At 38.0% G+C, this 144179-nt stretch overlaps 1 long non-coding RNA gene across 2 annotated transcripts; it reads right to left on the reverse strand.

The window, feature by feature from the left end:
• Positions 1 to 5370: 5370 nt before the first annotated feature.
• On the reverse strand, positions 5371 to 58131 carry LOC308071286. 2 transcript variants are annotated; one of them, XR_013931067.1, is made up of 3 exons: positions 56939 to 58131; positions 29212 to 56583; positions 5371 to 27749 (listed from the first exon to the last, which is right to left on the reverse strand). It is a non-coding gene; the product is annotated as an uncharacterized lncRNA (long non-coding RNA). The 2 variants fall into 2 exon arrangements; XR_013931068.1 differs by having other exon boundaries at positions 29212 to 58131.
• Between the last annotated feature and the right edge of the window lie 86048 nt (positions 58132 to 144179).

Consider the following 144179-nt stretch of genomic DNA (forward strand, 5'->3'; position numbering starts at 1 on the left):
ATCAGTGTTGGGTGCTCTGGTGTCAAAAGTACAACTTTCTTACGCCTTCTTTATATTACTCTAAGCAATTACAATTTCAAAACCACAGAAAAATTGTGGATAAGGTTTGAGGGGAGAAGACCATCTGCAAGCAGTCCACAAGATGAAAGCACTTTGTAAGAGAGAAGTGCTTCAGTATTATAATGGAAGAATCCTAATTAAAGTGCAGTCACGTTCTCTGGAAAACTGACCTGTGCAGAGTCATGCAAGAAGACAGACTATTGTGCTAAAATACAGAATTATTGGATTAATTTTTCTTGTTGCCCTTTTCCCCTTAGATTTTGCAGACCTATGTACCAAGTCCCACTGACTGCAGTTTATCTCAGTTGCAGACTTTTTGTCTCTGACTTTCCACACACCCAATAAAAGCTTGGCAGAGCAGCTCCTGCTCTATTACTCCACTCTACCCATTGCAGTTTCATGGTTTATACTCAGTGTTTAAGAGACTCTCCTGATTTTGTTTGACTGTTGAAAGAAGTTTAACACCATTCTACTTTCAGTGTTTTACAGCAGAGACCATGGCCTCATTCAGTTCTCTCTGGCTGCACCAAAGGTATTTCTAAAGTAACTTTTTTTTTTTTTTTTTGGAGGGGGGGGGGAGCAAAAAAAAAAAAGGGGGGGGGGGATGCAGTATTAAAATGTAGGTGAGCATCTTCTTTTACTTGATTGCAGTCCCAGTGGTCAATGCTCTATAAAAGGCAAGGGAAAGGTTGATTTACTGACTCTAAAAAAATCTCCCACCCAAAGGTCTGTCCTTTTCCATAAAAGAAAAAAAGGAAATAAGGAAATTGTGGGTGTTCTCACATTGATTTTTTTAACTTCAGATTCAATCCTGAATTTTTTGTTTGTTTCCTTTTCTCAGAATTTTTGCACACACAGCAATTTTTCTAATGGAAGATGGAGGGGGAAACATGATCAGATGTTTCTTCTAAAGAATTTTAACAACAATTTATCTGTCAAGTGTGGAAGACAGGTGAAAAAGGAAATTGCTTATATTTTATGAAAGGTTTTTTATTGTAGGAAGAAAAAAGTAGTTATGAATCACCTAAAGTGCAGACAATTATTTTTCATGGAGACTGGGTGGCAGTTTTTCAGCCTTCTCCCCCACGTGTCTCCCTAAAATGTTCTGGTAGAATCCAGTAAGGTAAAATTAAACACACTGAATTTAAAAAAAAAATTTGAAACTCACATGTCAATAACCTTTTGTGTCCTTTGACTACAAACTTTTTCCATTCGTAGGCTACTAATCTGAAGCTTTTCTGGCTGCATTTTTGTATTTTACTATCTGACTGGCATTTCCTGACCTGACTGAAGTGAGATGATTTACATACCTATATGAGCACATCACCGTTAACTACCCAGCCACTTGCATCAATGGTCTCAGCAGAAGGGCAGAAGAGACAGAAACTACACCAAGGGCAGTTCTCCAGGTCCAGAGAGGAGTGCACTGGTGCTGCAGACAGATGTTATCTATATCGCCAATATCTGGTCCACACCTTTTCTGTTGGATAGTTGGGAAGTCATTTTTTCCAGGTTATGGGTCTGATACTTTTCAAATGCATTATACCTAGTATTAGAAAAATGCATTTTTATGTTGCCTCCCCATTTAATGCTTTGATGTTTGTTTAGCAGGTAAAAAGTATGAGAAAAAAACCAAGAAAAACAAAAGACCCTAAAAATCTTTTGAAATTCCTAGGTTTTTGCTTTTCTGCTTTTGCTACAAAGGAAAACATTTATAATGTAACTGTTTAAAAACACCTTTAAAGCATTATGTTTTTATCTTATTTGAATGAAACAAAGACACTGAATATCTTTAACAGTGATATGGCATTAAGGAGGGAAGCAGTTTTGTGTCAGTTGCTGATAAACTATTTATGTAAAAGCTTAAAACAAAATAAAACATCCTGAAACCCATGGATGCACTTCAATAAGAAACAAAAAGAGCTGCCTGTTCAGGATTAGTCTCACGTTGTGAGCAACTTCCCCAGAAGCTGACTACGGTCAATACTTCATGTAAAACTGGAAGTCCCATGCAAGCACAGGTGTGGACCGCTAGTCTTGAGATTTTTACTTTATATGAGTGGTTCATTATAGGTTGGAAGTAAAGGAGGTTTGCCCTTAAGCTGTATATGCATGAGTAGGACTCTAGGAAATGCAATCTCAAAATGGCTAGTTGGAAGAGAATGCAGATGTTTTATTCAGTTGCAAATTCTGGCACTGCTATTTGGATGAGACACTGACAGGATTTCATTCTTTTGTGAATACAAAGAAGTGATGGAGTAAGCAGGCACTGACAGTGTTCGTGGAAATAAAGCAGAGACTGTGCACAAAAAAATATTCTACTGCCAATTTAGACATTTCACCATCTCAAGCTGAAATTTGCATGACAATGTAGAGCAAGAAACCATTCAGCAGCAGAGAAATAAGTGCTCCCTCAAAAACACCCACCTGCCCACATACAGACTTTGCTGTACTTCATGAGATATGTTTCTCTATTCTAATCCCACTTTATGGCTCATTATGGCTCATTGTAACCCTCTCTTATGTATTCTTTTCAGAGTGGAAAACAAAGCAGGGCATCCTTAATATGCAAGGCCTGCTTCTGCTCCTGTTGAAGTGGTTGAGTTTTTAGTAGGAGTGCCAGCAAGTTTTTGAAAAATATATTAAGTTGCATGGGAAATACCTGTACAGGATTGAACTACTCTTCAGCTACTGAATCGATTACATACGCAGATTAATGTTTGGATGGTGATTGACATAAATTCATTTCAGGCACATTGGCTTGTACTTTTACATTCATGCTGTCAGTCAGCTCCTGATCACCACTTTTTGCCATTGCAGTGGAACAGTGAGCAGTACGGAATCTGCCACTTGACAAAATAGTAAGTGCATTCCTAAGGCCTTGCTTTCAGGTCAAAAAGGTCATGATCCCTTGATACAACACATTGTATGCTATAAATTCATGCTACTGGTTCAAATTTGTTCAAAAACCTTAATGGATTAACTTTTTGTCAACAAATTCTCTGATAGATCAGATATCACCAGTCCTGCAGCAGTTGGCACAAAGTCATCTTAAGAGCATAAACATGACTTAAGTCTGTATTGGCTGATATGGCTCATTTAACAGAAAGGCGCTTTGATCCGAATCATATCTGTACGGCTGGGTGATTTGGAAGTGCAACAGATTCAGCATTAATCACAGAACTGCAGCTTGTCTTCCTGCAGAAAAAAAAAAAAAAAAAAACAAAAACCCAAAAACCAAACCCAAACACACAACCCACCAAGGGAGTAAACAAAAGACTTTCATGTCCTACAAGCCACATGGCAGGCTGCAGCTGGCAGCTCGCTGGGCGCCTGGGGAGCACAGGACCAAACGAGCAGCTGAGCAGGGCTGCCCCACCTCCGCTCGCCCCAGTTGCAGCTCATGATTGACGCCCATTCAACTCAGTGGAAGCAACTTATTTGATAATTAGTTCCTCTTTTCAGCACATTTGCAGAGCACATATTCACAGTGATGTGCTCCTTGGGAATAAGTTTCCATAGGTTGGGTTCAATCCTTCATGGCTGTTACTAGACATAAATGGAACAATCTTTTCTTTATGGCAGCATCCTTTCCACTGAATGCTAACTCTAATTTCTATTTGCTGAGACTCTCACAATTAATTTATTGTATGATTCATGTATACTATGTATCATTACTTACATCAAAGTTCACCATGAACATGACAGGGGTCCTTATTTTGCCGAGGGCTGTATAGAAGTAAACGCGATCAGTGCCCAATAGAAAGTGAAAAGAGAAGAGTCATTTGTCTTTGCCACATCACAGTTTCGAGACTAGAAAGTTTAGATCAAACTGGCATGGTCACCTGTCATATGAATATACCCATGCTGAAAAACATAACATGGGTTGATGATAATGAGACAGAAATTCATAAAGATGATTACATGTGAGCTGCTTCAGGAGCACACGGTGAACAGAATTGGTTCAAAGCCAAAAAGTTAAGGGGTGATTTTGATGAAAGACCTGTTGTGGCACAATATTAGAATGAGATAACAGAACGGGTGATGAGACATAACTTTCCTGTACAAAATGTGAGATTGTAAGAGCACCCTGATGGGACAGATACAGGGTACTACGTTTTGCAAGGTAAATTAAAAGAGGAGAACAGCCAGGCAGAATTGTCCATTATTTAACAATAAATCAAAGGTAATATTTTTTGATTCTGACATTTCAAATGATATGCCTATTTCTTAATTACTTCTGTCTAATTGTATAGTTGCTTCTTAATTGTCAGAAAGTATATCTGGGTAGGCAAACAGAATGAAACATGTTTTTTGCCACTTTGTAGAGTGTAAGTTTGTATATAAAGTATTAATAAAAACCTAAAAGAGAGATAAATAATAGTAATTGTGCCTTTCTTAAAAGAGTATAACCAAGTCACATTTTTTTTGTTGTTTTGCTGGTTTAACTATGTGAATATTTCGATATTATTTTCAAAGGAGCAGGAGTGCAAAATTAGCATCTGCATTCCAAGTTGTCTTAGGTTTGTTGAAAATGCTCATTTATTCAAATCTTGGAAGTGAACACTGGTGGTGGCTAAATCAATAGGTAGCTTGACAAGTGGATATTTGATAAACCGCTTTGAGAAGAGTGAAGTGTCTTTCTCCAGCTATGGTGAAAATTTTAACTGAATACATACCTGAAAAAATTATGATTAAATAGAAAAGTATCTGAAGCTTTTTGGGGTAGTGATTGCACACAGGATTCTTCTGACAGAAACAATGGTCTCATATCTTCTGTCATTAGTGAAACATACTTTATGAAGTAAAAATATTGATATAATATTAACAAGATTTTAGGAAGATTGTCTTATCTGGGTTCATAATGGACCATAAGTTTCTCTTGTACACTGCATTGTTTTGAGTTTAACAACAAAGTATCTCTTTAGTCTAAAAATTTAGAAGGAAATACTTGCAAAGTGATAACACTTTCCTACTCTTCCTCTCAAACATATAAGGATAATAACAGTATGTGGTACTAATTATTCTAAAATACATGCAATATAAATAAATTAGAGCAGAATTTTATCTAAGAGAAACTAGAATGTCTTTGCATAAATCAGTTTATTCCCCAAACAAAGTGTTCTGCTGTTTTTAAGTAGGAGATCATTCCTTTACATTCAAGATGATTTGAGGAAAAGTGAAAAGTCAAAAGAAAGCCAAGCCTGGTATGAATGAAAAGACAAGGCAGGTTTAGAAGCTGTTGAGTTTCTTTTCTGCTACAAATGAGAATAGCTAGCATCGAGACAGGTATATGAAGAAGTATTTGGATTATTATTTTTTTTTTCTCCAAAATTGATAACAGTGCCCTTTTTGGGACACACACACACAAAGAGCTCTCTACTATAGAGCAGGTAAGTCCAGTCCTGGTACCCTTCCAAGCAAAGCAAACACAAGCTATTGACTTGCAATCAAAGCAGTATCTTTCCTGGCACGGTGGCTAACCGTGGAAGTATGACATTATCCTAGGCAATTTTACCTATTGTCAGTGACTACAAAGTCCATCAGTGTGATCCACTCTTCCCTCTTTTGTAATTAAAACTTTTGATACAGACGGTAGTGGAGGATGCTGTAGTGATCAGCAGTGTCTGGCAGTGGGCTAATGCAACAGAAGACTCTTAAGTGAGGAAAAGCACAAAAAGTTATGTTAAATGCTTGTGTGGGAAAATTACGTTAGTTTATATTATGATGTGATATTACTAAGTGATAGTGTATTTGTTAACTCTGCTAGACAGAAGCTGAATTATCGATAAAACCCAATATGATTAATCATTTAACTAAATAATGAAACTATTTTTACAAATGGAGTAACATATAATATTCATCCACAGTAAACTTCACTGAGATCAAAGTTGTGTGATAGCAGAAATTCATTGGACCAATCCTGTGCCTTGTAGAACATTAAGTTACTGAATTTCAATATATTACGGACTCCTCTATAAGCAACTCTTACGTTAAGACTTAAAAGTGCCAGAAGGTGTAGAAAAATAATCTGCCCTTTGGAATATTTCAGCAGGGCAATCATTCAAAATCCATGTTCTTTCTTCCTGAGGTTGCAATCCAAGCACAGGACAAAGGGTAATATTAGCAGAGTTTACACTGAATTTTATTTAAAAATAATAATAATAATAATAATAATAAAATAATCAATGCCAAATTTTGTGTTTGAATTCTGAGGCAGAACCTATTGGATTTCAGAATGGACTTCCCCCAGGCCAAGGAGGAGGCTGATTCCTGCCCCAGATCTCAGTCTGAAGGTAGAGACATTTGGAGGGTGCATCAGATGTGAGGAATCTGCAAGGGGAAGGTGGAAAACCATCACTGTTGCTGCATGTTACAAAGGATCCATTCCAGCAAGCACTGAAAGCTTCCATGGAAACCAGAAAAAAAATCTTGCTTTCAGTCTTGACAAGACCAAAAACACTTTTGAAAATGAAATTTCCAGCTATTCAGTTTTCAGTTAGTCTACTCAAGGCATAACAGCTCCCATTTCCTTCCCACACTTCTGACGCTGATGCAACCCAGCTGGACCTCTGGTAGATAGAAAAGGGAGGAGGAGCGAACCCAACATGGAAAAAGTTGAGAAAGGAATTAATTTGCCATAGTTCTCCATCAGAATAGGTTTAGAACAGCGAGCACTCAAATATTTTGTGGTATCTTCAGAAAATGATCAGATGGACTGTTCCCTACTGGTGCTTTTACAATTGAAAAAATGATGTGAAAAACCAATGTCTTTTAAGCCACACAATAGCTCCAGGACTTGCCTGCACTAGTGCTTTAAATCTGTGACAGAAAATGAGCCTATTAATCAGTGAAGGAAAGGACTAGAGACTGTCCTGATTTTGTGCAGACGTGCATATCATTTAGCCTATTTTGTAAGTGTAACTGAATAAAAGTTTATGACCCTCCAAGTTTTATTTTTTCAGAGCCTCAATTAAAGGGCTGTGATATTCTGGTGGTTTGATCCAGAAAATAGATAGTCTCTGCTGCTGACAGATAGCAAATGATCTACCAGATGCTTGGATCTACAGATACAGAGCCCAGCCATGATTTTAAAGTGAAGAATTAAAATCTCTTCCCTTCAGCAGCTAAGAAATGCCTCATTAGTGCTATAAAGGAAGAACTGAAGGCACATCACTACTATAAATAGTACTCTACGTCTCTCGTTAGCTCAAGTCATTAATAGCCTTAGGAAGGAATGAATTGCCAGACTGATAGATATGTTTTTTATGTCCATAGAACCCAGTGATGTGGATTGTTTGCAAATGTTCTCCCTATTTTTCATCTGGTCTCAACTTCTTCTAGACTCCTTACCAAAAGCTAAATAGACTTTTTTTAAAAAAAGTGAATACAGACTCCTTACTTACAAAAAGGGAGACTCTTGAACAGAACATAATCACCTATTCCCATGGTTATGGTTTGTTTCATTTATGAAAAATGTTGCCTACTCAATGGTTCTATTCTGGTAGTATTTGTGCCCAAATGGGTACTTCCAAGATTTCCTCTCCCAAGTCTTAAACTAAGATTTCCTCAACACATGGTAAGCTCAAATTTCAGGAAGATTATGCTCTTTTCAAAATAAAGTCTTAATTTGCAAAGACATTACCATCTTTGGGTTCCTAGCAGACCTATCTTTCCATTTCAGGGAAAACCATGGTGGATTAACTACATCTAATGCTTAATTTTAATGTCAGCACTTCCAGATTTTTTAATATCCAGTGTCAGGACACTCCTTTTCAAGGACAATTGCAATATTAAATGCTACTTGCTTATTTAACTGGGGGAAGGGTGGGGTGGGAGGGGAGGGATGGTCTCTTAGTAACTTAATGTATTTTGGTTGAAAAGTAATATTCTTAGTCTATTTGTAAGAGCACTATTTAACTATTAAGTCCTCCCCAAGTGTATGTTTTTATGCATGACATGTACAGATCATCTACAGTAAGATATATAAAGGGTATATCTTCTTTTTCTTCACAAAAAAGGTATATCAACTTACAACAGATCATTATACTGATAATAAGATGATGTTGCCTACCATACACAAAGGTCTTGCTTTCCCAAGTTAGGAAGTTTCTAGAAAACTGTCTGAAAGCAACTAGAAATCTCAAACATAATTTTAAAGGCTTTTAATGTCAAAATTTTCCTATTATTGTGAGCCTGAATGCAATGCTGAATTAGAAAGCAAACTATATTTTTTATTTCCAAGCATCCAGCTCTAATTAAACATCAGAAATTGTTTGATGCACTCAGGGTTGAGTAAATCAGAAAGGAAAGAAATAGTGTTGTGGAAATTTTAAATGAGATGGTTTGTGTAACTCCACTAACATCCTTTTCTGTACGAGAAAATGTCTCACTTAGAAGAAGTGTGACATAACGATAACCTTGTGAACCTAAAGTGTAATGTGCAGTTTTGCTGTTAATAGCTATAATCCATAGAATTTTGGCATGTTGTTTTGTTTACAAAGTCTATTATTAGACAAAAGGTTAACAAAAACATGACCTACTGTAAGCTCCTTGGGAAAAGCACAGTTTAAGCATTTTAAAGGTTAGAATCTAATTTTATATATCAACAGAAATATTTTAGGAATGTGTCTCTCATCTGCTGTATGGGCTGGGTGCCATTTAAAAAGTCAGATCACAGAAGAAAAGGCTCCAATCAACCGATGTACATGTTCTGTGCTGAATTTATGATACTCAGACAGCTTTTTAGTTTCATTCATTCTGATCCAAATTTGAAGTATTAATTTAGATCTTACTTGAAGTCAGCGGGATTTTTGCCAGGCTAACAGCGGAGCTGAGATAATTAAGGACTTTGGGATTTGGCCTGTGTTGAGAGATTACGTGGATCAAAACCCTGAAAGGACAAATCCCCTATTTAGCCCTTTCTGAGCCAGTATTATGTGGTTTGGCCCATATTGCAATTTTTTTTTATCGTCAAAGCCCATGTTCAAGTCTAGAGAAATCCAGAAAGATGAAGGCAGAAACTGAAGTGTTTTCCTCTAGACTTCAGTAAGACTTAAGCTTATGGGACAGTAAGGTGTTTTAAGATGTTATTTGATTCAGTTACTTTACCTGCTACATTTAACAGCATGCATAAAGTAACAGATTATTTCCTAGCTATACCTTTCATTTCTGTGGGTTTTGCTGATCCATACAGCTTTAGGAGCCAGCCCAAAATACTTGGTTCCCACAACTTCCCTGAAAGCCTTCCCCTTATTTTGTGAGAATGAATAATCTACAGCATTTGAGTTGAAAAGATTTCTTGACTCCCATTTTCTTTTTGTCTATGAAAAGATGATCTAAAATTCTAAAAAATATAGACTTAACCAATATTGTTTTCCACAGAAGAAATGGTGTAACCATAGATCCTCTTAGCCACAGATGAATTAATAAGCAAACTTCAAACTGCAGTGTGTTTGTGTATCATATCATATGAACAGACATTTTGTAAGTGATTTATAGCCAGCGAATACTACTTCAGAGCATGCTTACTGTCCTTTTATAACATACAGAGGATTTACTAGATTGGTATGAACATTTGTTTTCTCTCTTTGAATACATGTCTATGCTGACATAATCATTCAACAGATTCATTTTCACCAAATGACTTTAAATCCAGAGTACTTGTAAACTTGAAAATATTTGAGAATTAACATCTTAGTAAGTAAATTTTGCCTTCTCAAAGTTAGTAGAACACCTAACTACATGAAAATTGACAGAGCTCTCTATTCCCAAAGGCATTTTTTCTAATGCATCAACCTTGTTACTGTAGAAAGTCCATGAGTGTAAAGGAATAATTCATGTGGGAGAAAAACATAAACTACTTACTCTTTTATGTCTATCAGCAAATATTAAAACCCACATATCAGGGTCTATTATTACCTATTTACGTCACTGTAAAGGCATCGACTTGAGAAACAACTCCACCAGTTTTCAACAGGATAATAAATAGAAAGTGGGACATTGACATTTTCTATTTATTTTTTTTTTTTAATTCTTCAACCATTCTATGCATGATTTGCATCAAAATATCCAGGGATATCAGAAGATAAAACAAATAAATTAAGTCAGCCTCAAAAGCTGGTAGTCTAAGTGCATTACAATCAAAACTCCTTTGTATTAAACCCACCTCTGAAAACATGAATCAAAGAAGGTGGCTTGAAAGTAAGTGTAGTAAAACTTCAACTTATGTGAAAGTAAGTTGAAGAGGTGCCTGCTGATACAAGAGACTGAGAAAAGAGTTACAAAACCATATACCAGATTAAGACACAGTTCATCATACAGTCTCACACTGTATCTGCAAGATTATCTGCAAGATGCAAAAACAACCAAACTAGAACCAGAGGTAGATCCAGCTTACTCTCTGCCAATAACCGGTAGTAGGCAGGTAGGTGTGAATACAGGAAAAAGGTAAGTAGATAGAGATACTTCCCTGTGGTACTTCAATTACTCCACATGAAATGATTCATACAAATGTAGACTAAGGACTTCCTGCAGCAGAAGTCCTAGTTTTCCTACATTTTAATTCTGTCACTCTTTCCTGTTTCTCTTTCAAGAAGTTTTGCAACTTAATTGCATCCTGTAGGAAGAACTACTTATTTTTCTTTATTTCAAAGCTGCCCTTTATCTATTTTTATGTGATGTCCGCTAGTTCAGGTGTTCAAAATGATCATGCACAATCATTTTTTTTATTTACCCCTGCTCTTGTGACACCCCACCTGGAGTACTGCATCTAGCTTGGGAGTCCCTGTAGTAAGACAGACATGGACCTGTTGGAGCTGTTCCCAGGGAGGGCCACGAAGACGATCAACGGGCTGGGACACCTTTCCTGGAAAGGAAGTCGGAGAGAGCTGGGCTTGTTCAGCCTGGAGGAGAGAAGGCTTTGGGGAGACCTTATTGTGGCCTTTCAGTATAGAAGGAGGGCTTATAGGAAAGATAGAGAAGAACTTTTTACCAGGGCCTGTAGCACCGGGACAAGAGGCAACAGTTTTAAACTGAAAGAGGGTAGATTAGATTGGATGTAAGGAAGACATTATTTTATGATGAGAGTGGTGAGACACTGGAACAGCTTGCCCAGAGAAGCTGCGGATGCCCCATCATTAGAAGCATTCAAGGTCAGGTTGATGGGGCTTTGAGCAACCTGATCTAATGAAAGAAGTCCCTGCCAATGGCAGAGTGGTTTGACTAGATGATCTTTGAAGTTCCCTTCTAATCCAAACCATTCCATGATTCTGTACCTTTTCTGAACTGCTCATGTTTCTACAGAGTTCTGTAATACTGCATTAGCCATCTGTTTTGCAGGCTGTAAGGTCTTTCTCTGTGTAGTAATTGCTTACACAGACCTTTATTAATTCTTGTTCTCTCACCCGGAAGTTTGGAGGAGAAATCAGAAATCTACACACAGTATTCACAAGGTATTGGGTTCACCTTGGATTTCTTAAGTAGCTTAATGATGTTTTGATCCTTACTCTTCTGCTAATTATTCTGAATATTTCAATTACTTTTTCTGACAATGATTGAGCACAGAGCTGACGCTTTTCATAGAATTATCTAATATAACCCAAGATCTTATTCCAGAGTACCAGCAGTAAGCTTTCAGTCCTTCATTGTACTAGTCAAGTCAAACAGTTACTCTTCATGTACTTTACTTTTGCTCACACTGAATTTCACCTGCAACTTAATTATCCTGTCATTCATTCTCAGCAATTCCCTCTGCAATCCTTGGCCCCAACTTTTACTACTTACAGCACCTTAATGTAATCTTTAAATTCTGTTGTACTCAAAATAAATTTCAGTATTGTTGCTTAAATTGCCAAACACAATTGCATAAAAATGTATTAGAAAATTTAACAGGTAAACTGAAGTGCTAAGTTGGACTCGTGCTTCAGGGAGCACAGGAAGCAATACTACATAGATACAGAATGTTTCCTGCTTACCTGTTTTTTCCAAGAGAATATAAATTCTGTTTAAAATTTGGACAGAATGAATATATTATCTGATATTAGATAATCATATTATTTCTTCTATAATAAGAACAATAATCTTTCATAACAGTTTTATGAACTAATGAGCATATAGAAGAGTGTAAAAATGAAATTTGATTACCGATTATATTGACAGATCTTAACATAACAATTACTAGTGGAGAACCATTTCAAATCACTTTATAATGACAAAATTCAGTTCCAGTTTTGACATATGTGGAAAGCTTCACTTCTTTCAGATAAATGTATTTTAGCCAGTGATGGGTAACAGTTTTGAATAGCAAAATAATTCCAGTCTGCAGGACATAATATATATTGAATTAGATAAATGTGCTTGTTTAGAAAAAGACAAAGAAAACAAAAGCATGAGCATATTAATATAACTTTGGTTTTAAGGCTATAATGACTATTTTCTCAATTTTAATTGAAAAGTATATTTATTTCATTTTATTAAATGGTAATCCCTTGCATCAGACAGTATCTGGAGATGCAATCTAGTAATGGAAAATTAAAATGTGCAGTTTCATCTACAGGGGCTTATCTTCAATAATGGAGCTATCCAAGCAAAACTTTCCTTTATTGAGAGTTTCACTAGCAGATGGTCTCTGTCCAGAATGAAAGCCTAGTGAAATAAGAAACTTCTTTGCTGATCTTCTTCCTGAATTTTTTCTATTTATGACACCTTTTAGACTCATTAAATTTCTGGAGGTGCTCTTTCCTATCTGTTCACCACGAAAGCCAAGTAATGCTCAGCAGACATTCTCATTTACACTTGATAATATTTTATACAACTTTTTTTCATGCACTTTGCCTGACTGTTAAGAAATTACACAGATCATACATAAACAAAAAAATGAAGTTTAAATTCACCACTGATTTAAGCACATATGCTTAAATAAATAGGTCTATTAACATACAGCTTACTGCTTGAAGTTGATGGGTGACTTGGTCACACTCATATTGTTTGGAATGAAGTATGATTTAGGTTTTGGAAAGGACAATGATTTCCTGATAGGGTGAGGGGGAAATTTCTGCCATTGCAAGTATATTTAACATGACAAAATATTAATTCAATGCACTAATATTTGAAGAACCGGAGAAGCAAGCAGAATAATACTGAGAAATGCACAAATGGCAGTGGCATTATTTTCCCTTGAATATTTTTTTTAAAATAAATGTGTTGTAATAAACATCATTCATGTTGAGCAAAATAGTCTGGGCTGATAAACACCTGCAGGCTTGCCTTTAGGGTCCTTGTTGTTCCTAGTGGGCACAGGCATCAAACCCTGGTCCCGCTTTCCTCACATCCATGTTAAATGAAAACAGAGAAGTGCAAACACACAATCACGCCTGCACATAACTGTTAAACCTCAGGTTATGTTCATTTCCAAAGGACTTGCACCAGGTCAAATACAAATATTTCTGAGATGTTCATGCACCATTTACTGGTATTTTTCTCAGAGAAAAAGCATCTATTTGCATGAACCTGATTTACTGTAGATGTAAATTTGGTAACAGCACTTCAGGCTAAAGAGTGATCTGAGGCTAGTAATAAAACTTTAAGTAAAATTATATAATTAAAGCTACACTGAGAACATGAAACAGACATATGCATATATCTCTATTTATGTGATTAGATACTATGTCCACCGTTACATGGTAGACATATGAGCTACCAAAATAAAATGTAAATGCTGTCTTGCTGGATGAGGGAGAGAATTAAATCTTCATAGCTGGATTTACTAGAGATGCATTGAAATCAATCTCTTTAAAAGACATTTTAAGGACATAAACAAGTGTTGTATATACTCAGGGCAAAATTAAACATAAAAATGTATTGCCTCTGAGGCAGAACAAAATAGTTTCTTGCAGTGAACAATATTGCAGAGTCGCAGCATGGGTTTTGAATTCTATTTCAGTGAAGAGGCTCCGAAAAAGAAAAACACATTAATAATAAGCTTCTGCCTGTGATAATGGAAGTTTTGAAATTCTTGATTTTAGTGTGCCGTGTAAGTGAGGAGAAGCTTTATGGTGTGGGTTTTTTTTCTTTTTTTTTTTTTTTTTTTGTAATGCAAAGCAACATCCCATTCTCTACACTATTGGTGACCATATTGTGATTTTATTTCACTTAATAGACAGCTAGCAACGAAAAAGATAAGCTCACTCATCAGGAAATGTTTGTTTTCCTTTCTTCTCCTTTTCCCTCCACCTTTCCCCCGCCTAACTGAGCTGATGCCTTACATTGTATCAGTCAATATATAACTTTACTGACTCAAATAGAGAAATAACAATTCTTGTAAATATGATTCCTATATGGGAAGTCTGAATCTTTGTCAGATGAGAGCATCATAAATATGTGACAGCACAGAACTACAGCATATTTCCATAAACCCTTGTAATCACTTGACTTATTTTACCTGTGGGTATACATGCACGCTACAACCCTTTCCCCACGTGTGCACTGCCAGGGAATGACTTTTGCATTGGAAGAGGTGAGTGGGCATTTTGCCTCTCAGACTGGGCAGAATCATTAGCACTTGAACATATTCACATGTAGGTGAGTTACTTGGGAATGAGCACAGCCTCTGAGAGTTTACAAACCCCGCATTATTTAGTCATCTTGCAACAGGACATGGGAAACAGTCAAACTGGAATTTTCCCCATTTCTTTATCAGGATGGATGGCTTGTTTCCTAATGGTAGTTTGTCTGGTGTGCAAGATAATGAAGAAGAAGAATTGGAATATACAGAAGAAGAGCTGTTTACACATAATCATCATGGAACTTCACACTGTGATATATTATATTGGTGCTGTACAGCAGATGTACTATATTTACTTTAATATCTTCAAAACAGCATGGATGCAGCATTGTGCATTCTGCAGTCCCCATAGGAAATCATTGTCATTTTCCATAATTTTTTCTTTTTTAAAATCTTGGAAGACTTTCTTGCTTTTATATCCATTTCTCCACTCCACCACATCACTTTTCCCTTTTTTAGAGCCACTGTAACTCCTTTGAGAAGTGTCATATTCAGTGTTCTGCCACTGATGAAAACTTGAATTTTAATTCTTATAAAGCATTCTATAATGGATCTAACAAGGAGAATAATAAGCATTGTGCTATTAAGGTTGATTACTGTCCGTCCTGTCCGCCCCCCCCCCCCCCCCCCCCCCCCCAAATATTCAAGGTCTTAATTTACACTGGGTTTGTTTGTTCATTTATTTGATTTTGGTTTTTTTCAGGATGTTTTCCCCATGTTTTGAGTCCTGGTTTTGTATTTGGCTAGTTAAATGCTTTTCATCCAGACTCCTGAATGCTGTACATATTTCCCTCAGGAATACTAATATCTGCTGTTGGGAAATAACTGCTGAACAGCAGCTTTCTTTGTGCTGAGCTAATTTAGGAAGGTATTCACCTTGCTCTCAACTTTGTTAAACCAACTAGTGGTTGGAGGTTTTGACCTTTTGTTTCTAAATATAAAAATAAAAATGTCAGTGCAGCTGTTGGGAACAGTTTAGAAAATTACCCTTCCTGGGAGACAAGAGAGAATGACAAAGACCTAAGCAGAAAAGATGCATATTAATTCTCCCTTTTCTTCCTCTTTCAATAGATGGGTGAGCGAGAATTATAGACTCGTTGCATTATCTGTCTAGTGTTTACGAGTCACATGGAAGAATATAGTCAAATTCTTATATGAGGTGATCTCAAAGCCTTGTACATTGTACAAAATAATTAAATCAAATAAAGTCCCTAAAAAATCATCTTCTGGGACTCCTGAGTCACTTTGGCTTGATTCTCTAGGTTAGTTTTATTTAGTAAATGATGTAAAGTCATGCTAAATTAGAGTTGTGAAGCATTAATACAGGACAGGAAAGAACTATTGTATCAAAGACAAAACAGACCAGAAATGGTCAGGAATTTTAGATGTAAAAGCATTGTGGAAAAGCCAATAGGCAGGACTGGGAAGGGATCTGGACTAGTGTCTTGAAGAGATACTTGAAAAATCTCTCCTCACTGAAACAACAGAAAATCTGAATCATTACACCTGATTTCTTTCTTGTGAGAGAGGTGAAATCTGGACTACAAGGAATAAGCAGCAGCTAGTCATGGTCATGGAAGGAATGATTTTCAGATGCTGCAGCAGAGGTGAGCCTCAGGAGATCGCAGAAAAAATCCCTAGAAGTCTGATTGTCAACTTTTGCGTTAATATGAAAGTTAATATCTGTACATTTTCATCTTTTCTGTGGTCCATTTTCATTGCTAGATTTTACACAGAGTCCCTCACATTGGAGAGATTGTGGCTTCAGTCTAATTCTAAATAAGAATGAATTTTATATAATATATTTGAATTCAGTATTTTCATTACAATTTTTTTCCTTCCAAATATAGAAGATTCACATATTTAAAGTTTTATTTTAAATTAGTGAATCCATTAGCTCAGGAGGTTATGCTTGGTAAAACCTTGGATGAAGACTCCTTGTGGCCAGGATGAACCAACTGAATTCCAGAAGAACAAGGTCTGGGTAATTTATAACAGTTTATGAAGGGTTCATTTGCCCCATTAAACACCTGACCTGATTTATCCATGGTCTGCTTTTAAAGGCCAGAAGGTATCTGTGTTTCTTATGTTTTCCATAAGACCAGGAACCTTTGATCAGTTGGCTTCCTCAATTATTTATGCACTTTTTATCAGACATCTGCAAAACAAGCAGGAGGTAGAAGCCCATGTTTTTTAAATAAACTACTTGTATCCTAAAACATGTTGTGTCAGAAACTGGTGTACAAACTTTCTGCTATCTCATCATAAGCATTTTGCTTCACAAGTGCATCTGGAAGTTCAGCTGTTGCTATGGGGTTTTTTTGGAGCTTACATTCATTGCCACTATAACAAAAACTTACATAGTTCATTACAATTTCATCATAAATCTAGGCAAAAAGTTCATTTGTCTAGGTAGGAATATGTGAAATATATGAACAAAGGACCGATTCTAATATAGTTCATGACACAAGGAGGTCTGTACACACCAACAAGTACCCAATATTCAAAGACAGATATTTGATATGTCAGAAGAAAACCAAAACAAATCATTTTAAAATAGCTAAATATTTGAGATAGTATCAATAGATCATACATATGCATAGAAAATGCATGACTGATCCGGACAGTTACAGATTTTCCAGTTCAACACTCTTTTGGCCAACATGATAAGCATTTCAAACACGTTACAAGGTTTTCTCAATAAAATACTGCGTTATTATAGAGGAAACTTGATACCATTCTGTGCATAATTGTAAAATTTGAGCTTGTTTTTCTTAAATTTACTAATAATAACCCTTCTTGCAAAATCTTTGGCTTTACTTAGACACTCAATATTCTTTCTGTTTAAAAGTCATGTGTCCAAGCATTATTGTGCCCTAGACTATCATCATTTGCAATAACCTCTGCAACTGCCAATATAAGTGAAAAAAAAAACAAAACAAACCAAAACGAAACAAAAGACCCACACTATCATTGCTGTATGGATCATAATGGTTCTTCACCATTCCCTCAACCGGCTCTTGCTTTGGCTCAGTCATTGCTCATAGCTTAGGAGTGGGGAATCAGCTACTCATGGGGATTGTAGGTCCAGAAAAAACACACAGGAAAAATGTTATTGTGCACACAAAATGTCCTTCAAAGTGGTTCAAAGTGGTCTTTATGTAATCATAGGCTTTTTGCATAGATTCAGGCCATCCTGGAGACAGACCAAAGGGCTTAATTTACTCAAGAAAGCCAATAAATGCTCCCTTCAATTTTCCAAGTAGTCTCCATATTCTGAAGTAAAAAGCCTGAAACATTCAGGTAAATCCCTTATACTATCTATCAGAGTAAAGAATATACCATTGAAGAGAGGCTGTCTGGGGAAGAAAAGGAAGGTTTATTTAGTTCTGCACTAGTAAGAACACCACCATGCTGGTTAAACTATGTAAGAGATAAATCCTTGAAGTGCAGTCTAAGATACATGATACTTCTCCAGACAGGGAGCTCTAACATCTACTGTACCTGGCCAGGTAGATGTAGCACCTTCATTTGCTGCAACGGTCCCTTCTCTTGTTGCGGTGGATATTGCTTTTAGAATGGAAGGTGTTATGCTGTGATCTATGATGATCTGAGGAGGACTTATTGGCTGCTAAAACATAACAGCAAATTTCTGAATGAATCAGCATTTTGTGAAAAGTGGCTTATCAAACAGTTCTTAGGAGAGGCACGAGTTTAAAAAAGGCTGAAGGATTTGTTTAATTGTGGTGCATCTGGTGTTGGAATTTCATCCGGAAGCTGTTATTTTATGCATTTTCTTTAATTTCACTTCTTTTTGGAGAGATGGGATATTGCGTAGAAATGAAAAAATTTAGCCAGATACTTGTCCAAACTTGTATTTCAAAATCTCAAAGCCTTTTTCAGGCACAAAAGTTATGTGCAACTTGTAATTTCTACCCCTACATTTCCCGCAAGCTGCCAGCTCATAGCCAAAAGAACGATTAAAAAGTGGGGCTACCCCAGTTCCGATGTGTTATTATGAACAGAGGCTCTTCTACGTGATAATAACTGCATAGGCTTAATTAGACCGTTGATAAAAGACATACGTGAAGCCTGCTGAATTCTTAAAATCATTACTCCTACAGACTGCAGTGGACTTTGTAAAAGCTCTGACTTGGTGTCTGGGGGAAAAAACCCAATGTTTGGTATATCTGGCTTCTGTGATAGCTGGCTGGGAAAGGAAGGGGAGGCCAGCCCATGCTGGGTTGAGCTTTTTCTTGGAGAGAGAGAGAGGTCTACAAATCTTGGCGTCGGATATATGTAATCAGCTTGCAGCTCTAGCCTTCCTCCTCACACCAGGCAGACCAGCAGAAAATCAAGCCAGCAGATATGTGAGGTTCATGATGCAGGTTGAAGTATGTCGCTGCAATTTTGTATGACAGGCTGCAGGAGTTGAACTTGATTTTGCCGAGTCGCTTAGCAGCAGCTGTGATGACTGTATAGTCCTTATACTGTCTGGCCAAATGACTAAGCCAGGGTGATTCCTATTATGTGTATTTATTAAGTTGTTTACTTAATAACCAGCCAAGGACTCTAATAATGAGAAACTGGATTTCATCCATATGGCATTTATGTTACTCTAGTTACTTAAGGTGGAAGCATTAACAGGAACAGCAAATATAATTGCCAACCTTTCTTAATCTAAAGCCTTGATAAAGATGAAACATAAATTCACAAATTTTTAGCCTTAGAAAAATAGCAAATTGATAGGCCCAGTGAATAAAACCTTTTCAGTGTACCCTGAAAAAAAGCATGCTAAATTAAATAGCAGGTCTGGAAAGAATGCCAGTCCCAGTGGTGCAGCATAATTTTATTAAAATACTGCTTTTAAGGGAACAGACTAATATTGCTTGACCTCCAGGTTCATTAAACTATGATCTTCTGATGTAGCCTCCTATTAAATTCCAAAGACCTACCGAAAAAGTGGGAGAAGACATAAAGAGCTGTGAATGGCACAAATAAATGCTGTGGAGTCAGAAGAGTTTTCAGGGAGAATTTTTATAAAAAGAAGAATTCTATGGTGAGAAATATAATGGAAATCATATTCTGGTAACATTGACTTTCCAAATTTTAAGCTGATACTTTCTTTTTGAGCATTCTGCCAGTATTAAAAGCCAATAGATGATATGAAGTAACTACACTAGACACAAGATGAGCTTTTGCTTGTTAACATCAGACCTCCCCACAGGACTGTGTGCCGTGTCATCTAAGGTTTATGGTTCAGTCAGTGCCAACCTATGCATTATTCAGAGTTGTAGATCCAGCGTCCTCCTCTGACTACTGACTCTATACTCACTGTAGTTATTTAAAAATTGAGTCAGAAAGGAAAGGCAATGCTGGGTTTGGTGCATAAAATGAGACAATTTCTGTTCTTTCAGTTTGCCAGAGCAATTTCAGTGTCATCAAAGCTGGTAGTTAGAGAAGGAAGGATTTGCTACAGAATGGTAGGGAAATACATGGATAGGACCATAAGTGGTGACTGAATTCACCCCTGTGTTCAAAGGAAGGTTCCTCTGTCTATGCAATTCCAGACAGATTTTTGTCTTAATTGATTTGAGACAATGCTACAAATTTTCCAGCTTTCTCAGAAAATTAATTTAGTATTTTCTGTTATCATTGCTTTGAGCAGAGTTTTTCTGCTTTTCCTCCTGTAGCATCTTTTTGTGATTTCAGGTTCATTAGTTCTTACGCTCTTGCAACAGATGCAGGACAGAAAGAGGTCCTTATTTTATTCCTTGCTCTTTGTTATGTGAAGGGTGCATGTGATGTCATTTTTATCATCAGATAAAGTGTTGTGTTCAGCATTAAGGTATGTGGGCACACGACTATGCTGTGGCCTAGGATTATATCTGTAACTAGATAAAGGGCTGTAGGTCTGGGCATGGATATAAACTGCTTTAGAGCCCATGCTGATATTTGGGGGATGTGGGGAATGTTGGGTGGGATACACAAATATTCAATACAAGGATCAGTAAGGAAATAGAAATCTTGTTAAATCTTGAAATTACTAAATTACTGATGTTATTGCAGCGCATTAAGGGGTGTCAAAAGGGCAAATGTGAAAGACAGACCCTACCACAAAGTGCATTAATGAAACAGAAGAATGTATGCCAGTGCCAGCTATGAAATGCATGTGCATTTTTACTGGAATGTGCTGGGTTTATAGCATGATTTTGGAAGACTAATGAGCAAAGCTATGGCTGTCAGATGATCAATAAAAGATGAGAAAGTTTTTAGGATTAGCATCAGAAAACTGTTAAAAGGCAGCAGGAGAGAAAGAAGAAAAAAATACAACTTTCATATGAATGTAAAATGGACAAATACACAGAGGAGCTATTGCTCAGCTGTTGCTTTTCTTTCGCTTCCTTCATGTTTTCTCTCGGCATCGTTTTCTCCCTGTTCTGAACATTCAGCATGAAACGACTTTTCATTTACTCAGCTGCTAAGACTGGTGGTCACACCAGTAAAATTTCTTGTCCTGCCTTGGTGCAGCTGTAGGATGATTCCACACAAATGAGCATTATTTGACATGAAACAATTGTCAAAAAAAAAAAAAAAAACCAAACAAACAAACCAAAAAACCAACCATAGAGAAGAAGAGGAACCTTCTGACTGGTAACAAATTCCATCAAGTACCTTATCTGAACCCTCTGGAAAATATTCTGGTTATAAAATGACATTGAAAGCTATGACATACACTCAGTGTCACTCTTAAAATGTTGAGGGTATTGTTTAGCTCTCCATTTAGCAGAGAAAACTGTGTTGATCTATTGCAAAAAAAGGATTAGAGATCAGAAAAAAAATTGTAAAGTAAATCCTTCCAGCTCCTCAAAGCTAATTGTGTGTATTTATTTTGAACGTGATCTAGTTGTGATAGTCCACAGCAGATATGAAGGTATATATTTCAACCAAAGAGGAATAATAAATGATTAACTCATTCTGGTATCAAGCCACAACTTTTCAAATTAAATAAATCTTTGTTGACTGATAGGAACCTAGAATCCAATTTGATTATTGTTGATGTAAATATTAATTAACACCACAGAAGTATGTGTTTGCAATGAATGCAATAAATGAAAAGAAGAGTTTTGTTTGAACCACCCTGTTTCTGTGAGGAATTAAAGCGACAATACATAGTATATATAATGAGTATCTCAAAAAGAAAGCCATCACCTGAAGCAAGAATTAGTATTTTTTTTTTTTAATGTTTGAAAGTGTTATTGATATCTATGTGGGTTTTTTTTAAAGATGGGACAGGTAGAGAGGAATCTGGGATAGTGCCATGTACCTTCCCCTGTTAATCTTTGAGGATTTGTTCCGGTATAATGAGTGTTGGTCCAAAATTTCTGTCACCTCCAGGACTTCGCCGAGAATGAATCCTAATGAAGATAAAAACTCTTACTCCTGTCACTGCTGATCCTGTTACTCATGAAGGATTCTCCAGAATAAATGTTTAGCAAAGAGGATAAATGACAGATTTTTTTTAGGAAAAAAAAAAAAAACAACAGAAGAATATTAATAAATACATTAAATGGTATTTATTACTATTTAATCCACAAAAAAGGAACCAGAAAATGCTGATCAGCACTGAATGTGATTGCCTGTAGTATTCAGTTATCAGAGCAGTCCCTGGAACAGATCTGGCTGAAATCTCTGAGGACTGTGCCCAGCCATCACCAGGCATGGAGCAAGCAGCTCCGAGACCAGTGTTTCCACTGGCTGTTAGCTGTGGCCATGCTGCTTTGGAGAGTTAGATACAGATTTAGCATGGACACAAAATATTCTGTGGCAGTTGGCTTCAAGTCAAGAGAACACCCATAGACATATTTAATTTACAAGTCTAAATTTAGCTGAAGTGTTTCAGTATGGCTCTGGGTAAAACACACTATTGCTCAGTCTGGTTTAACAAAATGAATGAACCTTGATATCAGGGGAAATGTTCCTTTTTAAATAAGAGGAAAGGATCGTCCGGTTAAATATTAAATGAATATTAAAGTGAAACAGCTCCCTTCTGGGTGTGAAAATGGAGTATTGATAATGTGGATCCCAGACCTCTATAAAGCTACAGTTCACTGTAAGTTTCAGCTCTTGAACAAATGGCAATTCAAGTATTAGGCAGCAAAATATTGCAGATGCTTCAGTACACCTCTGGGAGATGCTATACTTACAGCAAGTCAAATATAAAATAAATGGAAGGTAAAACCAAATAAAACCCCAGGAAATAAAGTTACAGTTGAGCTGCAAAAAAACAGGCAGGCTTCTATGGCACTAGCCAAATATTCCGTGTGATCCCAATCGGATAGGGATACACAAATGCCATGAAATTACATCCATACAAAGAGCAAGACAGTCCTTCTCAAGTGGGTAGAACTGCTGCAAGAAAGTTTACTGAATCAACAGTCATTAGCTCCTGGCTGGATGTGAACAAATTTTCATGAAGCTGTTGTTGTTTTAGACATGTGCTCCAGGGCCCAGCCAACAAACTTTGGAGATGATGGTACAATGAGTATAATCCCCGTGGATCTCTCAGACACTTTTATAAACTATAGGGTTTTCTTTTTTTGTTTTGTTTTAATTAAGGCTGAGAATTATATACAACAGAAAGATATTATGTATGCTGATTGGTGAGAAGAAAAAAATTCTTTGCTATTTACTGTTAAATGCAGCTCCTGCTGTGATACTGATGATAAGGGAAGTAAAATAATCCACAGAAAATTTATAAATTAGTAAACGCCCTTACAGATTTGCCTGATGTATGTCTGTTTACCGTTGTTTTCACTTCCTCAGCTGAGCCCAATATAATTTTCAGAATGAACAAGTATTTAAAAACTGATGTCTTCAAATAAGGTTTCATATTTTTGTGTGCCAACTGTCTGTATATCTTGTCAAGGATTAAATGTGTTATTGCACAGGGATTAAAAAACTCTACTTATTCTGAAGCAGCCTTAATATTATGTATCTGGGCATCTAGTTTCATTTATGCTAAACATAATAATATTATACAAGATTAAAAGCTAAATCTACACTAGAGAAATAACAGACTATTAATAACGTTCATACATAACAATATCATCATATCTCATCCTTGCTTTAGATAGGAGTGTAGAGATTGTTTTCTTTTGCTACATGTGAATAAGACCACATTTTTTATTTCTTGAACAGCTGTTAACCTGCCCACCAGACTGTTCTAAACAGAATGAGTCTTTTGCTAAAACCTGAGGTCAGAAAGTTATTCTTCTGTTTCCTGGTTCTACATCACTCCAGGAGTACTGATTATTCTGAAATGCATAAATGTGTAAAGAGAGAAACTCGACAGTCACTGAAAGGGCATCAAGTGTCCTATTTCAACTATTTAAACCTTTCAGCTTTGGCAGTCAATAGCTATGCATCATCCAAGTTTAATTCATAACAACATCCGCAAAAGTAGATATAGGTTTGAAAGATTTTAGCACAAAAAATATAGTCTTAAAACAGGTTTGGAAAATAAAAATTTAAGAAAAGAAGGTCCTTCAAATCCTATTCAGATAAAACAGGCTAAGAGCCAAATTATTATTTTGCATTAGAAACCTCATATTTACTGTCCTTGTGGGCAGCATCACATAAAATAAGGCTAACAAAGACTTCAACAGGTTATATAGGCTGAAATCCAGTACTTTAAGTTAAGTGAATACTACCAAGGACATTGTCTTCAGACTCTCTCTACCCATGTTTCAATTAGGCCCATTACCCTTGTCTTATTCACCTAGGAAAATATTTTTTTCCTGCATTTTGCAGCTTATTATATGCTTGATGACTGTTCCCAAATGTCCCTTTAGTCTTCCCTTGCCTCAAGTATCTCAGTTATTTCAGTCTTTCCTCGGAGGTTGTATTTTTTAGATGTCTAATTGGTTTTTATTCTATATTTTTCTTTTTTATATTTCATTAAAAACTTGAACACACCTTTTCATTATAAAAGATTATTTCTGTTCTACTTTCAGCTTTCTTCAGGGAGAAGAGATGGAGTAATTCTTCACCTGCTCTATTTACTTCCATTACTATTACCTTATTCTACTTGTTTCATTATTTTAGATTTATTCTGTTATAACTGCTTTTGATTCTTGTCTAACGTTTGTTGTCTTTACCAGCCATCTCTGGATGACTGGGTCTCTTTTTAAGTTTCCTTTTCTATTAAAGAAATCTGAGTGGTAAGCAGTTTAGAATGCCTGATATACTATAGCTTTCACAACCTGCAAAATAAATATGAAATGGTCCTTTCTATCACTGAGGAAAGAAAGATAGAGTCTGTCAGAGAACTGAAAGTTTTGAAGATGTATATTTTATATCATTTTATTCCTCGTCACAGTTGGGCTATTGCAGAATTTGTATTTAGGATACCAAATGGGGAGTAAGGCTTAGAGAAAATTGAACGGAAGGCAAATAGAACTCGTGCAGACTGAAACAGCAAGATGAGAAAAGAGAGAGCTGGAAAAGAAAACATTTTCTTCTCCTCAGCAACATTTTGATATTTGAAGATCTTTCTCATCCCTAAGCTGAAAACCTTTCGGAAAAAAAACTTTCAACATACTCCTTTCTCCCTACCCTATAAAGTCCATAGTCCACTGACAAGTAAGGGGGCAGTCACTCCAGCTCATAGAAAAAAGACAGAAAAAAAGACTTAAACCTTCAGGTCCCAGAGTGCTGCTGCCTGCCATGGCATATTTTGGTGTGGCATGGTGAACCATGACATGCCTGACAGGTTTTACATCATCTTCCTCTTCAGAAATTTAATTCGGGCCTTGACGATACCCTTTAAGGCTGAAGTTTCAGTGACAGTGCTACGTGCTCATTAAAAACCTCCATTTTCATTATTAATGCCGAGTCAAAATTACCCTGGAAGACTCCCACTAGTCATGAAGAGTAGTTTGATAAAGTGCAATGAGGGCAGAATCTTTGGGGTTGCAGAGTAATGGGTCCCTGTGAGCACAATATTCTGTCGCGGGCTGGGCGAGGTGTTACTGAAACCCACAGGTGTTAGGAGGTGCCGGTGCTGTCTGGAGCTGGGGAAACAGGGGCCACTCTCCAAATAACCTGGTGAGATTAAATACCCCCTGGGCCGTGTGAACTGATAGCTCTGTAAGGACAAATAAAACAAGTGAAATCGGGTGCCCCGACCGAAGGTGTGGTGAGACAGCAAAACTTCAGAAAAGTAGAGGAAAAGAGCACTGGAGCAGGACAGCCAAGGGCACAGCAGCACATAGCGTAGGGGAGCTCGGCTTACTCTGTGAGCACTTATAGCTTCTGAAGGATCCTGATTAGATCAAACAACTTATTTTTTCTTTTGGAAGCTGGATGAACATTTCTGAGATTTCTGAGTTATCTGAGATATGTCTTATTTCTTTGTACTTGCTGTAAATGCATTTAAGAGAATACTACACATCATTTACAGTACGAACTGTCTTTGAGACTCTTTATTTCACCTAAATGAAATTAGATGTCTTTTCAGAATGATCTCAAGACATTTTTTTTTTCCAAAAATGAATGATATAGTGGTCTAAAATTTCAGAAAACTGTTTTGTTTGACTATGGATTATTCAGGCAAATATCTAATCAAAGACCTTGTATTTATGAATTTTGTGAATGGCATCATCATGTGTTGGTACCAAAGAAACAAAAGTAGCATAAGATTGCACTGTGATTAAATAAATGTTTTTACTTGAAACCCTGAGTCAGACAGAGGATATGAAATAAAAATCACAGAAATTGGATCTTTAAAAATGATCTGGATGACATATAATATTCTCGGCCAAAAGAAGAGTAAAGCTGTGAGAGTTCTGTGAATGTCATAGATCTGATAGGATGTGCCATGATGACCTAAGACCACACTGGTAATTTGTTATAATTGTAACCCTGTTATTTATGAAATTGTTGTCCAAAATAAAAGTAATACTGAAGTATTTAAGCTGTTGTCATGACTTTAATTACTGCCATGTTTCTTACAAAATGTCTGCTTTCTGCATGGACTCTAAGGGATGTTATTAAGTGATGACACTGACACCACCATTTCATCCTGTCTTTACATCTTTCTTCACTTGCACCGACAACCTGTGATAACCAGCCTACTTTTCTGGTTTTGCCACAGGTTGTTAAGCAAAATCTCATTTTCATCTTTTTAAGTGAAAGTCACAAGTCTGGGACTTACCGTAGCTGTATAAGCCGGCAAACACAGTGTTGCAGGTTCTTACAGCAGACTGCAGACTTTTTGTTAAGCTAACGCAGGGTCCTGAGCTTGTCTGGGCCTGTCTGGAGATTTGTTTTAGCTTCTTTAGCCATAACAGCAATTGTCTAACCACTAGGTGAGGAGACTGTCACCTTTTCTTTACCTGGTTTTATACAATAGTGTGGTGTGACACTGACTGTATTATTGAAGCTATTAGATATTGATAACAAACAGATATTCTGCATAGAATGAGCTACCCATGACCTAGGATAGAATCATAAAATCATTTCAGTTGGAAAAGACCTTCAGCATCATCAAGTCCAACCATGAACCTAATACTGCCAAGTCTACCACTGAACCATGTCCCTAAAAGCCACATCTACACATCTTTTAAATACCTCCAGGGATGGTAACTCAACCACTTCCCAATGTTTCATAACCCTTTCAGTGAAGAATTTTTCGCAATATCCAATCTAAACCTTCACTGGTACAACTTCAGGATGTTTCCTCTCATTCTATCACTTGTTACTCGGGAGAAGAGACCGACACCAACTTTGCTACAACCTCCTGTCAGGCGGCTGTAGAGAGCAATAAGGTCTTCCTGAGCATCCTTTCCTTCAGGCTAAACACCCCCAGTTCCCTCAGCTGCTCCTCACAAAACTTGTGCTCCAGACCCTTCACCAGCTTTGTTGTCCTTCATATACATATAAGAAAAAAAGAAAAAAAAAAACCCAACCAAACAAACAAAAAAACAACAAAAAAAGAACAAAGTTAGCAAAGTTTAGCATGTATAAAAACATGTTAAAATGTATAAGAGCAGGTTAGGAAAACCAGAAAAATTACTCCAAAGAGTACTATAGCAAAGAGTAAGAAGATGTCAACAACAGACTTCTGACAAGGGACTCGGGGTGATTGCAACTGACTGGAATGCCCTCCAGCCCCAGTCTGAGACCACTGAGAGTAAGACCCAGATGAGCAGTGGAAGAATGAGCATAACAGAAGAAGAAGGTGAAGAATTCTGTATATGCACATATAATTTTAAATGCAGTTTTAGTACCATTTTAAGTGTACAAGTAGCAAAGCGTTGATTAGACTTTTAAGACTTTAGAGCAGCAATAAATCCTTGACTTCATATTCCAGGTGTGTTTCTTTTGTCATTAGAAAGATTCTAGAGTGTAAGAAAACTGTGGGAATTCAAGTAGCCTTTTCTGCAACTTGGATGCAACAAACTGGCACCACTGGACTTTCAGAACTCAGGCTCCAAAGCCACCTGCACCTGCTGGATGGCTTCAGATAAATCACTTCTATCTCTCTGTACCTCATTATTTATCATCAGCAAAATGAAGGTAAAGAGTCTGACCTCTGCTGATAGAAAGCACTGAAAGAGGTGGGTAGTGTGAATCAGCCTTTAACTGGCATAAAATTCAGTGCTGAATTTCAGGACTTGTATCCCTTTGGAATTTTGAAGTCCGAAAGTTCACAGGTTATCAGACAATGTCTCCACAAATGTTCAAGCTTTATTCCTGCTGTTGACTCCAATATAATGAGAGAAAGAAGAGCTGGTCTTTTATCAATTTCTTCAGCATATAAAAATTTGCTGATCTCACATCTCCTAAGGAAAAAGCAACTTTTCAGAAAAAAATCAAGGGAACAAGTAGAAGATATGCACTCAACTAATGCTAAGATATTTTCCATTTTTAAAAATAATTTATACACAGTAAGTATTATTAACTACTACTCTACTCTCTGGCTCAATCTCTATTACTCTCACTTTACAATCTTTACTACACAAGTAAAAAAAGATTTCTACTTTGATGTAGACGTTAGCCAACATGAAATAAATCTAACATACTTTAACTTCAGGAATTGCAATATGCCGTAACTCATCTCTGTGTGTTTTGCTGTGCTGCAATCTGCTCCTATTAGGTGCAATGTCTGTGCAGAGCAACGATCATGAAGAGGTAGGCAGAGATGTTCCTGTACCTGCTGGGACACATTGCTGGACTGTGCTCCTTTCATGTTACATGAAACATGAGACATGGGCGGCATGAGCCCTGTCAATAAGACCTACTTTGACCATGACTCAGGTGGACAGGAACCCCAGCTGACACATCATACATAAATAATGACATTACAGCACAGGCTTGGCTGTGTGCTTTTGAAATCAAAACTCAACAAGTTTTTATAAGTTATTGCATACTAGATACGCATCACTTCAATTTTTTAGAAGATGGAGTTCACCTTTCCTTTTCAAGGGCTTTTGTTGTTGTCACTTTTGTTTAAACATACCCAAATTATCACTAAATTTTATGAGCATGGATAGCAATATAATTAATGTTAACTTGACTTTTACCCAATTTGTAGCACTGTGGCAGAATAGTCAGGCACAATGCATAAGAACTTTACATACATGTGTGAGAAATGTAACCACCAAAGGGTCAAAGAAAGATGTGCGTAGCTCCATATAACAGGAAGAAGAAGTTGTCACACTATTTACGCACAGGGACTGCAAATAGATAGGGCATCCTCAGGAATACACAAGAGGGACAACCAGCAAGACAAACCCAAGACATGTAACATCAGAAGCAGAAGTGACTCCTCGCCTTTTGTGAGGGAGGCAAGTGACATAAAAATGTCCAACCTGAAGAGGAAGAATGGAGAAGGAAGAAGACAACTCCATTTTGATTTCAACTTCTCTTGCCAAACTCTCCAGCCTGAGCACCTTGGCCACTGAAACTAAAAGCCAACAAGGATTGCTGCCATCAGTGCTAACCAAATGGCACCAGCTCCGCTCTATGGCACACTCAGAGCTAATTCAGAATGTGAGTCAGAAAGTGACCCTTTTATGTGCATAGTGATGATGGCAATGCCATGTAAAATGTAACTGTTAACATACATTGTGCTATAACTGAGTGAATGAATGATGATGACTGTAATAATAAAATGAAATCATTATAACACTGATATGAATGATAATTATAAAAATGCATGACAATAATTACAATAGTAACAGTAAGTGACATTTTGTTTTGAAGTCTAAACCTGGCCAGATTTGTCAGCCTGCTATGCTCCCATTGCAGCAATCTCAAATTCCTTACCAGATATCTACTTATGTATGTATGTATCTGCTTATCAATTGATAGATACAGATACGGATATCCAGTTTCAATAATCTCAAAATGCATGGATAGCTTTGGAAGAGTGATGAAAGCGCTGGTACCAGCCAGAGACCCTACTACATCTGCTCAGGGGAGGTGAAATAAACCAGATGAAATGTCCAAAATTATTCTAGCTCTGCATTAAAATGGTTAAGGCTAGCTTTTTTCTGTTATCCTGTCTGAACAAAAAAAATCGGTGTATCCTTTTGACAAGTGTGGAAAATCAGCAGGTGTAATACTAGTTGGTTTTGCATACATTTTTTGTAATGCCATCTGGCTAAGCTATAAAAAATAAAATATGACATTTACTATGTCACTTGACTAAATTATTAAAGCTTGTTAATTGACTTTGTATATGTAAGAGAATGTACCATTTATACCTTTAAAAAACTGTTAAATACAGAACAGAAACTTACCAAAGAGTATGAGTTTCTTCCTCAACCTCAAGTCACAATAAGAAAGAATAGTGACAACACTGCAACACATTTCATATTTTTCATTTGTATACTTTTTTGCATGCTCCCTGGACATGGGACACATGGAGACAACCGTTCTCTCCGAGTGGTATGAAGGAGCTATAGTGTGCATTTAACTTGATTTAGTGTTTGCAGTTTTTGTATAAGAAAGAAAGAAAAATAAGAAAAAGAGAAAGTTTACATGGAACTGCTTCAAGTCAAAATAAAACTGTACTAAAACATCCAAAGTCAGGTTGGACCGAGCTCTGGGCAACCTGATCTAGCTGGAGATTTCTCTGCTCATTGCAGGGGTGGGGGCAGGTTGTGTGTGTGTGAACTACATGAACAGCAAAGGTCCCTTCCAACCCAAACTGTTTTATGATTCTGCAATTAAATTAATTCACTAATGACACACTTCGGGGGTCATTACCACTACTGTCACTATATATACAAAACTGTTGGTCCTTTGCAGTTATAACCTGAAGTAGTTAAGTGTGCAACACCATGGAGCTGATGCTATAGGGCGTATACACTACATATACACTAATAGGTGTATGTTTCGTTGGCCTATGCTATCACAGTGTTACAAAATGCATGTACACTGTTGCTGGCCACACTGGTTTAGTTTATCAGCTCTACAGGCATACCTTGGCCTGGAAGTCTGTTAGCTCGCTTTGTCAGCGATCAGTACCTGAGTCACCCCCAGCTGCCCTCTCTCCCCTTTTTACCTCTAAAAGTCTTCTGAGTGAAGAGGTAAACTGAAAGATGAGTTTTTCTCCTATTTCAGTAAACTGATAACAAACCTGAATGAAGCTAAAATTTGGGACTTGAACTTCAGCACTTCCATTATAGAGTAAATTGACTTTGATTGATTAAGACAATAAACCTGACACACTTTTAACAGCCTGTGTTCTAAAAAAAATATAAGAGCTACTTGTTGATGTGTGATTGTTTCTTATTATGTGTAAAAATAAAAAGTAGCTTCAATATTTCTCAAACCTCAGGAAATTATCACTGACTCAAAAGTGCCTAATTGCAATACTGTAATGCCAGCCTAAAAGAAAATGCAGCCAAACAAAAGAAAGCACCCCCCTTGTTTTTGCAGAATGAAATAATGAGGAATGTAGAGAAAAATGATTAAAATGAGAAAGCATTTACGTAGAACTGCTGTTAAATAAAAATAGAAATGAACATTAAAATATTTGTGTTGAAACATTCAATTCCTGCAATTTTGTCCTCCATTAAGGTTGACATGAACTGATGTATACTGATAGACTTTGACAAACGATCATGTTTGAGTAGTTATTACAAAAACAATAATTTGATTTCTAAAGCTATCTTTAAACACAAGCTTTTATGAATGTCAAAAACCTTCATTTAGAAATAGTACTGTTGAAATAAATTCTCTGGCATAATGCTAAAGTTTGAAGGAGAACATATTTATAACAGTAATAATTCAGAAATACTTTTTTTTTTTTCTGGGAAGACTGTGTCCAGCCTGTGCTAATAGAACATTACTGGTAAGTTCAGGTACCTCTTGTTCTTATACTCTCAAGGGAGTAAAAGCATTTGATTTGCCGCCTGAATATTTTATCAATTAACATCAAACTTCCCTTTGCTCTACTTATGTACCTCTGTCTTCTGTAACATAAGACAGTTAAAACCAATTTCACCTGTCCTGCTGAAGCACACAACTGAAATTATATTATCTAAATCTAGGTCTTCAGGATTTGACTCCATCCACATATACAAAATACTATTGAAGTTTTCAGATCATTAAGAAGTACTTGAGGTGCTCTGGCATTTGCAGTGCTGCAAAGTATGCCATGACTTGAAAAATTCCAAAAACATGGAAAAGTCAAATGTGAATGTCTTAACATTAAATTCACTAATATGAAGAATATGTGAGAACTGAGCAGTGGCTATTGAAAACAGTTCCATTTCATAGGCCTACAGATTTCTGATAAATTTTCTAATTTAGAAGAACAAATTTCACTGAAAATAAATTTGTTTCTACCTTAGCATCCTTTCAGTTTGTACACTTTCTGGCTTATTTCAACATGCATTCAAGCAAGCACTTTCTCACACATCAATGACAATAAAGTAGGTGCAGAACCTGTAAAGTTTCAGAAGAATCTATGGAGATCTCAGTGAATGTAAAAGTATCTTATTACATGTAAAATATTTTTTAGAAATGAATTAATTGCATCCTAATGCCATAAATGAGGACGGAACTTTCTTGAAAAGCTGGCTTACGCTTTCTGAGAGTGAAAGTGTGAAAACTCCCCTTTTAATTTCTAAACTTTTGACTTGATTAGAAAGTTTTTTGCTTGGATTTAGAAAACCCAGAGACAGCAGCTGTTTTGCTGGCTTTGTGTGTGTGTGTTACTGATACCTTGGAGCTAATTGCTGCATAGTGAGGAGCAATAGAAACCAATCTTTAAAACATCCCACTAACAAAAAGTGCACATAAATGTTCTCAATAACTCAAGTATGGAAAATCTGTGGTCTTAGTCCATGCCACACCTGCCCAGCAGTTTTTTTTCAGTAACCTTCTCCCTCAGCATTGGTCAAACCATAGCTGATGTCTTCCTATAAAATGCATTCTTTTGCAAGGGATAAATAGAACTTAACTAATTTGAACTTGTGAGCAATGACTTTGACCTGCTGACAGATGTAAAATAAATTAGAAATGTATGTTTCTTACAGCAGCTGCAAAGCCTTGTGAACAAACTTATTAGGAAAAGCCCAGAGAAACGTCATCTTTCCTCATCATGAGATTTCTTTTTTATTAGTAGTATGAGTTACTTTTGTCAGAATGAAAGTGAAGAGAATGCCTGAAAAACAGGAATACAACTTGGCAGAAAATTAAGGCATCTCCAAGGGAATAAGTGATAGCTTCTGGATAACAGTTATAAAAACATTCTCTGTTTATATATAACCACCAATGCAATAATATAAAATTTACCTTGAGGATAAATTCATCAATAGAATAAATTTGTCCACTTACTCAAAAAATACGGTGATGAAGTCAATTCAAGACCCAGCTGGAGAGTTTTATGGAAGGAATGAATGCGAACTGTGAAACTCAGAATATAGCAGCACTAATGAGGAGGGATGTATCACAGGATTTTCTAAGCTCCAACACTTGAAAGACTCTTAGTACACAGAAAGTTTATTTGAGGTTCTGTTAAGTGAAGTCTCAGCTATGAGACACTGACAGATCACTGGTGGGAAATAGTAGGTATATGCAGCCATTTCAGAAATACATAAATTTCAAAGAGATTTGTTTGGTGGGCTCTCCAAAGACTTGAAAAACTCCCCAGTCAGATGCAACTTGGTAACAGTACAAAAAATCTCCAACTTTACAGATATTAGCAGAACAACTTCTATAATATTTATTTTTTTTTTCTTATTTTTTTTTCTTTCAGCTATGGTCCTTTTCTTTTGGATAGTATCCTTAGCAGAATTATCTCCATCCTGTTTGACTCTAGGCTTAATTTTTTATACTTTGTGCTTAGGAAAGTCTCTTTGAGGTGCTGGAAGTGTCAGCACCTTCTTTGCATAGTGTGGGACAGGAAAGGTTTAGAAACACATCAGCATCTCCCTTGAAATCTCTGCTTGCTCCTTACCCAATGCATGATGACGGTAAATGATTATTTCTAGGGTGAGTATTTCAGCAGATATGAATCAGCCTGCTGCTCATGATGTGACAAGGCAACGACCCTGGAACAAGAATTCTGAGAGCCCCAGAACCTGGTTTTGAAGGTAAACCTCATACATTGGTCAGATTTTGGAGAAGCCACCTCAGCTTTACAATGTCCCCAAACACTTATTAAAAATCATATGCAGCATGGTGTACTACCTACAATAAGAGACATCTGAGAAGCTCTTCATTTGAGTGACCTGCAGCAGTCACTGGCCTTTCTGGGAGGCAGCTGCGCAAACTACACGTTAAGGTTGTGTCCACGGGAGGGCAGCAGCGACGGTGAAAGGACTAGAGGGCATGAGTGATGCTGAGGGGCTGAGGATAGCAGGTTTGTTCAGCTTAGAGAAGAGGGGACTGAGGGGTGACCCCATTGCTGTCTACAGCTTCATCATGAGAGGGAGTGAGTGGGGATGGTGGTGCCGATATCTTCTCTCTGTGTCCTGTGATAAGGATGCGAGGGAGCGGCTTTACAGCTGTATCAAGGGAAGTTCAGGCTGGACATTAGGAAAAGGTGGTCAAGCACTGGAACATCTCCCCAGGGAACTGGTGTCAAGAAGCATTTGGACAACACTCATAAGGTATTTAACTTTTAGGTTGCCCTGTATGGAGTCAGGAGGTGGACTCGATGATCGCCATGGGTCCCCTCCAGCTCAGGGCACTGTATGATTCTCTGACTCTACCCATCACCAATAGCAGCAGCAAGCCACTAGCAGCAGTGCATGGCAAGGCCACTGTGCCGTTCTTTGAATCCCGTATTCTGGTGCTGTTCTGGGGCAGATATGAAAACAGCAGTGTGTGTATAGAGCGGTTTGGATAGCATTTAATAATGTTACCCAGCAGCTTCCACATGTTTCACATATGCTAAATTCAGGTAAATTTCTGTATGTCTCTACTTTCATTTATTTTGACACTATGCTTCAAGAAGGGAGTGCTAAGGGTTACACTTTTCTCAATCTAAGAGTTCCCAAAGATTACTTAATTATAATTAAAAGAGGAATTTCTGGATTTTTACACTGATGCCCAGCTCAGTCTCACCCAGTGTGAAAGAAGGTCTTGAATTCAAAGAGTGAACTAACTAGAAGCATGATCCAGCAGCCCTGAAACAACTGCCTACCCACTCTGTTAGGAATCAACACTCACATAATTTGCCAAAACACTGAAGTGACCAGAGAGGTTTAAGCTATGCATGGCTGTCACTGTCACATAATACCAGTTACAGACCATGCACATTGCTGGCATGGGCACACATTTTAATGAGGGAAAAATCTGGGTCATCATGGCAAAAAGCACTTATTCTCCTGCCTATGGATTCCTTGAGCCTTTTTCCCTACTTTACATCTATAGTAATGGAAAATCTTGATGCATGGATCATTTGTAATTTCTTATTATATTCGTTATGAAAACGTGTGCCCCTTTAGTTCTTATAGGTTTGTCATTTTTGAGATATCTGCACTTCATTTGTTGATGAAGAGCTTCTCATATGTTTGTTATTGTAGGTAGTACACCATGCTGTATATAATTCCTAATAAGTGTTTGGGGACATTTTGTGATTCTTCTAAAGTAAAGAGTGACTCAGCGTCACTGATTTTCTGCAGGCACAGCTATGAACTGGTCATTATTAGTAGCCCAGAAAATTGCACAAGTTTTTCTAAAAAGTTGCACATATTTTTGCACTGACCTCATGGATCCTTTTTTTTTTTGTCCACAACACAAAATTCCTTCCTCTTTTATTTACTTATTTATTTATTTTTAAAAAGCCAGCTGCTATTTCTTCATTTCAATCAACATGAGTCTAACTGGGAAAAAAAACCCAAAAGATTCTTCCCTCTCTCACCTTGAAACCCTCAGACTTTGCAGATAATTGAAAAAAAGGCTGAAATGTTAAACTCGTACTAAAAAGAAGTAAGTGCTGGAGAAGTGAAATGCTTATCCTTGGTAAAAGTGAACATTGGTATTTTTCTTAGGAGGAATGAGGGCTGACTGGAGAAGGATTGCAATCCTAATGAAATATACAGTCTTGTCTTCCCTGGAGGATAAATTTCCTAGGTGGGGAGATGTTGTGAAAAGGAATTGTTCCCTGAACAAATAAATTTATTGCTAAGGAGCACCGCCACTTGTCTCCATCTACTTCAAGAAAGATTGGTCTCTCAAAAGACGTTCTTGTTTTGAACTGATGAGATTTCTCTGCCATTTGAAGAAAGTGGTTAAATGTAAGTAAAGTGGCTGAAGTAAGTATTATCAAAGTAGTGACTCCTATTTTTCACTTGATGGAAATCTTTTATGTATTATATTACATCAAACCTTAAATGCAGCACAACCATGTTTTAGCATGTTTTAGTAAGTAGATCATGGCAATAACTTTTAAAATTTTAACTAAAGAGTTAAAAAAAAAAAAAGAAAAAAAAGGTTAATTCCAGTCATTAGAAAAGGCACCCACTGCAAAACCGCAGGTTTTCTTAATTACTTTTCCTCGAGGGGCAGTTGTTGTAGAATGATCCTGAGCTGAATGAAATACAAGTTTTCTCTTCCATTCCTAATAACAAACCCGTGTTCATCTCTTACAAGCCCTTCAGTTAATTATCTCTGAGGAACCTCAATTAAGGCCTCTGTTTTTCTTGATACTTACGCTAAAGTGCATGTTAGATAAGTGATACATAAACAAAACCTCCTTTATCAGGAATTGAAACCCACAGATGATATATGCACAATTCATTAAAATTTTTAGCCTTGATTTCTTTTGACTGAGAGATAAACAGTGTAAACAAATTGCAGAACAAAAATAAATAAACAAACACCACTTATCTTCACTAGCCAATAATTATACACAAAAACCTTTCAGGTGTAATGAGAAATGAGCTGAAGTGAGAAATATTTTGATCCAGATGGAGCTTAAATAAATAAAATAAAAAGACCAATGGCATATTAAGAATCTTCCCTCATCTATCACAGCCTAATGACATCGAAATGACAGAACTAGGTGAACTCCATTGCTATAACAAGTTTTAGAAGCTGGAACAGAGCTGAAATTGCAAGATTAGGTTATTTCTGAAGCAGTGTCCTGACAAGGAAACATTTTGAACTCAATTTATTTCTCTCCTAGAATGGACTTTTAAAACAATAGCGATTTAATATGACTCTAGTGTTTACCAGGATCTGTAGCCTTATTCTCAGAGAAACCATAACTGCCCACAAACTTGAATGGCTTTACAACTTCAATTCCATGAGCTAAATTATCAAAAATATCCTGTTATAATTGTTGGATAAAAACAATGGTTCTGATTTTTTTTTTTATAGATCATGCTTTACAGCAATTAGTGTTGCAGCATTGCAACAGTCAGGTCACAAGGCTCCGTAGAAGACAAAGAGAGGCATTTCTATTTTAAAACAGAACTGATTTCATTCACTTACCAGAACAATCTCACGCTACAACAGCCACAAGCACCAAGGTGTGGGGCTGAGTGACTTGGCCAGGGTTAACTGCAGGTGCACAGGGGACAGGTGATGCTGAATATAGAGTCATCACCCCATCTCTTACACTCTCCTTGAACAATAACTGTGCGTGGGTTTTTGGAAGTGCCTTTTTGTATGATTTAGGACCGCATAGTGACTCTGGTTTGTCCTTTGATTTAATCTGATATTTAATGACTCTCACTTTAGGCTGCTTTTTCTTGTGCTTCCATACCCAGACTCTCCCATCGATTCTTCATTCCTATGAACCTTAAAGTCTGTTACAAATGTCTATGCAAGGGCAACTACACTGATCATTTACATCAGAAATTAACAGGAAATATATAACATTCTTTAATGTTGTTTAGCAGCAAAAAGCCCAGCCTTTGACAGATTTTCATGCTATTTAACTTATAACATTTGATTTGTTTCATTAGTCTGCTGAGGTTCCATATACAAGGAAAGCAAAAATATGCCAGTGCATACTAGATTACCTCATTCAGGATTTTATGCATTATATGTACATATATTCATAAATATTTCAAATATATATGCACAGACATTAAAAAACCCTATATATACAATCAAGCTTTGATGGAGTCAGAAGAGAAGACCTACTCTGACGTATTCCGTTCATAATGTGTCACATAACAGTTAGTCTGACTCACGGCCAGTGGGGGGAAAAGCCCTCCCGTTGAGTCATGAGGTTTGGAAAAGGTTCCCTTGCTTTCTAAACCCCTCCTCAGAGAGGAGTCTGCGTGCGGCTGGGGCCAGCCCAACTCTCAGACGTGGCCAACGGTTTAGCTCTAAAGGACACAGCTACTCAACAGAGGCAACGTGTGCCTGCCAGAGCCCTCTCAACGGCTTTCACTGAAACAGTTTCACAAAGTTGGAAAAAAAATGGGTGATTTATGAAGGCGACAGATGCAACAAATTGCTGTTGATAGATGCACTTAGTGCAACAATCAAGCTGGAGTTAAGAGCTCAGCGCTTTAGTTGACAGTACTTTCCCGGGTAACACCTGACCAAGTCAGATGCGCGAGTCTTACCGAAGAGGCGTCCCTGCCTGGGGAGGAGAGAGCTCCAGGCCCGCTGACCCGTCCGGTGGCTGCAGTTGTCGTCCTCAAAAAAGAGGATTCTAAATGCCAGATGTACCTGATGACAAGGTGGGACGAAGTCAGTTCTGGTGTGCCGACTGGCCCTTAGCAAGGGTTGTCAGTCCTGGAAGGTCAGTGGGGCCTGATGGTTCAGCACGGGGTGAGGGATTTGGTGCAGATGGGGGTCTTCCTGGCTTTCACTGGATCACAGCAGGCTGTGAGGCTCCCTCACCCCAGCATCACTTAATCAGGCTGGCTGTTAGACCACATCTGTTACCTGTTTTGAGCTAAACATGCTCAAGTCAAACCCCAAAAGCCACCTTGAGTCGAATACAGCCATCACGACCAGAGACATTCCTTGTCATCTTTGATGGTGGTTCATTGTTAGAGAAATAAAGGTCAGGATGGAGGGGGCAGGGTGCACACTGCCACAAACTGAACTAATTATACGTGTATACATATATATGATAGCTAATGTGGAAATGGAACCACTGTGACAATGCAGCAAGTGGAGATATAACCAGCAATAGCACCATCAATTCTGCCAACAAATAAACAGCTACTATTTTAGTTTCTGTCTGGCTTGACTGTGAGGTGCTATAGAGACAAGGGGCAAAACCAATCTGAAATGCCAAAGCAGCATCTTCTTGGATAAAGAATGCTGTGGAGGTGATCAGGCAGTAACAAAAGCAAAAGAAATATCAGAAATTTTATTCAAGGGTGCCAATTCCAGAGAATTTTGTGATTCAGGTCACAGCTGTTGGAAGTGATTCAGTTGCTCAGCGTGGATGCCTGAATTCAAAGGCACAGCATGCCAGCTCCCACAGGCTGTATGTCCCTGCTAGGGTAGATTTGCCCAGTTTTATGGCTTAAGAGCTTTCTCAGCTTCTGTTTTCCACTGATGCCCTGCAGAAGCTGATCCCTACAGGGTGGATGCAGTTCCCAGCCTTAGAGTCTGTACTGGTAGTCTTGAGTGCTACAAGCACTACCCCCGAGAAGACCAAACTTAGCTTGTTTTACTGTCACTTGCCTTCCCCAAGCTATTGCCAAAAGTGCCTCAGATTTCCACCCTAAAATTCCCCAGAGGTCTCCAGCACTACTCTGAAACTGGAAAACAGCCCCTGCATTTTGGTGGTGCTGTGCATCCCCGGGCCCAGCTTAGATGACCCTCCCATAGGGTGCTCAGGTGGGAGAGAGGGCAGGCACCCACCGATGCAGGTAAAAAACCATTCCATAAAAGCTCCCTGGCACTCAGAAAGAGTGTGAAAACTCCTGCTCCACAGTCAGGCTCATTTTGTCATCCCTGATTTCTGGCATGACCGTGGACAGCAATCTTTTAAGAGAGTTTTCGATTTGGTTGGTTGCTCCTCTCTAGGTGTGTAGTCGAATTCAGAGTGGGGTGCTGGAGTCACAACCCTCTTTGAACTTGTCCCATTACAAATTTTGGAAGCAATTCAGGTTCAGACTTGACATTAGGAAAAATTACTGAGTAGGTTGTCAGGCACTGGAACAGGCTTCTCAGAAAGGTGGTCAACAACCCGAGCCTGTCAGGGTTTAAGAGGCATTTGGACAATGCCCTTTGCAACATGCTTTAATATAGTTTATAATAAAAAAAAATAATGTGGTCAGCCCTGAAGTCATCAGATAGTTGGACTAGATGATTGTCATAGGTCCCTTCGAATCAAATTGAACTACATTGTTTTATTCTATTCTGTTCTTTTCTATCCTATTCTACATTGTGTATGTTGTGACGATGAAGTTGCCTGCATTGCGATCAGTCACAGACAGCCCTCAACTTCCAGACACTTCACCTTTGTTACTTGTGACACAACATGAACACAAGGTCAATGAGGTTGAATGCAAACAATTCCCCTTGTACGTGTAATACTAAAAGCCTGAAAAGACACATTTTTGTAGGAAGACTGAGAATGTTATGAACCCATACAATCGACATTTACTGTTGTGCTGAGTTTTGGTTTTGTTTTGGGTTTTTTTGGTTCCCCCCCCCCCCCCCCTCCACATTTTAAACTCTGGTATTCAAGATGATGCAACTGAGCTTATTTTGATTTATGATTTTTTGAAACACAAAGCTATGGCACTGTTTATACTTTGAGCCTTCTGAGAAAAAGTATATCAAAGGAGAATTTTTGTTACTTCTTCCTAGTCAACCTGAGAAAACAGCATGAGAGAAATTTGATCAGCCCTTGTGTACTGATCAAATAGCAGCAGCAGTGAAGTTAGCCACCCATGAATTAACTGTCCAAACATATCAATATCCCCCAAAATAAATATCATGTTTCAATTCCCCAGGTTTCATCAAAACAGTAGAATGGATAGAAGCACAAAAGTAGTAATGAAAAGTTTTTGTAAACAATGGTAAGGTGTTGTGCAAACTGCATTGACACAGAATTCCTAACAACTAATATTTAGCAAAACATTGCAAAATATTCTGAGACCTTACATATTACTGGAGTCACACAACAACTTTTTAAATGCTAGAGTTTCATAGTTTAAGTCAACAATGAAAAAAAATATTCTGTTTTCAGCATGAAACCAACAAAAGAAAGTAATTGAAAGCTGTACAATTATATTATAAAACCCGCAAGACTATCAATAATTTTTCATAGGACAAATACTGATTTAGTGATAAATATGTATACGTTTCAAGAACTCTAAAGAGTTCATTCATGCTGGAAATGAGTACATTGATCATGTCCTGGGATTTTCTATCCATTTTCTCCTTTCTACAAATACTTGCTGTAAGCATTCCTGAATTTTGAAGAAAGGAAATGCTTTATCTATAACAATTAAATATTTTCTAGCAATACCTTGCAAAATTCAAAACATCCTCCAGGGTATCTGGAAACATAAGGCTGCAGGACTGTGTGTCTGTACAGTTATATATGGAAAGACATATGTTCATATGTGCACTCATGTATAAGTTAGTATACATAATTTTTTTAAATTGGAATTGAAGTAGAGTTCTAAATGAATAAGTGAAAAAATATAGCTTTTGGTACATTTAATGAAAGATACTATGAAAACAAAACATGATTGATTTTCCTTTCAGTTCTTTGCTTTGAACAGGCTAGGAATAAAGTACATGACCTGACACAGACACCATCAAAATGTTGACAGGTAATTAGCTAACCCCAGAGCTGCAGATGCCCCTGAAAGTGCTGATTAGGTGTTTGCTCTACAAAAAAAATAATTACACCTAAGATGGCTGCACAAAACATCAAATCATCCATTAAAAAAACATGACTGCAACGTGAGAGAGCAAAAGCGTGAAAGGAAGAGATGAAGTGTGACATTTGATAAGGAAAGGTCCAAATTTTTCTATGGAATTTGCATCTAGATTTTTAATTCAGCATCAATTTGTGTAACAGACCAATAACTTAATGTGAAGCAGAATTTGGTGGAGGGGTGGGGTTGGGTGCGGGAGAGGGAGCAGGATAAAGACAATATTTATTTTTAAGTTGACTTAAAATATAGCTATGTATTGATAAACAAAAAATGTTAACATTTTGCCTTAGTCCAGAAAATCACACAAATGCAGGATTTCTCAAAAAATTCATTCAGGAAATAAAAAAATGGTATAAAAAATAATGAATTTGTGAATGAAAATATTTCAAGAAATGTTTAGTATGAAACAGCAATGAAACAATATACAAATATTTGCAAGAAAAATACAGATTAGTTTCAAACACTTAAAGATGAAAGTAACTTTCAGATTTATAGCAAAAATAATTTTCCATTTTTTGATAATCATTTTTATGACTTACATTCAATGCATGTTTTATTGCTGTCTTCTGTACTTCCCTCATTGTATTTATAAGGCATGGATTAGAAGAGGGAACAGTTTCCCACTTATCTAGTGTATCTCCAGATAAAGTTTAGAAGTGAGCAACTCAGTTCAATAACTGAAGATATACTGTGATGTGCATTTTTTAGCTACATTTAAATCAGTGGTTTATTTTCACAATAGAGTGCACTAGTCCTAGAAGTACTGTGCCATTAAAGGAGAGGATGTTAGAAGAGATTAATCATGTCTAACATGGAAAAAGCAGGGGGAAAAAAAAAAAAAAAAGTCTGTTGATACAATCAAACTGGCTTGAAAATAGTGCAGTTTTCTTACTGCAACCATTTTTATTAGTCATATCAATGTGGTTATGCTTGTTATTTTCATTTGATTTATGTTTTAGCCGCTGGTGGGGATCAGTTAAGTTTATAACCATATAATAAGAGACATCCATTGCCTCCAAGCTAAACAGACAAGGAAAATGATGGGAGGAAATTTTATTACATGAGTTTCACTGGTAGGAAGCACACACACACAGAGAAGAAGTGCCATTTATCAAAACTGTAGGGAATTTCTGCAGAAAAATTAAGAAATGGACACAGAATATTGAAACATCTTTGAATTATTTTGATCACAAGGTTAGGCTTCTTCTCTAGGAGCATCCCTTCAGTATTATGTGCATTCTTTAAGAAAGAACACTTCCAGTGTGTTACGATGTACTCCTGAACACTTTTACTGAAATTGACAGATACAGTGCTAAATATTTGTGGTATAGGAATGTGAAGTTTCCCAGGAGATTAATTTAGAAGATGAGAATAAGATAACAGTTATGATGTTGTATTCATAACACTATAAGTTTGTAAAAATAATAAAATTGTTTATCAAAGAAATAAATTAACTTGACAATATTTTTTCCCTAATACTTTTTCATAGACTCTGTGTGCTTTCTAGAAAATATTATAAATCCTGAGAACAGAGAACAAGCCAGTTTCTAGGCTCGAGTTCTTTAAGCAATCTTTTACTTGTTTTTTCTTAATATATAGTCTTTCACAGATATTTGTATTTTTCCCTTTCACTTTTAAGGTTACTTTTGTAATTTTAATAAACTTTATCTAGGCTTCCAAGGAATTTCAAGAGAATCACAACTTCCAAAACAGAACTGCATCCATAACCTTCATAATACTGGGAGAATGAATGTACAATATATACATTATTAACAAATCTTGGTCTTCATTCTTTGGAGGTACCTGTTCAGGATAACTGAAATGTTTCTACTGGGATGTATTTTCTTTAAGGTACATTTTCTTTGATGGCATAGTTTTTATAAGCCACCTAGTAGAACAGCATCAATTAGCAGTCAGGAGAGCAAGCCAGCCGATGGAGCTCTGAGGTCTAAAGTACAGATTGGTGAAAATGCTAAAACTATAAACAAATCTTTCCTTTCTGAGGTTTATGAAATGTGTCTAATAATAACTATCAATACCACCTCATTCCTAAAGTGCCTTTCACTTCAATACCCGAAAGCACTTTAGAAACCATGAAGTAATTAAACACTAGATGTCAATAAAAGGAGTTGGGCAGGTTGAGCAGGGAGGTTAAGCAACTTCCCTGAGGTCTGGTCTCTTCTTCAAGAGTGTAATAGAAGATGCCAGACCTAGGTTCAATAACTTCTTTGTATTTGGGAAAAAACAACAATCACTCACCCAAAACCAAAGCCCAAGACACTGAATGAAATACTTTGAAGTATTCTTGATTCAGTTTCTGTCTTCAGTTACAGTAAAAAAAAAAAAAATCTTGTTCTTAACTTTCAGGTCTAAATCAAGGCAGCTATCAGCAAGAACCCTGAACATTAAGGTATTTCATGATGTTCAGTGCTTTTGAGCAAAGTCTGGTGTGGAACAATGGACAATTTTTATCATAATTGAAGCTAATTTTAATTTGAAAAATAAGAACAAATCTCACTTTTTTCTGTTTTTCAAGCTGACTGTATAATTTACATTTTAAGTGCTCATTAAGGTGAAAAATGTCAGTACAGGAGAAAGAAAATAAATTACCTTCATGTCTTTTTTGCCTCTTTCTTTTTATTAGCCATGGACTACAAAAAAGTATTCTCAAGTTATATGGGAATGAATGTATAATATGTCAAATCACATGCTGGTCAAACACCATTACAGTTCATTTTAATTAGGTCTTTTTCACTGCCTGCAGACAAGAGTATCTATAGTAGACTTTAAAATACTATCACTACTATTATATAGTTACTAGCATTTAAAATCAATTATATTTTATAGAATGTTAGTGCTCACAATTTTATTGCTTATAGTGGAAGATCTCAAGGTTCACAGTCATCCAGATGCTCTGCAGTAGTGTGTTCAGTGTGTCCAGCTTTCAAGACTTTAAACTTCAGCCATCATAAAGAACATTCACAGTTTCCAAAAGCACTTTTAGAGCGTTTACAGGAATGTTTATTCACTATGGCTGGTTAAACCCCCAAATTTCTATTCCCTAATAAAGTTTGAAAACCTTTTGTCATGGATCAAGATGTGAAACAAAGTATTTTAGGCTTGAGGCTCTGAAATCTTGTTTACTTGATTAAGAATCATATTTCTCCCCAGAAAAACCCCAAACCAATAAACATCAAAAAAACAACCAAACCAACCACAAACAAACAAACAAAAAAACCTCCAAAAGAGCACTTTGAGGAATAAGCAGTAGAAATTTTGTAGAAGTTTGTAGAAATGTAGTAGAAACAAAACCCATTCAGTTTAGGTCAGCAGTATTAAGGTCTCCCGACATCCAGGGTTGTTCGGCTTTTGTTCAAATTCCCAAATCCAACGTTTTGCTGCATATCAACTCTTAACTCATGTGTATGATTTAAGATTCAGGCTGAAATCTGACTAATCGGAACATCTGAACCATGAAGTCTCTGCACACCTCAATTACTAAAATTTAATTATTTCATTTAATAAAGAGATGTTGTTTTATACTGTATTAGATATCAATATTACTCTCACAAGAAGAGCTTCCCACTTAATAAATCTTGTCACACAGCATATATTTGGAAAGGTATTGTTTGTGCCAAAGAATAAAAACACAGGTAAAGTTACAAATACTATACTTTTAGGTCATTTCTTTCTGCAGCAGATGCCAGAGCATTATTCTGTGTATAACTAACTGCATACACTTTCTGCTGCCCTAGACCTTTCTGTGTAAGATTAAGTAATTTGTGCAAGTCTGAAAATTTGGTTCTGAGATATTTCAAGGGAAGAGATGAGGCTTAATTCAACTATTTTCCCTATTATTTATTTTCACACAACCCCAGATCTATGCGCCTTACAAATGTCATGTTTGAATACAATATTATAAAACTTACTCAATAAATTATAAACTAATAAACTCCTGAGATGCTTTTACCTTTTTCCTGTATCCTGAAACTGTGGAGTTTAGTTATTTAGAATAAATGAAGAATTTTACCCAGCTGACTATTTTCTACAAATGACTTTTTTCTTTTTGAAATAAAATGGAGTTTTATAGGAGCATGTGGATAATTATTTTAGGAAGTTTATGGAGAGGAAACTGATCAAGAATTAATGTCAATGAACCTTAACTCTTATTCAGAATTTTTTCTTTATTTTCACATAATGTCTTTTTAATTTCTAATGGATATAACAAAAACCCTACCACATGCTATAATAAGAAACACCCGTCATTAATAGTGATCACAGTGAATATTTCACAGCTAATATAATGTGCAGGAAAGAAATGGCCAGTAATTCTGCTTTCAACTGGAAAGTATGGCAATTGTTTTGGATCCTGTTCCTGACTGAGGTAATGTTTCCTAGTGACCCTGAGTAAATTGCTTTTATAACATAAAACCATGGGATGATGCATCAATGAAAAATTTTCAGTGTGCAAGGAAGGCAATGCATAAACATGTGACAAAGATAGCATATTTCTGCCTCTCCACTTATCTATAAAAATTAAGTTACTATTTGTTAGGCATGGAACAAAAATATTCAGTATGAAACCCATATTTTTTGGCATTTCCTCCAGAACACACCATCTAAAATATCACAAAATATTTTAGAAGGAAATAAAAAAATTCTCAAACATTTATGTTAACCATTTTTTATTAAAATTAAAGAATTTTTAAAAAAAATGTTCAGCCAGCTCTATTGCTTAGTTTAAAAAACCAAATGTTAAGTGGAGAGTCTCAACATATAGTAAGCCTTTATGAAGTTTCTGAATGAACTATGCTGTAAAAGCTAAGGATTATCATAATGATTGTTTTTCTCTTTCAGCAGTGGTGAAATCTCAAGCCAGATTTTGCTATGTGTGTATGAAGTTAACACTGATGATAATTGTTCATGTTACATGTTGTTTGGTATGGGAGTCTGTTTTACTCTAAAGAAACTAGTACAGAGTTTGACTACAGATTGAAATACTGTTGGGGGGGGGCGGAGGGAAGAGATGATTGTTTACGTATTAGCATTAATAATATGTTGATAGATAGACAAGGAAAAATGGGTGTGTTTATTTATCAACATTTGCACCGTTATCATTACATGGCTATTTTAGGCAAAATAGAACAAAAGAGCAATTACCGTTCATACCAGTTTTAAGACAAGTTGAATTTATGTGTTATTTAAGCTTTAAGGCATCCCAGGAGGTTGTGATAAAGCCTAATATTATAATTTTCATCATAACTGAAGGCAGTCACCTGTAAATTTTCATACTGAAAAAAAATAATCAAAGTCTCAGGTTAAAGAATTTGCTTAAATTCACATTCCTTAAACACCTGACCCCAAGATTTGGGAACTACTGAAGAGTGGGATTCTAGTAGCTTACAACAGGCTGTATGGTGAAAGGCACGAACACTCTCAGCCAACATTTAGTCTAATATTTTTTTTAAATATATCAAAACATTGAAACATAACAGCACCTAGAAATCTTCAAAACAGAAATAGAACCAGCAGTGAATTTGTATCTCCAGCTACACGCAAATAGCAAGGCTGACCAAACTGTCAAGCAGCTTGAATTTTGAAACACTTGGTGAAAAGGTCTCCTATCTACAGTTCCAGCCAGTCATGGGATGGAAATTAAAAGTTGTCTCACTTTTAATGGCTACAATTTATTCCATTAACTACAGCCACCAATATATTGTTGTGCTTGTAAGGAAGACCTATGACTGAAGAATATGCTTAGTAATGTCTTTGTCAGTATTGATGAAAGCATAACGTTGTGGTATTACCAAAGTATTGACAGCAAAATTTCTCGGACAGCTTCTTTCCAAAATAGATTTGGGCTTATGAGTGAATGTAGCAAATACATTTCTTAAATGGAAGAAAATAGAGTTCTTAAACTAATATTTTAGACATAGTAGCAGCAAAAGATCTTAATTAGCCTAGCTAGCAAAAGACCAATTATAAATTTGTACCAAGATCTATTCTAAACCACTTAAAACTATGAACAACTTTTATCATACCAAAAGGAGCCAAATCAAGTTCCTGCCAGTGAATAGACTTTTGCCTAAAATGGTTATTTTGTGGTAAAGTATAATGTTACATTTTTAATTTCTCAGCCTCAAAAAGATTGTTCATCCAAAAATATTTCAAATTTAATAAGGAAAACCCTCACATATTCCTTTTCTTTAAAAAAACCAAACCCTCATCTAGTAGCCACATCTTCTAAAAGGGCTAAAATTCTACATTTTAGTGTGGATGATATGATGTTATGAGTGATGTAACCATTATAATTTTGAGGTTTTATTTAAAAATCACTATACTATGTTCCATGCATAAGGAAGCTTAATTAAATGTTACAGGCTCTGTTGATGTTCCCTTACCTGCAGTGCACCTAAACTCATGTATATACAAAAACATAAACTGTGAGCTGGTGCTATCATGTTCTAGGCCTTTCCATCAAAATGTTGGATTTCCTGATCGTTTTCCTCACTCCTGCGTATGCAAATCATAGTAGTTTCTTTCATGCCATAGTACAGCAGTTTTTGAGAGTTCCTGCTCATGAAAAGTATGTCAGTAAAAGTATTAGCTTTGGAAAGTGTTCTCGTAAAATTACTTGGCAAAGAAAATACCGAAATGTAGTGCTCATTCATATAAATCAGACACAACTTTTGAAGTATCACAGGACAAGTACACTTTGTGTTCCCTTACACATGGGTTCTCCATGCAATTGCTCTTGTCTCTTAATAGATAGAAGAGTCCTCAAAATGGCTAGTTTCTCCAAAAAAGGTTACTTGAAAGCACTGGAAATCACGTCAGAGACACTTCCACAGGTTTAAATTAAGCAAGGTTATTGGAAAGTTTTCACTATCAGATATTTCCCTGAAATACCTTTAAAATCTCCCCTAAGATGAAATATGTTATAGAAAATGTACATGTAGCAAGAAATTTAATGTAATCCTCATCTTTCTATGTCCTGTAAACTTTCAAGGTATGGAAATAGTTCTTGATAGAGAAGTGATTTTAATGGGTCAAAATAAGGATGGGTGAGCAGTTTTTACTTCGCTCACCTCATTTCTTTTTCCATTGAGTACTGAGTTATCATAAGCAAAGTGTGACAGCTAATCCAACATCTGCCAGCACAGGGAAAACCTATGGTCTGAAAAAGGACAGCTAGAAAAAGGACCTTCAGGCAACAGAAATAACCGATTGTTAAAGAGGTACAATCACATCCCTGAGGTGCACAATATATATTTCAGGTGCTTGATTTTTCCATCTATTTAAGCAAAAGATCTTTGACAAACCCAGACACACAAATAACTTCATGAAGATGTTTTAAAAAATTATCATGTTCACAGTTAATTAGCAGCTAAGAATTTATTGAGATTTTTCCTCTTCAGTCTCTTGTTCTTTTATCTGTAGTATGCTACGCAAATAATTTATCTTCAACCCAAACAATTCTTATTCACAAACTAACTCCCGTTTATCTTCATCCCGAATATTTCGGTGGCTATTTGTCATGGTTTAGCCCCAGACAGCAACTAAGTACCACCCAGGTGCTCGCTCACTCCCCCTGCATCAGGGTGGGGGAAAATCAGAAAAGGGAGAAAACTCATGGGTTGAGGTAAAGACAGATTGATAGGTAAAGCAAAAGCCACACATGGAAGCAAAGCAGAACAAGGAATTCATTCACCACTTCCCATCGCAGGCAGGCGTTCAGCCATCTCCAGGTAAGCAGGGCTCCAGCACACGTAATGGCTGCATAACTCTGAACATCCCCCGATCCCTTCTTCTTCTCCCAGCTTAGGAGACTTAGCATAGGACTCAGCATGACGTCCTATGGTATGGAATATCCCTTTGCCTAGCTCGGATCAGCTGTTGGCTGTGTCCTCTCCCAATTCCTTGTGCCCATCCAGCCCCCTCGCTGGCAGGGCCTGAGAAACTGAAAAGTCCTTGACTTAGTATAAACATGACCCAGCAAAAATTAAAATCATCAGTGCTGTTAACATGGTTCTTACACCAAATCCAAAACACAACACTGTACCAGCTACTAAGAAGAAAATTAACTATTCAGCCAAAACCAGAACACTGCTCTAACTTTATGTATCAAACCTGCCATCATAAGGATAAGGAATTGGCTGGATGGTTGCACTTAAGTTGTGGTCAATGCCTTGATGTCCAAGGCGAGACCTGTGACGATTCTCACGTGTCTGTATTGGGACCAGCACTGTTTATAGTCTTTGTTTGCAACATGAACAATGGGATTGAGTGCACCCCAGTAAGTCTGCTGACACCACCAAGATATGTGGTGTGGTGGACCCACTAGAGGCAAGGGATGCCATCCAGTAGGACCTTGACAGGCTTGAGAGGTGGGCCCGTGTGAACCTTATCTACAAGGCCAGATGTAAGGTCCTGTGCGTGGATCAGAGCAATCCCAAGCACAGATATAACCTGGGCAAAGAACAGATTGAGAGCCACCCTGAGGAGAAAGACTTGGGGGTGCTGGCAGATGAGAAGCTCAATATGAGCTGGCAATGTGTGCTTGCAGCCCAGAAAACCAACCATACTCTGGGCTGCATCAAAAGAAGTGTGTCCAGCAATTTGAGGGAGGTGATTCTTCTCTTTCACTGCACTCTCCTAAGAGATGCCACCTGGAGTATTGCATGCAGCTCTTGGCCTCCAACATAAGGAGGACATGGACCTGTTAGAGCAAGTCATGAGGAGGGACATGAAGATGATCAGAGGGATGGAGCACCTCTCCTATGAAGACGGGCTGAGAGAATTGAGGTTGTTCACCCTGGACCCAGAGAAGAGAAGGCTCTGGGGAGACATTAGAGCAGCCTTCTAGTACCTAAAGGGGACCTACAAGAAAACTGGAGAGGGACTTTTTACAAGGGTGTCACTGTGCACTGTTTCAGTATAATTACTATGGACTGTTTAAGTATAATTATTATGGATAATTACCATCAAACAGTAGTTGCGTGTGGCATATGAAGGCATGGACCCCAGATGAGATCCCCATTGCGTACATAAGTGCCAGTTATATACAATGCCTTACCCACCCAAGTTCTTCCCTGGAACGTGCCTACCTGCAGCAAAGCACCTTCTCAGCCAGTTCACACTCCACCGAGCTGTGCTTCCTCTGTGCCCATCTGAGGGGGACTTTTCTTCTACAATACTTATGACATGAGAAGCTTTGGGCAGCCCTTCGTCGCAGGCAGGTGTGGCATAATCACTCTGCCACCTGGCACCCAGAAAATGAACAAAGCCTTTTCTCAGAAAGGGCCCTTACAATTACCCCTTTTGTTTCTTAAATTGGATAAGGTTAAGGCTGTGCATAGCTCTTTGTACCATGGCTCGCATCAGATTCATCAAACACTGTAGACACATAAATATGGCCAAAATCCCCTAACAATATAGCAAACCCACACATCAGTATGTTTCATATCACATCCTAGCTTACTCAAAAAGCTTGTATGGAAACACCAGGCACAAGGAAAGAAGCAGCAGGAAAATTCACATTGTTCTGGCTTGTTCTCTGGCTCATTATCAGTAGGAGGTCCATGATCAGCTGGTCAAACGAGCCAAATGGGGATCCACCAAGGCCCTCAATCTATATATCTTGTGTTCATTAAATTATCCATTGCCTGCACAGTAACTGCGTTCCAGTACTCCATGATCCAAACTGTATATTGCATAGAGGTAAGCATCATATGACACAGCACTTTTCCATCATAAAGGGTCATTTCATACCCTTCTGCAACAGCAACGTACAAGTTCATGGTAAATGCCGATCTGAGTCCAAAATCTTTAACTGAGCATCTGAGTTCCTTTACAGCTTTGTATGGGAGTTCTCACACTACCTGGTATTGGATGGGGAACGCACTGAACAATTCCATGTCTCCCTTTTGCATAGCCTCCTTTCTGCACTGATCTAAGGCAGCATAGTATACCCTTTCTCTTGCTTTCAGAGCTGCTTCAACTCAAGTCTCTCTTCAGACATTTATTTGTCAATAAAATACATAGTACAATTTAAATCTACCACCTAGTCACAGTTGCAAAACAGAACAGAAAAGATTCAGGTTTTTTTCTTGCTCCTTGCTGCAAATAAATAAATGAAATTCATACAGTCTCTACCAGACATGATATCCTACCATTGCAAGAAGATAAACATGATTACCAAGGGAAAGTTTGTTTCACAAGACTATAATCTCAGATGACTCACCAGAACATGATGACTCAGTCAATTTTATCCAAAATGGAGAGTCTGTTGATAGCAGCAATTTTGTCTGGTTTGGTCCAAAACATTCTATTGAATTTTCTGTCCCTGATTTTTCTATTCCCATAATAATGATTGTCCCATGGTTCCTAGCTGTTCACCTACCATTCTGCATGGCAGTCAGAGGGCTCACATGTCCATCTTCCCATGTCCATCTTCCCTGGCTCAGCTGGGCTATGCCAGAAGTTTTGGTTTGTTTGGTTTTTTTCCCCACAAGTCCCTGTTCAGGCACCATTTGTGGCATATGAAGGCACAGACCTCAAGTGAAACCCTTTACAGCATACTTAAGCACTGGTTAGATACAATGCCTTATCCACCCAAGTACTACCCTGGAGTGTGCCTGCCTGCAGCAAAGCACATTTGTAGCCATCTCACAGTCTACCAAGCTGTTTACTCCCTCCATGCTTATCCAAGGAGATCTCTCCTTCCCCAATACTTAAGCTTTGGGCATGTCCCTCATTGGGAGGCTTGGGGCAGCCCCTCACTGCAGACAGGTGTGCACAGAATTAACCTGCAGGTGAGCTCAGAGAGCCAGAGTTAGTGCCAGCGGCTTCCTCACTACACCTTAAGGCACAAGCCCTCCGCAGCCTGGCACCCAGACGATGAGCAAAGCCTTTTCTCAGAACGGGCCCTTACAGCTGTGCAGCTTTATATTGTTAAGGGAAGGTTAATCAATAATTCTAAGAAGGATCTAAAACAAAAGATCTTCTTGCAAAGCTGGATCTGAAACCAAGCTTGCCTAAAAGAAATTGAACTGTGGTCAAGAGAAGTCCATGTAGGGAAAGATAACTGAGGTTCAGTTCTCTGTCAGCTGTAAGCAGAGGTCAACTGTTGTTTGAGACCACCAGGAGTTTTCTTAAATACCTGTAAGGAACATGCACAATGCTTAATTAACATAGCGACACCTATTTTTGGGAAATGAATGAATATGTATGGCTCTTCTGAGAAATGTAATACATAAACATAGGTATGGTCTGTATAATCTTTCCTAAATGTAACATATGGCATGGTTAAGTGGAACGATCCCCTGTGCATCCAGCGCTGCGATAAAGGAATGCCTGCTTCCTAACGCTGCATTGGTGTGAAGGAGTTTTCTTATTCCTGATTTTGGTGACAAGGACATGTAATGATAGGACAAGGATTAATGGCTTTAAACTAAAAGACAGTAGATTCAGATGAGGTATTAAGAAGAAATTCTTTACTGTGAGGTTGGTGAGACATGGGAACAGGTTGCCCAGTGAAGCTGTGGATGCCCCATCCCTGGGTGTGTTGAAGGCCAGGTTGGATGGGGCTTTGAGCAACCTGGTCTGGTGGAAGGTGTCCCTGCCCATGACAGGGGTTTGGAACTAAGATGATCTTTAAAGCCCCGTCCAACCTAAACCATTCTATGATTCTGTGATCATCAGGGGTTAGCAGAGAACTGCATGTGACATCATTCATCCTCCTTTCAGACAGTGGACACTCAGAACAACACACAGACTTTCCTAGAGAAGGAATATAGCTCTGTAGGCAAACCAGGACACCAGTTGTAGCCCCTGAGACTTTGGTACACAAGAAACCACGGTTTGCAAACCACTATTTATCCATATTCTACACAAATTGTTAAAAAAGGAAAATGCTGATGGAATTCCAATCCAGTTTATGTCCAGAACCAGCAGATTGTTAGATCTTTTGCAAAGCCTCTGTTTTCCTCAATGGAGATTTGTAGAGGCTTGTTTGTGAAGTTTGTTCCTAAGAAATATATATCTGCTACTCACTTAGCTATTGAAAGAAACTCATTTATGTTTATAGATCTTCCATCTTGAAGACAGAACTCTTTCTATAGGCAAACTCTTCGATTTAGCTGTGTAAGACTGAATTCAGATACACACGAACACAGAAAGGCCCTGAATGAACAAACAAACCAATAAAACAAATTGTGTAGCTGATGTAGCCACTGGCAGGACACAGCTGGAGTTTATTATTCGTGTATTCATAACACAACCTTGCCCTCAAATCTTCCTATTTTGATGTACTGCTTTTGTGTTCCATAGTGTCAGCATTGATTGAAGCTGATTGACTTCACTCCTGCTGCAGGATACAAAATATTAAAGAAAAAATAAAAATCTGCTTCTGAAGAGACTCAGGCTGTGACTGAGGATAGATGGCAGGAACAGCACCAGGCACAGTGATTAATAAATGATGGATTCTGGAGCAGACCAATATATTTCTGAAATCCTCCCATACTGCAGGATGCCTGCGTAATACACCATTCTCAGACCTGATAAGAAGTAAAGCAGAAAACAGCAAACAAACTTTAAGATATCTGTGCAAGGGAAATTGTTTTTAAGATTTCCAAAAAGCATGTATGTTTGAATAGATGCTTCAATAAGAGATTTCTGGGACAATGAAAGGCATTCTAAGGTGCGTAGCTTGTAAATACGCTTCTTTTCATATTCATGGAAGGCAGATGACAGGCTCGCTTTAAAAAGTCTATTAAATCATATCTGGTATAAAGCAGACATACAGTCTAGAAGCAGTCATAAAAAATGTGCCCTGCCTTTTTAAGACAGTGAGATTCAGATTGATACCTCCAGCTAATGCCCTGGCGTGTGCAAGCTCAGCCATTAGGTTAGAACAAGGGAGATGAAAGCTCTCAAACTAAGCAGTGCTTATTTGAAAATAGGATGTGAAGGGAGTACAGGGGAAAAAACGCAGTTCTTTAGCTGTTTACCCAAGTCATTACAATCTTGAGAAGAATTGGAAAGCCTGCAAGGAGTGTTTCTTGAGAGAATTCCTATCCTCAATGAGTGCAGCTGTGCGGTTTTTTTTCCCCTGAGGCAGAAGAATGAAAAGCAGCAGGTGACAATAACCTGAATTGAGAGGCAGGGGCTGGGGGCAGCCAAGGAGGGGACCTGCCCCTACCTGGGGAGCTGAGGCTGAGGTCCTGGCCTGCTGTCCTCAGACAGAGGAATGAATGTGCTCTAAACATGGATTTAGTTCAGATTTAGCTGTACAATGTGTTGATTCTTTTGTTTCAGTTTGGGTTTCTTCCTTTCTTTTGGTACTACAGCACATGTTTGAATGTCAGGAAATTTTCTATGTGTAGGCTCGGGAGGAAGGCTACCTTTACTGAATAAGATGTGGGGAGGAAAGAAGGAAAACTATTTACTAGGGAGTTTAAAGGGGAAAATGCATTGACCAGAATGAAAGAAATACAATTGCCTTGGAAAACATGGGAGCCAAACTATTGTGATTATGTGAGCCTCCTTTTCTGTGCCCCTGGGATCTTTAAAAAAAAAAAAAAAATACAAACCACCCAGAAAAAAAAACCAAAACCCCAACTAAACACCCTCCCTCCAATCCCTGACCCCAAACCCCACAACAGTTTTAGCCCTGTGTTTAGCAAGGGTTCAGGTCGCAGCTCTGGTATGGTACAACTATATAGTGCTGGATCATACTGCTGTGAAAAAAGTCAGTAGAAAAATGAGAAAGGTGAAACTGCAGAGACAGGCTGGACTGTCGAGGTGGGACATGTTAGAAGCTCAAGGCTTCAAGAAGAAAATCTCCAATGTGGAAAGGTGTAAAACACCGATGGGAACAAACAGGGAGGCTAGTTGGAGTGTGGAGTTGTACATATCCTGCTTGCGAAGGTTCTGATGAGCTGGGTAATGGTGCCTGAACAGACCCGTGTAAAACCTAGTGGATTCGCAGAACGTACTCAAAAAGATTCTTTTATATCCAGTTGCTAGACAACTCGATACAGACATAAGATTTGTATTTCTTTTCACTCTTGGGTCCTTACATCCCCCCAAAATGTTATTTTTAATGAGCTTTGTGATTCAGCTAGGCATAGCATTGTTATTTTCAGCTTTGCATAATGAACAGTGGCTTTTCATTAAAAAGAAAACCCAATGAAAACAAAAAAATATCAGTTTTGTTTGTTTGGAATATAAAACCAGCCTGACTGAGTTTAGAGAAACATTTTGTTCCACTAACAATGTCTCTGACTTTCCTGGAGTTTATTTGTGTTTGGTTGTTGGTTATTGTTTTTTTGGGTTTTTTTAATTCTTCCCTTCTCTTGAATATAAAAAAAAAAAATAATAAAAAAATAATCTGATTAAAGAAAACATTTCCATTCATTTGTTTTGCAACAAGTCATCTGACTGTGCAACAAATATGGTTAGTAAAGTCGATAATTTCTTGAGCAGTAAAACTACCCAGGCACAAAGCCCGAATTAGTGACCAACACAGCAGCGAGAAACCTCTCCTGGTGTACGGTGGGTGAACAACTCCCGGATGTTGGCAGCGTCGCTGTTGTCACCTGGCACCTCTCCCTGGAAGCAGAAGACAAACCAAAGATGTTTATCCTGTGACGTTCCTTGCAGTTGAGAATCATATCAAAACAGCAGAAGGACAAGTTTAGGTGCATTTACAGACATTCAGTAGATAGAATAACTTATAATACCTAAAACATAGAGATATATTTTCCTAGTAAATGAAATACAGGTTTGGATTACACCTTTGTGTAAGTAAATCACAACAAAGTTTTTTTTTTTCGACCTTCCAGGCCTGCTTCTTCATAGTTTTCTTAACTTTCAAACTTTCTTTGGGTATGGAAAGAGTGGACTTGGGTGATGAAATACTACAACAGTCTTGTAGCTTGGTGGAATTTTTGTCGTTAGATCTTACCCCAAAAACATAAATAATGTTTCCTCAGGAAGGATAGGAGATTGGGGGTCATGTACCAGAAAGTTATCTGTCTCTTTTGGAATAATGACCAGTGTGGAGTCAGCTTCCAGTGGGCTCGCAAAGTCAGTTCCACCGTGGTCTTTCCTGGCAACAGATTATCACAGTTTCAAAGTAAAGTTCTTTTTCTCTACAAGAAAAAGAGGTCAATCTTTCTAACAGTCATAAAACACAACTTCTTCCTTATCAGTGCTTCAGCGCTGACGTTCAGTGACAAAATGAAACTTGGATTTAAAAAAAAAAAAAAAAAAAAAAAATCCCCAATTGAAAGCAAGCCAGACAGCTTTTCTCCAACCTCTTGAAAATAAAAATAAAATCCTCATAAAGAAAAACTTGTGGCAATGGTTCTATATGCAGAATGAATTCATCACTGTAACACAAAGTGAACGAGACCCTTAAAAGGGACAATACTGTATGAATAAACATAAGTATTTCTACTTGGCTTTAGTTCGTTAGTCTGTCACAGAGACGTGATTCACTGCTCGGTAACTTGTTAGCAATGTACAAGATGGACAGCAATTTGTGGCTATAAATGTTGGTAAAATGAGGTAGCTAAGCATGGGAGCATGTTGATTAGCAAAACTACAAGTGGGTCACTTACAGAAGCTTTGCAAAACAAGACTGTAGCCGTGCTCTGCCGTTCTGCTACACTCTGCTTGGTGTCACCTGGAGGAAAAATAGGAACGTGTGAAGGGCCGCTAGCAGTAAGCAAAGGCACAGAAGTGAAATTGCATTTATACTGGGAGTAGCTTGATGCAAAATTCAAACAGAGCAAGATCATTGTAATGGCCAACAGAAAGGCCTTTTTACAGAAAATTGAAATTCCCTTTGGAAACACTGGTTTACACTGTCCTGTTCACACAATCTCTATTTTTCAGTATTTCTGTACTGTAACTCTGCTTGGGTGAGTCATGCTAGGTCAAGGCAACATCAGCAGCTGTGTTCTAGGAAACAAGGGATGGCGCTTAACATTCCTGAATAATCAGTAGTGTTCCTAGGGGATATTTTGTTTCCTTTGGAGCCTACTCCAAGACAATATCTAAAGCTGGCATTAAGGCACTTGCCATTCTTCTTACAAAATATTAAATTGAGCCCATGTCTATGTTTTCCTGTGAACTATTTAGTGCATTGTTTTATTTTGAAATTCTGGGTTAGGCTAACAAAATAGAACTCTAAATATTTTTTTTATTATTATTATTATTATTTATTTATTTATTTATTTATTAAGTCTAGAAGTGATAAAAAGCAAGGTAAAAATGTCAGCACTCTCCTGAATTCAGGAACTGTTTACAATGTACTCTGAGATAGATGTGAAGCTTCATAAACTGGTAGAATAAGCATCACTGGATAGCTGTTGAAAGTGGGAAGAGTATTAAATGGCAGAAACAGGAAGCTTGTGGTGTTTTATGGAGCAGAGTCCAATATTTTCAATCAGATCAACAAATAGCAAATCTTGAAATGTTATAGTTCACCTTGTACACAGAAAAAAAAAGAGACATAGAAGCTATTTTAATGAAACAGACTGATAGTCTGGCAGTAAACTGTACCTGATGAACTGGATGAAAGCCAAAAGAAAAAGAGCAAAATCTGAGAAGACATAAATCTAATGTCATCATTTTTGCAATAACTTCTTAAATTGTTTCTGTCATAGAATAGTTACACTTAAAAAGCTATCATATATCTTGAGCTTCAGTAATTAACTTTTCTTTTTTTTTTTATGATTCCAGGAAAAGATTATTTAAGAGGTTTTGTCTCTTAGAGACTCTAGCTGACAACATTCACATCTGAGGAACAGTGCGATATGTTGGTATTATAAATCTGGCTTACGTTCCTGTGGAAATCCTTGTGCTTTAACGTGCTGCAGACCTTGCTGGGGGTTGTGTCCCACAGGAGAAGCTGGTCGGTGCTGCGGTCAGTCGGCTGAGCTACCTGGTATTTACACTAGTTCAGCCACGGCAGGTATATGATTTACTAACAGGTACTGTGTAATGACCTGAGGCCAAAGCATTCGACAGTTTTAATACATACAGCACTGGCCGGGTTTAAGCTGAAATAATTGCAGCTGCATTTACTTTTTTTTTTTTTTTTTTTTTTTAACCAAAAGAGGTTTTCAATGCAAGTTTTCCAGATACTGAAGTAGTATCCTGATCCTCATCTAGAAGTTAACTCAGAAAAGAAAGGCAGACAAGCACAGAGAAGTTAGGAGTTGCGACAGGAATTTTAATAGCAACCGAGCACTGCAGAGCCCTGAACAGGACCCAGAAGAGTCGTTCTGAGACGGCAAAGGAGATACAGCTCTCTGGAAAGGCAGGCACCTTGAGCTAGTGCAAACCTTAATCACTGTCACAAAACTCTTCCTATGCCTTTTGCTTCATAAACTCTTCAAATAGACTTACTAATTAAATACCACAGGATTCTGCGGTTCTAACAGAATGACTAAAGGCTCTTGCCACTGCTCTTGCAAGGATGAGAGTAACCACAAGCCTATCAGAAGACAAAGTCTTGAGGAATATTTTCCCTCAGTTTGTGCATGATAATAGTGGAATTAATGGGAAACCTTTGAAAGACCACTGGACTTAGATTTAATTAAGAATCCCATGAACCACAGAGCAGAGAGCAGTGTAGTGAACAGTGTGAAATATAATTGTTGATGTAAAGGTTAATGAGTTAATTAGCCACATTTAAATGTTTAATTCAAATAAATGTTCATCCATTATCTGTAATGGGAGCCATTTTGTTTCCTCTATTTACACAGTCTAGGGTTTCTATCCCCAATATTCTCTATAGCTATGAATTTCAACATATGGCCAGCTAGCTTTAGTTAAAAACCAGGGGAAAAAATTATGGCCTCAATGCTAAATCTAACATTTTATTTCCAACTACACCTTAATGGACTTGAGTGAGGTTTAAGACACATCCCAGAGCAAGCCATAATAATTAATCTGCATGACTGGATTTAGCACAAATTGGACACATCTTGCAATTGTAATTCTCCTCCTTGCTTCTAGGCAGCAGTAAATTTACACCAACAGATCAGCACCATAGCTATGTACTGGCTCAATTAGCCTGGATAATGAGCAAATATGTTACTTTTGACCAGAAAATAAGCAAGTGATTCGAAAAAAAATAATCAGACTTGAATAAGAACACAAATATATCAATGCAACTTTTGAGTTTGCAAAAACTTTCAGAAGATTTTTTTTATTTATACCCAGTGTGTAATGTGGGGGAGGGGGATTAAGGTAAATCTTACTTTTTACGTAGGAGAACAATGTTCCGTGATCATCAGTTCCTTTGTGGGAAGTGGCAGTTTGAGTTCCAACCCAGGCCTTAAAATGTGAATCCACCACTTTAACTGAAGAGCTTATTGATTACATTATTGATATTAAGAACTTGCTATTTCCAAAGAATAGATAGATCTGACTAAAGTGTTGCCATTTCCTCATAACAAAATGGGAGAAACTTGTTATTACAGGGGCTGTAATACAAAGTTGTTATGCTTTGTTCAGAAATATTTTGTAATTTTTGTTTCTCAATTAAAAATCAAAATAATTGCTTTGTATTTAAATTTGCTTATTTACTGTAAAAGTTGAACATTTTAGGATATTGGGCACATTAAAATATATTTCTCCACATGTAATTTAGCCAGTAATGTAATACAATCTGCCCTTCATAGGATTTTTATTAAAAAGGTTTATGTTGAGGATTTTTTTAGTTACTCTTTCAGTACAATATTTTGGATACTTTTTTTTTAGAGGGATACAGCTGCAATTTAACTGCTCATTTACATTTCCATGCTCTTTTGGGGGTGCCCATAACAGATCATTCCTAATGACAGTAAATCCAGTTTCTGGGTGCCTGCTGTTGAATTAAAACCACAACAATGGATCAGCACAAAGAAATACTCCACCGTGAAAATGTTTTGTTGGATCAAACATTTCCAAACTATCCTAAAAAAGGCATCCTGAAGTGGATTTGAAGTTGCAGAGTTCTGGCAGAGTTTGTGCCAGACTAGTTACTGCATGCAAGTCATCGTCCCCACTTCACTTGTCCTTTAGCAGGTCTGTAAGTTTGAGTTCTGCCCTTTTTGGTCTCATTCTTACCCTCCATGTGCGCAGATCTTAATTTTCTTGCAACCTTTATTTCCAGCCATGAACTCTTCCTTCTGTGCAGGCAGCACCTAAGGCAGTGGAGGAACCTAATCCACCAATAATGACAGAAGCCACAAGCATCCATGGGATGTAATGGGGACAGCATCCCACCAGGCACCAGATGCATAAGCAGTGCATCACCCCAGTGCAACCACCCGTAGTAAAGCTCCCTCGTGTACCACCCTTAATTCAGATGTGGGTGGTCCTAATTCCTGCACAATCATGGCATAACCAACCAGCACTGCCAAATGGAGGACTGGCTCCCAGTTCTAAAACATAAGCAAGTCCTACTACCCTGGGATACGCTGTTATATAGATAATACCTGCTGTAGATCACACTAGCCACTTCATCCTAATTCTATTTTGCCATCATATTTTGCAGATCTTTTTACCGTTTTATCACCACCAGTACTTGCCTGATGTTATCTTTAATCGGTGCTTCTCTGTATGCACTCATTCCACCATCTTCCTATTACATAGCACCACTTTTTGCCTTATTTAAATGTGATTCAGGTTGCACTCTGAGCAACTAAAATTATGATGCTGTTCAGGAGAAACAAGCACTGGATATAGCTTCAAAATGGTACTCCTGCTTGCCTTGGCTCAAAAGGGGAATCAAGCCACACATCTGTTAGTGCTGCTTCAGCTTGAAAACAGGTCTTGATACAGACAACAGGCCTTTGAGTCCCTGTCTGTTACTTTTTCTTTTACTTTAAAGCAAGCCAGCTTGCTTTAGACACTGAAAAATAGTGACAGGCAATGTAACTTGAATCTTTCATAACACTGATGCATAAAAGTGTCATGATACTGCCAAGGATCAGCCTGCGGTTCAGTCATTTGGACAATAAATGTGTATATTTTGAACGGGTGCCTTCCAAGTGGAAAGGTCTTTTTCTCTTCCACCCTTTTGTCTTGCCCACCCTCCTACCAGCAACCCAAGCCCTCAGTGGTTCAATCTTGCTGGAGAGCCAGGGTTTATTTTGGGAAATATATCACTCTTTGCCATTTTTTCAGCAACAAATATTTTGATTAAAACAAAATGTAAAGCCTGGATCTTCCATCAGCCTGCTTCCCAAGTTGTAGTAGGCTGAATCCAGAACTCTGCTAGACCTTTATCTTCTGAAAATTTGGTTAAATTCAGTGAAGCCTAAACTAGATTAAAAATCATTAGAGGAGTCACATACTATCCTACCATTTTCATTTCCTTAGTAGATGGAAAACGACCGATGCTATACCCAGCTCTTCTGTTTTAAACAAATTCATATCAGTTAATTGATGCTACCAGATATCTGACACGAATTGTGAATGACATGCTTTGAATGAATAATGTTCATGCAAAGACTATTCAATCTAAACAAGACTGCTAATGTGTCATTCCCAAAGTATTAACACACTACCACTGAATAGGCATATATTACTCAACATATTGTTTTCAGAGCACTGTTAATTGAGAGAAGTGTGTGTGTTAATGAAAACTCCCTTGAAATACATTTCCTTTTAAATTACAATGCATGTTTTATCTGAGTGGGTTACTAAGATATCTGAAAGTGGACTGGAAAGTGACTAAATATTAAGGATTAATTTCCCCAGTACTGTATGAAAAAGATTGTTTTCTTCTTAAAGATAGCTTGCCACCAGAAAGCTAAACTATATGCAGACTTCCAGTTCACAGGTTTTAGTTATGGGAGAAGGAGATGTTATACAGCACAAGGGTGGAAGAGTGAGAATGTCTTTGAACTAAGAAGAACACAATAAAAATTAACAATATTTGCGGTGGTTGGTTATATGAAACATGTGGAATCACACTGGTAAATTTTAACCTAATTTTCTAAGAAAATTGAATGTTTACATTTATTTGGTTCTCTCACTTCCCTAAAACTCTTAACCTTACTGGCCGTTTTCACTCAACTTTGGCAGAAAGACAAATACCTCAAAGTCATTTTAAATTAATAGAAAGCTTATATAAATATATATAAATGAAGAGAAGAAAAAATATGTTAATATTTCTCACTGAGAGAAACACCTCTCTATTGTCTCAAACCACAAGACGCAGCATATAATCTGCACAATGCCAGGGGATTCTATAGATTTTCCTGGCTCTGTGGCTCAGGAACTACTTGCACTTACATTTGGGTCCCTGAATCTTTAGTAACCTGAAGGAAGCAAGACTGTGTGTATATCCAAAGTTAACGACATCATAAGCTTTTTTCTAAAATGAGCTGTTAGACACTGTAGAGTCACTCTTGCAGAGCTCTGTGCAGCATCAGAAAAGTAAAAAATGGAGCTGTGGTTCTCAGTCTGGTGAGCATCGCTGCTAGGCCATGTCATTGTAGATGGGAGAATTGTTTTGGAAAGGCAAGGGCTCTGTTGTAATTTTAAAAGTGAGTCCTGAGCTTCGGCCAGCATCATGTGGGGTGGCAGGAGCAACACTGCCAGTCCTGAACAAGCTTCCCATGACTGGGCAGTTGACTGAATCTTCTCCTATTTGTTCCTACCCAGATACCTGAGAGCTGAGGAATGCTAACAATAATTGCATGAAGTAATGACTTGTTTGCAAAACATCACAAGTCAAGTTTTGCCAGAAATACTTTCATGCCACCCACCATCTATTCCTGCCAATATTTTTTGCTCCCTGTGACATTTAAATTTGCAATTTGATTAATGATTTAATTTCAGTGCTTGGAGTATGTTTTATATTATTAGTTTCAGGAAAGAAAGGCAGGTAATTAGACAAATACAGTGATGTAGCTCAAAAGACTTTTAAAAGTTGTTACTATAGTAAAAAAGCAACATAAATAAATATGGCAGAACGAGGGGCCTCTAAAAATATCCCTTTCAAATTGGAGGTTTCTTTTTTTTCTGCATTTTCCCTGCTTATTGGAACAAGGCAGCCAGGTCTTTGCTAAATACACAAAGGAGCATAAGGAGTATGTAAAATGTTAATCTGGTTTAAATTATGAAGCAGGTCTCAAAAGTGAAACTTTTTGTTCACCTGCAGGTTACTGGTCATAAAGCACAGCAAAATCAGTACAAAAAACTTGCTTTAATTGCAACTCACAAACATTATTCTTTGTGCCAAGTTGATAATTGAGATAGTTATATTCCATGATGTGCAACAGCAGCTGTGGGCTATAACACTGACAAGTCATCTTTGCATTGCTCATTATTTTTCAGTAATTGACTAATTTTATCCTTCACATCTGTTGTATAAAACCTGCTGGCATCACAATAATCTAAAAAAAAGTTGATATTTATCCCCTCTATCAATCCTATGTCTCTCTCCTTAAGGACTTCCTGAAAATATTTCAAAAAGCTGTATTTTAACCTTTTGTCAAGATACAAGTTTGTATAAGCCACCGATTACCCTTATAGGATTTATGCATAATAAAACTTGCACATGGACTTGAATTAGTTGGGAAATCTGTGTCTGACATGATTTTTTGGTATGAATTGTCAATTAATTGGCATAATTTGAAATGCAGAAAGCATTTGGAAGTGATATATATTGTTCATGATGTTGCCTTGATATATAGCTTGCATTCATGTACCCATTAAAGACAACTCTACAGCCTTGACAAGAAAGTATTCAGAGCAGACGGAAATATAGATTTATCTGTCTTGCTTTGAACTAGGAATATGAGATCAAAACCTTAGTCTCTAATCTTGTGAGAAGTAACTTTTCTAGATATTCTTTCAAAAGCAATAGCTATTCCAAAACTGGAACATAATATTAGTGCTTTTGCTGTACCTGCCCTTGTTTTGGAGTGTTTATGCTAAAGCAGATTTCAGCTTTCTTCTGGATGTGCTTCTCTCTGTATTGGTAAAAACTGCAGCAGCATCTAGATTTTTATCTGAACTGACTGAAACTATGTGAGATGAATGTGGACCTTGGGATTTCTTGGAAGAAACAGTATTGACATTTTCTAAGATCTGATATTTCTAACAAAATAACAGAATAATGGAGGCTGGAAGGCACCTCTGAAGATCATCTAGTCCAATTGTTCTGCTCAGACAGGGTCAGCTGGAGCAAGTTGCCCAGGACTGTGTCAAGCTTGGGATGCCCAAGGATGGAGACTCCATAATCCCTCTGGCCGGCCTGTTCCACCATCTGTTCACTCTCACAGTATAGAATTTTTATGTTTAAGGAATTTCCCAGGTTTCAGTCGGTGTTTTACGCATCAGTTAAATCCTACTGCAAGTCAAAGTGTTTGGCTGCAACAGCAAATAAGTCCTGAAATATTCAGAAGACAGTCATAACTGAAGAGGACTGTAAAGTTTGGAATTACTTTATAGACTATCTAGCTTACATAAAATTGATTAGAGAATATAATTTCAGAAAGTCTGGAATATGTTTCATAGTGTAGTCCCAGTTCACTATGAAATTTTAGCTACATTCAGTCCTACCACATATACAAGAACATATATGAAGGACAGTACTGAAAAAAAAATAATAATCAAATCCATTCCAGAAATTGTTTCTGGTGGTTATATCAGAGTGTTGAATAAGAGATTAAAATGGCCATATGGAAGTCAAGTCTTTGTTATTATGCCACATTATTGTAATTATATGTCAGCACAGTAATAAGCAAACAAAGCAACTTTTTGTTAATGTGGCAGTTATGTTTATTATTATTCATACAATAAAAAAACCCCACAATTACTGCTCATCAATATTCAGCCTCCCTGGGGAAAACAAAAATGGTGGAGAAGGGTCTCTAGATTGCCTATATGTTGATGGAAGAGAAAAGATGGAGCTTTACAAAAACTTGACACAAGGAGAGGAGCTCCCCTAATACAATATCCGATTAGCTCCCCTATAGCTGTTTCACATGGCAGCGAACCTGTGGTTAGATAATCCTTAAGGGATAAGTCTCTGCTTGGGGGCTCTTTCACATAAGGGAATTGCACATCCTTCCTTCAAACTCAGAATGCCTTATTTCCTTCAAATTATCTTTCGCATCCTCCCTTAATTGAAAATTCCTAACCCCTCAGGGCTCCCCATAGTATGTTCTTTCTCTTCCCTACTCACTGCTTTCCACAGCTTCTTCATACCCTTATAAGTGAAGCTGTTTAGCATCCTGTAGCTTAACGTAAAGGAAAATAGACATGTCCAAACTATATTTTTTTCTTTTTTTCTTTTTCCCTCATCTGTATACGGGGAACGGTTCCTGTTTTCTGACTTCCAAAAGGCAAGAAAGTTCAAATTAGCGAAACGGGCTTGTATTTTCACTGGTACTTGGTAAATTAACAAAATTCAGATAAATATCTCTAACAGTCTACAATATTATTTTTATTTCTTCACACCAGTCCCTTTGAAAGGACACATGCAACTCAGCTAAAAAGATCAGCCAACACATTTCAGTCCTTCTGAAGACAACATGCCCATGGAAAGCCCTTCCCAAACCTTCTAATTTGCTTAACAACTTCTGTCTTTAAGTGACAGCTTCACAACCTCTGACTTCAAACTCAGGTTCCTTAGTTAGGGAAAGGAAGGACTGACATACGTGCATGGTGAATGTAAAAATATTTTACATATTTTTAATATTTCTGCAATTTGAATGTTTTAGTGTGGATCCTTTGTCATCTTAATGTCACTTCTTTTCACTGCTGTCATATCTGTTCTCACTACAGTTCGCAAAAATAGTTGTTCATAATTTTTTTTAGGGTTTTCAATATGGTTATATCCACTCAACATTATTGTGGACAAGGTAGAGGGCAGTGGTTCTAAAGTGTGGCTACAGCTCTTTCATTTGCCTTGTAGCTTTACATGTAGCTATGAGCCAAGTAGTCGTAGTGGCATCTAGACCTTTCAGTGGAGACAGTGCTGCTTTACTACATCTCGTACTGAAAAATGTTATAAAATGTCATAAAAATATGCTCTCCCTAGTGTTGCCTTCTAACATAGCATTAAATAGCTACGCATTGTCACCCCGTCTGTGTGTGACAGGGATAATAATGAGCTTAAAGAGCTACATTTCTAATAGTTTCACACATATCTAAGAGCAAATTGCTGACTCTTTCTTGAAGTAACAATACAGTTTCTCTGCTGATAAACTTTGGAAAATTCTCGCCTGCAACTCATCAGAATCCTCTTTGAATCAATATTATCTAAGGAGCTCAGGGCAGCAGCACCAAACCCACAAAAGCCATTCCCTTGGTTATTATATGTAGTTGGAGAGGCTGGAAAAAGGGACTGAAAGGGATCCCAGCAAATTCAACAGGGACAAAGGCAAAGTCCCACAGCTGGAATGAACCAGCCTCCTGCGAGGGCTGAGTCTGCCTGGCCGGGGGGAAATGCACATGGTCCGGCACTAGGTTCCAGGTAGATGCTGGCAAATCTCGAACCAAAAAGGAGAACTACAAGTTTGTATGAGTTTTCCAAATATCCATGCAAACGTCTCTCAGGCTTTCATACTTTCTTCGTGATGTTTCACTTCTATCTCTTAGACACTTTGCTCCGTGACACTGTCTGAAGAAGGCTGTACTTTCTGATGAAATGCTGATCTACTGAGAACAGACATTTCCTCTGGTAAGAGACAGAGTCCGTTGGCAGGAATGAGCCAGCACAGACAGCATCACCTACTGTGTGTTCTTCAGGTCACTGAAACAAGTGACAGCCTTCTCATAGCACGTGTCAGGGGAGGTCAGTGCTAAGGAGGAAGTCATGGTATTCAACTCCACAGGCATAGGGCAAGGGGTAATAGTTTTAAACTAAGAACTGGTTTCAATTAACTATTAGGAAGAAATTCTTTACTGTGAGGGTGGGGAGAGACAGGAACAAGTTGCTCAGAGCAGCTGTGGATGCCCCATGCCTGGGTGTGTTCAAGGCCAGGCTGGATGGGGCTTTGTGCAACTTGCTCTAGCAGAAGGTGTCCCTGCCCATGGCAGCAGGGTTGGAAATAGATGATCTTTAAGATCCCTTCCAACCCAAATTGCTCTATGGGAATCTAGGATTCATGCGTTTTCTCACCTTCTTGTCCAGAGATGCAAAGACATATGAAGAGCTGGTGAATGACCTCTGGATGTCACACTGATTAATTGGTGAAGTTTGCTTTCACCACTGGATACCAAGTGCCTTGTCAGATTAATTATCGTTCCCTTGGAAGGCTATTTCTTTTCCAGTGCCTCCTCCTAGAGTCACTACAATGAGCCTCATGCAGCATGGGGCATTTCCAACCAACAGTTTTGGGGATCATGGAAGCCACTTCTTAACATCCTCTTTTTTTGTACAGGATGAAAAAAAGTTACTTCTTAGCAGCGCTAAAGTACTGTTTGAAAACCATTCTAGGATTCTATGGAAAGGCATTTTTTCCAAATTACATGACAGAAGTTAGAAACTGCCGTTGTTAGAATGATTTAGTAGACAGTAGCAGTAACAGTTTAATAAGCATGTTTACTTCTGAAAACATGATTATATCCAGGAATCACCTGAATCTCACAGAATGCCTGAAATCTTACCTTCTGCAGAACTGAAAAAGAAGGAGCCAAATCCCCTATTCCAGATTCTATACAAGGCTACTTCCACATAAACCTGGATCCAGACGACAGTTTAATCATGAATTCTGGAAACAATTTCAGGCTCTCAGACTGTCTTTCTGAGACAGCTTAGCGGTCACCAGAATTAGATTTAAATGACCAGAAACAATGACCTAAAAAGGAAAATTATCCTGCTGTGAGCTAAGTGTGCTTCTAGCTTCTTCTGTGTTCTTTTCAAGGGCTTCTTACCACTGAAGCTCAATGTCTTTTTCCATTTGTAGGCTGCAGTGAAATTAGTCTCCCATGACCCAGCCATATCTTATATTACAGCCCTCTTTCAATGTAATTCTGTATTTTTTGCTTGCTTTCTTTTCTTTCTTTTCTCTGTGCCATCTTTTTTTTATTTTCTCTGGTTGATTTACTTTACTGTGATGCTGCCTTTACCTTATCGAAAACAGTGTTGTTATGGTCTTCGCAAGAAAAATCTTTTTATTTTATCCATAGCTCTTTTGAAAGCTGAAGAAAAGAATTTAGCAGCCGAGTGGGTGAAGTTTGTACATCAGTATTCAAGATTATAGACAGCTGAACTACTCCGAATGAGGTCAGTAGTTACATAGAAATACAGATATACTAGATTCTGGATTTTTCAGTTGTTAAATTGTGGTTTGCTGCAAACCAGGATAAGTTTGTACAAAAGAGTACACAGAGAAAAAGTTCAGTCACTATATGGCATGAACACAAATACTATAAAAATAAATAGATCTGAGAATGGATATTAGACCTTGTTCTATCATTTCAGTGAGATGTGCTTAACAGGTCATATGTATTTCCCATATTTTCAGAATTCAGGATTCTTGTACCTCTGCCCGAGACACACAGGAGGACCCGTAGTGATGGGCAGGATGCGGGGCAGGGGAACAGTTTGGCTGTCCTTTGCCCTTGGAGGTCAGCAGAGGACGGCAACCTGCCCCAATGCAACAGCCACTGCCGGGAGCTGGGAGAAGCAGTCCCACCCCACCTCATCATAAAACCCAGCACCACTCTGTAAATCTCCAGAAAGGACATGAGAACCCGTGTAACTTTGAGAGCAGAATGGTTTGGTGTGAAAACTGGGCTGTGAGCAATGGAAGAATGGATGGATTGGCTGAGTGGATTGGTCTGTTTTCCAACTGTGAAACTTGAATTTTTTTCATTGAAAAAACAACATGGTTCAAGGAAAGGGACAGAAACAGGCAATCTGCATAATTTTCAAATTCAAGACAAAATTACTTTTTTATCTGTGAAAAGACAGTTGGCAAAGATGTATTAACTTCATATGCATGCTTCATCCAAACAATATAAGCAGACTTTCAGAAAAAAAGTAATTGGAAATCCTTTGAATATTGTGTGCAGGTTTGTGGCATATTTTTGATAAAAAACATTTTAAATTTATGCAGAATGTGCTTAGTAAAATTATATTTCCTATGTCAGAAAACATATTCTGATGTTTTCAGAATTATAAAGACATGAAACATTGAGGTTTTACCCAGTTTAAGCGTGATCAAGAAAAGCTTAGTTAAATACAACAGGCGACTAGAGACAGGCTGCTCACTCACTCAGGGCCAAGAAAGCCTTCTAGTGAGGTCTGGTCTAGCAGTGCTGGAGCTCTAATTAATCACTACTACTGTGCATAGCAATCATTTGTTCCAGCCTTTCTGAAAGGTACAGGTCCTCAAAATTTCATCTTTGAGCCAGACATATCCATAAAAAATAACAACTGCCATTATCGTAGTAAAACTTTTGAAGTGACTGCATCCAGTCTGTTAAGTAGATTGAAGTCAGTCTGTTAAGGAGTTAATTAGTGGCACAGAAATAAGTTTGAGACAACTGAGCTCTCCCACCCATCTGCACAACTGTCCTGCGGGAGCAAAGCCTTTGCTTCTGTTTGGGATGGAGCTCTCTGTGGACAAAAGACACATTCTTGTGCACTGTCACAGCATCACAGGGTAGTGTCTTTTAATAGTCCTTCCCCTCCTCCCCCCCCCCCCCCCCCCCCCCCATACGAACCACCTCCAACAGGTAGCTTTAGAAATTAATGTTCTTATGATGGTGGGTTTTTTGGGTTGTTTGTTGTTTTTGGTTTTTTTTCAGGCAGGCAGATTAGTCCCAATTCTGCTTGAGGTGAATTCATGATGGGAATTTAAGAAATGGTTTTCATATCTACTGAAAGCTGTTTTGCATCATCTTAACGATATTAGCAACATGGATGAAATGGGGCATAAGCAGAGCAATTTGCAGAAATCACAAGGAAGAAATGAAAGAATAGCAGTTGTTTATCCTGAAGACAAGAAGAACTAAAAGGTTTTTGCAAAGAGGAAGACACTATTTTCCAAGCCTGCGATGCTTAGGACAAAATGTAATGGATATAAACTGTCTTGAAATACTTCAATCAGGTACCAAGCAGCCTTTGAGGCATTTGGAGCTTCAATATGATTACATCATCAGATGTTTCCCAAAGTCTTTTGCTTCTCTCTAGTCAGAGTTTTTACCATTTTTAGAACCTTCTGTCAGACAGATGACAACCAACATCCATGCTTTCATTAAAGAAGTCTCATAATACTTAAGGCTCCCCAATCACATCTTCAAGCAATGTAAACCACTCCTGCCCCTTTTCTGAGACTAGTAAAGGTATTTCCACATAGGTAATTTTTACTGTGTAGATACTTTTGTCTACTGGCTGTTACAACGTACCATAGTTTGCAGCAGATATATTATCTTTTATTTTCTTCAGGGAAACCTCCGATGATCCTAATTTTTAATGTCAGAAAATTTGAGTGGTGCAGGATTAACAAATTCTGAGCTTGGCTCCTTTGCACAGCGCAAACTTTGTGTAGCTTCACTGTCCAGAACTAACGCTGGAGCTGCCTGTGTGGCTGTGTTATTTTTCTATTCCGAAAAGTTGAACACAGAGCCATAGAGAGGAAAATTTAAATGAAAAAGTTCCTAATGCAGTCTAGCTATGACATGATTACAACTAGGTTAAATGTATTAGTTCTCCACATATTACACTAGAGGTCATACAACATCTAATTTATTTCCTTGACTTTCACATTTCACACTCCCCTGAATGTAATTTCTTTCAATTTTCTCTGCTGTCGGTAATTGGTGTGCCACACATCTCTCTTCTCCAACAGACTCAGTCTGATTATACTGGCACTGCATTCTGTGTATCTATTAAGAACCAGGGATCAAACTTTCCCCCAGGCCTGGTTTCCATTTCTCTCTCTCATACTCATTCATTTGTTAAGGGCATGAAGTCTTCATATATTTCACATTTAGAAAGGTTAGTGCTTTCTTAAGAAGGAAAAAAGCAAACGAGAAAACTTGCCAATGGGTGAGTCTGTCTTTCAGACCTCACATTTTGTCTTGGCTTTCACCTTCCCATGTGATGTGTGGCAGTGTTTTCAGAAATGTCTCATTTAATGCAGACAGAGATTTCGTCTCATCTTGCAAAGACTTTAAATGATAGCGACAACAAAATGTAAAGTTTGGATCATTTTGTAAACTGTTACAGGGAAAATGAAATATTGAAGAAGACGAGTTCAATGTTTTTTTCAGATCTCAAAGTTCTTGCCACTTTTATTATATTCAGGAAGAGGTACTCAAGGTCTGCTTCTGTTTGTAGCACCAATTTTATGATCATGGAAGTCTACTGTGTTCCAGCAAGTAGATATTTCTTACATCTAGTTTTAAAACATAGTAGAGAATCTGAATTGTAATTTCTTGAAAAAATTCTGTGCAGATCCTCATGGTAGACACCCTATCAATGTTCCCCAGCTCTAATACAGACTTGCAATCTACTGTACCAGCTTGGGGAGGATTTCACAGTCCTGAGATATTTCCCAAACAAGTGCTCAATTCACAATTAATTGTAGAATTTTGTTAGCTCAAATACACTTTGATTTCCAAATCCTTCATTGAAAGTTTTGCTACTAATTTTTTTCCCCACAGAAATAATTTTTCTGCAGTATTACATTCCTGTAAATAATGAAAATATGTGGTTTGATTTTTGCGTTTGATCCCTATAAACCTTCCATTTTCAATAAAACCTGTGTTGGTTGGTTTGTTTGTTTTTTGTTGGGTTAATTTTCTTTTCTTTTTTTTTTTTTTTTTTTCTTTCTATAAAGGCTTATTTAATTACTTTTCTGAATCATAATTCATGCATCATTCTGTGATCTACCCAAAATTTCTTTTTTTAAGAATTAAATATACCCCAATTGCTTGTGGCTGTGTATTATCATTAAATACTTTATTACAGAATCTGTTAGGTCACAGATATTGCTGGAATGACATAACTGACAAATAATTAGATGTAAGTGTAGAAATGCTTGCTATTTGCTCACAGTTACCATTTTTGTGTGCAGAAGGCAGTTAAAAATAGAAAAAGGTGAGAGCAAACTGTGTTTGAAAGGCAGCTCTTATATTCGTCCTTCCAAGTACTCAAGGTCTCTGCCATAATGGTGCAGGGACACTTGCCTCCAAATTAAAACCAGTGTTTCTACAGAGAAAGCCCCTGAGATGTCTGATGCTTCCACCCAGATGGAACTGGTAAGGAAGGAGACTGCAGTACAGATAGATGGTGGGTTGCAATGAATGCCCAGAGCCTTCTCCTGGAGAAAAGGTAAGTACCTGAAAAAGATGTGCACAGGTTGATGATCTGTTGTATCAGGCAGCTGAGTTCATGCAAACAGTTTAAAGACTGCACATTATTAGAGGGACTGAGATTAAGATAGATAAGTGGTTTCAGAACCATGCTCCTGTGGTGGACACCACAGAGAATGGGGCACCTTGGACCCTGGTGACCCACAAAAGCAGGACTCTGCTTCAGTCCCCACCCTCCAACATTACAACGAAAATCAGTTAAAGCTTTAACAGCTGTAGACACCCACGAGCAAGGTCTTCAAGGAGAAACTGTACCAGCAGCTCACAGTGGATACCACAAAAAGAAATAAGTGCTCATAGTGGGTGACTCCTTGATAAGGAGCTCTGAGGCAGCTGTCTGCTCGCCTGACAGGGGGTCACGAGAGGTATGCTGCCTTCCAGGAGCTAAGGTCCAAGATATTGCAGAGAGGATGCCACAACTTGTCAAGAGCACAGACTACTAGTCATTGATATTCTTTCATGTGGACATGAATGACACCACAAGCCAGAACCTGGAAAAAACCAAGGAAGACCACAAAGTCCTGGGGGTGCAAGTAAGCAAAAAGTGTTGGTGGCCAAGTTATCTTTTCTTCCATTTTACCAGATAGAGGAAAGGGTGCAGCCAGAAATAAACATATAATGCAAATAAGCCTCTGACTTTGTGACTGGTGCCATCATGAGGTTTTGGGGTTTTATGACAACAGGACATTCTTCACTGATTGTGGCTTGTTAGGGAGGGAGAGGATCCACCTTTTTGGAAAAGGCAAGGGAATCTTTGGCAGCAGGCTAGGCAACTTGGTGAAACAGGCTTTAAACTGAAGAACTTGAGGGGCAGGTCCAAAGTGGCAATGTTCATGCCATTGCAACCAACTGGGGAATAAGCCAGGCCAGCCAGAGCAGTGAGACATGGTCCTCAGCTGCCTCCCAAGATGAGAACCAGAAGAACAACCACCTCAAGTGTATGTACACCAATGCATGCAGCCTGGGGAATGAACAGGAGGAACTGGAGCTCCATGCCCAGTCAGAAAGCTATATCATAGGAATAACTGAAACATGGTGGGACAACTCATGTGACTGGAGGCTTGCGATGGATGGGTATAGGCTGTTTTGTAAAGACAGGTAGGGAAGAAGAGGAAGAGGAGTCATGCTCTATGTTAAGGGGAACCTTGGATGTATAAAAGTCAGCTACGGTGATTGTGGAAGCCCTATCAAATGCCTCTGGGTCAAGACCAGAGAGTTGTTTCCAAGGGGGTTCTTACAGTAGGTATCTGCTGCTGACCTCCAAACCAAGACAAGGTGGCAAATGAGGCAATACTTGGGTCACTTCAGGAAGCTTCAGGTCACCGGAACCTGGTTCTTATGGGTGACTTCAGCCACACAGACATTTGCTGGAAGAAGAGCGCAGCAGCTGGCACGTCATCCATCAGGTTCCTGGGAGGCGCAGAGGACTGCTCCCTCACAGGGCTGTTGGCTGTGCCAGCCGGGAATGAGGCACTGCTGGAACTGCTGCTCGCAAACCAGGAGAACCCGCTTTGTAGTGCCCCGTTAGTGACAGCCTTGGCTGCAGCGGTGACGGGCTCGTGGAGTCTGGGATCCTGCCGAGCATGCTGAAGGTTGCTACTGAGACAAAGGGGTTAGAGTTTAGAAGAGCAAACTTCAGCTTGCTCAGAGCTCGGCTGGGAGGGATTCTATGGGGAGCTTCCATGGAGGATAAAGGAGACAGTGAGTGCTGGGAGTTTTCCAGGAACGCTCTTGTGGAAGCCCCAAACCAGTTCATCCCCTTTAAAGGTAAGGGAAGGAGGCAGAGCAAGAGACCCCCCTGGCTCAATTGCAAGCTTCTGAGTCTGTTCAAAGCCAAAAAAGCTATCTCTGGCTCTCGTCTACAGGAAGAAATCTGGGTCTCATCTGGTATGTTGCCCATCTGTATCAGAGCAGTCGTCTTGCCACCACTTGCACTTCCACATGGTGAAATAACCTGCCAAATACCAAACATTGTTTCATATGTTTTTTTCTTCAATTCCTCTTCTGTGCACTACTAACTTTTTGTCTGCTGTGAAGTAGCAGATTTTCAGTATATATTGTAGTAATTACATTTGAAGAACGCATACCTCTAAAACCTAGTAGATCACTTCTGCTTTCTATCTTTAGGGTAGCTAATTGTTTCATTTTCAGAATGCTACAGTTCACTGAAGTGCTGGTGTCAGATACTGCAGCAGTTACTGAATGCAAGTATCTCCCATTGTCTACCAGGGAGAACAAATCATAATTTAAATTAACCTTACTGTGTAATAAAATTTTGTTACATGTCGTTATGTTATATTTTATAATATCTATAAATCAATCCTAGCAAGCCATTTGCTTAAATGACGGGTTTCTTTGTTTAACAGAGTAAAGCTAGAATCTTCCCTATGATTAATTTTTTCAAATAACAGTGAAGTACAAAGTGGAAAACATGTAATTTTCTAAAATGACAGCATTTTGGGCCCTCAAAACAATTCATTATGTTTAAAAACCAATAGAGGTGACTCTTCAACAAAATATATCACGTAATTTAATTATAACAAGGAAGTTGGGTTTGCCTGACAGCCTCCTGACAGGATGGAAATGTGCCCAAGTGCCCACAAAGCCAGCTGTCATACTTTTCCCCTTCTCCTGGACCAGATTGAGTAATATGTAGTCTTTTCTATAATGAGTGTCATTCTGTATTTCCAGAATCTCAGAGCAATTTGTTTGCAGAAAAAGAACATTTCCAGGTTTTCCAGTTCAAAAATGTATCTACAAGCTATTTTGATGTTGTAAAGTGCTGTGTTTCATCAGAAGGTGTTGCTTTAAAAGGTTTTCAATTGATTGTTTTAAGTGTTTCAAAATTAATCAGGCATATTGCTTCTCTGTCATTTTGCTTTTCCAGGAATTGTGCTATGCATATATTTTATTGTCAAAGTAAAGCTTTCAATAAGATTGTTTTTTATGTTTCCAAGTCAGTATTTTTCCAAGATGTTATGGAGTAAAACAAACAAACAAAAAAACACCCAAAAAACAAACCAAAAGCAAAAGAAGAGAAAATGTAAAGGAGAGCTACATGTAGGGAAAGCTACTACTTTTTGCAATTGTTTGTTTCTTTCGTGCTCAGATACTTCCCACCTTTTTCATGAGAAAAAAAAACCCCATGAATTGGACCTGATTCACCATCACTTTTCTCTAGTTTTATGTTGAGTAAGTGTTACTTTTAATGTCATTACGAAGGCATAAAACTAAAATAAGGTAGTAGTGATTCAATTCCAACACACATACCAGGTAGTAAAAATGTCTGTAGGGAAAGAGCTTTAAATATATTTAGATAAATAGATGCTTCAACCAACCAACACACACAGGTTTATGAGTATCCCTGATCCATGGCAGACTTCTCATCACCGTCACTGGGCGTTGTGAACGTGTGAATTGAGGGTAGGCTACAACGTGCAGAGATCATAACATCTTAAGCATTTTGGGTTTGCTTCTTTATCTTTCTCTACATTGCTGGAGAAATCAGATTTGCAAAACAAGAATGCATAAATAGCTTAGTCCTCAGGTCACCCAGTAACTCCTAACAGCCAAATTCATTCCTGGTGCAGCTCCATCTGTTCCCAATGAAATTACATGTGGTGAATTTTGCCCAAAGTGTTTAAAAGCTTGAGGAGCCATTAATTTTTGTAAATTTTGGAGGCACTACCAAGATGAGAAAGAGAGGAGTTACTGATACAATTTGGGAGGCAATGAATAAGAAAAGGATTTAATTAAGGGTAATGAGGAAGCATTAAAGCAAAGGAAATTTGCCAGTAGGTTGATTTAAAAACATATACATATTCTCAGTGCTCTGATCAATTTAACAGTTCAGTAGTCATCAGAATAATGTTGGAGTCCCACTGTTTGAAGCAATTAAATGCATGTGTTTCAAGTAGCAAAAACATATAAACCAGAAATAGAAAACGACACAGGTCTGTTTTATCACCAGGTGCCTCTAGTTTGAAAATTTTCCCGATGTGATGACAATGCCTAGCAAAACATGATGATGTTGCCAATTAGTTGGATTATTAATTTGTTATCCCTGATGCTCATTTCCTTGGTTTCAAGTTTGGTTACAAGTCATCTAGCAAAATACAGTTAAGCACAGAATGTAATTTCAAGTTCCTTAAATGTAAATCCTTTTTTTCTGTTCATTGTTGTTCTTCTCTTCAAGCAAACTGCAATTAAATATATTACTGAAATAGTGAAGAAAATAAAATTTTCAAAAGTGTTATTATAAAAATGGGAAGAACAGTCATCAATATAAAAATATGCAGGCTTCTATACTGTATCATTGGATCAAAAATAGCATGAAAGTTATATACTTAAATTTATAGCTGCTTATTTACATCCCATTCCTTGAGTATTTAATACCATTGATTTCCCCATTTGGAAAAATCATTAAAGGACAATCCAGACACACATGCTCTTGAGAGAAATTATTGAGTGGGGTGTTAAAAAGTGAGCAGATTAAAAAGACTGCTTGCAAGATACAGGCATACAGAGTTAACGAAGTGTGTTCCCTATAATCCATCAGTTGTCACATTGTAGCTATCTGGTGATAAAATCAATATAAATGTTGTCAGATACACAACATTGCTTCACTGGGAACTCTAACCTCAATATGTCATCATACAGGTATTTAAGCATTGGGCCAAACTGTATACAAAGCTTAATGTGGCTCAGAGCTTGTAAACTCTGACAAAGGATTTATTTATTTTGCAATTTTGTTTGCTTTCAGCACACCTCTGTTTAATTCATTCATCTTAGCAGTTATCATGCTGAGATGGATCAAGGTGCTTTTGTAACCAAGACTTTCCCAACACACTTTTGTCAAGTGAAATCATTGTGTTAATCAATTTAGTTAATTTTAATACTGGTAGAAAAAAAAAATCAGGTGTTTTAAAAGCTGCTTTTCCCTGATTATTTTTCACTGCAAAAAGGTGATTCTGGAGCAGCCCACTGAGTTTGTTTTTGCGTTCTCTCCTTTTTAAAAGTGTGATTTTTGTGCAAACTAGTGACCCAGACACTATTCATGTAAAAAACAAATCCAAAAAGTATACATAGTCTGAATATGAATTTAAACTGAAATCAGAACAAACTGGAACACAGCATCTTTAGATAAGAATTGTTTTTTCCCTATCTGAATATGTGCTCTTTGCTGATTCGAGAAGGGCATTGCTTGCAAAGCACATTATAAATAGTTAAAGATGTCAGCAGGGCAAAAAATAAGAAGAGCCCAAATGAACTGTTTAGGTCTTATTGCAAAGACTACTGTCTATATTGTGACTTTCTGAGCAGGACCATTTAAGATGAGAAGAGACAGATACGAGCAAAAAGACCTTATCTCAGATCTCTTTACCTTTAAGGCTTATAGTCATGAGTCATACAAAGAAAAAGTGACAAGATATTACACTGCTGTTGTGGTTTAACCCCAGCCAGTAGCTAAGCACCATGCAGCCATTCACTCACCCCCTGTCTGCCACAGCAGGATGGGCAGGAGAATCACCAAAAGGTAAAACTCGTGGACTGAGATAAGAATTAATGATTACAATAAAATATAATATAATGTTAATAACACTTGTTATGAAAAGGAGAGAGAGAGAGAGTGCAATAAAATCCAAAAGGGAAAAAACCCCAAGTGATGCACAGTACAACTGCTTACCAGCCGCTAAGCTATACCCAGCCAGCTCCTGAGCGGTGATCACCAGACTCTGGCCATCTCCAGCCAGTTTTTATACTCAGCGTGACATCCCATGGTGTGGAGCACCCTCTGGCTAGCTCGGGTCAGCTGTCCTGGCTGTGCCCCTCCCAGCCCCCTCGCTGGCAGGGCCAGAGGAACTGAAAAGTCCTTGACTGACACGGCAACAACCAAACACACCACACCGGTGTGTTATCAGCAGGGCTCTCACACCAAATCCCAACACAGCACCAGCCAGCTGCTAGGCAGAAAATTAACCCTGTCCCAGCTGAAACCAGGACAACTGCATATGATTGCTCTTAATGTTAACACCAAGCCTAACTGAGGACTAGCACAGAATACATAAAATTTCTCTGTTGCTCTCTTTCCAAAAGACAGGTTAGGCTTTTCTTACTTCTCTGCTCTTATCCTGTTTCTCATAAAACCTTTGAAACCACTTGATCTAACCTTTCGCAGCACTTCCTCGGCTGCCTTCTGTCATTTCCTGCTAGCACGGACTTTGTCCATAGACTCTTCTACATCAGTGGTTTACACTTCATAGCATGTTCAATAATATACCTTTATCATATAAATCAAAGGGCACTCGAAACAAAATGAAATACAGATTAAAAGCAAAATATTTTAGCCCCAAATAAAATAAATACTATTAACAAAAATTCCTTCAAAGTTGCAGATCCTTCTATAGCATGAAATTTTTTTGCTCACATTTTCCTATTCATTTCCTTAGGTTTCTCTTTTACTTCTCTCTTCATTGGCTGATATCATCCCCTTTGTCTTTATTAAGGCCTGCCCTTACAATTTCTGATACATGGGAGAATTTGTATCTCTTAATCTACAGATAGTTTTTGACAATCCAGATCTAAAGTGCTTGATATTCAGCCACCATTATCCCAATTCCTAAAATAAGACATTCTGGTTTTTAGGAAGATGATAGGGTAATGTTTGAGAGCCATTATATTCTCTTCTAGGGTGAATGCTTTTCAAGACTTACCAAATTGTGATAACTGGTACTGATAAAATGGTCTGCCACTGCCGTAACACCTTCCCATCTGAGTCCGTTGCTGATATATTTCCCACCGGTTTTGCTCACTGCTTTTCAATGTGAAAAAGTTTAAATCTAGAGGTAATAACTAAGCATGTAAAGCCGTGGATAATGGTTTATTTTAATTGCTATACGTAGCATTGGTATTCATTAGTGCCAAGAATAAGTAGGATCAGTGTACCATGCAGACACTCATTTACTTCTCACCATGGTGCCCAAGAGAAAATAAAAAAATGAAGACAGGTATTTCTCCCCTTGACTGTAATAAAGATGCTAAGCTGAGTCTTAGAAGGACAAAAATTATGTCCCAGGAAGCAATACTGCTGAGTTTAATGTAATTTTCCTCCACTGATATTCTACTGCAGGTCAGTAGAAGCTTCCTATCCTACAAGCTGATGTTGGAGGTGCTCTTACCTGGTGTGGTTTGGTCAACTGTGCAAATCAAAACTGCTTCCCAACTGATTTCTACAATCTTCTTCCAGTGTGTTCTGCTTTTGACTACTTCTGTGTCCTCTGCCTGCAGGAACGCTGTGCCGTACCCAATTCCTCAGCACTGCTCCCCTTTCTGCCACTCCTGCAATGTCTCTCCTCATGCCCCTGTACTCCATCGTCTCTGCACAGGACCCTCAATCCATGTCCTTCCAGGTTGTCTTGTCCTTGGCCCACATTGAGCAGTACTGAAAAACTTGCTACCATATCCAATAAAGCTCAAAAATAACATCATTCCACACGGACATTGCAGAGTACCTGTTCTGCCCTGGCAGGTCAACTCATTTTATGAGTCACCTGCCACAATTATATTTTATCTCAGTGCAGCCAGAAGCAACAGAAAAGGCAGGAACCTGCTTCAAATGTCAACCTCGTTAGGCTTTTAAACAAATTACCTTGCATCAAAGTTACATATTTTTAGCAGAAAGCATACACATTTTATATTTGTTGCAAATCATACACTAGTATCCACTTGCAACAGTGAAATAAAAATGAGTAGGTAAATGGGGATAATTTTTATTTCCTATGATGTTAGCACTCACGTTTACATTTTATTGTTCTCTATTCCCTTTTATGGCTAATTTGGGTATGATCTTAGAGGAAAAAGAAGGAGAAAAAGTAACTCAGTCAATTCCCTGCACTTTTTGTCCTGTATTTGGACTACAGTACCATCATCATGGCACATTGTTTTACCTACATAAAGGTAACAATTACATAATATTTCATTCTGCCATGTGTTCCACCTTCTGATTTTCTCACTGCAATATTGCCATATTGATAAGGAAAAATTCTGAGCTGGTTTGTAATATTTTATTTCTCAACGTGTAACCTGCTGTTATTGCCTAATCCTTTCGGTAGCACTGTGCTATACTGCTCTGATCTGTCTCGCCAGCTGAGCTAGATAGACGATGCCCAAAGGAACAGCCCCCATTTATATTCTTCATCTACCCAGTTAATGAAATGCTTACAATGTAACGTCAGCTAGAACAGTCAGAGGTCCAGCCTAGATGCAATACTGGCTCCAGGTTGAGTCTCTCAGGGATCCTTGAATCTATAAGTAAACGAGGGAGCAAATCAGTATAAAATCCAACAAGATTGCAAAAAGCAGCTAGAAATGCAGGCTTTTGTGAATGGAAATTGAAGTTCCTGAAGCTCAGTCATGCTGTCAGATGTTTAACTTCCTAGTGTGAGAGGAAGTCATTTAGCCGGGAGGGAATTAGCAAAGAAATGCTTTCATAATTGAAGTTTTAAATTGTTTCTCTTATCGTCAAATTATAATCATGCATGGAACCAACAGAGGGAAACAAGTTCAGAACATGAGGAAGCATGAGCATGATGATTAGCATGTTTTCCCTAAGGTATAGATCCAGCAAGAGAAACACAGTAGGTTTTAAAGATTAGATAGAATTGTTGGGCATGAAGAGAAAAAAGATTTCCAATATGAAACTTGTTTAAACCAAATCCATTAGACATCTTTATACTTACATAAAATAGTTCCACATTTTCTAAATGTACTTCTCTAAGTATTGTTTGTTTGTCATAAAAGACTTGAATAAGTTGCCTTCAAATGCTTCTTAATTTAGTCATTTTATAACATTATATTGCTACTATACTAAAAATCAGCATCCCTTGCTTTTTTATTTGGGAGTGGTGGTGGTGGAGAAGAAATACTGCAATGAAGAACTGAACAATGAAAATCAACAGAGGTGAGTATGTCTGTGCATGGTGCTGATCACCTGCTGTACCGGCACCACTTATTGCCCTCTGTTGATGCCCTTTACAAGCAGTGGAAGCATTCTTATTAGGTGGAAGAATAAAGTAGCAGTCTCCATTCAGCTTCCATACATTCCAGAAAACAGGCTGACTACTCTCCTAGTACTGTCTCTTGTGTATCTGGTGGGACAAGCTCGCCTTATGGGATCAGTGACACAATGATTAGGGCAAATCATCACTGCAGAATCTTCTTTTATCAGGATGAAAGCTTCCCTTAGAAACTTTCTGGAAGGTTGCTGAAAAGCTTTTATTTGACATTTCTGCACATGGGGTATGCATAAAGCCTGGAAAGGATATCTGTTGACGACAGTGTTCCTATTTATCCTTGGTTTTGAGGTGTGGGTATCATCTGAATTATATCTTGCGGCTTTCCCATCAGTAACTGCTGTGAAAATAAATATTACCACAGGCTTGCCCTGCCATGTGGCTTATGTAGATCATAGCTCTGGTGGTGCTCCCATTGTTAGCGGTTTATAAGAAACCTTTCTAGGGGAGTGTTATGCAACTTAAAATTAGAATAATGTTTTGAACAGCTGTGCATTTTGAAATGTTAAAAGCATTTAGAATTATTGCCTACTTCTTTCAATGACTAGCTTAAACAGCAGTTTTACTTGTTTTTTATTAAACAAAATAAACTTTTTTTTGGTGGCATAACCATTTTTAGTGTGTTCCGCTCCTCCGTATCATTCTTCCCCCCTCCCAAAGGGGAAGAATGAAGGACTAAGGAGAAACAGAAAATCCAAGTGTCTTTTCCCCCACCATTTAAAATAAAATACATTGATTGTTTGTTTTTTTTTCTGTTAAAATTTCAAGTCATATTTTAACACGACATTTCTTCAATAAAATAAGCATCAATACTTAATCTCATTTATGTTTTAAATTAATTGTTGTAAAAGAAAGATTCCTTTAGCCGTGCACTTTATAGAAAGATGCCCCGCTCCAGGCAGCAAGACGGAAGGGATTGATAGACTGAGCAAAGATGTGTCTCTGGGCATTGGTGTGAATGTTCCTCTCAAATAGTCCAAAAGTATCCCTCCGAAAAAGGCTGTTGTTTTCCTGGGAAGTTCAGAATTAATGCTTGAACAAAGTCTTCTGAGGCTTTCTGGTGATGGGTCTGGGCTCAGGAAACATGTGAGTGTGTGTGGGAACCCTGAGCGTGGTGTGTGTGCTGCACTAGTGCCCCGAGGAGGGCAGGACACGGCTGTCAGTGCTGCTCTGTGATTTGAGTCCTATGTGTGGACTATACTGGCTGGTACTGGTCTATACTGGGCTCCAGGAGGGGTCCTGGGCCAGAGTGGCTGGAGGAAGTGACTGATCTTAACACTCCTTAATAAAGTGTATAAAGAGAAAAATGTCAAGAAAAAAAAATGCCATTTTGTGTATCCATGTCAACACGCCAAGCCCATATTAGATGTACATGGAGAAGAATCTGTGGCCTCCACACAGCTTGTTGACCCAGCCCCAGAGTCCGTCACTACAGCTCCAGGGCCGTCAGTCTGAGGTGCTCCTTTGGTGCATGCTGAAGGCTTCTCCCAGTCCGTACAGTCTGACGGAGGCGCAGGCCCTTTGTGTGCCCTTCAGCAAGCCATTTCATCCAGCTGAGCAGTCCACGCACAAGGTAACCACCTTAGCCTAAACCGAGTGGCTGTAGCTTTTCCTCCAGTGAAGAACATTTTCTTGTTTTTTTTTAAATATCATGAGCTGTGCAGTTTCTGAACATCTTATGTATGACATTCCAACTAAAATTGTCCCCCTTTTTTTCCTTTCGATGCTATTCTAATAAGTAATGTTTTCACTCTGTTTGTTTATAGATGCCAAAATATCTGTTGGCTCCTAATTCCATCAGGTTTTGGTTTAAAATACCATTTTAAATGAGTCAGGGTAGACCTTTGGGCTACGTATTTGAGCAATACTGGGTTGCACAATTTTTGCTTGTCACCAAAGCAGCCATTGAGAGAAACCATAGCTGCCACTCTATTATCACACAGCACTTAGACCTTGACCTGTAGTGGCCACATTTACTTACAAAACCCTTAACTTTTTGCACTGAATTACAAAAAAGAAGCCCCATTCTTGCTGCAAAAACATTTCTTACCTCACACCCAGCTTCCCAATTTCTCTTCTCCTCCAGGGCTGCTACTGGAGAGGAACATGATGCCTATGGCCACTTGTCCATCTGATTGCGAGAGGAAGATTGTGGTTGCATGCTATAAGCTCCATTTAAATTTAGCTAAATGGGAGTTCTCTGTCATTGTAGAATAGAAAAGAACTTTAGAAACGTGCAGGCAAATAAAAAATAACACTGTTCAAATTGTTTACAAAAACTCAACCACTGCCACTGTAATGTAAAACCTCTATGTTTTTATGTACGTTAGTCTGAAACATTCACTGTCACTATTGCAGCTTGCAATTACAGTGAAGTGAGGCAGAAAATAGAAGTTCAAGAATGTATTAGAGTAATGAAGTTTGAACTATTATTTGAAAGGTTGTTGTTATTTTAGTAAATATTTTATCTTTCTAGCTGCGTGGATTCCTAATCGATCTTTAACTATTATTTTTCCTGGACATTTCTCATCAACTTCTAATTGCTGTTTTAAAGCAATGGGGAATAGAGAGGATAATGTGCAGTGGCTGTGGGAGATTGTTACACTACACCATGCAAACACGCTTAATAAAGTATTTTTAACAGCTCTTTGCTGGAAAGGAAAAATTGAAGTTCACATCAGCTACTTGGTCACTCTCCCAATTAGCTCTAGAGGATTGATCTATTAGTATATTGTGTTGTACTGGTTTATATATAACATGATTTATATAATTAATTTTAATATTTTTCCTTAAAAAATAATAGAATAATGTTATCACGTTTATGCCTCAAGCATTGCTACACAATGATTTTTGCTAGAGGATGACACTTATTACCACTTTGGTGATAGCTAGGTATTGAAATATGTTTGAGGATTTCAACCATAATTAATACTTTGTTAATATATTCTGGGCTTCATGCTTTGATAGACAGAGATGCTAGCCTAGGAAATCAGAAATAATTGAAGGTGTTGAAAAACATATGTTCATTATGGTTTTTATATTGATGTGATAGAAATTTCAAATGTGTTCCTTGTGAAAAGCATATAAAATTAAGAATTGTCTTCTGAATACAGGTTAGACAATTGGCCAACATGTTCCTAGGTCAGGAGCAAAAAATTTGCATCGGTTTACATTTTCATATTTGCTGAAAGATGAGATCCACTATTTAATTTCTTTTTAAATGCTTATCAGTGTCTGAGAAGAAATGTGCATTTGCATGTGAACCTTTGTGACTTTGTTCAATATTTGTCAGTATTGTGGTTGCATGTAAATTACTACTGGCTGATTAGTACAGCTCAGTGTTGGCTGTACAATCTGCACATACAAACATGAATGTATATGGGTTTTGATAAAAGATTCCTATTCAAATTTATTGAATGTTGTCTGGAATCAGAGAAACTACAACTCTGTAAGAGAAAAATTTCTTTGTGGCAACGTGATTAAGGATGTAAGATCTTCAGGGTGTCATGTACAAGCATTTGCTAATAATAGTTATTCATACCATGAATAGCATACTTTCACTTAAAAAAAACCAAAGTAAAGTGTAACTCTCAATGGCAAATTCTAGTGCCACCTGAATGTCCTTTCTAGCAATGCATTTTGTGTGTAACTTTAGCCTGTAGTCAACTGTAGTGAAATATGTTGTATGGAGAATATTTTTTTATTATTTTTGTGCTTGAATAGAAATGTAAAACACATTAATAAACCCATTGCCATTTTATAAGGCCAGCCTACAGAAACACACATTTAGATGTCAGCTTATAATTTTGACATGCAAGCATATTTATGTAAAAAGCAATGAAAAAACTGAGGTAGATTTGGGGTGGGTAGATGCCACCCTAGTAAACTTCATGGGAAAAGCTTTATCTGAAGTATTTGCTTTAGTGATAATCACTGGTCTTTAGATATCTCAGATGCTTTTTTACAAAGGGAAAAGTCAGTTACCCCTCATTCTTTGCTGGTGCAAGGGCAAATAAACTAATGAAGCAGAGGGGAAAGCATTTTAAATAAGTTAGTGTTCCTTATTAGTTGGGGTGCAGGCCTTTCTCCACTCCCCAGTTTCTCTCTTTGTCAGAGTCTCAGATTTCTGAAGTACAAGAACACCATCTGGACCATAATGGATTTCTAGCATCACTTCATTTGTATTTCAGCATGTCAGGGGGACCACTGAGTGTTTACTTTTTGCTGTGGTTTTCCTCTCAAAAATATAATCCATAGAAGCTAGGACTATAGTATCTCTAGCCTCTTGGAGGAGTAGAAATTCTCCTTTATAAAATTATATTTTGTTTTCTTCATTTACAGGCCTACCATCTACTGTTGAGATCTACACAGTGAAACCATGTTCTAAGGTTGCTTGGGAAGACAAATGCCATCACTCTGAATGTCCCCCTGTTCTTTCATCTTCTCCCAGCTTTTATTGTTAAGCATGATGCCACGTGGTAAGGGATATCCCGTGGGGCAGCTGGGGGCAGCTGTCCCGGCTGTGTCCCCTCCCATCTCCTTGTGCCCTCCCAACCTCCTCGCTGGTGGGGTGGGATGAGGGGCAGAGAAGACCTTGGCACTGCATGAGCCCTGCTCAGCACTAATGAAAACACTGTGGTATCAACACTTGTTTGCAGCACAATTATGAAGAAAAATAACGCTACCCCAGTCAAACCCAGCAGAAACTGACACTTCTCTCTGCCTTAAAGGACTCAGGATAAAAGGTCCCATCGGTGTTAGCAGCAGTAGTTACAATGTCTCAGCACTGACTTTAGACTTCACTGGCTTTACACAGGATTTGGTAAAATTTGGCTTGAAGCTCTGAGATATCTCCTGAAATCCCCAAGTGTTAATGCTCTTTAGCATGAATTTGGCACCAGAGGAGTGGTCAGTCCCTGGTCTCATGAGCTGGAGGTGAACATCTTTGCGTGACCAGAGGTGGTTGGATTCATTCACCGTGCTTTAGAGCCCTGCAATGAAAGAGGTATCCTTGGCAGGAGGCAAGGGTCAGTCCTGAGGGTCTCAACACCCCCTGGACACTGAGACTAGGATGGACTGTCTCTGCTTGATATGTGGGAGTTCAAATAATCATCTTGCAGCCCAACAACATTAGACTTAGCACAAAGTTTAAGTTAGTCCTGAAAGTAGTTTATTGTACTTACATCTGTGAGTGTATACAGTACACATTCACACACGTATGGACATAAAAGACAAATTAAAATGTCAACTTAGGACTCTAGAGAAAGATGTCAGTCATGGGATCTGCTTTTATGACTCTGATCAAGTCACATCTGTTTTCCATAAGTTTAAGATACAAGTGTAAAAGCTTTTCTGATGTACAGAGGTTACAATAAGAGAGGTCATCTGGGTACCTGAAACGGATGAATATGAACTCTGTCACCTACATGTATATCACAGAGAAGAAAACAAAACCAAAACCCCTAAAAGAAGCTTATGCCTTGTGACACTCTGGTAGTTGCTGGATTTCAATTTTTTTTTTCCTAAAACCTCATTAACACTCCTCAGAGATAATCCATTTCTTCTTCCTTCTCTGATAATGTTCAGTAATCAATGACATTGCTTTAATATTAGACAAAACAGAGATCAAGAAATAAAATAACCTACTGTTAAATGCACATACGAGTCATATTCTTCTTTGCATAAAGGAAGCTTTTTTCATCTTGCATTTTATTTTTCTTACATCAATCTTAATTTTTATACTGTCTCCCTGAGAGTTCATTGTAGTGTTCTAGTTCACAGAGACAGCTTCAAATTCAGAGCTGAAGTGGCACCCACTGACCCACTAGATTCTGGTTAAATCCAGTTTGCTCTGGAATTGCTTATTAAATATGGCCAATATCTATAGCTTAATTTACACCATCATTATAGTTCTGATGAGGGTGGTGGTTACAGAGCAGGCTAATGATAAAAACACGCTGAATAACTGGCTAATTAAAGTCACTACACTTTTTGATGTTTTTCTTAATTGGTCCTGGGGGAAATGGGGAGGATATTGAATTACCATGCTGATTAGAAATACACTCGCTGCTGCAGTTTGAATTTTATTTTGGAGAAAAAGCTAGTGGCAGCTGGAGAGTCATCAGAGGATAGGAGCAATGATCCCGTTGTATGACCACTTTTAATAAGCAATTTGTCAAGGGACATTCATTTTTTTCCCTATTCAGCAAGCTTATAATGGGCTTCCTCCTAAGAAGTCGTAATTCTACATCTCTGGTGAGTTACTTGGGTGGGCAGTAAGAGGCACCTGGAAGGAGCTAGGTGGAGATATGTATTTTAGAAGCAGGATGTAGAAAAGGATATCTGCAGCTGTTATCTTTAAATATTTTCCCAAGAAAAAGCAAACCCAAACCCTAGGTACTGAGGGAGTATAACTATTTATTCATTTCCACCTACTGTAATATTATCATGCACCAAAATACACCCCGAAATGTAAAGGAAACCATGCCATTTTGGTAACAATTCTGTCAGTGCAGACTGTGCAGTTTCGGTTAGCACACACCCCTGTGTGCACCGAGAGCCGTTGCTCTGCGAGGCACCAGCTGGTCAAGAACGTAGAAACCGAGCTTTGTTTTCTAGCAGTATGCGGAGCGGCGTTGTCTGGAATGGAATAGATATTTGGCAGAAGGAAGAAAGGAATGAATTTTATTTTCCTGGTCAGATCAACACTAGATTTGTGTGTGTGTGCGCATGTAATGAGAAGGCAGCGAGGAGAATGATTTAAAGTGCCAATTGAGAGTGGTAAAGTGCTGTATGCATTACAGTAAAAGGAAGAGGAATCATGAGATACATCTGGTTTGGAACATTTAGGAAGTTGTAAGCTACAGGAAAATGAACTCTACACTAAAATCAGTGTACTAATTAGATCTGAGCTTTATTCTGGGATTTCACCTGTTCTTTATGGCATGCAACTTAAAAACCCCATGCAAACATGAGAGCTTAGCTCATTCTTGCTACTGTGTAGAAGAATTATTCTGAGAATAAGCCTGTGCTGAAACTGGTGCAAATAAACTGCCAAGGAGCTTAATTTAATCTTTTCTTGTCTGTACATGTATATATACTTATATTAGGTTTGTTATCTTAATGAAGTTTTATGGAAGAAGTTACAATATCCTGGAAAAAAACCCCACATATATTAAACCACCAGTTTCTCATTTTTAAAAGAAGTATATTTATTTTGTTTGTTATTTATATAAATGAGTATCCATACTGCTTTTATGAACCAAATAGAGCCAGTTTAGGCTGCTGAAGTAGCTACAGCATGTAATAGTTAATTCAAAATCTTGTAAAAGAATTTATTACCACATATATAAGTCATCTAATTTGTTGTTTCTGCAGCTTAATATTCAACTGTATAACTTATCTGAGTTCAGAGTAATGCATTTTTATGGCTTTTGCTGTAGCTAAACTAGGGCATATGGAAGCAGCTCACTGCTGGGAAGAGACAAGGACACACAGTTGGCTCCCTCCAGTCCCACGCTCTCACAGGAATGATCTTGGGTGCTTTAACAGTCCGCCATGTGGACCTCTCCCCGCTATCTGAACATAGTCAGTACCTATTTAGACACCTAGAAAGATGTCTTACTGACCAGGAAATAAAAATAAATCATGTCTTGAGGTTTACCTTTGGCAGCTGGGATAGAGGGTGGGAGAGCACTCCAGTGAGTAGCGGGTCACGTATCACGCCAGGATAAAGAGTAGAGCCCCAACCCACAATTTATGACTTCTCTCTTACCTGAAATGTCTGCAATACAGGAAAGAGCTTTCTGAACACTCCTACTTTCCTTGAGCGTTTTATATTTTTGTCCATAATTGTTTCTTCCATAACCCCCCCCCTGCACTCACATGAAGTTTGACATTTCCAACATGGCTTAAGTGTATGCTGTGTAAAGCACGATCTCCTGTGATCTGGCTTCAACTGATGCCCCCAAGATTTTGCACTAAAAGAGAATATCTGACCCTTATTCACCCTTTCCTTGCCACTTAAGATTTTGTAAACCTCTGCCACGTCTCAAAAATGGAATCTCAAAAAATGAAGTTTCTCTTAAAATGAGACCTTATCATGTTCTTCTGTGGTAGCTGCGGTCACGGTCAATGCATTAGAAAGTAAACTGGGAAATTCAGGACTAAGTATCGAATGGCTCCTCAGCAAACCTACGTATCATTCTGCTGCAGAGCAGGTAGAAGGAAGACTTAAAACATGTTTCCTCATGTGATAAATACATACTATGTAAGAGGTATTTCTAGTGGAATAGCCCACAAAGTGCTGATTTAGGGCTTGCTGAAAGCTATTTTGACTTTGTATCAGTTAAGTTATAGCTTTAGGGATTGATGTTAAGGAGTCCTGGCATTTCTGATTAGCTGCTAATGAAAGGATGGTGAACTTCAGTTATCGGATCATCAGCTGCTTTTTTTCCTTAGCAGGCAAACAATCTTCTACCTTCTGTGTACAGAAAATTCAATATTAAAGAAAATGCCTCTGGAGTATATGGGACATTATTAATAATAATAACTATTATTATTATTATTATTATTACTACTACTGTATTTCAGAAAAAGTGGATTGGAAATGTCTTGATTTAATTTTGAAGTAACAGAAAAGCCTTATATCCTTACATGAAAAATTCCAAAACACAGCCTTAATTGAGTGCACACTTGCTCAGACCTACAGTTTCTAACATGAGCAACTAAAATTAGAATTCAGACACAATGGTGCTAGATTTGCAATTTAATATAAGACCTTTAGGAATCCTGACAGTTTGCTCCAGGGGGATGAAATAACAGTTGGCACTTTAAGAGATAAAGTTTTCTGCTATTATCATCGCAACATTTATGCAGCTATGACTAAAAGTGACAGAATAACTCTTTACTGAAATAAATGGCATGGTCAACACCTTCCACTAGCAGAAAAAAGCTTCATGTCAAGTGATTTCAATGACCAAGCAGAAGGTAACCTGGCAACCTGCAATAAATAAAGGGCCCCCATGGAATAGGTCAGGCAAGCATCAATGAACTTTCTGCCTCTCCAAAAGTTCCTTCAGCATAATTTAATGAACAAAAAGATACTGCCTTCCAGATGTTCAACCAGCACAAAAACATACTGCTTTAAATACCTGCCTATTGATTATTATATCAGGTATAGGCATTTGTTTGATAGTGGAAATAACGGAGCCATCTAAAAAGCTGTTTTGCATTACATCATTTTCAGACCCTACTGTTGTAATAATTACCCTACAGTATCTTACAGTGAATGCCCTGTGAGGAATCAACAGACAGAGAAAGGAGGAAAGGTGTACTGGAAAAATACAGCCTAGCCGACTGAATAGCAATGCTAGGAGGCAGAAGAAACCCACATTTTTTAGGGATCATAAGTGAAGTTATTACTAATAAAAATATAAATGAATTGACTTAAAATTGAGTAGGCATTGTGGCAAAAGCAAGATTGGGGGGGGGGGGGGGGGGGAAGATCATTAAACACTACTCGGCTCTGAGTGATGTGACCCTGCTCCTATAGGACAACAATCATCCCACAATTCACTCTTACAATGACAGCTAACATTTACAGGTGTAGGGGTGCAGAACCATTCAAAAAAGCCAGAGCCAGGGTGGATTTAAAACATATACATCAAGAGTGAGACAATTCCTTCTTAGGAACTAGGTACTTGAGTGAACTTGTAATGTTGAAGTATTCGGAAGCAGGTTTGTTAATGGATCCCAAGTGCAGTTTTGTGGTGACATATCCAGAGCACCAAGTTGCATAAACTTCAGCAACAAGAACTTTGACTCAGGTTATAGAAGCTGTTGCAATAGCTGGTAGATGCTGCTCATGCCTGAGATATCAAAGGACATGGTCCAGTAAACTGAGAATAGAAAAGATGCATTCAAGGAGCACAATTTACATAGGCATCACGTCTCATTGGTTTAGTGAGATTTTTTTTAAGAAAAATGTACCTGTGAGCAGGACCTTCTGCATAAAGCTGCCACATTTCTCTAGCAGTAAGACCAGGTAAAAGAAAAAAAAATAATGTTGCTTATCCTCCACTGCTTCAGGATAAAAGAAAGACCCAAATGTTCTCTTTTCCGAAAGGATGCAGCAATGTCTACACCAAGGGTAAATTATTTCAAGATTAAGCCATGCTTTTTCTTTTTAATGACCTGTAAAGAAAAGTTCCCTTTCTCTCTTTCCTTGACAATTTCACATGCTTTATTAAATGTTGCAAATTGGAGCTTGCCTTGTTGTTTTAAAATCATTTGCAAATGTATTCCTTCTCTCACAGACTCACTCACGCAGGGTCAATTTTCTGCCTATATTACAATTCCCACACTCCCATAGGGAACGAAGAACGGTTTGTCAGAAGCCTGCAAAAGGAGACAAATGATCTGTGCTCTAGTCTAATAACCTTCCTGAAGACTGCAAATGTGTGAATTGCAAAAGTTTCACCTGCAAAATCCCTACTGATATACTAATTAAGAACTAGATGCCTTCAACCACTGGGAAAAAAAAAAAAGAAAAAAAAGGAAAAAAAAAAAAGAAAAACATAAGGTCCACTGGCCAAGACTGGGGGGAAAAAAAAATCATGGATGAGAAGTGGCTCAACATTGTCCCAGAATCCTTTGCTGAGGTAGGATTACACACAACCACAATGCATTGTAAACTGGATTCATAAGGATTTATTGATATTTGGAGGATCTGTAAACTACATAGTTTTCTACATGCAATCTCTCTGTCTCTGCCGTGTTTTCCTCTCTCACAGCTTTTACTTGGTAAACAAGACTCTCCAAGTGATTTTTTTTCTTTCTTTTTTTTATTGCTGACCTCCTTACTGAAACCTGTCATGAAGGTTTTGTTTTGTTTTATTTTGTTTTCCAGATAGGAAAGATTGCATGGAGGAAGTTATTCATACCTACTACATTTTAAACTGCTAAAATTAAACCACAGTAGCTGCCACCTTTTAGCCTGTGCCCCTCACCCCAAACCACTGAAATAACAACAGCAGCCTGTAACTTGTATAGCTAATTGTAAACAACCCCATTCAAAATACAAAAAAGATGACAGATGAAACTATACATAGCTCACACTATACTACACTTTTAGTGAAAAGTTTATGTATTAACATTAATTTTGTTTTAAAAAAAAAAATTCAAAACAAACTATAGTGTACCAGAAGTTTCCATGATATTTCATCCAGCTACTGAGTTTTATTCTAATTCAAATAATACTGGAACACTTCAAAGTAACTCATTAATATACCTAATGTTTTTGAAAATGACTTCTTTATCAGCAGTAAACTCTTCATAAAAATGCTAGATGTGACATGTGAATATCACAGTCTTGTTAAATGAGACTAATTTATCTTGAGCAACAGTACTTTCTGATTTTCAAAGACCTAATGGTATCTCATTTCTTTTCTTTTCTTTTTTTTTTTTTTTTAATTTAATTCTAAGTACTTCATCCTACCTTTTACTTACCTGTAAAATGTGTGGGATATCAATGCATTTCAAAGGTTTTGTTGGAGAATAAATAATTTCAAGATTATGAGATATTCAAATCCTACAGCAATGCATACCTTACCATGACCTAACATAAATGGATCAAATAAGCATTTTCCCATAATAAATCCACATTTATTTTAATAACTAAGTTGTTGCTTGAGTCATCTTGTAACAAGAAATGAAATGGACACAAAAAATTTGTCCGCAAGTGCAAGCAATTTATCATAATAAGGTAGCTTTCTGGAAGTTTTGATATTGAGAGACTACCTGAGTGGAATAAATACCCAAGGAGAATAACACAGTCTGGAACAAGACAGCACTCACTGACTCCAAGCAGGCAAAATCTTTTTCATAGAGACAGAAGTAAATTCTTATAGTGCATTAGCTCCCAGAAGGTTTCTGCAGCATCGAGAGTTCTCCTTGTCTGTACAAACACACTGTACCGCTCACCCTGGATGCTTATGGTAACAGCTGAAAAACATCACCATTACACAAAGTGCTTTCCCCTTATGTAATAGAACTATTCTTTTTTATTCCTATTATGAGCATGATGAAAGGCCTCAGTCTGGATGTATTAGCGTGGTAGAAAAGCATGATATTATATCTCTTGTGCAGTCACAGTTTTTCTCAGGCAAATAAGCAAAATCATATTTTGTTGTAGCAGAACAGTTAGTTCTACAGCTGGGGGGAAAGAAAAGGTGTAGGAGTCTGTGAGTGAGTTGTTACCTCTCCTTGCACGCCACCTCTCTATTAGCAGCAACAGCAGAAAAGAAAAGGCTGAGCAAGTATGAGTAAGAAATACATTGTTTGTGTTAGAATGGTTAATTCCCTGTCTTCCCCGGCTTACAGAAAAGAGGCAGTTTGCTCTTTCCTATTCCACCCACAGCCTACTTAAGATTTAGGAAGTTATCTAAGGTGCTTAAGTCCTGAGCTGGCACGCCTGATCTCCGAGGGACGCAGCCTCAGGTAACACAGTGAGTGCAAGAAGGGATAGCACAGAAGGACAACAAAGGCACCAAACCAACATGTATGGTGGCAATAAATGTCTGGCACCAGTATGGCATGCTGACTGTCTAAAACCAGCAAAGCAGCAAAACCTCATGAAGTGCTAAAAAGGGCATGTTTCTTTAAGTGATACAGTGCACGCTGGAGTAAACACTCAGCAGAACGCTCCGTTAACTGTTAGAGTAACACCTGCTGTGGGACAGTTTCTGTCCACTCATGGTATAAAAAGATCTATTTTGGGGCTGTAAAACCATGAGTTTTTCTTTCTTTTTAATCAAAGCTGAGATGCTATAGGACACAGTCAAAGTTTCACAGTGGAACACGGGCGGTACCTGGCCTCTTCTTGCTGTTTCAGATCCACTTGACCACTCGAATGCGATTCAGAGGGAGCCAAAATGCAAGGAGCTGGAGCCTTACCACACAAACCAGTCTAGCTTTAAAATAGAATGATTAGTCTGAACTAAATGTCAACCCATGTGGAAACTAATAGGCAGGAGAGATACTATTTTAAGGATATCAGGGAAAACAGCGGACTCAGTCACTATTAGTCTGCTTAACTAAGTTTCCCATGGCATATCCCTATATAACAGTCACAAAAATAGATAAAAGTTCATCTCTTCCCATTCGCTCTTGGCTTCATTGCTTCTTGGGTGTACCTGAGGACCTCAACAGGTGCATGTCCAGGTTATATATTTGCACAGAGAGTGTATCTGGCTGGGTAGAGTAGTTATTTGCTGCAGCAAGAAAGAGCCTGCATGACATATCTGCTTCAGGGCACTCTTGGAGACTGCTGAAAGTTCATTGCTACCTGCTGGTGGTGGGACACACCAGTCAGGATTCCTGCCCTTGGAGAAGCTGAGGAGCCTGTGTGTGATTACTCCTGGGAGCTTGCTGGAAGCAACAGCCCATTTACTCACTGCACCAGTGCTTCCTATAAATATATTTATAACCCTGGCATGCCTGCCTTACCGTAATCTCAAGGGTTTGTCTGGTTCAGAGAAAGCCATAATGGGAACTGTAAACTTTTATGCTTGCCCTCTCTAGAAATTGTGTTGAAACTTTTATAACAGAGATTTTTCACCTTTTGCTTGCTTGTCCTGAAATCTTACTCACAAAGCAGTTCTATAAAGAATTTTAAATAGTGTGCAGTGTACCCAACTGGGTTTATTGTCTGCACCTGCTACAGCTTGTTATCTAGATGCTTCACTACAAGAGCTCAGTTGTCAGTCTGAATGCTCTGTTCACTGTAATAACATTGATGAATAATTTTTGTACTTACCCTAATTACATTTATGTTGAAGACAGTAGAATACTGCTTAAGAAAATCCTTTCTTTATGCAAAGGTGTCACACTTTCTTTGTAAATGTTCCAAAGAAAGGAGAAGGGGAGAGGCAAAACAGAAGTACTTTAGAGGTTTTAATGTTATTAATATTTTGTCAGACTCGCTCCTGGTTTTAGGAACCGGAGCAATTATTATTGTCATGCAAAACTTCTCTGGTTGACTTCCCAAAACTACTGTTGAAAAGTTAAAACATTTCATAAACATTGAGAAAGTATATGTAAAATGTGCTTGAGCTGAGATGCACAATTAACAGACAGCTTGCAAAACCTTCTGTGACCTTACTGAGGAAGATACCAATTACCATGAGAAATGTTCGTAATTGTCCATTTGCCAAGAGTTATCAAGCGATATCTAACTATAGCTTTCTGCATACACAGTAGATGCACTTATATGATTGTTTTTGGTAAGGGACACTGTTTAAGAACGCCACAAGGGCTATTTCACCTTTTGAGCACACACTGTTGAACTGATGCAGTTCTCAGGGGAATGCATCATTAATGTCTATAATGTCTATGCAAATCTTCACTTGACAACTGAGTCCATTTACACAGACATAATATCACAGTCCTGCAACAGAAAAGGAAACTTTTTCCTACATCCCTAATTAAATTCTGGAAGCCGGCTTCCATTCTACTGCCTTCTGCTCCCTGAAGACGGCTGAGCAAACCAAAGTTGCTGGGAATTGTTCAGGCATGCTGCAGTTACAGGGGGTATATCATCCAAACCATGAGCCACATGCTCGTGTGACTCTAGTGACCATAACCAACTGTCATGCACAGCCCACAGGATGAAATTTTTTCGCACACACAGTTGATGAATATACCTGTCACTGTAATAAATAGTTGAGCCAAGACCTAGTGGGAAAGCAGGAGGAAATACATTATCTTTATTCCAACCCCAAAACAGAATTATTTGCTCTTTAAATCCAACAATTTAGCCAAGCAGTAAACCAAAGAGAAAACAAAAAACAAAAACAAAAAAAACCCTCCACACCGTACAGCCTTATGAAATTCTATTTAATCACACCCATTGAGGTTTATCCTTTAACATAGATAGGAAACACTTCTTTATCTTGCATGCACCCATTGACAGGCAACCAGAACAGCCCCTGTGAGGGGGGATCCCTCAGGTTCTGATCTCCCAGGAGAGAAAAGGGATGGCAAAGGATGACAAAGCTTGTACCATGGCTTGTCCCTTTCTACCTTGGTTCAGTGGCGACAGAAACGTGAACTATCATTATAAATGGGTCATGGCATCTATTAATCACTACCAGGAGAAATGAGCCTTTTTTTTTTTTTTTTTTTTCTTTCCTCCAGCCCCCCACGCCTCTGGTAACTCATGTAATCCAGCACAGAGATTCAGAATCTCTGTGACATGCTCCATTTGGGCTTTCTCCCCTGCCAAGGCGTATAACAAGAGAATGAAATGTTCCTTTGCTGCCCTGCTGAAATCATGCTCTCCTGCCTGTTATGAATTAGATTCACAGCCTGAGTATCTCCCTCTGTGATCAGCTTTCATTACTAATAACCAGCTCACTCTGCCTTGCTAGAGCAAGAGCTTCTGACTCAGTTCAGACACCTCAAACACAGGAGCACACAAAGACTTCTAATTAGTGCCTAAATATTCTATCTTGCACTAGCTACCAATTAGTGTAAATGCAAGCTGCAGAGGCTGTTGAAAACCCAATCAAAGACACTGACCGATATGTTCAGTGACCAGGTGTTTTGTTGCTACCACAACATGGGTACAGGTGCAACTGGTGGCTTTTTCCTGGTTTAGCCCATAATGTTGCCTTAGACTTCATCAACTTTCTCAAAATTGTGCTCCAGTCTACGTTATCTTGTTTATCAGTTCCTGGGTTGTTTGGTTGTGGTTTTTTTTTGGTGGGTTTTTTTTTTTTTTTTGCGTTGCTCCCTGACCTCACCTTTGCCTTCTGTATCAATGATGTCGATACCCTTGTTCTGCAGTTCCCTGTGCCCCATTCTGAGTTGCCCTTCATTTTCAGACATATTTTTCCAGAACCAATTTGTCATACTGTTTCTCACCCCTTACCTTGTCTTAGGAACTTTAAATCCTCTTCCTCTTCTACTTTTGCACCCCCAAATAATTTTCTAAGTGGGAAAACCTGGGGAAGGATGATATATGTCGTATGGAACAAGTATCATGTGCCTACTTATATGTAAAAATTATATGCTTGTATTTGCTTTTATGTGTTGCTGATAATTTCAGAGCAAAGGTTGCTCAGCAAGGAAAATAAAAGCATCTCTGTCTACAGTCTGTCATTCACTGGTTTGTGTATTTTCATCATAAGTGTTCTCATGCAACCCTTCACTAAATTAAATAGGTCATGCTGCATAGTGATTTATAACCTGGAGAACCATTTGATTTCAAAGGGACAGCACAGGGTATAAATCAAAGAATGAATTTGACCCAACAATCTCCTGAACAGACAGACTTTCAGAGCTCCTATTCTTTATTTCTGATACATTCTTTTCAAGATGGGGTGATAAAACTGAGCACATAGTTCAAGGTGAGCTCACACACTGATTTACAGAATGGCCTTACAGCGTTTTCAGAAGTATTCTCTATTCTCTCCTTAGCACATTGTAACGTCTTGTTTGGGTTTTAATCATTACTGAACACTGGGCAGAGATTTTCACCAAGCTGTTCACAGTGACAGCCGGGACGCTTTTCCCTGAGTACTTACAGTTAATTTAGATCCCATCAATGTATCAATTGTTCCTTCCAGTGTGCCTTACCTCGCAGCTGTCACAATGAATTTCATCCCCTATTGTGCTGCTGAGATACCATGCTTTGTTAAGATCTTCTGTCCTTTGTAGATTAACCTACTCTCAATAGTTTTGAGAAAATAGTTTCATGGACAATTTGCCCGTTCACAACTCTCATCTTTCCAGAACAGGTACAAGCGCTCAAAAAACCCCACAAACTCCAGTACAGAAAGGAGAGCTGTATCTGAAAATGTCACAAATATACATACCTGACTGATCAACACAGCTTTTCTTAATAGTGGGTCCCTGAAACCCAAACAAAAAGCAGCATACTTGTGATGACTTCCTCGCTACAGTGATAACAGATTAACATTTGGCTTTGTCATTAGATTAGAAATAATAAATCCGTTGGCTTTACCCCGAAATGTAGGCAGGAGGCTGAAGAGCTGTGGAGCGCTGCTTTCTTAGCTGTGGGTCTGGGTGGGACCAGGGCAAAATGGTACTCAGCTGCAATGGCATTTTCTGGGACCACAGGTGAAAGTCCTGGCAAAGAAGGGTCTGACTAACCAGTGCAGGATTTTGCTGAATTTCTCTGTCTTTTTATTATACATTATTGGTACTTTGGATGACATTATGCTTGGAAACAACCAGCCTATAACAACAGTGAATGCACTGCTTCTTTGCTCATTCATCTTTCCACCACTCTTTGGGCCTCGTCTAGGGTTTAAGGTGACCTTGCAACTTATGAAGGAAAATAAAGGATTGGAGTTAAACGTGTTATAAATGATTGACCTACCTGGATGGCAGCTGATAACGTGCTGGAGGCTGCAAAGTTCAGATACTGAACTTCATTCTGAATGATAGACGCTATAAAGTAGAGATAACTCATATTGTAACAGTAACATTTTCAGTGAAACGGAATGACAAATAAGGGGATTGTCCTGCAGTCAGAGAAATGGCATGGTGCAAACAGGGAAAAAGAACAATTATTGCAGTATTAAGCTGATAAGACTGGTATATAAGAATGATGTAGTGAGTTCAAGAGCAACTTGCTCTTTGCTCTGCTCAGCCAGGTAGAATGGATGTAATGCAAAAGGCCAGCCAGAATCATAGCAGCCTGTGTTGGCAGAGGAATCCTAATTTGGGGAGAGGAAGAAAAAGGATCAGAGATGTCAAAGAAGGGCTTATTAGATGAAACATATCTTCTGCCTGGATATGAGGACACTTTGAAGACAGGCTTAGCTGAAAAGTGGTAAAAAGAAACCAATTTTTTCATGCACTCATGCTGCACAGGGTAATGGAGTTGCTTCAGGTCAAAATTACAGCTGATTAAGACTAAACAAAGAGCCCTTAAAAATGCATTTATGTAAAATTTTTAAAAAGATCATGCAATAAACCTAACAGTGTAAAATATTTCCTGGGTCCAGTGGAAATATTGAATGAGAGTCTGTACTTGTGACATGTATGGGGACCTGCAGTCCAAATCTTTGGTCTGAACCAGCCTCACCTATCCCAGGTAGATGACCTAATTGCTGAGTTATTGGATGATTCATTATGAATGAGGGGGTTTTCCACTTATTTTTCTTCAGAAGATTTTGAAAGCATTTATTTCTTTTTTTTCTACTCAGGAACTTAAACCACATTTATGAAACCTCAAAATAGCTTTGTTAGAAAATTTATTTACTGCTCAGGATAGGCATTTGGCTAGTCAGGGGATGCTCAGGCCTCAAGAACACTGTGTAATCTCCATTCCCATTATTCAGTGTTGTTTGGGGTTTTTTTTGGACTTCAGCAGGTTTGTCTTTTCCTTTCTTTCGTTTCATATCACCTTCCGCAGTACTTCTTATGCCCACACCGATATTTTTGTGACATTGAAAGAAAGTCCTTCAGGAGCACAACTCTGTGAATCACCTCCTGCTGTTGTGCAAAGACACAGCTCTAACAGAGTATCGGCCTCCAGGAAATTTTATACCTGTCCTATTCTGGTGTCATAAGGGCTGAGCTCCCTGTCACGAAGAGCATGACCAGCCTCAATGAAAAAAAAGTAAACAATCAAGTCAGACAAACTTGTGTTACTGTACAGCTTTTAAAAACTAATCACACACATCCCTCACATCAAAGTCTTTTGTGCTTTAGAAACTCCTGTGTTGTTTTGCCTTTTCTCTAAATGCTTGACTTGGATTTTGGGTTCTTTCACCACTTACACCCAAAGGAGGTGTTAGAAGGAAATCGGTTTCCTGTTCACATATCCTGGATGAGCTCATAATCCTGCCACCAGATTTCCTTTTTGAAAAGGCAAATTCACTCATTGACATGTAGAAATATTAAAATAGTAAATATCAATTATTTCCCATGGAATGAAGCAGAGAACAGAAGATCAAAAGTAGCCCAGTGCTTCTGGTCCACATACAAATATTTATATGTCTGACATCATACAGGGGGTCTGTGAAAATCAGGTTGAAGATACGAGTCAGGGAAAAAGGGGGAACCATTTCTGTTATCCAGTTTCTAAGTCAATAACACTGTATCCTTTAATCCACCTGCTTTGTATGGGAAACCTCTGCACGCATGATAGTACACAGTTAAAACAAGAAGTCTCATTCTTTATCAGTATGAATGCTCAAAAACTGTAATGTGACAAATAGGCAAAAAAAAAAATATTCAGGTATTCTGAAAATGTAGTAATGGGGGAAGATTCACATTTCATAACAGCCACACCTAGCACGTCTTTTTGAAGATGTAAGCCTTACACTAGAAATACTCACATGGGTGACCTTGTACTACATCACAGTAATTTTTGGAAAGATTTCTAAAAGAAATTATTTGCCTACAGCAAATATTTTTACAAATACAAATACAATTTTCATTATATACTTCATTGAGCATTTATCTCATAATTATTCAATCAATTCACACATTGAGAGATATACTACCATGCCTATTGCCTATTACAAATACTTTTATTATGCCTTTCTCTCAGTTTTATTTTTTAGTTATGAAGCATTTTTATGGGTATTTTTTTCAGCTACTTGCTGTCCTTTTTTTGTTGAAATATTTTGTTTTCTTCCTCTTAATTCAGAAATAAGAACCTGTTGAATAGTATACTAGATTAAGCTTATATGTTTTAAAAACCAATACAGGCAAATAATATGTACAATTATAATATATTTAGTTTGCAGAAGCAAAACTACACAACTACCATATGCTTCTTTGAAACTGACAACATTTTAATTACTGCATTTTTAACAGGTGAGTAAATGTTTACAGAACAGTTATATGCATACTGCAAACAGTAGAATAGCAAAACACATAGAAACAACAATTTACAATTCCAAATTTCCATATCATCTTTCATCTACTTTCCTTAAGATATTTGTGATAACAAGCTATATTCCAGGTTCTGCTTCCCTTAGTGAATTCTGCATCAAGCTTCCTTCCTGCAGAGGTTTAAAAAGGGATTTTGTTTACTGCCAGCATAACCTCTGTTGAGTATCTGAAAGTCAAACTGTTTTTCTGCTTCATACATCACCTTCAAAAGTAAAAGATGTAGAGCTCATAGTGGAAAATTTTTTTGTTACTAAAATAAACAGGAATAAATTTATTCTTCTTTGATTTTGTAATGCCAGAGGCAGGACAGCATGCATTGTCAGAAAAACCATCGAGTGCTGTATAGCATATAATGTAAAAAATTCACAAGCAAAAAGTATAACATAAGTGCAAAAAAGATCAATCATAGGTTTCTGTTCTTAAGTCTACAGTATATTATAAGGAAGGTTACATATCAGAATATTCCCAATTGTTTCTGATAAACATAGACAATGATTAAATAAATAAATAAATAAGTCTGCTTTACAAGGAATACCATAATAAAGCTCTGGTATCCAAAGCTTTTTCTATCAGACAGTGGATTGCATTTCATGATAAAGAGACCAGAAGGGGTTAGAGATCTGGTTCCACCTGGTGAAGAACCTTGCATTCACCTCCCTGCATCCAGAATTTCACCTTGTACCTTTGAGGTTTTAAAATTCATCATTATTTGCTTTCTTCTCCTAACAATTTACAATGATAGTTGTATACCATTAAGTGGAAGTGGCAACATGTAATTTAATTTAAAAAAACGACTCATGTCTGAAAATACTTGGACATTTCTACAATTAGAAAAAATATTTTCAAGTATGTGTCGCCTTCAGTTGAACAAAGTCTCTCTTCTGCAGCAGGACTACCCCTATACTTTATGTGAAGCATGTGTCTAATGCTAAGTGGGACTGGTGTGAAGCATAACACAATCCAAGATATAAGCAAATGTTTTTCAAAACTATATATTTAGAGAAAAATGTACATGCATAACAGCTCTCCCACTAACCACCTATGCATTGCTTTAGGCTTCCTACTTCTCCAAAGTTTTATGGTTTTTTTACCCATTATTAACAATTGCCATTTATAATGGTTGGCTGTGCTGGAATACAATATTAACAATCACAAGTGTATTTCACACCTTACTACCACTGTTATCATTATCACTATTAATAATTTCACAGATAACTATTAATACGAAAAAAATACTTTTCTGAACTGATGGTTCCTTTTGTTATTTGCTGAAAAACAGTTGTACAAATCAAATCATCCAACTGACCAGAATACATATGTTTAGAAAATAGCCATCAGTGCTTACATGGCAGCTGACATTTTCAAGTATATTTTACATTTTTGCCACTGCTGCAACTGTTTGCAGTCAGCTTGGCTGTGCTCCCCATCCATTAGTTCTGCCTCCACAGCCAGAGTACCTCACCAAGGTGACCAGGACGACCCCTTCCTCCAGACCTCTCCTGAGAGCCTGACCTCTGGGACAGGACCTTCTAGCTCTACATCTGATGATTTGATGAGATTCTAGTATGGAATATTTGCAGTGAATATCCATTCAATAATGTGCATCCTTCTCTCTATTAATTTAAATCAATTGTTGATGAAGCTGCTGAGCTGGTAGCCTAGGTGTAGAAGGTTTCAAAAGCAGAAGAACTATTCAAAGCTTGTCAATAATATTTAAAATAAATAAATAAATAAATACCTTCAGTTCACATACAGATTGGGAGCTATGAAGATATTTACCCACACACACACCACTGGCTTAGCCTTTGGGTTGGAAAGGTCATGAGAACAACTTAGCCTCTCCCTTGTTTCTTCTCCATCCCAGTGAGGGTTTTGCAGGTGGCTTTGGTCTCAGCAGCAGCTGGAGCTCACGCCCCAGCTCATGCCTAACAAGCTATCAGGGAGGTTTCAAACGCTTACAGCTTTCCTACAGGTTCTGGTGCCAGGGAGGTGAACCTGGTGGCAACCTGTTACCAAACCAACTCACCTGCTCGATCAGGTGCCTCTCCCTTGGGTAGGAAGGCATTTCATTATTCCTTGACAGCTGTGCAGCTGGGGGGATGAAGGCTGTAAAAACCCCGTGATCCCCTTGCCTAATTTTTGATATGTGCCGCTTTGCACAGCTGTGCTTGCTTGGCCCCAGCTGCGGAGGAGCCAGCCGGCTGCTGCAGCTCTGCGCACGTCGCACTTCCCTGCAAGTGACCAAACACAGAGGGAAAAAAAAAATATTTTGAGGCTCAAGGCCTTAAGCTGGCAGAAGCGATGTGCATCATTCAGGTACACTGCTTAATGCCTACAGGGAGGATGTTGGCTGCAATGTACTTACCTTGGTCCTTGCCAGCAAATTATAGCAGTAACTGTGATAGAAAAGGAAAAGCAGCAGAGGCCGTTGTACTCCAGCTGCTGGAAATGTTGAGCTTTTGTTTAGACTTTATAGGTCTAATTCTGATACTGTTTACTTATCCTGTCAGGTTAGAATATGATTCAAAAGTATTGAGGTATGTCTGACACATCATACCAAAAAGAGAAATGAACCTACTCTTTCAGCTCCCGGTGGCTGGCTTATATTAATGTGCATTTAACAGGGTTTTATTTAAGAAATATCTCTTGCAGTTTAGCAATCTCCTGCAGCAAAACTGTTCAAAAGTAAAGTATTTGCTGAGAAATAGGTCAGATAAAACTAATACAATTAGAGAATGAGAAATATTTGCTTCTGAACTTTTTCCTGTGCAACCACTGTTACAATTTGATTCCTGTTTTTATTAATTTCTCAACCTCCTATTCAATTTTTATTTTAATTAGCTAATGAACGGAAACATGTTCTATTTAGAATGACATTGCACTTCAAAGCCAGAAGATGACAGGCAAAGCTCTTTGGCTATTTCTTCATTGACATGCAAGAAGTAAATGCATGTATTTTTAAAGGTTTTTAAGGCAGTTTTGTATTCTATGAACTCAAAGGCCCACAATTTTTCTGCTCAATAATAGAGAACTCTGAGCTTTCCTAAACATCAGGTTTTCATCAAAGCTTAAGCAAAACTTCCACAAGTTTAGGTAGTTTTTTTTCACATTGGTCCAGGCTTGCTTCTCAGACGCTGCAGCATCATCTACTCTGCAAATTCTATTCCTGCCAGTTACTCAGAGATGTGGATCCCTGCAGATCCTCAGAGGCTACTTATTATACTCAAAAGGACTGCAGTGAAACCCCATTTCTAGCGACCAAGACCTTTTTTTTTTTTTTTTTCTCCTGCTTCTTCCATTATGCTAGTTTCCATGACAGCTTTTTCCAAAAGAGCCTTAACTGGCTGAAAAACTGCCTCATATCCACTGGGAAGTCTGACTTCCCCAAAGCCTAAACCAACATTAATTATCTATGCTATCCACCATTCTCATGGGAATTCTGGCAATTTTTCTCATGTTGGGCTTTTGTTTCTCTCTACAGACATCTTCTTGCTGTTCTCAGATTGCAAGGAAAAAAAAAAAAAGGCAAAATCCATATAAACAACTTACAATGTTTTATCATTGTCGGGAAATAGGCACTGGAGGATGTCTTTGTAAAGGTCTAGGTTGCAGACAGAATATGTTTCCTGCTTTTGGAGTACATAAGTTTAACATAAACGAGAGCCACTTCACTTTGCGATTACTGATGACACCTGCTAATTAAATTTCACACAGATGAACCAAGATGTGCCTTTAGAGGACAGCTATTGCACAGGAGCCTTGCTAACTGCATCATCACGTGCCAAAGAAAACAGGTCATTAAAAGACTTTATTTAATTTAATAGAAGTCCTTACCACTATCCCCTTCTTCCCGTGACGGAAAATGATGTGCAATGTTTGGCCAGGTCTATGACATTATGGACATTGAAAGTAATAACATATACGATATATGAGGGAAAGTTAGGAATGGGACTGCACCTGTCTAGCTCCCCAGTGCTTATCATCAGAGGACAGAAGAGCAAGGCACTTCTGCACTTCTCCTGAAGGCACCACCCGCAGGTTTCAGATGACCTGCAACAGTTAGACTATTGGGAGGAAGAAAGGAGTAACAGACCAAAGACATCAATAAGTCAATCATTTCACAATATACTTGTCAGGGTTATCATATATATTCATCAGGGTTATAACAAGAAGTTCTGCAAGTAGCAGTTCTCACATCCAATGCCAGCTTTGAGCACTTCTTCAGGTTTTTTACTTACCATGTCTGTCTTCGAGGAAAGTGATAGTAAGTAATAAACAGCCTTGTACTTACAAAGTGGGTATTTGAAGTCTGAGAAGTGGGCAGTAACACCTGCAACTACTTGTTCAGGATCAACCATCAGATTTCTCATCTAGACTGGAAGTTAATGATTTGGCATATATCCTAATCTTAAAACTCTTCTCCACTTTGTAGTTCCTGAAGGATCTTAACTGAATTAAAAAAAAAAAAAAAAAAAAAAAAAAAAAAAAAAAAAAGTAGCTCAATTAAGTTAATTTATTAAATCATTTTAATTCCTTCAAACACAACCAATTTTTTCTGTAAAAAACATAGGTATTTTATTTCTTTTATAATAGCCAAATGATGGATTTATTTATAATTATTGCCTCAGTGTTTAATTTGTTTATTATTACTTGCCAGACTTCATGTACTGTATCAATTTTTTAAAAGTACATTTGTTTTGCTGTTGTTATTAAAATTTATTTCAAGAGATTTTTACCACCAAACCGAAAAGGGAAAAGGTTCAGGACATTCCCCTTATTGTCATCCAGTTCCACCAGTATATTATGACACCAAATAAAGCAAGAAGACCAATTTACATTAACATATTTATACTAATAGAATTAACCTTGCTTATAAGTAGCTCTTCTTTTATAGTAAATTTACAATTAAACCAGAATTTTTCTGAAGGTGCACTTCTTTATCTGGTGATTTGCCTACTCAGGACAAACCAGTTTCTAGAGTATATAATATATAGCAGATATAGTAATTTGTGCAGAAAAGAACAGGTTTTCTGCCTGTGTTCCTGTGACAATTTCCAAACAAAGCCAAAGCTGGCTTACCCAGTGCTAGGGCAGGTTTCAGTACCAGCATCTAGGGGATGCTGGGTGCTCAAAGGACTGAAGTGGCATAGGACTTATTTTTTTTAGGAGTAAACTATTCTTCTTTCTACTGGAATTTTATATCCCAAGTACTGCCTTAAATTTTCTTGCTGAAATACTAAAAGTTGTCCCCAAAGGAATATTAATCTTTCCCATATAATTTTAAACAATGTCACTAATATCTAACCGCATTTGTCACTTTGAATCAGCTGGCTTGCCTGATACCAGTCCTGCAAGACCTCCATATCATTGGCTTGCTGGTTCTTCATCTGAAAGATGTTTGGAGCTGTAGCTGTGAGATATTTTTCTCTGAAGATATTTTCCTGCTGCAAATGCAACACAGACCTGAATACTGGGCAATTTTAGGCTTTTGTTGTCAGTACTGGTTTTGTTTGTCTGAGAAACAGACATTAGATTTATTTTTTTTTCCCCCAGTAAGGTTTCATTATCCTTTTTTAATTTTTAAATAATATTTTGCAGTATATCTCCTTCTGTTACATGCTTGCAGAACATCTAGAAAATTATTTCACAAGTATCAGCCATTGGGTAAACCAAATACTTAAATTAGGATTAAAACCGCTTTTCCTGATGCATTGCAAATGAATGATAACCAGGAGGCTGGATTCTGAGGAATCAGGAGACACTGTTTTTAATGGGTGTACAAATCAACATGTTCTTTTAGCGTGCATTTGCATTTAGGAACCTCAGACCAATTAGGTTATTCTCAGAGTTGAAGTTCTTTGATGGTAGAGAGAAGTACGTAAATCAAGTTGTCCAATATCTGCTACAACATCCCAGCAGAAGCCTGTCTCGATGCTGATGTGCCATGTTACTACCCAAGAAATCCAGAGCAACTCTTGTGCTCTTGAGGATAAACAGGACACATGAACTACATATACAAACAGGAGGGCATATAAGGCTCTGTATCCAACATTTTCACTGTTCGTTCTTTTAAAATAATGTTCATCTGATTTATATATATATATATACACACACACACACACACATATCTAATTTTTTTTTTTTTTTGTGAAAATGGGAAAGGGAGAACATAGGGAAGAGGGCAGTACAAAGTGTGCCACTCGGCAGCTGTTTTCGTCTCCTGCAGAAAAGTTATGCTGCTGAAGCAAAATAAACATTTGGATACAGTTTAGCAGACCTTGTAAGGCCATCATATTTCCATTGAAAAATGATTTATGGTATTGATTTTTTTTAACCTTGCAGAAGATCACCTACAGAAACAGACATAATTTTTTTGAATAAACTACACCAATTATCTGGTTGTCCACAGCTGACAAATTATTTATTTTTTCTCAGTGCGGTATGATGGCCAGTAAAATATAAAACTGACTGGGACTATAATCAAAGGGTATTTCTGTAAATCACTCAACGACAATCTAGGGCAATTTTCAATTACTCTCAGGACAGATTTTTCCAATTGACTAGACAGAAAGTGGCAAGAAAGATTTAAGAAATGCCTTGTAAGTGCTGATCTGAGAACTTGCTACCAAATATCATCAATCTGTATCCTTCTAAAACCAGAAGATTTACAAAATAGGCTATTGAACTTATATAAGCATTCAGTTATAGAATTATATATCTGCTGGTTCAGTATCTTGGGATTTTTAGTATTAAAGGGAATAGCTATAGACTCACACTTTGACTGTTTGCAATTATCATACGCTTCATTAGATTAATGACTGTCTGAACACTGACCCACTTTTTTTCTGAAGATACTAAGGTGTCTCACTGGGTTATCAGTAGTAACTTGTGAATTTACTTTGGTTTGATGTGAAAAGAACTAAACTAATAGCCTTGGCATAGCAAAAACTAAAATATAAGTAATAGGCTAATTAATATCTTACAGAAATTGTAAATTAAAACCATCATAAAGCTGCATATAGCTATGCTACCACTGCATACATATTTTTTAGGTTATTTAATGATTCTCATATTTTTTCAAGTTTGCAAGAACTGAATGGTAGCATACCTAAACCCAAGTTGCAATATGAGAAATACCATTACAGTTGTATTACAGCAGGGCTAACAAGGCGGTAGCAGAAACAAAGCCTCGCTACAGTCTCCAGTCTGGTTTCTCAGACTTCACCACCCTAGTAGGCAGAACAGGGAAGAAGGTGGAAAGAAAAGTTACTGATTAGAGAGACTAGACGGGGGGGTGGCACTCTCTGATAATCACCAGTGGTTTGGGTTGTTGTTAGAAACCAAGGACATTCCAAGAGCACGCTGGCTCGGCCATGCCTGCAGTGTATTGCTTCTGACCTCTGGGACTCATCCTGCTTCAGCACGGCTGCTGCTCATGCCTGTCAAGCACAGGCGCTGCACCGGTACCTTCACCATCAGAGTATCTCCCTCCTGATGTAGGCATCAGCATTCCACATATCTCAAGACACACCTTTTTTAAAAAATGTGGCAACAAAGATTGAACCCCAAAACAATAACCGTGATGTATGGTCTGGTTTAGTACCATTGACTACTGTGCCCCTCCTCGCTAGTGCATCTTCTTCAGCAGCGGTCTGCTAAACATCCACGTGCGAGTCCCAGCCCCAAACCCAGAATGGGAATCGTCAGCTTAAATAACAGAAAATGTTTTCTTCCATAAAACTCCATAGATCTGAAGATGATAAACAGTTCCAGATATAACCAACACAGAGTTTGTAAGATTTGAGACATAACAGCAACCCAACCTCCAAGAGAATTCTTTAGAAGGTTTGCCATCTTCTGAATTAGCCATGAATATATGCATTTCTTCACATATATGTAAAGATACATATACCAGCAAAGTTCAGCACCTAACAACCTATAATATCACAGCTAATTCCAATGAGTATATATTTACTTATGAGAAAGAGAAAATAGACTTCTAAAATTTAAATAAGAATGTATTTCAATACTCAAGTAAATTATTATTTTTTAATTTCTTTTGGGATCAGCCCTACTACCATCAGATTATTGTGAATATTTTCTTTAGAGAAAGAATTCTAATAAGAAAGCTACAGTTTGCTCCTAAGGCCAAATCCAAGAAAAATTAATAAGTATGTATTAAGATTCTGCACACATGGGCATTTAGCTCAGTGCAATGAAGCAAACAAGTGAACAACTGACAGCACGCTGATGGGGAGAGAAGCCAAATTTGCTGTAGCCATCTTCTTCATACAGTGTCAATTATCCCGAGTCATTCATACTCTCACCAAAATACCAAACATGAACATTTTGATGCATAATGTGTTATATCTACATTCATTTCTGTGCTGAAAGGCTAATTAAACTTATAGTTGTCATTCATATCTCTTGCTATTATATTTGTATTCAAAATTGCAATAGATGCAATCTGTGTGTATTTTTTTTTAATTCAAGTAGTTTAAAATTAATTTGAAGCCGTACAACAGCAATCATACTCTAATTAGTGAGATAATCAATTAATAAGCTTGTAACTAAGGGTTCTCATGTTGTAGATGGAGATTATATCAACTGGAATGAAGTGCAATCTTTGTATTAAAAAGAAAATATTAAAATAGTAAATCTGTCCTACAGCCAGGAGATAAAGACACATCTGTTTGTTTAGGAGGTATCATTTTAACCCCTGCACTGTGACAGTGATTCATGTGGCTCTAACTACAAGACTTCTATTAAAATAACAGCTTTCTGTGGCCAAAACAGCATGCCATTCCTAAAGTGTTCATACTTACTCTCTTCAGTTAATACATGCAAAGTGATTCCATGAAGCCATTAAAGCAAATATAATAAATGAGTTTAAGACAAATGGTTATTTGTACAGGGAATTAATTGAAGGATGCAGGGAAGAAGTAGGGAGGTGGCTGAGATTAATAACCCTTAAAGTGCAGGCTTGTTGTGCCAAACGGTCTTTTCCCCTGTAACTGTAAACAAATTTGGGTTTTGAACAATTTTAGACCTCAAGGTCCTGCATTAGTAATGGCATTGGGTTCCTTGGGAAGTTGCTTGCATTGCTTTCCAGCCAGAAAATCCTTGAGGCTAAACCCAGAATTTGTGATCCACAGAATGAACTGAGGAAGATAATTTTTCTTTGCCAACCTGATGGGGTCTTTGCAGGAATACCTTTGGGGTCATTTGTGTCGTGGTAGCTTTAGCATCAAATTAAGACTATCACGAGGTGTACCACTACTGACAGGTGTATTCAGATGGACTGTGCATCTCCTCCTTACAATAAATTTCTGCAGCATACGCTGAACAGCCATTAACATAGAATAAGATCTATCCCCTAGACTGCGGTGCTCAAGGGAATTAAAATTCTCGACTCTCGTTAGACTGCAGTTGTTGAGTTACTGAGATACATGGACCCAACAAAACTTACAGGGCAAAGTTTAAAAACTTTAATTATAGACTTATACCACAAGCAGCTTATAGAAAGACTTACCATATGAAGAATTAACAGAGTTAATCCTGTGCTTTAATAACGAATAGATGTTTAAACATTATCTAATTAGAAATATGTTGAATGATTTCCCTGTGTTGGGTGTTTTGATATTTTTTTTTTTCTTTTTAGACAACAGGTTATGAGTTTCTGTCAGGAAAATCAGGATGAAGTACTTATTTTTTTAGACTGAACTGAAATATTTTATTTTACTTATTTTCAGTCTCACTTAACTGTAATAGTAGCTTACCAATGAGGTAAAACTATATATAAATTTATCTCTTTGTTAATTTTTGGTTTTTAGCTAAAATTTCTAAGGATGTATCTCTTCAAAACAGTCCATACTATGTTGTGCATTCTAACGTCAAATCTGTTAAATCTGTTGTAAGGATTACATTGTAAATTACAAGCGTAGTGTAAAAGAAGAGGGTACTCTGGGTGCAAGGCGAAAAAAAAAATCAAAGCTACTACTCTGTGTAAAATATAATAAAAAAATAAAGTAAAAGAATTAATCAGAAATGGGAACTTTAAAAATAATCTTAGAGATAAAAATATGAAGAAGAAACATACTCTCTGTCTTTCCATTCTTATTTCTATTATTCTTATTCTATTTCATAGAAAAATTAAATATTTCTATTTAATATTCCTACTTTGTTTTTCTTATGAAAAAACAAATGGGAACAATAAAAAGAATTATGTTTAATGCAATTTTCTGCAGAATCAAACCTCTTGTTAGCATCTGCACATCTTTTGCATATGTTTACTTGCCTAGATGCAGTCAGTAAAAACCATAAAATTAAAACAGACTTTTGAGTATATAACTTCACTTTTCCAGAAAAACAGCCAAAATAATTTTTATCTGCATTGATTTCTCCTTCAGACACTTAAGTAACTTGTTTTCAGGTGATATAAAAAGGTCTAATGTTTTTACCTTCAATAATTAAAATAATGAAAACAAGATTTCCATTCATTACTAATGACCACTGGTATTTTACTACTATTATTATTATTTCTATGACTCTAGTAACACTTCTGCAATGGAAAAAAAACAGAAATGGAGTTATTAAAATTTGTATTGTAGACATATAATTGAGTAAACTAAAAATTATTGCAACAAAATGTGTGCTACAACATAAATTCAAAAGCAAGAAAGTGTTCTTGCTGGTATTCTAGAAGGTTAGGTTTAAAGCAGACAAAATGATCTAGTAACCTGTTACCACGTGCTCTTTGCAATGGTAACACAAATGGAAACACACTTTTAGTTTTATCTTTATTTCTCCCCCAATTCATTATTTCAGTACTTTGAAGATTATTTTGTAAAACAGCCTAAGAGTGTAACTGTACCACCATAGAAATAGATATTTGCAATATTTCATTTAGCATATTACTTCCTAAGTCAACAGTTAAAAGAATATAATTGTTGGAGCTACTCTCCCACTATGGCCTTCTCACCAAAATATTCTGCATTTATTTCTCAGAATATTTCATGTTGTGGACAAGTAGGATATTGCAATGATGGCCAAACTGATTATTCATCCAATGCTTGTTTTTTCTAAATACACTTGTTATTGAAAAGACTCACATCTACATTTTTCAATTCACTCAATTTTCAAAAAATTCCAATAAGAAACATTACATTGTCACATAATTTCATGTAAAATGTAAATAAGATATGTTAATCAGTATTTACTGAGATGAATACAGAAGTTTGCTTTGGTATCTGCTGAATAAGAAGAAAACCCTGCTACTTAGGAATTCCTTACCTCTTTCACATGGTTATGTTTTTCAGTGCAGCCTCTGCAGTTTCTTAAATTACTGGGATAATATACATGTTATCTCATCAAGCCCCAATCTTCTCAGTTCAATATAATAACGTAAGAAAAGATACAACTTTTATTTGAAAACAAGTAACAGGAAGAAATCTTCTGATCTACTGATATCAGAATTCAGTATCTTTCTTTGGTAAGGTATTCTGCATGTCAGAGAGAACGGTTAATTTTATGGCTACAGAAGTTTAAAAGAGGAAAATCAAAATGCCAAAAGGCAAGAGTTAATTCTATGGACAGCCTTACATTTCAAATTAATATCCTCTAAACAGAATTTCCTATGAATCCAGTCAATGAATAAAACAATTTTGTGGAAGTAGAACATGGTGACTCAACTAGCATGAGTAGTTTGACTATTCAGGATACTTATGCAGTGGATTATACAATTAAAAAATCCAAATATAAGTGTTGATGCAATAGAAAAACTAAATTAGCAAGAAATAGGAACCTAATGATTTTTGCCGTAAAGCTGGTAATAGCGCTTAGGTGATAAATACTATAAAACCCACGTAAATGCAGAGACTAAATTAATGCCGAAGAACTGGGTCAGAAGGATCCCCTCAACTGAAGTTTATTAGTATTTATTCTCAACAAAACCAAAGAGGATTATCTCTTCTACAGGAAGGTCATTAATGAAATTACTTTCCCCAGCAGCCACTGCTGTGAGCAATATCGGTAGCCAAGTGTCACGTACCCAGTGTAAGTCTTTATGTTGCCCAGCGGTACCTCTGAGAGATAAGGTGACCCACTCCTCCTTCTTCACGATGAGACTGTAGGAACTTGAGCTTCTTCAAGGTATCATATACATTTATAAAAGATGCTTTTGTGAAATAGTTTGGCTGGTTAGTGAATTATCGAAATGGTTATTTGCTGTGCTTCATATTATGTACGGTATGTATATGTAGGTACTAGTAGATACCCAGCTGATCTGGATTCACTTTCTGAAAAGAGGAACTTTGAAGCTTGGCCAGATAAAGTAACCTCACTGGTCCTTGGAGCTGGCTGGGTCTGTCCATGCTGAGTCTCCTCCTTGGACAGTGACTAACTGGTGTTAACTAAGCTAACCATTATAACCAGAAAAATAAAATAGGATTCTTTTTTGTTTGTTTTCTTACCCTCCCCATAGAACTTTCAGTTGATACAAGACTGTGACAGGACCCCCACATCTGCCAGATCTTCAAGGTGTATCTGCTGTCTGTAGCTTTCTTTAAGGTTTTCTTTAAACAGAAGAGTCTGGAATTTAAGAAATCAGATTGTAGCAGAACAAAAATAGCAATCAACATATTTATAAAAAAGCGAAAACCCAGAGATGCTGATGAAAAGAGTGTAATCAAGGAAGGTTTATGAATAAGTCTCCCATTTGATTGATGCATGTCTGTCGGGGGCTTCTGATTCCCAGGCACACCCCCAACCCGGGATTCTTCCTGCAGCGTTCTGGGTTGTGTTAAATTTCACCTCACTCTTCCCAGCACCAGAAAAGCTTGTCTTTCCTAACTCCCCACATATCTGCTGCGGTCTTTCCCTCTGCTTAGCTCTTCCATGGCAGCTGCCCTAGTCCTGAAAGTCTGGGGAAGAGCAGGAAAGAAGCAGTTCTTCCCCTTCACGCACTGACTTCCACTTGGCCCAAAGCAACTCACAGAAGACCAAACCCAAGATCCTTCCCTCCATTTGTGAGTTCAATCCATCTTCAAAGAATATGTCACATACAGCATGCAATAAGCTGCTGACAAACAATGAAAACACATCGCTTCCTTCACAAATTGCTACAAGCTCAAACACACTTTTTAATTTAAGTATGTAATTAATGCAAATTAAGTGCTGTAATAAAAGCTTTTTGAAATCAGATCATGTATCAGAACACATCAACAAATAAATATTTCCAGTAGGAACTAAATCTTCTTCCGGCCTTCACTCTTTATGAGAGAGAACCTCCTATCAAAAGAGTTCAAACTATAGCTATGTCGCCACGCTTGATCGGAGATGCCACTTACATAGGTGAGGGCAATCTTATTTTCAGGGATGGCAGTTTCTGTAAAGGTTTTAAATGCTTCTCTCTGAAAATGTAGCCACTGGGAAAATAAAAAGCAAAACAAACCAAAACAACAACTACAAAACCCCCTAACTTCTATACAAAGGAAAAGGACGTTTGCCTGAATAGCTGACTATGGGAACCCATAGGATGTTGTGGGGTTTATAGTACAAGCTCATGTCTCAGGCTTAGCCAGTGAAAGAAGCAGATGGAAAATAAAAATAATCACTTATCTTGTACAACAATCTCCTTTTCTTTGCGGTTTACATTTCTCACTGCCCTTTTCAAACATACTGCAAAAGGTGATGGTTCCATGTTTTTAATTGGCTTCTTTATGTTGAAAGAAGGTATAGAGGTTTGTGCTATGATATAACACGTCAGATCTTGCTGTACCTCATCAGTACCCGGTATATGAGTTTCCACACTATTCTTACTTTGTAAAATACAAACAAAGACTTTTATTTATTTGGCAAGGGTGTATGTACATAGAAAAGGCTTGAATAAAATGGTTGGTATATCAATATTATTCCTTCAAATGTCCACAGTTCATGAAGATTCTTAAGAAATGAGCATGGCTTTTACCCCCAGAAACAACACCAGAAGAAAGGTAACAAAAATAATGAATTGCATGAAAGAATGTTTATATAGGTCATTCTTTGGCCAAGTTTAGTAGAATAATAAAATAAATTTCTAAACATACTGAAAATGGTTGAACTATTTTCAAGTATATAAAAGCAGTGATTTGACTAAGTTAAAAAATTCACAAAAATATTACAGTTTCTCTTGCTATTTAAATTCCAGCTTTGAAAGACTAATATTACATGGTTCAGCATTAACTGTAATTCCTTTTTTTCCTAAACTTACCAGCTGAATTATGTTTTACACTTTGCATTCTAATTTAATCACTTGCCCTTTGCTGTTTCTTTTTTCCTCAGACATATTCAACTGATTTCATAATTGCGTATGTCAGAGAGATTAAAAAAAAAAAAAGTTTGTTACAAACTTGGCACCAAATAAGACAAAGTAATTTATCCTTTCCCTTTGCAACAGGTACAGAGATAGTAAAAGTCTTGCTTCTACAATTTTGTCTGAGAAGTTGAAGCTTTTGAAATATCCAGAGTCCAGAAGTTTTAAAATCACTTTTCATGGGTCTTGGGCACATTGTTATGCAACAAATGTAAAAAAGATAAAAAAAACCCCAAACAATTCCTGATAGCTGATCTGCACAACCCAGAAGTGATTATTTCCATAATTCCTACTCAGTCCTCCCCAAAATACAAGTTCTTGGGTTTTGTTTAAGATAGAAAAGGGTTTTAGAAAAAAACACGTAACTTTTTCAGTGAAGGAAAATCTGGTGCAATCCATGGTAGACAGTTCCAGTACAAATTATCTGCATCACTAAGAATATGAACCAATATGTTATACTGTGCTACTTATATTTTTTTTAATTTAGGAGCTTCCTGTTATGCACACACACTGTCCATGTTGTTCTGGTAGGCAATGACCCTGTCACCTCATCCTTTAGTAAGAACAGATTCCTTATTCCCAATCCCACATAAGCATTCCTTTGACTCACCTCCAGAACTTCCCCTCCACTCCCCCCCCCCCAAAAAAAAAAAAAAAAGAAAAGAAAAAAAACCCCAAACCTGTCTTTCTGTTTGTCCCAAGACAAAGTTCTGAAAGTATTGCTACAGTAGTATTTCATCATGCAACATAGCAAACGAAGCTTCAGGCTTTTAGTTCTATTAAGGGTCTTCCTATGAACTTGTTAATGAGTGTGAAGCTCTGTGTCATTCTGTTCTGTCAATGCAAATATGCCTTTCCTAAGCAGATCTTTTGAGCAAGTGAATTTTTTTATTTGGGGTTTCTACTGTGTTTTTTTCTTATGTAGGCTGTGTAAGTTTCCCACGCTGGCAGAAATGAAAACCTGTCTGTAATCCCAACGGATTCAGTGCTGTGGAGAAGGTGATGGGTCATGCGATCTCAAGTGAGGCATCTGATGGGGACACCTAGAAGGGAAAAAAGCTCTGTAAGAAGCTCTGTGAACCATAAGGTGCTTGGGCTACAGACTAAGCAGCCAGGGTAAGTCTGGATTCACTGCCACCGACAGGACAGTGTCTGTCATCTTTCATCCTCTTGTCTTCTTACCTTTTACCAGCTTTTACCAGTTAGATAATTTTACTTATTCAAACTGCAGAATATTATCCAGCACAAATAGGTACATACACAGACAGGTACGTAAATACATGCGTGCATGAAAGGGTAGCTTTCTGAAATTTTGGTGCAATCATTTCTATTTAGTGAAACAGCCAAGAGTTGCTGAAGCCAGGCCAAAGCATGAGCAAGACCTGCAGCTGGGAGTAAGGCAAGGGGAGAGCTGCGAGACAGGGCCACGAGCAGGATGCTGTTGGGCTAGTGCAGTATCAGGCAAACCTGAAACATTGGTTAAAGGATGCTTATATGGATTTCTGAGTAAAATAAACAAGTGCATAATCCTGTTGATATATTTTTTTTTTCTCATACTATGTCTAGCTCTACTTTTGAGATTAAATATTACTTTATTCTAAGCTGGTCGCCAGCCTCAGAAAGGGAAAAGAAAACATACTCAATTTTCTACCTGATGTATAAGGAAAGAATAACTCCAGAAGGTACTATAGGTTGGTTATAGCTATAGGTTGGTTATAAAATCAGGATTTAACACAGCAACATCAGGAGAGACATCTCAACTTTCCAAAAACTCACTGACAAAGTCATGCTCATGGTATAACCTGTCAGATATGCCTCTGCTCACAATTTCATTTTAGTTTTTGGAGGGAGAGCAAATCTGGCTTTACGTAACTTAGATGTGTTCATGAATTAGAGGCATAAGAAAGGAAGACATAAGCAGAAAAAAAAAAAAAAAAAAAAAAAAAGGTGGTCAGAAGCTACAAATGCCAAAAAAGAACACATATTTCAGAAAAAGTAACAGAACTACCAAGGTCTGGCAAACTGTACATTGTTAACAGACAATCAGAATAAATGGTTGAATAATCCAAGGTGAAGAATGCAGATTTCTTGAAGTTAGCACCGCAAGGGGGAGGAGAGGGGATGAGAGGGGACAAGAGAGGAGGACAGGACAGGACAGGAGAGAAAAGAGTCCTGTCTGTCTCCAGGACTTTCTGCCAGTACAGTAAGCAAACCTTCTTTTCATGAAAGTGTTCATACATAGTTAACAGTATGTATATCCCGAATGGAGAAGGGATATATTGTACTAATAGCTTGTTCAACACATAGTGATCCTACTGCAACTACTTTTTATTAGTTGTTTACTCACCTATTGGATGTTACAGTATGTGTATCAGTGCCAATATTCCATTAATACAATTAAATTAAGACCATTACAGAGCAAAAGGAATTAATTCTGAAAAGTTACAATAAATCTTATACCCTATATATCAAATACCTTCCTACTTTTCTGTTGAATGGAACTGTACTTTTAAAGACATTACAAGCTTTTAATTTATAGGTATGCTGTCTTTGTAAATGAGTAATGAATTAGCTACATTTAAATATGTATGCATATTTCTTTTTCCAGAATATCCCTGAATTCTTCTTCTCATAGGTTATATTTTTTAAGAAAGAACTCTGTTTAATTAGAAAACATCAATCAGCAGTAAAAGAACATCAATAAATTGTTCTTTTTCATCAGTGTGTTGCCAATTACAATCTGCAAACACATGAAAATTCTTATTATAACTTTCAATGACTAATTTCTGTATTAATAATAATACAATTATATCTCACTAAAACACTAAGTAGTAATAAACAAGAAGAAAATTAAGCAACTTTTTTGAATCATAATTCTGTACTATCATTAACAGTGTTAGTCTGGATTTGCCCTTTTGAAGGGCAAATTCCATTAGGATTTCATTGCAGTGTTGAATAAATAAAGCAAACAAAATACACAAATTCAAACCATATCAGCACATATTCATCTAGTTTAATCTCAATGTAACCTGAATTAATTTTATTTATTATTATTAATTTTAAGATGCGTGACTGAACTCCAACCAAACAAGTAATGACACTTGGCATTTAGAGTGGCACAGCTAATTAAAAAGTAATTCTATGATTTCTTGACTTCTGTAAACATGGTTTCCATCTTAGGGTTCCAACAAAAGGTCATTGAAGGCCATGGGAAATTCTTCCACAATTTCTTAAGCACTGGCTTGGGTTCTGCCTGTGAGACTGCTTAATGCTTACACTCCCATAGCTCTAGCAATGGACAGCAAAATTCCAGTTTCATCACAATAAGTCTTCCAGTAGTATTTATTCACCAGCAAGAGCACTGTCAGTTATGCATATAAATAGTAATAAAGTGTATGATAAGAGTTTGTGCCAAACTCCTCAGTGAAATCCTGACTATCAACGATGCTCAGAAAAAAATCCAAGGAACAATCAGGATGTTTTATAGAACACAATGGCTGAAACAGCAGGAGATACCACAAAACATACGGGTGCCTGACAGTGCATGAATCTTACCTGAACTTTCTCCATGAAGACTGATAGACAGACGCAAGCTCTGGCCCCCTGATTGCTGATATGGATGTGCACATCTGAAGGAGTGGGCAGGCAACCTGCTGGGAGTACAAGAGGAAGTAAATGAGCTCCAGTAGCATCACTCTGGCAGAAAAATAAATAAAAGTAAAGGAAATATGTATTTTTTATTTTCTTTTAGTAAAGCACTTCTGGAAAAGTGACTTTTGGCAAAGGAAATTTGATGAAACAGGATTCTGAACATTCTGAACACAGTTTCTCAGTTTTGGAGGTCAAGGCAAGGCAAAATTCAGCAATGAGAACTGAGCCCTGGCTGAATTCCACAGTACCAAGAGGTAGAGAGACACTCCCAACCCAAAAGAGCCTGCACTCTAAATAGACAAGAGATTAGTCAATGGTTCTAAGAGGCAAAAAGCACAAGAGGATGAAACTACTTGATCAGTGACAGTATTGAGGACAAAACCCAGCTCTTGTGCGCTCTCCTTCAGCATTTTCTCTGCTTGGCCACAAAGCTTTCTCTTTCAAATGACTGTTTTTTCCACAAAAATTAAGTCAGAAGACATGTATAAAATATTTTAGGGAATATGAGCAGTAATCCCTGACAAGTTCAGGATGTAATTAATTTCATTGTAACTTTGCCCTTATTAAGGGATTTACCGCTGTTAATGGAAAATAGTTCGTCCAAAGCATACACATTTTCCAACTAAACAGTTTATCTAATCCCTAGTAGTATAATAAAATAACAGCAATTAAAACCAGACTATATTCACAGTGTAATGCTATTGCCAGTGCCAGATCCTCAACTAATCTGCTTAGGCAGAAACTGTATCACTTATTGCTGAATCTGTCAAACAGAATGCCCAAAGGTCAGGAGCAGTTTTCATCATCTGTGTTTCCCCTGAACAGTATTAGGTAATAGTTTTTAATCAAAACTGGCGTTTTTAACCTACTAGGAGTGACAACTGGGATGCCAATATAATAATAATTAACAAGGTATTTGTGATATAAGCTACAGTGTATCATAGTTGATTCTGCTCTGTGGTTGCTGATTTACATATTTTTAAAGAAATCTAAATATTCAGTATGAATCACAAAAACACTTTACCTGAGTCCTTATCCAAAATCAGATATGCTATGGGGAATCAATTATGTTCTTAGCCTGGAGATATTTTCACACCCACTTAATGCTTTCTTTGCAATTTCACAGTAATTTGCAGAGTCATGGTGTAGGAGCGATCCATGAGCATATCTTTCCTGATTATCAAAATACTCAGTTTTTGTTTTTAAACATTTGGGAAACTCCTGAGATAGTTGAATGGTTTTATAATCATATAATTACAATATTTATATTTACAGTTCTGAATTACTCTGGGAAGCTTGGAACGACCAACTGACATCCAGTCTTTAAGGCCTTTGTTACAAACCTTAGTAAGTAACAACATATTTTCCTTGACAATGCTTTTGTCCAAAAGCTTTTGTCCATTTGATTCTGCAAATCACTTACTTCTAGATATTAAATTTCACATTAGTGGCCTGTGTCACTGCTATGGAAAGGGAATTTCACTCCCTGCATCAACACAAGTTTGGTTATACTTGTATTTTACAAAATACTTCCTTCCTAAAAAATAAAAATATTTCCCTAAAGAAATATTCTAAAGAAAAATGGGCAGCATGTCTTAAAAGAAAGAAAGTCAACATGGCTCATAGTAGTAGCTTTAAAAAATGGTTAAGATAGCAACTAAGGCTCAATCCTTTAAGATAGTGTAGCATATGTTGCAGTTCCTATGTTTTTGATCCAAAGTGTGCTGAAATGCACTGTAGAATTATTTCTTAGTGCAGCACATTTATTTATAATTGCTGTATAGTTGCTTATACTTGAAATAGCAAAATATTTGAAGATTTTGCAGAACTCTTTGCTCCAGCGCTTAAAACATTTTGATCATGATTTTCCATCTACTCTTTTTATTTTTTTAACACAAAACCTATTTCATGTAACATTTAAAGTTTTTGTTCAGTTTTTTCCCTTCCAACATCTAGTGTTTCAGTAAAACACTTATTTAGCATATGTGAACTAAAGCTCAGAAGCTGATCATCTGAAGCACCAGAAAAACAGAGGTCAAAACGTGCCACTTTTAATTCAGAACAAATTCACCAGTCACTGGAAAGAAAAGAACTATGAAATTTTCTTCTCAAACACTTTTGTCCTTCCTTTTGTTTGTTCAAAGCAACCCAGCATCAAGGATTCTCAAGACCAACTGACATTTCATATTTTTAACTTAATTCAGCTTTACTGCTTCCCATCCATTCCTCCCTGACAAGGAGAATATACAACTTGCCATTATAAATACTTTATGATGACCCTGTCTCCCATACTCTTCACTCTAATCACAGCTATGCCACTTACCATTCATGTCAGTTTAGATATATAGAACCATAAAAGTAAAACCTTCTCTCCCTGATCTCTTTGAGTTATTTTTCATAGGGCCATAAAAACAAAACTTAAATGAATTCATGTGGAATTTCAAGGTACTAACAATTGCTTTTTCCCTCCTCATAGGGGAGAGTGAGGTAAGTGCAGCGATGTCTTCAAAATTCTTATTGAAAAATAAGCAGCTTCCATGTCCATCTTGTAAATTTATTTAATGCTACAATTTCACTAGCCTACACAGGGGCACATATGTCTTAGATTTCTGTTCCTGTATGCTCCTCAAACAAACACAATAGGTAGGAAAGGGCAATGTTTTTCTCCCCAGTGCTTTGGATGGCAGCTGAGGACACTGTCACCGAAGATGTACAAATGCCAGGACACTTTGTGGTAGCTGCAGCAGCCAGTCAGCCCACTCACCCTCTAAACAAAGCTCAAAAATCCTACAGCAGCTGGAAGAAAGGATGGGTTAGCACCTCATAACGAAGGGACTAAAGTACTTTCTGATACCAAAGAAGGACCTCAGTGAGCAGGGAGAAAGGAAAGTAATATTTATTTACTAGGAAAAAGGTTACCCAACCCTGTCTGTTGTTTAAGTGATTAAACTACCAAAATTATTAGAGGGGAATGGCTTGTAAAATTGTTTATGAAGGATAAATCGCTGAAGATTTTTCTCAAGTTGGATATGCTATGCTTGTTCTTAATTCTTTTTGTTTCATACACAGACCTGGGCTTACAAGTGGGAAACTGACTGCTGCTCCTTTGTTGTACTCAGTACTCATCCCAAGAGTTCTTCATGTCTCAATTTTTTCTTAAAGGACTGCATAATCATCAGGTACAAACCCTCTCTGCCCTTGTCCAAGGCAAATTTTCCTGTTTACCAACTCATTTGTACGTCCTCTTCCCTGCCTAGTGTCCTCTCCATGTAAGCAGGTGTTGAAGCTGCAGATGCAGACAGCTAAGAGTGATGTTGCAGGGGGTGTTTGCTGTGGGCTGCCTGACTAGGAAGGACAAGTGGATGAAGTCTACAGACAGATAAGAGTGGCCTCATGTTTGCCATGGTCCTCATGGGGTACTTCCTCTGCTCTGATATCTGCTGGAGGGACAACGCAGCCAGACATAAACAATCAAGGAGGTTCCTGGAGAGCATGGAAGAAAATTTTCTGGCCCAAGTGACAGAAGAGCCGACAAGTAGAGGTGCTTAGCAAGACCTCATACTTGCCAACAAGGAGGAGCTTGTTGGGGATGTGAAGGTCAAAGGCAGCCTGGGCTGAAGTGCCCACAGATGGAGTTCAGGATCCTGAGGGGAGGGGTGAAAATAAAGATTACAACCCTGAACTTCAGGAGGGCAGGCTTTGGCCTCTTCAAAGATCTGCTTGGAAGAGTCCTATGGGATAAGGCCCTGAAAGGAAGAGGGGCCCAAGAAAGCTTGTTCATATTCAACAGTTACCTCCTGCAAGCTCAAGAGCAATTGTTCCACGCAAATAAGAAGCCCAGTAAAAAAAACAGGAAGTCTGCACTGATGAACAGGGAACTCCTGGCCAAATTCAAACACAAAAAGGAAGCACACAGGGTGGGTAACTTTGGAGGAATACAGAAACACTGTCCAAGCATGCAGGGATGAGGTTAGGAAAGCTAAAGCCCAACTGGAATTGAATCTGTCTAGGGATGTCAAAGAAAATAAGAAGGTAAGCAAACGTGTGATAAAAAGAAAATTTGGGCCCATTGTTCAATAAGACAAGGGACCTAGTGACATGGGACATGGAAAGCACCAAGTGCCTTCTTTGCCTTGGTCTTTACTAGCAAAACTGCATTTCAGAAATCCCAGGTCAGACCAGAAGGAAATGTTGGAGCAAGGAAGATGATCCCTTAGGGGGAAAGACTCAGGTCAAGGAACATATAAACAAACTGGACATACTTAAGTCCATGGGCCCTGATGGGATGTGCCAGTAGGTGCCGAGGAAGCTATAAGGTTTGACCATTAGATTAGATTAGTGCAATAGATCTGATTTATTTAACAACGTGGTTCCTGTCCACCCTTTCCTGTGGTGTTTCTTACTATACCTCTTGCTGAAGCGAAAACGGTGACTCTGTCACTCAGTAACTTCTGCCAAAGCTTCCTCACTGCAGGAGGGACACAAAGCCCAGACACAAAGCCCCACTCCGGCACAGTGCAGTAGTTGCCCTTGGCTCAGGCCTCTCAGGAATTTGCTGAGCTCCAAGCAAGACCTACGGAAAGTCTGCAGGAAGGTGAGAGGTGCCATTGCAGAGAGAGGTCAGACGGCTGAGATGGGTAACACTGGTAGCTCAAGGGTTCAAGAAGAAAACCACTAACACAAAAGAAGTATTAAATGTTTATGGGGAAAAAACAGAGAGGCTTGTGGGGACTGGGAGCTGTCAGATTCTCAGCTCAGGTCCTCAGGACTGTCCATGTTGATGGAGCTGGTGTAGGATGGCAGCTCAGCAACACCATGGGCCTACTCAGGAGCTGCAGAGCTGCAGTCTGTCCTCTCCTGACCAGTGCCTTGCTGGCCAGCAGAGCTTCTGAGCCTTTGCCCTGAGCAGTGAGGGAGCTCAGCCTAATAGCTCCCTAAATCCACGCTATTTCTTGTGTCTGTCAGGCAATAAACAACTGCTTTGGTTTGAAGTCACCCATATCCTGCTCCCAGCATTTCTGGATACCTGGCTAATGATGCCGAAACAAGATAACCCAAAAAAGGGGTGTTAATAAATGGCAGTCTGTTTTAGGTATACCAGCTGAAATTAGCTAAGAAGTAGTGAATAGCTTGAAGATAAAGGATGTTTGGGTTAGAGGCTGGATAACATCAAACTATTTCTGTCATCTGATATGGATTTATACATTGGGTAGAACATGTAGGGTAAATGTCTCTCAACTGAGATCTTTCTATCAACTTGTTTCAGCTGCATCTCCAGTAAAAATGTGGGGTTTTTTCCTCCAAACTAAAACATGTTCAGAACATGATAAAAAATCCATCATAATGGTGAAATCCGTAGGTGGTTATTCTCAGGTTCATTGAGCAGCCCTATAAATTGTGTTGCTTTTTACCAAATAGCTCCCCAACAGAATTACAAGTCTGGTCTGTGGCATGCTCTGCACACAAGCAGAAGCAGAATAAAGACACAGTTTGCATCTGCTTTTGCAGCCCATGTCCTAAATTGATTCCTCAGACCTGGGCCACTCCGTTCATGAGAGACTAGGAATCTATGCTTTTTTTTGCAGATGAAGTTAGTGAGTGCTCTGCAGAGAGGAATTTCTGACTATGAAAGCAAATGCCTTGCAGAAGCTGTCATCCCAGATCTCCCATGTCTAAGCATAGCTAAAAGGTAGTGGCTGTCAGGTGTCTGGAGGCATCCTATTTTCTGCAGATACTGACTCTGTCTGTAGGCCTGTCATGAAACTCTTAGGGCTGGAGGTACGTGCCTAAGCTGCTGACTGGGCCCACAGCTGAGCTAACTGGGCAGGAAGTGGGAAACTGCTGGATAGGGCATGGGAAACTGCTGAACATGGCAAAGAAGTGTGACAAGGCAATGGGTGTCCAACAGGGCTGTGAGAGGGGACTGGATTTTCACAGCCACAAAAAGGACAGTTATGTGAGGGAGTGACAAGCACCACAGATAACTGGAAGGGAGCAGCTGAGGGTATTTTGGCAAGTGCAGTCTTGCAAGGCCAAGAGCACCGCAGGACCGCATCAGTTACACCAGGTAAGGCCGTGATTATCTTAGCACTGGTACCAGAAATGCCAGATTTTGGTACAGACCTAGCGAAAGAGGGAGCAAAGGGGAAAAAGTAACTAGGGGATGGGAAAGGGGAGGTACAAAGGTACAATCTATTCCATTTCCATCAACTTATCCCAAAAGCTTTTCATAATGTGTTACCTGTCCTTTGTGGAAGATAAGGAGGAAGAAGGGGAAAATGTTTTGACTGCTTCTGGATAATGAAAAAAAAGGACAGGGGAGGGAAATGTCTTTGTGCTTCCTACCCTTTCTCTGTGATTGACTGGGCAGTTCAGGAAAAAGAGCATATGTGAGAATGGGTTAACTGGAGCAATAGACATACTAGACAGAATAAAAAAAATCCCTCATCCCTGTCAACAAGCTGAAAAACATGCACTTTGCTTCAGGTGCTCACAGAAGCCAGGGCATTGCATGTACAGCTTTCAAGAACATTACTGCTGGAAAACCTCAGTGTTTACTGTGATATCTGTGTATTCATCCTGCTGCTTGACAAACTGCTAATCTGTGAGTGACAGAGTTACAGAGCAAGCAATATGCCAGCCCCAATGTTTTCATGGCTTTTCTGAAAGGTTTACAGTTTTGCAGGTATAGAAAATGTGGTACAGCATAATGATTAATTTTAAGAGAAGTTAATAGAGACTATAAAAATAGTAGCATTTTATGATGCTCTCCTGCTTTTCTGAGAAGAGGCACGGCAATTATAAAATGGGAGGCAGGGAGACTGTATTGAATGCCTTTGAAAAGAAAAAGCATCAAGAAAAATCTTCCTGAATTTGGGGTCTGTAAAAATAGATCAGGCAAATGTTTCCCAGAAATGGGTATTTTGCCCCTTTGTGCTCATGCATGACTCACGCAAGGCCTCTTTAGTCCTGCTTGTGCACACCTTGTCATGCTGGCTGCTGTACATGTTTCACCACAGTACATGTTTCAGAAAAAGTCAGCTCATAGCTGCTTCTGGTCGAGGTCCACACAGCGTTTTGTCTGCACCTTGCCAGGCATATGTCATCTCTTGACATTGCTACAGGAGATGTTTTGTTCATGCCCTGTTCTCATTAATGAGGAAAAATTGCTGAATGATACCTCAGCAAAGACCCTGTGAAAAGCTGAGCAGAAAGGCGCCTCTGGAAAAGTCACCTAAGCAAACTCAGTCTGCAAGAAGAAATAGGATCAGATCTATTTTATCTAAATTCTGAAATTCCACAATTTATCTAGGTAGTTTTCAGAAAGTACTTTACCTTCACTGCTGTGTGACAGGTAATACAGACCTTTTATTACTCTTAGTGCTTCTTTGTTCCTCATGCCTACATACACTCCAGACATACTCCCACGGTTATTGCTTGCACCTGTGTGGTCTTTGTGCTGACTATGGCATTCAGGACTCCATATTTCTTTTCCCGTGCTCAGGAAGCAGGTAAGGAATGCATGCCACTGATTACAGAAATGGAAAATATTTCAGGACCCCTTGCTCTTGCTATTTTTGTGGGCAGATTCATAACACATAGAATATCTAAGTTTTTCCATTCTTTTTATCTTTTTTTCTGTTTGTTGGGGTTTGTTTTGTTTTGTTTTTTGGTTTTGGGGTGGGTTTTTTTGGTTTTTTTCTCTTCTGTTACAGATTGTTTTCGTGATGAATATTTACAGCTTTTTCATTCTCTACTGGAAAACTTTAAGATCTGTTTAAAACCCATGCTTTTAATCACTATAACCTAACCGCCATATTCCTTGTCCACCAATACTTCACACTATCATGCCAAGAAGGCTCCTGATGTTTTCTGTTAGTGTCTTGGGCCTTCACTGTGCTTGATACTGTAATCAAGCACAAGAAACCTTCAGCTATGTACCAGATCCCAACTTCTTTTCCCACAGATCTGATCTAAAACACAGGAGGAAATGTCATTCATCAGCTGCAATATGGTTCTTCATCTTTTCTCCCCTAAGCTCTGCTTGCTCCTGTCACATGTGTTCTCAGTTTCCACCCACAAAGGATTACTGACGTCAGCACTGCACATCACACCTTGCTGCCAATCTGCCACAATACCTTGAATGTCTGGAAGGGAGCAGATGAAAGGAAACGGGAGGTATAATTTTCTGGACTTTCAAAAATACTTCAGCAAGGTCCTTCACAGAAGGCTATTATGGGAACTAACTAGTCCTGAGGTGAAAGGTAAAGGTCTGGCATGGATTAGAAACTAGCTAAAAGAAGTAGAAAACAAAAAGCAGAAATAAACGGTCGATTTTCAGGCTGGCAAAAGGTTAACACTGAGGTTCAGTAAGTCTTGGAGACACTTCAAGGACAACAGTTACTGAACATGTAATTTACCAACAAACTGAAATAAGCAGGAGAGATTCTAATATAGATGGCATTTGGTGAGTAGCCTTTTCCATACAGACTTGGACTTACAGGTCAAGACCTCAATTTCCCTCCTCTCTGCTTCAAGGTTTGTAGGCAACAGACATATCATTTCAAGCTCCCAAGTGATCTATTGTGATTTGAGCTTTTGGGAATACTTGAGGAAAGAGCAAAAACATAGCAAGTTTCCAGCCTCTTGAGCAGCAAACTTTAAATGAAGTCCAGAGGGACTCTCATCTTTTATTACATAGAATTCACTCAGCTGTACTTACAGTATATGACCGCTAAGTAAGCAAGCTCTCTGAAGCTAATATAATAGGACTTCTGAAAGAAGGAAAAATGAGAAAAAGTACTTGGAAAAAGTAATGTCTCTCAGCAACACACTGTAGAGAATGATCAAGGACCAGACTTGTCCATGCATTTTCTTTATCCTAAATTGCAAACATCAACATCTCTCCTCAAAAAAAGTTCTCATTCTTTGCAATGTGGTGATAGAAGATTTAATTTGTGATGGTGGCTACTGTAGTCCAATGCAACTACATTCAAGGCAGGTGCAAATTAAAATGTAATTAATGAATACTGTTATTTTTCTGTAATGCCCTTCATGACAAGACTATGGATAAGAGTCTCATTGCAGAACACCGTGTGCAACTGCTGGAAATCCTGAACAAATGAGTAAGCCTATTTTAGCTGCATATTTTTCAGAATAAAAACAGGGTGCTCTGCTCTGCATTCTTTTCAAGCTGTTTCAGGGTAAAATATTCTCTATTAATACATTCGTAGAGACTCTGGGAAAAAGGAGTAGAGAGAGAATAAATGACCTGCCAAGACTGTATCATGTCACTTCTCTAGAGAAATATTTTAGCCCTAAAACTGATTCCTGTTACACAAGCCAAAGCACTCCTCATCTCATGGAAAACTTGGGTTGTCATAGGCTACGTATGGAGGAATGGAGCACCCAGGCATCATAAGGTCATATACCTGTGTATTTTCTGTGAGGCATGCAAGTATGAGAGAAAAATGTGTCAGATCTCAAGGTTAGCATACTGCATATTTTCTTATTATAGAAAGAAAAAAAAAAGCATAATAGAATTGCAGATAGCATGGCTGATATCTCTCTATCTAAAGGTTTTTTGTGGAACAAAGGTCACTTTTAGAGCCCAATTTTTCTCTCACTGAGAAGGAGAGCTTTTGTACTTCATTTTAATGTAAAGTGGTAATGTAAATCATTTTAGTGCAACTGTCAGGATCAACAGGATCAGAGAAACAGCATATCAAAACTTGTTTGGAAATCAATGTGTGCAAATGTTACACTGAACAAATAGAACATAAAAAAGTAAAAGAGCTCTCTGGAAAATCATTAGGTATCAATCTGGCATTTTTGAAGGGGAAAATATTACCCAGTTGTATTTGTATGGCAAGTGGACACCTGCCTACCCCTAAAAATTTTGAAAATTCAACCCCCAACATAATTAAACATTATGTAAAGTCTTATATGTTATTAAAGATGAAATTGGATAACTAAAATATTTAAGGTTAAAACGTCACTTAATAAATAACATTATGCTGATGTATAGCAGCTCAGAATTTGGACACCAGCCAAGGTAGGGCACTGCCAACGCCAAGCAAAATTGGTCTTTTTCTCTTGAAGTACTATTATGTTCCTTCTTTCTATGGCTTGAGAATTGCCTGAGTTTTTATCTTTTTCAGTTAAGAAAGAGAAAGTTGAACAATTTGTAAAATGTAGAAAGTGCAAAACATCTCCCACCATGGCTCTGGCAGATCATCCCATCTTGTATCCAGGTTGCAGGACGGAGCTCTGAGAAAAAGGTGTTTTTCTACTTTCCTGGAAGAATCAAAATAAAATGAGTGTCAATCCTTAAAAACATGGTCTTGAATATGATACTTCAGCAGTTCTTTGATGAACAGAAATGAGTATATTGTTGCATTGATTTTTAATGCCAAATTACTAGTTTATCCTGGCTAGGCTAGCAACCTACAGAGGGCACCTGCCCTGTGTAATTAAATTACATCTCATTAATCTCTTCCTTTCATCCTGAACACAAACAACACAGTATTTTAATATACAGCATTGGCCATATCTGTTTAATAATTTTTTTATAATTTTCTCAAGAATAAATATGCAATGACTTTTGTTTCTAAGACAGATACATTAACCTAAGCATTTCCCCTTATTTTTCCTTTTATTTTTACAGTTAACATTGGAATAGAAGTACATCTGAGGTAAATATAATTCTGCTGTATTCCTAATACTAGTAAAGGATTTCATTGCTTCTAAACTCATTAAGTTAGTGCTTATTAAAATATGCAGCTTGCTCATTATGTCATGGAAAAGAACATTCTTATTTTATTACTAGTTTCATTTCTATGGGTAGCACATAGTAGATCTAATTACATTGAATACTAGGATACATTTTTTTGTCTCAGCCTGCATTTTCATCTGACTCTGCTTGATACTTACTATTTTCAGCTTGTTATCAACTATGTCACTAGTAAGAGGAGTCACAATAGCTTGAACTGATAGACTGTTCTAAAATCAGGCACCATTAGTGAGTTTTGTACTCACCTAAATTTTTGATTGTCATAGCAGAACTTTTTTGCTTTGAATTAGAAGATTCCATATTGTGAAATAATTTTGGAGCAGCTTAGCATTATGTGGAAAATATGCAAAGCCTCACCAAACAGACTTTCAAAGAATTTGTGTTTTACCTGAAAAGCTATAGGATTATTGACAATTTCTACAGCTCCACCTTCTAAAGTATTTGGAGATGTCTTTTCAGGTTTTATCCTGTAGCTTTTGTTATATTTTTAAAAATGTGGGTTTATATCCTTATGCTAAGGCAAACATCAAATAAGGAAGGATCCTGCTTGAATTCAAGAAAAATCATGGCATTGTGGCCCTGAGCTAGATGTTTTATTAAACATCATCATTAAATGTCTTCTCTGAATGATAAGTCTCATTTCACTAACACACTGGTGCATCCAGGAAAGTATTGGACAAAAGTGAACACAGGAGTGATAGACAAATAAAACACTCCATAGTCTTTATAGATTACACTGTGGCATAATCTTTGGACTTTCTGCCTCTGTCACAGATGTGAAATTCTAAGAAATTATCATTTTTTCCTGTTACTTTTTTCTAACTGCCAGAGCCCTCCTCTTGTCACTCCGTGCCTTTTGTAATTTGGTGTTTTGTTTTGTTTTGTTTTTTTATCATACCTACTCAAAGAGCAATCTATATATTATTTCCTTGTGGCGAATCCTCTGGAGAGCAGTAGACCTTTTACTGAGCTGTGCTGTCTACAAGCATCTGGTAAGAGAAAAACTCTTGGGCAGTTCTTGCTATCTAAATAGGAAAAGGAGAAACGAGATAAAAAAAATTAAGCAGGATGGCGAAGTAACTAGACCAGATATAAAAAGCTTGTGGTATCGGGATTCTAAACAAGATGAGGAAAAAGGGAGCCTTTGTTGTCCTACAGTCAGCTGCACTGATTCTGGACACACAAGTGCCATCCCTTTGTTAAGATGCTGTCAGATATTCCCCCAAAACTGCCAGTCTGGATGAAGCCTTTTTAGAGCAAAACTAATCATTGCTGTATTTTCTTCTGGACCATGATACTGTTCATCAATATATTTTAGCTTTCTGAGTCAATGTAAGCTTCTGGTCACTGAATGTTTTTGGTGACATCAACAGATTTTTATTTCAGTGGTGCTCCAATTTCTCCAGATTTATTTGTTACTTTGCTACTCATATACTGTATCTAGGACCTATGAATGTGAGTAGCCCACAGGTATATGGGCAGCAACCAGGCAGGGCCATCTGGAGTGTATTCCAAATGCAGTATTTCTGTATTGCCCCAGCTGGGGAGATGTCATTGTATCTAAATAGGTGGTCCAGGCTGGGATCACTTTCATGAATTCCCTTCAATGTTGCAGTTTGTATATCCACGCCATGTGCACAAATGAGACAAAAACAGTTATTCTGATCTAATCTATTTGTAAATTGTACAATTACACTGCACAACTGTACAACTAATGTTATAGTTGTGCAATGAGCAATCTGAAGACACAGTTCAATTTACTCAAGCTAAACTACCTATATATATATATATATATATAAACTATAATAATACTAATAAAATACCAATATCATGCTCAGTGGTAATATTTTTTTGCTTTCAACAGATGAAGGATGTCACCAATGAGGTGCTAAAACTTGCTTTGTGTCTGCATGTCATTGACTTTAGATGAATCCCTAAGTTATCTAACAGATGAAAGGGTTTCATCTAATGAATAGAAGTTATCAGTGCAGATGAAACTTACACATTTTAACATGCCTTTTCACCCACAGAGGCACTGCAAGTGAATATTCAACAGCGTCAGTTCATCTAACTCCAATCACAAGTCACTTTAGACTGAGGAACTGGTAATTTTTGCCTTTGTTATGAGGAAAGAGCAATCACATTAGAAAGCTTTCTCATTCTCCTAGTAATGAGTTTAATATGACATTTAGGAAAGTGGTTTTGTATCTCAAGTAACAGGGTTGTTTGCACATTTTTTAATGGAAGCTGAACAAAGGTATACAGCACAAACAGCTAGGTCTTTATTTTTTTCTATAAGCTGAATGTGAGTTAAATGTTAAATTACAGTAATTGTGAGCTGTTTTAGTATTGCCTATTATGTACTAGGCTTCATTTCAGAGATGGCTTTCTCTTAACTGAATGGGAATTCTGAAGCTGTTACACTATGCTTTTCTAGAAGGACAGAGTATTCAGGATTTTGTAGCCAAAATTTTGGTAGCCATTTACTGGAAATGAAATCAAGAATATCTTTAGAAATACACAGCTTTGCTCTTGGAGACCAGGTACTTACGGGCTTCACCTCCTTACTGTCTCAGCTCCTCTGTTTCAGTCATATGGAGAGAGAGCTGCAGTGGTCCCTTACATGTGTCTCTCAGTATCCGTTTTCACCCCTGCATCTCATAACATTAGGGATAATATAACCGTGTCATTCTTTTCAGTTTGCATTTCGGGAAACTAAGGCATGGGAGAACAAGATGATTTGCCCACCTCATGGGTAAAGCAGAGCAAGAGACAGGACCAACACGGAATGGTTTCCCACCGTGGCCTGCCCACATGTGCTTCAGTTGGCTGTTTGGGGAAAGGAAGCAGTTCCCACATGGGCCGTTAAAGCTGAGAGAAAACGTTTAAAAGGAAAGAGAATGTAGAAGTAATGAAACTTTTTAAAATGCTTTAAAGTCATGGGTTGAACTGAAATAGAAACACTTTAGCCAAAATCTCAGGAGGATAGAAGTTGGGAGAAGCCATAGTGAGTTTGCTGGTGAATGTAGACATGGTAACACTGCATAAGGCAAACTAAGATCTAGCTAATATCTTTATTATTTTGTGTAAACAGTTCTGATTTTTTTTTTTTTTAATCTGTATATTAATGTAAAAGATGTATGTGGTCACACAGTAACATGGAAAGCAGATCTGTAGATCTGCTGGTAAAGTTGCGTAATACATTTAGCTCATTTAAGTCACATCTTAAGAACATGCAAACTACTGTGTGTATTGTTTATATTTTAGAAATGCAATGATTTACAATTTCATCAAGGACTCTGACATAAACAGTAGGAGTGCACTGATGAAATGTGTAAATGACAAAAAAAGAGGCATTGCCACCACACGGTAATGCAGAGTAAGAACTGGATGAGCGAAAAACTTGAATGAAGTGAAATTCAGGAGGGAAAAATACCATGCTGCATAATAGGAAGGTCTGCTACTAGTAAAAAATGAAAAATGGCTGAAAATGGTGGGGGAGAAAATCTCTTAAACCTCTGCTGGCTGACTAGACACTGAACAAAGCACAAACAGTTCTAGGAGTTTTCATGGGAAATATTTCCAGCAGAAGTAGTTGTCCAAGGAAGTACTTGTCCCTCTGAGGTTTAGGCTGCATTACGGATGATACATACAGAGGAGTAATGATTATGATGTGGAACTAAAATTTCAAGAAAGTTACTTTTCCTGGCTTTATTGGGCTTACATGGCAAGGTTTTGGCAGCAGGGGGCTGCAGAGGTGGCTTCTGTGAGAAGACACCAGAACCTGCCCCTGAGTCACACAGAGCCAGCTCTAGCTGGCTCCAAGATGGATCCACTGCTGGCCAAAACTGAACCCATCAGTGATGCTGCGATAACATATTTAAGGAAGAGTGAAAAATGTCGTGCAGCAGCTGTGAGAACGGGGAGGGAAAAAATGTGAAACAGCCATGTAGACATCGAGTTAAGTAAGGAAGGAGAGGAGGTGCTCCAGTTGCTGGAGCAGAGATTCCCCTGTAGCCCGTGGTAAAGAACATGCTGAGGCAGCCCATGGCGGACCATGGTAGAGCAGAGATCTACAGCCTACAAAGGACCCAGTGCTGCAGCAGGTGAAGATGCCCTGAAGGAAGCCGCAGCCCATAGAGAGCCCATACAGGCTTCTGGCAGGAAAAGTGGCCCATGGAGAGAAGCCCATGCAGAAGCAGATTTTCTGGCAGGACCTGGAACCACACAGGAGCAGTTTGTTCTTTAAGGACTGCACCCCATGGAAAGTAACCAAACTGGAGCAGTTTGTGAAGGACTGCAACCCATGGGAAGGACCAATGTTGGAAAAGTTCACAAAGGACCATCTGCCATGGAAGGATCCCACCCTGGAGCAAAGGAAGAGTGTGAGGAGAAAGGAGCAGTCAAGACAGCAAACTGCCTGCGACCCCCATTCCCTGCCCCCCTGCACCGCTTGCAGGGCAGATACAGAAGTGTCAGGAGTGAAGCTGAACCTGGGAAGAAGGGAGGGGTCGGGGGAAGATCGTTTTAGCTTTGATTTATTTCTTATTATCCTACTCTGTTTACCTTGTAGCAGAGTGTTTATATCAAAGTCTGATCGATGCGGGTTAGTTTTAGAGGAAAAGATAGAGGAAAAGCTTTAAAGGCATCTAACTGTGTCTTTGTTATTGGAATACATATTGATACATAGAAATTTCACATAGGATTGTATCAGAATGCATCTTCTGAAATTTATACCCTTTCCCTTAATAGAAAGACAGTACAGAGCTCATTAACTGTATTAATCTAACTTCTCTTATGCATTTATCGATTCACTTATAATTATTGTTATAGAAGTCTTATTAGTATGATCGATGTTGACAACTGCTACAATGAAGTGCTTTTGATTTATTAGGAGTGTGGAAAGATATGCTTTTACAATTTCTTTCTGACTCTAAATGTGCAGGTTTTTGGTTGGGCTTTTTTTTTGTTTTGTTTTTTGTTGTTGTTTGTTTGTTTTTTTTTTTTCCCAAGAGAGGGACCATTTATCTCCTGTCCTTTTAAGTACCTCAGAGGTTTATTCCAGGGATGGAAGAATTCGTTGGGGCTATGAATTCAGGATAAGCTACATCAGAAATACACAGGAATATCTGTGGAATTACAAAGGACATCGCAAAGAGCTGAGGAATTGAAAGTAGGAGTGTCCAGAAGAGTAAGCCCCAAATCCTTGTATCCCCTTTCTCCTAAAGGCCATAATGATTTCTGTGTTGCAACAATTTCTACATCAAAAAGCGCTTTGGTCTCAGCAAGACTACAGACTCAGTTCACTTAGTAAAGTTAAATGTCATAAAAAAGCTGATGTGAGAAGGAGACAGGCCCTACCTCCCCCCCAAAAAAAGAACACCGAACCCACATGCTGTGTGCTGAACTTCTGAAACCAAAGAACTGCCTTTTGTGCACCAATTCTCTAATTTCTCTATGTAGCAGTGATTACGTGATAGCTTTAACATGCTATTTCCTTTTCACTAACGCTGACTTTGCCCATGAGTAATTCTAGCTCATAGGTTAAAAAGCAAGACAAACAAACAAAAAAAAGCCCAACCAGCAAGCAACGTTTATAGAGTGCACTGACTCATACTTCTCTACCCAATAAGCCTTCAAGTGTATCTGTCTTACTTTGCTTTATCACAGAGATGTTCCTCAGACTGCAGTACTTTGTATTTCCTGACAACTTGAGTAGATTTTCAAGGGAGAAGCATCCTTCTTAGCAGTTCATGCTCTGACACCACCCCAAACAAGCATGACTGGTGGTGCTAATAATCTCAATTCATTATTCTCCCCTGCTGTTTTTTAGTGGGGTGGTCTCGCCTTCATCACAGCAAACTTAGTGGCATAACAACTTTAGCCTGCCTGTAATTCTGGGTTAAAAATGAACTAAAACCAGAACTTTTCTCCTCATAATTCTTTTTGTAATAAGAATAGATAGTTTCATTTTGGTAGCCAAAAATTGAGCTCATCTGAGATACCACATTTCGCTATTCTCCAAATTATGGTACTTTTTCCCACAGGATTTCCCTCAAGATAGGGAAATCATTAATTTATATTTTTCTCTCAAAAAGTAATTCTGAAAGCAGAGATTAATTCTTTTTAAAAAGTTTCATAGATTTCCTCAGAGTTTTTAGAAGATGCATAAAGTTTAGAAACTAAAAGCTCTTCTTTACTATGGAGTAAATATATATTGGCTTGGGGTTTTTGTTTTTTTAATTATTTTTTAAAATAAATATAACAGAACCCGTCTTTCACCTTACCACGTGTTAACACATGGCAGTACACAACTGAGTGCACAGCATGACAAAACTCTGCAGCCCTGCTGGAAATTCAGCCCCTCTGATTTTTTTGTAATTACAGGTTAGAAAAAGAGTACTATTTCACACAAACCAGAACTAATTCAATAGTTTTGCACCTGTATCTGGTGTAAAAATTTTAGGGAACTTGAGTCAGCACTTCATGGGAATGCTGTTATTTAAATGTACAATCATTGTTAGGCTGAAAAAAAGACATTATATACGCACAATTGTTTGGAAAGAAGATGGCAAGTGTGGGATGGATAAATGCTTTGTGCATGAAGAAGCCAGTTTAAGTGGCATACTTCTTATCTCTACCCTAGTGGCCCCACTGGCATGATAAATCATGGAATGGCTTTTGCTTTTAAATGACTATCACCGGTTCCTTCGCTAATGTCATAGATGTTCAACCACTCAGAAATCCTTCACTCAAGACTGAAGAGAATTCAGTGAAGAACATCATTATACACTTATGATCTCCTTCATAACATCTACAGGGGTAAATAGGAAGAAAAAAATCTGGGGTGCCTTGAGGAAGTATATGGTTTTAAACATAAACTCTGAGCTCAATAACAGAATAAAACCTTTGGGGAGTGGGATAGCATAAAGAATAGTCCTATAGACTGAATATAGAGAATCACAAGCTGTAACTGGAGCACTTGAAGATAACAGAAAATGTCACAAATATAATCTAGAGATTTAACTATAGTATCTAAACCCTTGTCTTACTGCTGCAGAGAAAGAAACTCAGCATGTCCCTAGGTTGGTAACCCATATAATACATGGTCACTGCTTGCTTTCCTCATTGTAGCATCCCACAAGCCACACCTAGTTATGATACTTTTTGCACTGTGTAATTGAATGATTCATTTTTTTTTCTGTTGTTTTAATCATATTTGTTTCCTCTTGTCATTATAAGCTTCGTTCATTTGCCACATCACCGTTACTATTTATCCAATAGAAATTATAATTGCATCCTTAGAAAAAGAAGATGGATTTCTAAACCTCTCAAGTCAGAGAATAAAACCCATCCTTCTTGGAGAAGTAGCCTGAGATAATCCTTTTACTGACTGTCAAGAAGTTCAGTTGTCTGAAATGAGTGGGAGGAATCCCATAAGAATAGGAATGGAATTACTGCAATATTTGGCAACATCCAATGGATTCTCCCAATGAAACCAGAACACAAAATATAAAAACATCAGACATCTTGCTGTAAGGTAGCATGTAGAGAAAGAAGGATCTATACAGTCTTATAGAAAAAAGGTGTTCATATAGGTGGACAGAGAGGCATCTTAAGTCTAAGATTACAGTCAAATCCTATGGGATTTCAAGTGTAGCTGTCAGCTGGAGTTAAACAGTCTGTCAGGTCCAGGAAAGAAGGTATTTCAGGAACAGCTAAAGGAAAGCAGAAATTGAGAAGTGGAATTTATTTAGGTGTCGGTATGGTTCCTACACTGCCCTAGCCCGTTAAAAAGGTTGCACGAGACATGGTGTACATGGAGGGAGATCTTGTGGCCTGTGGGAGGACCAGAACATCATATCTTATTGCACCCCAACCTTTCTCTGAAGACTGTCAAGATGCTTTGTGCTTTTGCTTTATCTTTCTATCAGATCATCTTTAGTTTCACTGTGTCTTTTCTTTTTCTGTTATGAACATAATAAAAATAATTGCCATGGGGCACAGTTTTTCCTTATTTATGGGGAAGCAAACCCCTACAGCCTTCTTGCACTTTTTCTGTTGTTTCACTATTGCCTTGGAGTAGTAAGATGCCTTCTTTCACATATGCAATATAAATTTGTGTATGGAAAAAAAATTGGTTTGCAATGCTGACAGAGAGTAGTTTCTTCTTAAGCTACCTGAAGTTATGAAAAAGACTTACATTAAGGCGGCAGCCTCATTATTGGCATAGAGCACTATCATTATCAAGGCACACTCCAGATGTTCATTCCCACTCCAATTCTGTTACAAATTACTAATTCTAATGAGTGTTCATATGGCAACTGCTATGATGGCAGATCCCTTACTCCTGTGGCTATGGCAATACCATATCCGAGGTTAGCAATTGCCTTGATTTCCCATAAGTAATAATAAGAATAGACTACTACATTTCTAGTAGAAGTTTATTGAGCAAGGAGGACATTAGAAGATACTTCTACGTAGATTGGGGTAGTTAAAAATATGCTTTCCACTCAGTTACAAACGTTTCCCCAGGGAACCTGAAATGGGCTTACCCAAATTATAGGTACTCCCTTGCTGCTCTTGACCTTAAAATAGATACAAAGAAAAAGAGAATAAATTCCCCCTTTATCTCTAGTGTGAAACCCTCTACCTTTACGTTTATGGAATATTCACCATGTATTTTTTCTATTATACTGTAACTTGAAGGCTTTCACTGTTGGTGTGAACTGGAAACCGTATTACAAGGTCTGCCTGCCCCAGCCAGGCTGGTGGTCCATCAAAGGGCCTGACTGAACCATTGAGCTCAGTCTGGCACCAGTGGCACGTATCCAGACTAAGCCATGAGTACTTAATGTGTTCTTTGATGTGAAGGTGAAAACTCACAAAGGAAAGTAAAAGAAATTAGTGTCATCAGAAATAATGAGAGCATTAATAGCGAAATGTGGTGAAGGGTTTGGGGGACAAGACTGTGTGGAAAAGAAAGAAAGAAAAAAAAAAGGTGATTGTTTATCCCCTGAATTAATCAGTTCTGACTTCTAATATCCTGCCTGCTCAATAAACTTTAACTAGGTATGTAGAATTACACTCTTCATATTACATATGGGAAATCAATGTGATTGCTAACCCCACTAAATGTTATTAGCATAAACACAGGAGTAAGGGATCTGCTATTGTAACAGTTGCCATATGATCACTCCTTAGAAATAAGTGCTTGTCTGTCACAGTTTTCAGGCACCGAAAATGACCACCAAGGGTTAGCTAGGATAAGGACTGAATTTCATCCTATTAATGTGCTTGCATGATTTTCAAAGCTAATACAGAGGCTGGTGGATTTTTTTCTCTCTCACACACACATGCACACCCCCTTCCCCTCCCCCCCCCCCCCCCCCCCCCCCCTTACTTTAGATTTTGTTAAACTGGAAATTCCAGTCTTAGCTTTGAGATTTTGCTGATTGGTATGAAATTTTTGATATTTGGGAAGGTAACCGCCCCCACCAAAACCCCATCTGTTCTAATGGTTCTAAATGTTTCTACCTCTTGGGTACCAAGTAATGAGTCTTTTTAAGGGCTGCTATAAGGTCATCAGAATAACAAAACTGAGAGTTATTAGGAAGCTGACATCTTTCTTTTTCTTTAACACTCAGCTAAATAGGTAGAAAAAAGAGCATAGAGCCGAAGCACATTTTGTAATTTTTAGCGCACAAAGGTGTGGGGACATCCCTCAAGTAGAGAGAAGTGGTGGTCTCCATTCAGCACTATTGCTGCAAACACCCAGGACACGCAGGAGCAGCAGGAGTTATTTTAGAAACTGTCTGTCTTCTGCCTATATACCCACTTCAAACACGTGGGTAACAGATGGCTTGGTTTAACTGGATTTGAAAAATAACCTATCTGTCTTGCTTGTACTCCACCTTTGAAATTCTTTCTTGGCTTTAAAACCTTCATCTGAATTAATTTGAACTGTTGACCTTAGCGGTAATCACAAAGCCTTCTTTTCCTCCAGGTTCTCTGGAAGTGTAGGGGCATAGACAAGGCGGAACAGACCTTGGAAGCAGCGCAGTGCATGAGCTGTTGTGACACTGCCTGGGTGTGACGGGATCTGTGCGGGGACAGAAGCGAAGGTTCACAAGCTGAAGGGCCAAGAACGATGGACGCGTCTTGTTTCATCCTCAGAAATGGAAATAAAAGTGAAACTACAGAAATGCTGCTGGGAATATCTACAAGCAATATGAGTAAACTGTTTAGAAAACATGTTCCTTCGAAGGAATGATGACTTACATATTCTAAAGAGGGTTCAGAAACCTCATTCTTTACCTTGAAGGGTTTTTTTTGGTGATTTAGATTTAGCATTTATTTTGTTAGGTGGGTGTTTGTTTTTTTTCCCTCTGTTGTTTGGGGGTTTTGTTACATTTTTCTTGGTTGTTTGTTTTTGTTTTCTTTTTTTAAGTAGATAACATTTTACCTAGCACAAACAATGAAAGTGTTTTTCTTATAAAGAAGGAATTCCAGAATAACAGTGCTCTGGAAAACAATCTCTTACCCACAAACATTTCATGTTCATTCACCGTACTTACAGTATACCGGGTATATTTATAATGTTTGTATAAATATTTGTATTTATAATTTTAAAATTTTTGGTATCTAGTTTCTTGTCACCCTTGGCATTTATTTTATTTATTTGGCTGCTGCTTTTTAAGGGTGTGGTTCATGATTATTCTTTCCTTGAATAAGAAACTTTACAATTATCCTGAATTATGCTATCAAGTAAGATGGTAGAATTATTCATTTAATAAAATAACAGATCAATCTGCCTTTTTCCTAACCAGTTTATAAATTGTTTACAAGTTCACCTCTTTTTTTTCCTCTGTTTTCTACATAATCATTGGTGAAAAAATGTATTGCCCACCAGATCCTCTTTATGGTTACATTTTCTTTAAAAAAAGAAAATTTAAGAAAGGAAGCTGGACTGCATCCAATATGCACATAAATAAATATAGTGTTCTGGAGCACTTTTTTGTCTTAAGAATTCTAAAAATACATTTAAAAAAAAATCTCAAAATTCAAAATAAAAGAGAAAAAAAGACAAAAGAAAGATTATCAAGGGTAAAAATCAATTAAAACTAATGGTAAAACCTTGTAGCCAAAGCAGAGTCCTGTTGCACCCATAAAGGAGAAAGAGATTAAGGAAGATATAATTAATATTTACTTGCCTTGAACCCAGACATAAGCATATTAACCTGACATAACCAGCAACGTGCACAGGCATTTTGTGACATTGTAAGAGTATAAACAGTGTTTCCAGTGGCAGCATGCTCCACCGCTGCTGCCTGTGCGTATCATTCTCTACGTATATAAAGTAACATGCAACCACCCAGGGAAAAAACAGGGATTTCTGGTGTGGTTGCACAAATAGGATACAGGAAAATACGAACAGGCGCACTGTTAAGATCAGAACAAGGAACTAAGTGTAGCAGGTACAATGTCTGGTAGAACCAGGATAATCCAACGGAACAAGGAAAGAAAGAGGTAAACCCTGCCAAAGCCAGGGGAAGCCCCCAGGTAACTGCAGTTAGGTGAACTATGTCGGGACAGGTGAGGTCACCCCCTCTCTTTTGGGGATGAAGGGAAGTACCAGGCTCAGAGCATCCTTGTTTGAGGTGGGACTATGGAAGCATCTGGAAGAGACTTCGTATTCTGAAATGTCTCTATGCCTGAGCATCCTTCAGGGCAGGATACAGACTTTTTTCTATTTGCCCAGGCCATGAAGAATTAAAGGTAAAAGGAAAAAGCAACTTCTTCACCCCAATTAGGGCTCTAATTCAGAAAGCTCTTTATCTTCCATTTAACATCAAGCTCTTGTCACAGTCTTAGAATTACATGTGTAAAATTTATGTACTTCACTTTCTTGCTGTAAATTGGGTATATTATATATATATATGTACTGATTCTCTTCTTTCTGTGTCTGAACATTACATCTAAATATAAATCCTTCAGAATCGTTTCTGTTGTCTTGATAGGTCACACAATTTCCTCCTGAGATTCAGCTTTTGGTCTCCTTAGTTACACACTTCTGTTCAATATCACTGAAAGTGACCCATAACTCAGGACATCACCTGAATTAAAGAAATGCAGATTAAAGCATCATATCTAAATTAATTTCCTGACTTTGCATTTGGTCTTCTCTGCACTACCAATTACAGAAATGAAAGTTAAAGCACTGGGACACAGTAAGAGGACTTTGACAAGGTTGCAAGTCTGCTAAAATAAGGAGACCTTGCCAGCTGCCAGTGTTTTGAAGGTACTTACACACGCAGAGTCAGAGGCCGGAATGAATTCTGAAGCTATACAAAATGTATTTTAAAAAGATATAAATGTAGGCCTTAACCTTGCAATATTCTACCTCCTGGTGACATCAGTGGGCAGAACACAGCACCTTTGCCAGGAAAAGAAAAGTACAAAGCCATCTAATACGTACATCGGTGTTATTCATTGCAGTGACTCTATCCATATATGTGCACTGCTCTGCCAACAGCCGTAGGAATGTCTGAGGGTTTTTTTCAGGAATATTTGACATGTTGCCTTGATAGCAGTATTGATGACTGGCTAATAATTCACTGATAAAGTAGTTCCATAGTCCACTTAATGCAAATCAGGGACTTCTATTGGTAGGAACAGTTAATAGTGAGCTTTTCTGAAGGCACACCTCTGTTCTTTGAGCAATGCCAGCTGCAAGAACCAGCTGTAATGCTCTTTCTGCTGCTCTGAACCTCATGAAGCTCAACAAGGGAAAAGGCAAAGCCCTGCACTTGGGGAGGAACGACCCCAGGCACCAGGACATACTGGGGGTCACCCAGCTGCAAACCAGCTCAGCAGAAAAGGCCCTGGGGGGCCTGGTGGACACCAGGTCGAACGTAAGCCAGCAGTCTGTCTTCCCTGCAAAGAAGGCTGCTGGTATTCAGGGCTGCATTAGGAGGAGCGTTGTCAGCAAGTCACGGGAGGGATCCTTCCCTGCTGCTCAGCACTAGTGAGGCCACAGCTGGAGTTCTGCATCTGG

This window comes from Falco punctatus (assembly GCF_963210335.1).
Source record: "Falco punctatus genome assembly, chromosome: 11".
Lineage (NCBI taxonomy): Eukaryota > Metazoa > Chordata > Aves > Falconiformes > Falconidae > Falco > Falco punctatus.